Source organism: Diceros bicornis, chromosome 28 (assembly GCF_020826845.1).
Source record: "Diceros bicornis minor isolate mBicDic1 chromosome 28, mDicBic1.mat.cur, whole genome shotgun sequence".
In the NCBI taxonomy this organism is placed as follows: Eukaryota; Metazoa; Chordata; class Mammalia; order Perissodactyla; family Rhinocerotidae; genus Diceros; species Diceros bicornis.
This window is the reverse complement of record NC_080767.1, coordinates 9,160,121-9,304,299: the sequence shown is the minus strand read 5'-3', so window position 1 is coordinate 9,304,299 and position 144,179 is coordinate 9,160,121. Positions and strand designations below refer to the sequence as shown.

Genomic DNA, 144,179 nt, shown 5'->3' with positions numbered 1-144,179 from the left:
TACATAGACACGTGTGGGCCTTTTCTAATACATGGCTGTCTCCTCTGTTTTGTCAGACTTACCTTCTGTCTCTGTCCCTGCCCTCAACAAGAACATGTAAATGAGCGGACTTTTCCCTAAACATGGCTCTCACGCAGCCTTGTGTTCGGGCCCAGCTTTGGCATCTTCATCTGCCTGGCCTCAGCCTCTGCCTCCACCTCGCCCCTGCATCTGCCCTGGCATCTCCCTCGGCCCTGCCATTTCACAAATGGGCTTCCCCTTGAACACAGTCTACTGTTTTCTCTATTTTTAAAGACTTGTATCCCGTCCGTCTTGGAAGAGAAAGCCTGTGGAGCTCCAGGAAACACAGACTGGAGGCACAAAGCTTGGCTCTGAGAGACGAAGTGGCTACCCAGAGAGGCCCCATTGTGAGTTCTTCGTGGTAACAACAGAAGGGGGAGCCCTTGCACTTTGAACCTGAGAAAGCTGTCCTGGCCCCTCTTTGCCCTCACCACAGAAACCTCCCTAAACAGACCAAGAAAGCACATCTCGTTTAAATAGAGGAAATAAAAAAAGAACTTCTGGAGACTTCTGCTTCTAGCCAAGATGGAGGAACAGGGACTGAATGACCCTCCTGCCCGAAACACCAAAAAAAAAAAGAAAGAAAGAAGAAAAAGAAACAAAGAAACAGAAAATACATAAAACAGTGGTTTTCAAGACACTGGCAGTCACACAGCAGAGGACAACCTGCTTGAGAGACCAGAAGCAAATGAGGTGAGCCCTGTGGCTGCCCCAGCTCACTGCTCCCAAGAATTCCCAGGTGTGTCACATGAGGGGAACGGAGGCAGAACCTGGCAGACTCCCTGAGCTGAGGAGAGGAGCTGAGAGTCCAGAGGAACCAAAGCAGCCAGAGTTCATATTACAGAGCACCAGAGAGGAGAGCTCTGGACAGAGAGAGGACCACGGAATCTGCAGAGGACCCTCCATGCATCCATCAACAACACATCCTCAGGTGGAGAAAAGAACCACCTGAAAGGATTAGAGGGAACAGGGCTTAGTGCTCACACAGGGCTGGGACCAGCACCCACAGCCACCCGTCAGACTGGAAAAACTCCTAATTCACAGGGCATGGAGTCAAGCACGCAGGAAGGTCTTGCCTCAGTAGTGAGGAATAACTAGCCCTAAATTGCACTGCTCTCAACCTGCCTAGCAAATCATAAAAGTGAGATCTGAAGGAATCACACTATTTCCAAGTACTTAACTGCGTCCCAGAACAAAACTCAATATTTATGATACAAAACATCCAACACCAATAAGGTAAAATTCACGTCTGATATCCAATCAAACTTAGCAGACATGCAAAAAATCAGGAAAACGTGACCCATAATGAGGCCAAGCATTCAAAACCAACACAGAACTAACACAGATGTTAGAATCAGCAGAGAAGGACCTTAAACAGTTATCATAACTGTACTCACAATGTTCAAACAATTAAGTAGACATAGAGAATACATAAAAGACCCAAATCGGACTTCTAGAGAAGAAAACTACAATGTCTGAGATGAAAAATACACTGGTTGGATTAATGCGAGATTAGACAGTGCAGAAAAAAAGATTAGTGAACTTGAAGGCATAGCAATAGAATCTCTGCAAAATTAAACACACAAATAAAAAATAACTTATGAAAATAAGAAGGGAGCCCACGCCATGGCCTGGTGGTTAAGTTCAGCATACTCTGCTTCAGCAGCCCAGGTTTGGTTCCTGGGCGTGGACCTACACCACTCATCAGCCATACCGTGGTGACGTCCCACATAAAATAGAGGAAGATTGGCACAGATGTTAGCTCAGGGACGATCTTCCTCAGCAAAAAAAATAATAAAAAATAAAAAGAGCATCCATGAACTGTGGGACAACTTCAAGTGGAGACGCACCAGCTTCCCTTGAGCATTCAGTCTTCCACCCTCCCCCTTCAGACCCACAAAGCCTGGATGATTACAACTAAGGGCTCTTTGTCCTTCCAGGGGTGCTCATACTTAAAGGGCTTGTAGCATATGTGTGTGTTTTACATTTTTAAAAATATTTTATTTAAGTGAAATATACCTATAGGTAAGTACGCACATCATGACTATACAGCTCACTTATTTTCAAAAGTATTTACAAAAATTTTTTATTTTAGAGTAATGTGAGATCTGCAGAAAAGTTGCAGAGTTAGTACAGAGGTTTCTTGTGTACTCTTCACCCAGTCTCCCTTCATGTTAACATCTTGTGTAACTGCAGCACATTTGTCAAAATTAACCTTGGTATGTTACTATTAACAAAACTACCAACTTTATTCATATTTTACCAGTTTTTTCTATTAATGTCCTTATTCTGTTCCAGGATCTTATGCAGGATACCACATTGGATCTAGTCCTTAAAGGCTTAAAGTTGAAAACCTGAACCAAGGAGTTGCCTTATGGGGAGTCAGCGATCAGGAGAGATCAATTGCTGTCCTGTGGTGCCACCACCCACTACCCACAGTCTGTACTCACCAGGACAGACACAGACTAGAGCTCTCTGTTGGAAACCCCCTAGAGTACATTACCAGAGGAGCATGTGCTCACTGGAAAAAAAAACTAGACATCTGAAAAGTAAGACTAACAAAAAAAAATACAACAACAAAAACCGTAAGCTGAACACTATATACCGTATGAAGCAGAAGAACAGATCAAGAATTTAAAATAAATATAACAAATATTTGCCTTATCGGACATGGACAACAAATTATTTTTAAAAACCAAGTGGAAATATTCACATTAGATCAGATAAATGGTAGGACAAATTCAGCTGAAAAATATATTAGTGAACTGAAAGATCAGGTTGAGGAATTCTCCCAGATGGCAGCAGGAAAATTTAAAAAAAGAAAAAATAAAATCTAAGAAATAGAGAGATTAGAAGTAGAAGTTCCAACATCCAAATACTAGGAGTTCTAACAAGAGGGGGTAAAACAGAAATAGAAAGGAGAAAATACTTGAACAAATAAATGGACATTAATTTTCTAGAATTAGAGAAAGATGAAAGATCTCCCATTGAAAGTAGACAGAGAATAAAACCCACACCTAGATATATTACAGCGATATTTTTTTAATTGTCCCAAAGACAAAGGTAAAATTCTAGAAGACTTCAGAGAGTAGAGAACACCCACCCAGAGAAAGAGTAGACCACCCACAAAGATTGATACTAGTCTTCTCAAAAGAAGTGTTGGAGACGAAGAGACAAAAGAGTAATCTTTTAAAATAATCGAAAGAAAATAATTGGGAAGTTAGAATTTTATATCCAGAAATTGGCACTAAAATATGAGGGATAATAAAAATATTCTCAAGTGTACAAGGTATCGAAAGAGTTACCACGCAAAGACACATTGAAAATAATTTTGGAGAAAGTACTCAAACCCTAAGAGGGATAAATTCAGGAAGGTAACAAAAAAAATCTAGAGTGATTGAAAAAAAGAAAATAGAAAGTATTTTCACATAATGATGGTGTAAGGATAGAGGATAGAGGATAGAGAGTGAAGGACATGAAAGGACAGAGTACTTACATTTTTAGGAGAAAGATAAATACTGATAAGTTTAATACATTAATAGGAGAAAATAAAAACATTAGTCCTAAGTTTAAAGCAATTATCAGATGTACAAAATTAGAGTATAACTTTTAAACTAGCAGATGAAAATTCAATATATCCAATGGAAATCAAGAATAAAGGAAAAAAAGAAGGTACATAAATGGAAAATAGGAAATAAGATGGCCAACCAAGTCCAAATATTAAGTATAAATGGGCTAAATGCTCCAATTAGAAGACAGAAATTGTCAGATTGGGCTTTTTAAAAAAGGTCCAACAATATGTTATCTACAAGAGAAAATTTAAACAGTAAGATTAAAAAGTTGAAAATAAAACCCTCTACACTAATAAATTTGTAAACCTATATGAAATTGATAAATTTTAAAATATATAAAATGACAATATTGATACAAAAAGAAATAGAGAACTTACAGAGACCAAAGAGTATTACAGAAATGGATATGGTAGCCAAAGACTTCCTCCCTACCCTTCTCCCAAATAAACCAGGCTTGTTGTATATTTAGTATCTTATTTGTCTATTGTCTGAGTCTCCACCCTTGAATATCAGCTTCATGAAGGCATGGACTTGTTTGTTCACTGTTATCTCCCCAGTGCCTAGAACAGTGTTGAGAATGTAGACACTTAATAAACGTTCATTGATGGAAGGATGGATGGAGTGAGTTGAAAACTTGACTCAAACTCCTCATCTACACTAAGCGTAGAAAAGAGCTGAGATTGAAGGAGATAGGTAATAGGTGGTGGGGATTGATTAGAGGGACACAGTAGACTGGTATCTGATTCACACCTAGGAAATCTAAAGAGTAAATAACTGGTCAACTACTGGTTCTGATGGGAGAGCAAAGGAAAGGATTCTGAAAGGTCGGTATTAACCCACACTCCCAGTTTGTTGGGGGAAGGATATGAGATTGTTTATCTGAGAACAGACATGAACCATGCATGACATAGGAGTCTACATAGGCTTATTATATCATGTCCAAGAGGGTCACCTAGAGGTGTGAAAGGACCTCAGGAAAAAAAGAAAGAAAAAATCTTTAAATACCTTTGGATATCTAGGGGCTGAAGAAGGGGTTAATGTAACCAGTTGGAAGACAGAGACTTGCCTATTTCAAAAGAAAAACAAATGAAAAATTCTCAGCCATTTGGAGGTCTTAAAGAACCACAAGTGTGCCGAGAGACAGAGTCAACACATCTACCAAATGCAGACACAAACACTAGATTGCCACAGCACTACCAGTCAAATAAAATCTTTCCTGCTCCCATTACCTCTTCCTTCCTACATAAATATCAACACTAGAGGATTCAGAAACTGAAGTAAGCAAGACAGAGAAGGAGTAAATAAGCCAGGAAGGAAAAGAGAGACAGATCTATCACTTGCCCTCCCCAACTGCAGATTTCCAGTCTGTTGGAGGGAAAGAAGTTTTAACTTTAAATCAGGATTGAAGTTCTGAGCACTGTGTAGGGTAGGATATTGGAACTATTAAACAGAGTGTTTCAGATGTTGTATCACTTACAGTCACCAGAAATCTGCTTATATTACCCAGGGGTGATCAGGACAATGGTGGGGCCTGTTTAATTTTCATCCAAAGACAAAAGATGAACTACCCCCATAGAGTGGATTGAAAAGGACAATGGAAGACAAATAAAGTCTTTCTGATTATACCTTTTGAGTCTTGCCTGCTCAACGTAAGTTACATATAGTCTACTGTATTGGTTAGGATAGTCTAGGTTATGCTGGTAGAACAAAAAACTGCAAAATCTCTGCAGCTTCCAATAACAAAGACATCTTTCTCACTCACATTACAAGTCCATCAAAGATCAGCTGCAAATTTATCTTCACTCAAACCTAAGCTAATGAAACAGCCTGTATCTGGAACGTTGTCAGTCTTATGGAAGAGAGAAAGAGAAAGATTATGGCAAATCACACGCCTGCTCTTACAGATTCTGCCTGGAGGTGACATATGTCACTTTCAGTAATTAGCTAAAGCAAGTCACATGGCCAACCCTAAAGTCAGTGGTGTGGGGAAGTATAACCTTCCCCCAGAGAGGGGCAGCTAATATTTGGGAACAATAATAATCCAGCTTAGTAATTGACAAACTTTTTCTATAAAGGGTCAGATAATTAACTATTTTAAGCTTTGCAGACCATACAGTCTCTGTCACAAGCACTCGACTTTACTTTTGTAGCAGGAAAGCAGCCATAGACATGTAAATAAATGTACATGGCTCTGTTTCAATAAAACTTTATTTACAAAACTAGGCAGTGGTTGCACTTGTCTCACAGGCCATAGTTTGTCTACCCCCAGTATAAACCACCACATTTGCCGTTATTAACTTGAGAAAAATGTAATTAGTTTTATGACAAATAAGAACTTGAATTAATAGTTCTTAAATTTTCTCACAAGGAAATTATGGGTTCCAGATGGTTTTCCAGGTGGATTCTCTAAACTTTCATAGAACAGATAATTCCAACTATATATAAATTCTTCCAGACAGTAAATAAAGATGAAACGCCTCAACTTATTTTATGAAGCTAATATAGTCTAGATAATAAAACCGGGCACGGATATTATGAGGGAAAGATGTACAGGCTCCCCCCACCTCAAACATGTACACAAGTACAAGAATTTTGAAAATACATACATAGACAGATAGCAGACAGACAGCTACATAGCAAACTTAACTGAGCAATGTATAAAAAGAAATACATCATGACCAAACAGAGGATGGTCCTCTATCTTATCTTTTCCTGAAAAAAATAGAATTCTTTAGCATTAGGAAATCTATTGATGTAATTAACTAAATTGGGAAATTAAAGGGAGAAAATTACCTAATCATATCAATAGATGCAGAAAAAGAAACTTAATGAAGTCAGTCATGAATGGGTATTGGGAAAAACAACTTTTGGCAAACTAGTAGTAGGAGGTGAGTTCCCTTACCTGATAGAAAGGTAACTAGCAAAAGCCCACCATGAGCATCACACCTAAAAATGCAAACCACATAATCTCTTTTAAACCAGAAAAAGAACAAGCAAATAATCCCCACTTGAACTCCTATTCAACATTATACTAAAAATAGAAATAAGAGGTGTAGGGAAAGAAAATAAGAAACAAAACTGTCAAAATCCAAGTGATTTTATTATCTTCAAAGAAAATCCAAGAGAATGTACAAAGCATTAGAAGTAACAAGAGTAATACCACATCATTGTAGAAATGTCACACAATAAAACACTAGCAGATAAAATGAATGAATGAAATCTACATTATTAATATGGATAAATCTCATTGTTGAGTGGAAAACAAAAGCAAATTGGAAAAGGATACAAGCTGGATGGTACTGCTTATGAAGTGTTTTAAATACACAAGACAATACTGTGTATTGATGTTTACTCATATAAAAGCAAAGTAATATCGAAGACTGAAAAGTTGCTTACTAACTCAAGACTTACCCTGGAGAGAGAGAGAGAGGACTGGGAGGGCAATTGGGTTTCACCTTCAGCCGTAGTTTTACTTTCTTTCCAAAAGGATCTAAGGCAAAGGTTACCATTTCTTCCATCTAGTGCTGGGGACATTTGTGTTTATGACATTACTCTCTGCAATTTTCTGAAAGCTTGAAATCTTTCCTAATTAAAATCATTTTTAATAGAAAAGAAAAGGAGCCACGATCAAAACTCTCCTATCTTTAAGTAGCTTCTGGTGCACCTCTAAGAGCAGGGAGGCATAAGGAGGTAAGGACACCAGCCACCCAGGACAGAGGCTCATCTTTCATCATCTGGGAATTAGGAGTGACACAGTCCTCTGTACCCTGAATTCTTGAGGTCACCATGGCTTCCAGCGCTGCTGCCCCACTCAGACTACCCTGCTCTGTGGGTTCCTTGGGAAGACAGGCATCCGATGGGCAAGGGTCACTGTTAGAAACTGCGGCGGTCCACTCCATACTGCTCTCCTCTTACCCCACCCCACAAATTTAGTCTCCCATGTCGCATCTAGCGTCATCTGAAGCTCATTTTGAAATTCTCTTCCATGAAACTGATGTCATAAGAAGCTTGAGATGAACAGATTTGTGTATTCTTGGGATGAATTCCAAGCAGATGCCATCATGGGGACAATTGTCCTCTTAATCCCTTCACTTGAAGGCCAAGAAGAGTCATAACCTTTGAGGAAAATCATGTTCTCTGGCTCCTACAATGCCTCAAGATTTCAACTTTAACACTGGATGGTATCCCTCAATTCTCAAAATGTGGTGAGTTTAAGGCTGGGGCAGTGAAAATACAAGATGAGCATGGAACACCTTTTTGTACCAAAAGTAAGGATATGCTCAAAGAATTATGGGAGCATGCCAAAACGACACAGGAGCCAGAATGAAGGGGTTCCCACTGACCGAATCTAATATAGTCTGACCATCAAAACCCATGGAATAAAATAAGAATCCATGAGACAACAGTGATATAAAATAATAAACAAATATACAAATAAATGGAGGAGAGAGGAAAGTTCTTCTTTGTAGTAGAATGACAACTACTAAATGTACAAAGAATGTAAAAACAAATTCCATGAGTTTGGAATATGAAGGAAAAAGAAAGCCTTGAAAGCACAGAAGACAAAGAAAGAGTGGGACCCAGTGTGCACGCTGACTGAAAAACAAAATGCACCCCTGCTCTCAGAAGATAGTACTTCCCCTACTCTGCCTATCTTCCCACCTCCTGAAAAGGCCATTTTCTTATTGACTGCTCTGTGTCATCATGCTGTTTTCACTTGCTCCCACCTACCCAATAACGAGCACCACTGCACCCCAATTTAAACAAAAAATTGATGGATGAACCTCCGCTTTGGGGAGAGAAGGCAACACGGAATTGTGGGATTCATATTTACCTAGACTGAGAAATGGAAACTGGCTTTGTGACTTTCTTGCTATGTGACCTTGAAAATCTCACATTCTTTATGCTCTATCTCATGTGTACAATAGGGATTAAAATTATTCCTCTACTGGGCTGGCCCTGTGGCCTAGTGGTTAAGTTCAGCATGTTCCATTTCAGCTGCCCAGGTTTGCGGGCCTAGATCCCGGGAACGGAACTACACCACTGGTTGGCAGCCATGCCGTGGCAGTGACCCACATACAAAATAGAGGAAGATTGGCACAGATGTTAGCTCAGGGCAAATTTTCCTCAGCAAAAAAAAAAAAAGAATTATTCTTCTACTTCACTGGGTGGTGATTAGGATCTAATTATTCAGCACGTGAGAATGTGCTTGTAAACCACCCCCCAGCAGACACTGGCCGTATCACAGAATTAACGAGCTTCTTAAAAAAGGGCGGGGGGGGGAGGTGACGTGGTCCATCTGCTCCAGACAGGCCAAGGTCAGAATCATTATTTTTTTAAACTTGAATAATTCACTGAACCCTTAAAAAAAAGAGTCTCAGACTGCAAGCATTGACTCCAATGACTCTTAATATAATATTTCTTATACATGAAGAAACATGAAACTAGGTTTCGATTTCTTATGCTTCCTGTATGATTTACAGAGAGAGCCGCTTTTGCAGAGGATGTGAACGAGAGCTTTAGGAGCCGTGCGCCAGCGAGTTCCGCACTGAAGGCTGAGGAGGAGAGGGGAAGCGGAAGAGCAGCCTTTTGAAAGACATTGTCTAACCTCGACCTCCTTTTCCTTTTTCCCCCCGAGAATATAACCAGCTGTGTTAAGATCAACACGACTGTTACGGACTGAACTGTGTCTTCCCAAAATTCATATGCTGACGTCCTAACCCCCAGGACCTCAGAACGTGACTGCATTTGAAAATGGGGCCTTTAAAGAGGTGATTAAGGTAAAGCGTGGTCACCAGGGTGGTCCCTAATCCAGCCCGACTGGGGTATTTATAAGAAGAGATTAGGACACAAAGAAGCACAGAGGGAAGACAGTGAGATGACAGAGGGACAACCGCATGAGGACACGGAGAGAAGGGCCCTCTGCAAGCCAAGGAGAGAGGCCTCAGAAGAAACCAACCTGCCGACACCTTGATCTCCAGCCTCCAGAACTTCGAGAAAGTACATTTCTGTGGTTTAAGCCATCCAGTCTGTGGTTCTTTGTTATTAGGCGGAGCTAACTAATACAATGACATAGACGTCACGATTTTTTTTAAAAAGCTACTTTGTGCTTGCTTCTTCAAAAAGAATACTACGTCAGAGCAGAAGATGTTGCAGTAAATATTTATGATTTGCATATGTGAATATTTATGGAGTTGACTTCCTGTGGACACAGGGTGGGGTCCGGGGACTGGCCGCAGGGGTGGAGCATGTTTTGCTTGTTTCTATCCTGTGACGACTGTCTGATGGCTACGAGGCTTGAGTGCCAACCAAAGGCCAAACTGTACTGATCACATTTAAAAGGCTTTTCTCCAGCGTGGCCGTGCGGTATATTCACACAACGGAATACTCTACAGCTATCAAGATGAGCAAACCATATCCACACGGCACAGCACGGCTAATCTCACAAACATGATGGTAAAAATGCAGGTCCCAGAAAAAGATGTACAGTATGAGTTCCTTCATATAAAATTCTCCAACAGGTGACTCAACTCTACCATCCTGGGACGGATATATAGGTCATAAAACCAAAAAGAAAAGCAAGAAAGTGACTCTCCCAGAAGTGAGGACACAGTTACAAGCAGGATTGGGAAGTGAGGGGGCGTTGTCAGAGAGGGGACAAAGGAGGTTACTGGGTGTTTGCAGGGCTCCGTTTCTTGACCTGGTGCTGGTGACACAGGGGCTTCCTTTATCATTATTCATGAAAATCTACACATTTTTTTGAACTTGTCTTTGTGTGTAAATCACATTACTAAAAAAAAGAAAAAAATGGGAGGAAAGCTGAAGCAAATACGACTCAATATTAGCTGCTCTCAATCCTGGCCGGTCTACATTTTATCATTAAGTACACTTCTCTGTAATTTGGGGGTTTTTTTAGTTACGCTGAGTGAAAGAAGCCAGGCACAAAGGAGTACATACGTTACACATGGAATTTTGCGTTCCATTTGTATAAAATTCAAGAAAATGCACACTAATCCCGAGTGGCAGAAAGCAGATCGGGGCTCCTTGGTGGGGAGGGGACAGGGAGGAGCAGGAGGGAGGCAGCACGGGGTAACGGACGTGTTCATCGTGTTGGCTGTAGCGATGACTTCCCGAGCGTATACTTATGTCATAATGTATCACGTTATACTCTTTACATATGCACAGTTTATTGTAAGTCAATTATACATCAAAAAACCTTCCTTGTGCTTTTCATAAAGTCTTCAGTATACACGCATTGCTTTGAACGAGGGAGGCGTGTTTCAATAGTCAGAGGAACCTGAGTAGAGAGCTGTGATGCCGTCTCCCAGAGCTGCGTGTGTCTCTGCGTCAGTCACGGGGTTCAGGTGGGTCGAGATATTTCTGTTCTGCCTTTGAGGTGGAAAGGGCCTCCCCTCTTCTCTCTTCCCTCTGTCCTCTCTCCACTCATCCTTCTCCCCTCTTCTCTCTGTCTCTCTGGTCCCCTTCCCCCTCCTCTCTCTCTTCTCTTTGGCTCCCACTGTCAACGTCTCTCAGAAAACTCTTTCCTTCAACTGAGCAGGCAGCTTTAGGAGACATGACAACACTCATAATGATGACAAACGATCATTGCTGTCACTGAACAGCATTTTGTAGTTTACAACATGCTTTCTCATATCTGTCTTTTGATTCTCACAACAATCCTTGGGTGCAGCAGTAGGAAAATAAAAGGCAACTGTAACTGTTTCTGCCTTCTAAGGAGGGTGGTAAATTTCCCATCAGGGGAAAATAAATCTCTAGGCTGCCCTGGCCACTCGCAGAGACTTAGTAAAGACAGCAGATGAAAGGTTCAGCCCTTTCTTTTACTTCCACTCCCGCCCATCAGCAGTGTGACAGCTTCTTAGATTGAATAGAATAATCAGTCATTGGCTATGCAAAGACAGGTCAGACCTGATTTGGAGGTTGTGGCAGACACTGCTGGTTGCCTACACAAAATTCATTCTTCTCTTCTTACTTATACACAGTCCTGATTTTGTTGGAGGTGGCAATGTGCCCAGCTGAACAATTAGATTTCCCAGCCTCCCTTCCAGATAAGAGTGGCCATGTGACTAACTTCTGGCCAATGGAATGAAGGAATAAACTGTAGTATAGGACTTCTGGAAATGCTCCCTGAAAAGGGGACTGACTCCGTTGGCAGACCCCTTGTTGGCCTTCCCTCTTCCTCTGCCTGAAATATAGATGCAATGACTGGTGCTGCAGCAGCCATTTTGCAATCCTGAGGTGATCTTGATGGAAGATAGTAGGCTTGTGCTAAGGATAGCAAAACAGAAAGACAAGAGGAGGTCAGGATATTGATGAGATTATAGCACTACCATACCAGCCTTGGAATGCCGACCTCCAGACTTCTTTTACATGGGGAAAAATTTAACCCTATTTAAGGTATTGTTTTATAGATCTCTGTTGCAGCAAAACATAGATCCTAAATGATACAGAATTAATGAGCTAAGGTATTCTGTGTTTTGAAGAGAAAGACAGAATTTCTGAGATGAATCCTGCAGAAGGGTGCTGTAAAAAAAGAGGGAAACAAGCAATACGGTGATGGAAACCTGTTTCCTGAAGTCTTCTATACAGTCTGCTACACATATGTAGATGCCTCAAGTGCACATGAGGGGAATCAAGGAAAGGGAGTTGTGGTTCCTCATCTTTGTGGTGTGAGGCAGGGACAGCACGTGTGAGAGAGCAAAACTGATCAGTCCACCAAGTTAATCCAAAATAAACAGAATCTCAGAGCTAGAGGACGAGGAAACAATAACATGTCCCTTTGATGCCAGAGAAGCTCATCTCACTACTCGTGCAGGGAGTTGTGAACCAATGCCACTTGCATCCATAAGATAGATATACTGCGGGTAGCCTGAGGGTTACAGGAGGAAGTAACCCCACTTTACAACCAAGGAAACTGAGGGCCAGGGAGGTGGAGTGACAGCTGCTTGAAAGCCAGCTGTTCCAATTCAAGGTTTGTCTGTCTCCTATTATAGCAGAGCTACCCTGGGATGCAGGGAGAGCGGCGAGGGAGACAAGAGAATGGTCGCCTAAGCAACCAGGTGGGCCGTGTGAATCCTAGTGGCCAGTGAGGACAAGCGCTACGGCAGACTCCCTTATCATAAACGTGTTGTGTGTCCATGTTGCCTCCCATGGCGGGTGTTTACAAAAGCCAGGTACATAGAGGCATATTAAGGGATTCTCATTATGGTAGAAAGGGCACCACCTTCGAATTTTTCAATCTAGGCTTGAATCCCAGCCGTGCACTTATCCAGGCATGATCTTGTGCAAACCCTTTAACCTCTCTGGGTCTCAATTTTTTCATCTGTAAAAGGAGGGATTGGCCAGATTAAGTTCTAAGGCCCAATCTTGCTCTAAACTCCTAGGAGCCTACATATCATTAAAGTAAGATTAAATCTATTAAGTGCTATATGAGAACAAATTGTTTTATATAAATATATGCTACATAACAATGGGAATCCACTATTTTGAAAATCACAATTCTTAAGAGAACAGTATGGACTGACAATTAGATGGTCTGTGAATGTACAGCTGCTTATTCCTAAATCATTCCCTTGCTGTCTTCATACCTATGACAGCACAATTCTAGCTCCTCACATCTACATACACAGGTACATTTACATTACAAAATCTGCTTTAAACTGTGAAAATCATTTCCTTTAAATAAAACTTAAATAGATACAGCGGGGATTTAAAATACATTCTGGTACTGTCCCAATAGCACAAGAATGTGTGACATGAAGCTGGTAACATCAGCAGGGTCGTGGGAGGATTACATTAGACAAATTGGGTAGTTTATTGAACACCCCAGGGCCTTCTCATCATAAATGCAGGCAAGCAGCCCCGGAGTCAGGGGATGGAGCCCCTCGGGAGCTCTAAGCACTTTATTCCAGCATTTAATGGGCATGAATAGCCAGGGATGGACGGCATTGTTTATGAGTCCTCGTGAACCCGGGAAAAAGGTGATTTCAAAGGTGCCTTTGGGATCCTTGAGGCCGTATCTATAAAACGTGCCTGGATTCGCTGGGCTCTTCCTCATTCTCAGGACATTGTCTTCAGCTGGACTAGACTCCAGGAACTGGGTAAAGGGAGAGTCTAGAGTCTAGAACCCTCACCTGTATGTAACCTGTGAGTACGTCATTGAGTTATTTGCTGAATTATCCTCCAAACGACCATTTGCTCCTGTTCTCTGGCAGCCTACATTACTGTGGTTGAATAGGGAAAGGCTTCCTGTTCCTGCAACGGGAAAGCAGTTTAAATACATCAGACCTGTAAATAGAGCTCCTACTTGACATCTACAGAGGGGCCCAAAGAAGGCCAGGATTCCCCGAGAGCAGTGAGCTCCCATCACAGGAGGTATCCAAGCAGGGCCAGAGAGCGGAGAGGATTTCATATGCAAATTGGAGGATGCGGGTAGGGTGACCTAACGGTCTTCAACTTTCTTTTCAGCCCTAAAAGTTGAGGATTCTATGACATATAGGACCAAATGCTACTCAGTGTGAATAACACTACTTGTTATCTAAGGCTTATTAGGTGCCAGGCATTGTGCTGACTACTTCACTCCAATCCTTTCATTTAACTCTGACATAAAATAAAAGTCAGCCTACACCCCTTTTACCTGGTACTATATCCGAACATCTGCAGACGAGGGAACGGAGGCTCAGGGCGGCTGAGCAACGAGATCACAGGGCTCCTAAGTGCCAGGCTGGGCCCCTGACCCGAGCCTGTGCTTCCCACCTCTCAAGGGAGCTTCTCCCACAGAGGGGAAGGGGGTGCAGCAACGGGATCCTACAGGAAGCTGGCCGGAGCCCCACCTGCAACTGTCCCTCCTCCTCTGGCGACCATTTTTCAAGGTTTGTATGCAAAGATAGCAGATTCAGGGGTGACGGAGCTGGGGAAAGGAGAGAGTTTGGGGTGGGCGAGTCTCTTAAAGGTCAAAGGGCTGCTGTACTGAGAAGGTGAGAAAGAGGGTGGGAAGGTAGAACACTGAAGCTTTGGTTTCCTTGGAGGGGCATTCCAGGGAAGGGAAATTCTAGCCGAGAGTGTTTCTGTTCCTTTGAGCCAGAGCCTTAGTTCCTCTGACAGACCTTAGCCAGGCAGGATGCTGAGGCCAGAGCCAGCCGCTGTTCCCCCTCCTCACCGTCCCAAACCCCTCCTACAGCGAGCTGTCATCTCTAAGCCTGGGCTGCTGCCCCGGAGCCCCCCGACCTGTCCACGGCCTGAGCCCTCCTGAGGAGCCGGGGTGCTCTGGCTACTCTCAGATCGTGAGATCAGAGTCAGTAGAAGGTGGAAGACAAATTTAAGAGCCTTGGCTTGCTCTCTCTCTCAGAAGGCAGCCCCCAGCAGTGTCTGTTCTCAGAGAGGCCCTGGGAAGAAGGATGGTCCCTTTCCTTTCTCCCAGAGATAATTGAAGAGAAGTAAGCAGGTACCTGTGTTTGAAGGCAAAATGACGACAATTAATCTTTAAGCACAGGGCCTCGCCGTTAAATTCTTTGGAGAAACAACTTTAGGAGTTTAACAACAATCAAGGGAATAAAATTGAATTAAGAGAAATAGTAATTAAATCAGGAAAGAAGTTTTTGCAAAGGGGATGGTAAAGGAAATTAAAACCAGTAATGCTGAAAAATGTGGTGGGCAGAGCTGGGGGATGAGACGAAAGGGCAGACAGAGCAAAGCAGGCGAGGTGCTGGCACCAAGGAAAGGAATTTGGAAGTTGTTCTCCTTGAGACACCAGGAGTCTGGCTCTTCCAATTTGGGTCTAAATATGCCCAACTCCTAACACAGACAAGCTCTGCGTTAGGAAAATAGAAGCATCCAGTCCAATAAAGTATAAAAAATGTAGACATGAAGTAGGTGACCAACTGTCCCAGTCTGCCCAGAAACATCCTGGTTTTAGTCCTCAAAGTGCCACGTCCCCAGAAACCCCTTAGTCAGGGCAAACTCGGACTGCTGGTCACTGTAACACGGAGGCAGAGAGCCCTGATCCCAGCTCTGCCATGCAGTCAGTGGCTCCGTGACTTTGGGAGAGTCGCTCCACCTCTGTGGGCCTCAGTTTTCTCCCCTGCAAAATGAGTTGTCACGGGTACCTCACAAGATTACAGAAGTTGCTATATGTCAAAACGTCTAGAACAGATTGAACAAAGTAAAAGCTTGATAAATGGGAGTTAAACTGAAGAATATTGAGAAATAAAACAGATAAAATATTAGCAAACACAATCATCAAGCACGTTTCTCTCTCTAGCAGTGAAGAGTGCCATCGAGTGTGCAATGCTTTTGCCCAGGAAGCCCCTTAGAGACTCAGGGCCCAAGGACTCTATGGGTGGTGATTGCATAGGCATCTTCTTTTTCTTTTTTTTTTTTTTTTTTTTGGTGAGGAGATCAGCTCTGAGCTAACATCTGCCAATCCTCCTCTTTTTTTGCTGAGGAAGACTGGCCCTGGGCTAACATCCATACTCATCTTCCTCCACTTTATATGGGACGCCACCACAGCATGGCTTGCCAAGCAGTGCATCGGTGCACACCCAGGATCCGAACCGGCGAACCCCGGGCCGCCGCAGCAGAGCGCGCACACTTAACCGCTTGCGCCACCGGGCCGGCCCCTGCATAGGCATCTTCTGCTTGGCAACTACCCAAATTCCAGACTCGCAGAAGGCAAGCTGGTGCGGATGAATCACACGGTCAGCCAGCCTTATCCGTCAGGGAACAGTTGAAATGCCAAGTCCCCAGACCACCAGCCAAGGGCCAACCTGGCAAACAGACCTTTCTAAGAATAGCAGTGTCCGGCCTGCTAAGTTAACTGTTTTTGTCACAATGACCAAGTGGAGCTCGTTCTTGGAACGTAAGGATAATAGAAATTAGTGAAAACCTGAATCTGGACCCCCAGGCTGCTGGGTAGCCCACCAAATCCCAGCTGGCTGTGCCAGGCCTTCACTGGTCCAAGCTTTACCAGTGGGGGTATGAATGCCCTCCACTCTGCTGAATGAGCTCTGGTCACTACCAAACTCCCTGCCAAGAATTTACCACCAACCAAGTCTTCTTGGTTTCTTGAGTCAGAACATGGGGGTTTTCTCAGTTCACCACGAGACGAACAAGTCTCCAGACAAAACAATCTAAGTAGAAATGAGGCCCCCTCTTGTGCGAAATAGGCCAGTTTTTTATTTACGATGGGGGATATCCACTTCTAGTGACCCAAATGCTTGTGTTTCAGATTTGGGGAACCACTTTTCTCAAGATTAAGATACCAGAGCAATGAATCAGAGCTTGCTGATTTCTTGCTCCCCAAGGGGAAGTGTTAGAAAAACAAAAGTCATTCAGGCTAGTAATGGGGAAGAGTTTCTGGAGTTTAGAGGTTCCATAGCTGCTGCAGATGTGCAAGAACTAGGAAGACAGGAAGGGGGATTTTTAGAAGCATTGCTGAGAGTTAGGGATTGGCCTCTCCTTTAATGTATTTATGCATTAGTTTACTAGGGCTGCCATAACCAAGTACCACAAATGGGGTGGCTTCAACAACAGAAATGTATTGTCTCACAATTCTGGAGGCTAGAAGTCGAGGTGCTGGCAGGTTTGGTTCCTTCTGAAAGCTGCGAAGGAAAGATCTGTTCCAGGCCTCTCTCCTTGGCTTGTAGATGGATGTTTTCAAGTCCACATGGCGCTCTCCCTGTATGGCTGTCTATGTCCAGATCTCCCTTTCTTATAAGGACACAAGTCATATCGCATTAGGGACCATGCTAACGTCCTCAATCTAACTTGATTACCTCTGTAAAGACCCTGTCTCCAAAAAGGGCACGTTCTGAGGTTCTAGGGATTAGAACTTCAAGATATGAATTTGAGGGGACACAATTCAACCCATGAAAACTTGGAAAAATATAAGTGAAAATCAGAACTACTTTTTAATAACTTTTCTTGGAGGATTGTGTTTCTTTGCACACTTTATTTGTACACACACTAGCCCAGGAATATCTGAGTTGTATAGAATAGAAGAGAGTAACAGGAGCACAGAAGGGGAGGGGGTCCGGGAGGAAGAGGAGCAAGAAGGAAAGGAGATGAGAAGGAGGGGGAAGAGGAAGGAGGAAAAGAAACAGCAGTGAGCTAGGTCCGAGCACTCAGCCTGCACCAGGTTCAGAGATTGGTGATAATGACAACTCACCACTCGCCTAAGTGTGCTTTACTTTCAGTTTACTACTAAACCTACCAACGAGCAGTGCAAAGGATGCACACAGCATTAACACAAATGTTTCATAGCTCTCTGGTGCCCTCCCTGTGTGGCACAGAGGCCTGGAGGGTTCAGCAGCTCTCCTGCTGTGAGGCATCTGCTGGGGGGGGGCGGGGGGGGGTACACAGAGCCATGGCTCTCTGCCTTTTATACCATCAGAATGGGGGGGCGGGGATCCACACCGGTATCTAACTGCCCACCCAGGAAGGAAATCCTTGCCCAGCACGATCATTACATACTTGCACCTTTCATTTCTTACTGCCTCCTGGAGCTGACGGAAGGTTTCAGTGCAGTAAGCTACTACAAAAGGAAGTCTGGCAAGAGTGAGTTTTCTTCGTCCAGACAGCACGTCCTCTGTACGAGGAGGCACTGCTCTGAGTCAGAGTGCGAGAACTGAAGGGAGAATCAGGGCTCCGCAGCTAGCTGACCTTGCGTACCGCCAGGATACAAATACACACAATGCAAAACCACAGAAGGCGGGGGGAATTTCCCCGGACACAGTGCAGACTGCGCAACAATTAGCATCAGGGGTAAAGCTTTAAAGAAGAGCAAGGGGGACAGAAGTCACACCCCTGTACAGGTGACAGGCCTGGAGTAAACTACAAGCCCTGGAGTAAACTACAAGCCCAGCGCCCCTGGCTCCACACTGTGACTCCTGCTTTAGAGCCAGGACTCCCGGTCTGGTGCCGCCAAATCTGCTAGGGAGCAGAAGCAGATTCCCTCTAGGCGATTCTGGTGCATGCTGAAGTCAGAGAACCACTGATTTAAATTCTACAACCCAAACCAATTTAGATAGACAGAAAAACGAGCTTCTGTTTTCTTACCAGCAACCATATCCTTGAGTAGAACAGGTGAGACCACAGGGACGTGCAACTCCAGGATATATTGTCTACACCGCCTAGGACAGAGTCAATGGGAAGAAAGACAAGTGTGTTTGCAGGACCAGTTTAACTCTTTGATGTGTAATTCAAGTTCTTTCTCTCATGTCTCCATTTCTTTCTGAGGCACAAACTTCGAGACCTTTCTCCAAAATGGCGTGATCTAGACTACGTATGACTACACCTTTGATTCCTATTTAGTTAATGTTTGATTTTATTATAACGTCTTTAGCATGGGGAAGAGACCTAGTTGCCAGAGCAACCAGGAACAGTATTTAAACAGTTTAGCCTTGACCTTAACCCTACTGGGTCAGTTCACTGTGTTCTTGGCTCACCTAACATTTGTGGTCACAAGAATGCCCAACAGTGCCGCTCTGCCGGCTGCTTCTCCCTACTCTGCCCCTCCACGCAGTCTCATGAACCTGCTGGCTTTCTCCTAGATTTACTAACATGATGCACTTTATTTTTCCTAGCTAACCTTGCAGCCTTTACTCCTCCCCCTTTGATAAACACCGCCCACTAATCGAAGCCCACCCCCCGGTTTATCTAGTTCCAGAGCCTGGCCTCTAGAGAGAGGTCGGCTGGCTTATGCAGAGGCTTAAAACAGGGCGCACGGCACAGTTCCGGGAAGGAGCCCCAGCAGGGAAGCAGGAACCTTCATTCCGGCCTCTGCTCCGCTACAGCCTTGCTGCACGATCTTGGGCAAGCCCCTTCTCTCTGAGCCCCAGTCCTCTGTGGTACAATGGGGAGGACGCAGTGAACTCTCAGCCCTTCCAGCTAGGGATCCCAGGGCTCCCTAGTTTTCCTCCGTCGGAGAAGTGACCACACAGTGTGGATTTCCTGGAGGCAGTGCCAGTTTTGCAATCCCTGGCACCACTGCCCACACACCATGAGCATAGTAGTTCTTAAACTGTCGTCCCAACTACTGATTTCACCAATAGCTGAGGGGACCTTGAGAAGGCTCCCTGTCCGGTTTCTCCGTAATCACATAGCTATTTAGAACTTGTAGCCCCAGATGAGACTGGGATCCTAGCATCCAAATGCGCAGCCCTGTCAAGCTATGAGAGACCTCACCAGGTCATTTCTAAAACCCCAATAGAAGGGCATGGCACACAGTGATCAGGAAATGTTTGTTGAATGAATAAACACTATGCTTTCTCTATAAACACAAGAGTTCCAGAGAATGAACAAAGTTCAGGACTGAAACGGAGAAACCAATCCTGCAGAACTGAAAACCTCAAACTAAATCTACGTAATGCCTGAAGTACACCCAATAACAGCGTGGCAGTTTCTGGGAATCCTGTTATTTTTTAAAGCTCTACTGTTGTGACACTCTTCCCCCGCCCTCACTGGAATAGTTGATAATCTCATCTATGTGACTGTGGTGGGTGAGTCAGAGATCTGGAGTTAAATCCCAACTCTTCCACATAACAAGCCGAGTGGCTTAAGCTTCGGTTTCCTCTTATGTGAAATGAGGCAAACAGTAAATTCCTCATTAGAGTGTTAATAAGAAACCTACATCCAGAGCCGGCCCGTGGCTTAGCGGTTAGGTGTGCGCGCTCCGCTGCTGGCGGCCCGGGTTCAGATCCCGGGCGCGCACCGAAGCACCGCTTCTCCAGCCATGCTGAGGCCGCATCCCACATACAGCAACTAGAAGGATGTGCAACTGTGACATACACCTATCTACTGGGGCTTTGCGGGGAAAAAAGGAGGAGGATTGGCAATAGATGTTAGCTCAGAGCCAGTCTTCCTCAGCAAAAATAGGAGGATTAGCATGGATGTTAGCTCAGGGCTGATCTTCCTCACACACACACAAAAAAAAGAAACCTACATCTTAAATTATTGAGAATAAGCACTTATTAACTGTTAGCTAATTAACAAAGCATTCATGGATCTTTCTTCTCATTTAATTCTATTTGGTGGGAATTATATCCACAGTCATTTACACATAAGAAAAACGAGACCAACAGAAAGGAAATGAGTCACCCATGATCATACAACTAGCAAATTGCAGGGCCAGCAGGTGAACCCAGCTCAGAAACACTTCCAAGCCTGGAAGGTGGGTAGCGAGCGCAGTAAGTTTGGAAATCCTAGTCGTGCACCCAAAGACTCAAACTTGGTGCTGGCCTGAACCTTCCCCTGCAGCATTGGAGGGGAGGGGAGATGCAGCCCCAGAGCTCCCCGAGGGGCAGCTTTGAGGGAATCAGGAGGATGGCACCATGCATGTAGCAACTCCACATACTGTATTTTCTGTTGAATGAAGCCAGCCTTGTAGACATTTTCAGCCATTTTAACTTGATGCCAATATTTGCATGATTTCAGAATGTCTCCTTCAATTCTCCCTATGAGGACATTAGCAGCTGGAAAAAAACTGGAGTCTAGACTAGGACAGGTGTGAAAACAGAAGCTACGGTATGTTTGACCTCTCCCAGGAACGGCTCTCTCCTCATTTACTTCTCTACTGGACATGTTCAGGACACTGCTTGGGCCCAGAAATCCCAGTCTTTCCATCCCACTAGTCACAGGGACTCTTGGGACCTTTCCCTAACACGGTTTTTCTCCAATGACTTAAAAGGCTCAGCCCAAATTGTGATTATAACGTAATTCACTTCACCAGTTTAACCACTTAGAGCTTCTGCTCAGCACGTGCTGGCTTGTGTCCACTCAGACGTGGCTAGAATTATAGCCCATTGTCAAGGGAGCTTGAGGATTCCTTGGGCTAAGGTGGCCATGACTCAGATAAAGGTCTAGTTTGTTAGGCTTTCGGAATTACTAGAAATGGCTCACGGTCCCCTAAGGCTCAGGAACCAAAGTGTGGGAATCCCTATTTAAAAGGAACACAAAACATGGCATATACAGTCAATAGAATATTATTCAGCCTTAAAAAGGAAGGAAATTCTGACATATGCCATAACATGGATAAATCTTGAGGACATTATGCTAAGTGGAATAAGTCAGGCACAAAAAGGAGAAAATACTGTACAATTCCACTCATATGAGGGACTTAGTCAAATTCATGGAAAGAGAAAGTAGAAGGGCGGTTGCCAGGGCTTGAGGGGAGTGGAGGAAGGGAGTTATTGTTTAGTGGGTTTAGAGTTTTAGTTTTGCAAGATCAAAGAGTTCTGGAGGGGCCGGCCCAGTGGCACAAGCAGTTGAGTGTGCGTGCTCCACTGCAGCGGCCCGGGGTTCGCTGGGCACACACGGATGCACTGCTTGGCAGGCCATGCTGTGGCGGCATCCCATATAAAGTGGAGGAAGATGGGCATGGATGTTAGCCCAGGGCCAGTCTTCCTCAGCAAAAAGAAAAAAGAGGATTGGCAGATGTTAGCACAGGGCTGATCTCCTCACAAAAAAAAAAAAAAAAAGAGTTCTGGAGATGGATAGTGGTGACAGTTGCAAAAAAATATGAAAGTACTTCATACCACTGACCTGCACATTTAAAAATGGTTAAGATGGTACATTTTATGTTATGTGTATTTCATAACTTTTAAAAATTGGAAAAAAAAAAAGAGAGAAAGGAACAGCTTGAACACTAACATTCTCAGCTATGGTATTAGCATTGTATCATCACAGCCAAAAGTAGCTACATAATAGATGTTGTACATCTTTATGCACAACCTCCAATTTTCCTTCTGCTGAATGAAGCATCTCCTTGCTCTGCCACTGAAAACCAGCATTTTCTTATAAATCTCTAGCTCAAAAACTTGAGTGATTTTCAGCTATCAGTCCACTAGAGACCACTGCTAGGCAGAAGGGACTAACAGGCAGCTCTGTGCAGTGGAGAGAATGTACCCTCACAACCAAATAGCACCCCCAAGTGGCTTCAGCATCTCCCCCAGAGAAAACGAGACTCTGGACAAAGGAGCAGATTTAGCTGTTACTGGGACCATCAACCTGAATATCAGAAAAAAAAATGCCATTATAGATACTATCATCTTTAATTTCTTCCAAATGAAATGGAGACTTTTCCCCCTGAATTTCAATTGAAGATAACCTATTTCATGCAATAAGCAATTCCCAGGATCCAAGGGAATCAGTTTTTCATCATGTTTCCCCAATAATCTGGCATTCGTTAGGATTTAAATGAGCACAGTCACCCATATACTGCCCCAGGAGGTCTTTTTTTAAAGATAACATACTTTCATCATTTAAATTGGGTACTTTGGACCTAAAATTACCTTACAGCCAGGATTTAAGAAAAACATTTGTGAAACTGCTTAACTGTTCTAGGAATTTTTTCTTTAAATAGGCTTACTTTATGAGAAAGATATTTTTTAAGTTATCTGTCTTTTAACTAAGACACCTCTTTGTCATTTCGTGACTCTGCTGGACTCACGTGGGTCCCGTGCTCTTTAGAAATTCTGGCTCAGGGTCTTCGACCCCTGGAGTGTGTGCCTTTGAGCTATTCTTGTTATCTCCCAGGGTCTACCTAGGAAGGTAGACCCAGAAAGGCAGCATAAGCTAAGGGAAACGTCAAAAATTTTTATTTTTGGTTGGAATTATATCAACTCAGTTTAGAAATGCTGGTATCTCACTCTGATTAGAAAGGTCTTTAATTTTCAAAATGAAAACAAAATTTTAGTTGATAAATCCAATTTATCAAATGAATTCTTTCAAAAAAGGTTTAGCAACAAGTGATAAACAGATGGAAACTCCTGGTCTACACTCACATAATTAAGAACAGGGAGAGAAAAGAGACAAAAATATTATCTATGGTTTTAGAGACAAAGAACAGGATGAGCAAACATTTCATCCAAGATTTCTGGTTTATGATTTCTATGACTACTCCCCTGGGTACCAGATGCCTCTGAACACAGATCTGCCTGATGGAGTCATAGGCACACTCCTTAAAAACCGCAGAACACCCTACACGATAATCACCAGGAGTGAAATACCTAGAAGAAAACAAGCCAAGACCAATTACAGTATCTTGGATTTGAATGTCTTACATGGTCACGTGAGGAACTGGCGATCCAACAAAGAAAACAATCTCCACAAGACATGTTTTCTACATATTTACTTGAAAACCTAAAGGCAGACAGACTAAGGTAAGGGCCCTAGCAGTCAGGCATCAGCAATTAGCCTTGGTATAAATGAATTAAAAAGTTTATATAGCCACAGAAAAAAATTGATTCCTTACAATCAATTCTTGTTAAGTTCCCTGTAAAACAGCAAGCTTACAGAAAATTTCTTTCTTATGAACAGAAAATCACTATGCTTTTGGTCCAAGATATGTTGGGTTTTTTTCCTTCTTCTTCAGATGACAGACAGATGGATGTAGCTGAATCTATGAACGAGTGTACTTGCCCCAAATGTGCAACATAAATACAGAAGCGATGAACAGAAGACTCATAACCAATACTGGAACAGGGCCACTGCAAAGAAGAAGAGAAGGGATGCTTACTTTTAGTAACAATACAGCATTATATCTGTAATACCAAAGATTGCCTAGGAGGAAAAGGGGGGGCACCTAAGATTCATCCAAGAATATCCTTTACATCATTTAAAATATTCCCAAATTATTATTGTATTTTGAGGGTGTGGTGATAGCACTGTGGTTATTTAGAAAGGAGGAATCCTTGTCTTTTAGTACAACATACTAATGTATAAATAAAATGATCTGATGTCTTGGAGACACAAGTCTCTCTAATTTCACATATTTGATATTTTCCATAATAAAAAGTAGTAAGAAAAATTTCCCAAATTCTTTAAGTGCAAATGATCCAATTACCAAACTATTAATTAAGATCTATTTAAAGATAATCTTCATTGTCTAACCACAATATACAAGTCATACAAAGATGAATGTCACATTATAAGCTACAGTGTTTTCAAATATATGATCCCATTTGATCAACAAACTCATGACACAGGTGAAACAAACATTAACCTCATTTTATAAATAAGGAGAACTGAGGCTCGGGGAGATTAACTATTACTTGCCTAAGAACACATAGCCAGAATGGAAAAGAGACATTTGAACTCAGGTTTTCTGATTCCACACATAGTGCTTATTGTACTGCTTTAAGGTTCCCGTCTTTAAGGAGCAAACATTTTAGGCAACATGTGCTAAGTCTGATTTATGAGTTTATTATAGGAAGGAAATAGATTTTACTCATCAGTGCTTCCCTAAAGCAAATGTTTTTGAAGTTGGGAATTAGTATATGGACTTTTTAAAGGGAGAACTTGATTTTACACAACCTGTGAATGTCGACTTGAGTGAAACGTTACGGGCCAGCCTTTTTGATTCTCCTTGCCAACACCAGTTTTGGAGAATTCAAGATGTCTCACTTCACCTCCCAGATACAAATGGGGAGGGGACAATGGAAAAGACCCCAGAAAGCTTTATAATCATCAAGGCCGTGGAGTAACCCTGTGGAGCAGCAGGATAACAGAGTCCACTGGTGGACAATAAACAACACACAACGTACATGCCACGCTATTTTGTTCTTCCAAAATGTGTACATTTATAGGAGTCGGCAATTTAAAAGGACACGGGAAGAGATCTTCACCATGTTGCACTTGATCATACGCCCCGACTTAAAGCAACGTTACAGTAACATCAGCCACAGAGCACAGAGCTGGGACAGCTGCTCTCAGAGTCAAAGTGCTGCAGAGTCTGGAAACCACCTCTGTCACTTATTAGCTGTGACTGCAGCCCCGTGACTTACCTGCTCCAAGCCTCAGCTTCCTCATCTGTAAAGTGGGAATAACCACAGTACCTCTCCCATAGGGTTGCTGAGGTATTAAATAGATTAATACACACACAACGCAGGCTTATAGTAGGCTTTCGGGAAATGCTATTATTATCAACCTGAAAAAAAAATTCTAAACTCCTAGGAAGAGCCAACAACAAGCTCTAAGATGCTGCCTGACTGCTCCAGGCTGTGGCTGTGTGGATAAGAATTCCCCACTGTGTCCCTTCACCAAACCTCTCTCTCTGGTGTGATGAGACTGTGGTTCAGGACGCTTCAAGGAACAGCTTCTATCGATTTCTGGGAGGACTCACGCACTAGCAGCCAGCAAGCCCGGCTGCACAACAGCAGAAAGCCCAGGGCAAACCCAAGTCAGACGCGCCCACAGGAGAACAGAGTTTACCACCTTCTTGAGAAGGGTTTAGAACTGTCCCCTGGACACCCTGAAGAGCAAGGGGCTTCAAACTTGCTCTCTGAGATAATCAAAAAAACTACCTCTAGCAAAAACCAAAAGGCTGTCAGAAGCTGCCAACTCACACATCCCCAACCCCAAGAATTACTTCCTAAATACATTCTCACCTTACAAGTTTTCAACTTAACAGAAAAAAAGGAAATCAATCAATAAATAAAACCATGTCTCAAGAATTCTAGGGAAGTCTTCATAAACTAAATTTGCAATCCAAGTTGCTGGTCAAGGTAATTAAACTAATCCAAATAAGTCTGATCTTGTCTCTTTTCTACCAGACAGGCAGTATGGAAAGAGCACGGAATTTAACAGTCAGAACATCTGGTTTCAGCTCTCACTGTTTGTCTTTGACTCGTAACTCTGCCTCTCTGAACCTGAGCTTCTGAACCTGTGGTGCCATGCAAATGAGAGCTGCTGTCATCATGCTAACTCTTCAGCCACTGCGTTTAGTCAGGAAACAGTTCTAAGCAGTGGTGTCCTGGAGCCTATGTGATCAGAAACCTGTGGGATTAGGTCTGCCACACAGTAACGGAAACCACAGAAAATGAAATGAGCAAGCCATGGGGACAGAGGCCCCCTGGATGCCCATTTCCCATCACCTCATGAGCCCTCCCAGGCCTGAGACTTGGAAAGTGATACACCCACTCTCCGGGGTGTACTCACCACTCACCAAAGGCAAGGAGGCCAAAGAACTTTTGGTAACACAGCTGAATGGAGAAACTTCCATTAGGCTGTAACAATATCAGCTTACGTCTCCAGGAGAGCTTTGAAAAATCACCCAATTCCTATTCAAGTGGCTTCTCCTATTTCTCAGTGTGGGACGGGAACACCAAATCAAGAGCAATTTCACCTGACTGAGCAGTTTTCCCTCCAGTTCTCTCTGTCCCCATCATTTATTTTGACATAGCTACATGACGCTCTTCCCTTGCCTTCACTCAATCCATGAAGAGATGTCATTCCAGGCCCTAAACTAATTAGTTGATATATGGGCAAACCAAACCCAGCCCGCCTGGCACAAATGAAGCTCTAGTGTATCGTAAATCTCATCAAAGCAAGCAGCGCTGGTGGCAGAGCGAGTGCTGCCAGACGGCTCTGGGATACGAGACAGAAACACAAGGTCTGCTCCCAACACTTACACTTTGAGCCCAGGTGAATCTTCCGTGTAGAATCGCCACATCCCCCCAGTGCCTGCTGAGGTCGTGCGGCCTGCACTCCTTGTTCCACAGCTGGCATTTTTCCTGCAACAGGAAAATGTTATAAACAGCCTTTTCTTGGAAACCCTTATAACAGCATTATAACATGCTACCATTACATTGCTAAAGAACTGACAAAAAGAAAAATCTTTTTCTTTGTTAGTATCCCCCCTCCAAATTCTTGCTTTTCCTCCACTGATCATGATAACTAACCACCATGAACTGAGTACCTGCCATATGCTAATGCATTCAATAACCCTGAAAAGTGGTTACCACCTCCATTTTATAAATAAGGAAAATGAGGCTCAGAAAAGGTGAAGTGCCTGAGACCAGATAGCCAGCAGGGGCCGAGCTGGGATGTGGACCCAGTTCTGACACCAGAGTCCATCCACTTGCCCACACATACGGGCACCTCATTTGGACAGTGCATTTCAGTTTCTCTTCACACATATTTTTGTGAAGTCAAGTAATAAACCCCTGCTTAAAAATGCCCTGAATATATAATCTCTTATAAGATGACAACCTTAAAATATGTCTTAAAATTACTGTATCTGCTATAAAAGAGACAAAACACATTAAGCTTTACTTGTATACAGGTCCCAAAACAGAGTATACATTTTATAAAAAATTATTTTGTAATCTCTTTTCACTATTTTGATATACTGATCACATACCTGACAGAGAGGTAGGATGTGAAAAAGTACAAGGGGATCAAGGCTTGTGTGATGCAGGCAGCCCTGGCATGCAGAAGTAGCCAAAGAACACTTACGCCATTGAGCAGGAACAGGCCCAGGGAATCCTGTCCCTCCTCTCTGGGAGAATCCCTCAGTCACTGGGAACCCTACCCAGCAACTATCCTCCCACGCAGCACTACTCCACTCCCAGCCCCACCCCAGTGCTAGAGTGGCACAACACGAGAGTAAGAAGTAAGTGGTGAGAGAAGTCATAAGGAATCTTCTTTAGCCCATTTATCACCAACTCAGGAATGCTAGGTGAGAGGAAAGGTAGAAGAGAGAAGGAAAGCCCTGAGCCATCACTGCCCCTCACCATTAACCAGATCCCAGTATACCCTCCCTTAAAATCCCACTCCAAATCTGTGGGCTGCTGATTCTGGATTTTTTAAAAGAGAAGGACATATAGGAAGAAACCAGAAGTGAAAACCCTATCACCATCATCTCTTCTCACTGCCCTTCCAACTCTGGACCTAATTCTCCCCTCACCCTGCCATGGCCTTTATCCCACACTCCGAAGGCAAGAAGCACTGGCCCAGAGCTCAGGGAGCTTGCTCTGCCGCGTGCAGTGGAGGGGTGGAGTCCTGGTTCCGTTCTGGTCCCAGCAAAGACAGCTGTGTTCAGGCTAGAACTCTGCCAGCAATCTGTGTCAAACAACAATTTGGGTCTACTGTATTGCAAAGATTCTATTTCAAACATGTTAATTATGGGCTACGTGGTGGCCTGGGAACTCATAACTCCATTTGTATGACTGTTTCTATAGGAAAACTGATTGTAAACAGCAAACATACTTGTACAGGGATTTAGAGAGTAATTCATACACTTAGAAGAACTTTCACACACAGAGATACACATCATTTTATCTGTGGGACAGGTACGTGAAATCTTCCTCCTTGTTCATAAAAAGGAACTTGAGCTAGACAGTAAGCCCAGTGTAGACACAGTAAGTCACTGCTGAGCCAGGACTAGGACCCACGCACTTTCCACTATTTCCACAACCCCTCTACTCCAGTTCCTGTCTTCAAAGTCTCCTGAAATTACAGGTGCTGTGAAGAGATCAGTCGGGCCTCTTTTAAGATTTCTTACAGCTGCTGGCATATGAGACACAGAAGAGGATTTGAAAATCAGCGCCCCTAGAAATATCAAAAGGTACTCAAAATACCTCCCATTCCTCCACTGGGAAGTAGGTAGAGGTTAACAGAGCCCAATTTAATTTCTTAAATTTCTATTTGGGGTCCATTTTACTCTTTTTTCTGGCCACTGTGTAACTGCCCCCCTCTTCCTATACCTTAACACGACAGTTTTCATAACTGACCTTTCTCGTACTTTGCTCTAACACGACGGCCTTCTGGCTACTCCCTGAAGAAGCCATTCCCACCTTAGAGTCTTTACACATGACCATTCCTTTTGTCCAGTAAGTCTGTGCCTCCCCAGACCACTGCATGATTTGCTCCCTTGCTTCTTTCAGGTCTCTACTCATGTCACCTACTCTGAACACCCCATCCCTACCACTCTCCGTCCCCCACCCAGCTTTATTTTTCTTCACAGCCCTTACTGAATGCATTGAAATTACATTATTTATTTATCTGCCTCGCTTACAGTCTCCCACACTGGAATATAAGGTTCATGAGGTCCTGCCTATCTTGTTCACAGAGATACCCTCAGAGCTGGAATGGTGTCTGGCATGTTCCCTCAATAACTATTTGATGATTATCTTAATATCCCTGGCTATTCCACCGTCTTATCCTGTTTGAACACTGTGTAACGCTTCACAGCTTTACAGTTTACAAGGCATTATTGCTCCCTTTCATCCTCATAGCAATTCCGTTTTATACTTATCAAGCAGAGCAAGGACTTCAACCCCAGCCTGAGGGTAAATCCCATACCATTTCTTCTCCAAGGTACTAACTCTATTAAGCATGGAGAGAGAATGCAAATCTACAAACTACATAATCCAAAGCATTATCTTCAACTTCTTAGACGCTTAGCTTCAACTTTTTCATACAGACTTACAAAGCAGGGATATATTCTTAGACAGACAATACCTATTACATTACACTCATGAAGAGTGCCAAAATTCTAGAAGGGAACACTCAATACATACAACCATGATCTGTCTAGTGACACTAGCCCCAGCCACAGTGGATCCTAAAAGATGACATCAACACCCACAACTTGAAAAGATGCATCTGTCCTCAAATGTTTAAGTTTCTCCATTTCACTTATTTTTTATTTATTAAGTTATTCATTATCATAGTTACATTTGATAAGTATATGACTTCTCTTTTTTTTCTTTAAAAGTTCTCAGATGGCCAAGCTTCCCTACCACAGTATTACCAATTCTCATCAACCAGACCCACTCCCACAGGAACTGTACATATTTTCCACTCCAGCACAAAGAATCTCTGCAATTCAGGGTGGGAATGAGACAGCACTCCAAGCACATGGAACCTAAACCACAGCTTGACACACTGTCCAGCTGGTCCATTCCAGCCTCGCCTTGAACATCTCGGTCACGGGGAACTCACAATCGTTCAGGATAATCTTACCATTTCTGACAGTTCTATTAGAATTTCTTTAAGCTGAAATCAGTCTCATGTAAGTTCAAATCATCAGTTTTAGATCTGCCTATTCTAGCCAACAATAAAAGTCTCATCTCTCTTCACATCATTAAAGATAGTTTTCAGGTTTCCCCCTTCAAGGCTTTTTCCTCTCTAGATAAAACCCCACTAGTTCCTTCAAAAACACCACGACAACAATGTTGCTTGATTCCTTGATTTATTCATCATTTACGTGTTAGGCCTTACAGTAGGATAAAGATGACTTGAGCAGTTTCTGTCCAAGTCTAATGAAGGAGATAAATATGGAAACATAAATGCTATTACAACATTATGAACAAAATGCTTTAGGAACAAAAGGGAAGACTAGTAGCTACTGCTGCTTTCAGAGTCAGGGACCGCCTCAAGAGAAAATAACCACTGAGCTTAATCTGGAGAATAAATAGAAATGGGGGAGGCTGTCTAGTGAGTTCAGAAAACAGAAATAGTTCACTGTTGCTGGATCACAGCACAGATGCAGTTAGGCTGAAAAGACCACCAAGTGCTCTGGTATTCCTTTTTTTTTTTTCTTTTTTTTTTGTGAGGCGATCAGCCCTGAGCTAACATCCGCCAATCCTCCTCTTTTTTTGCTGAGGAAGACGGCCCTGGGCTAACATCTGTGCCTATCTTCCTCCACTTTATATGGGACGCCGCCACAGCATGGTACTTACCAAGCAGTGCGTCGGTGCGCGCCCGGGATCCGAACCAGCGAACCCCGGGCCGCCAAAGCAGAGCGCGCGCACTTAACCGCTTGCGCCACCGGGCCGGCCTCCCTTTTTTGTTTTTTTTAAAGTTCAACAACCGCAAACTAACAGAGAAACCAAGCAGAAGTGTGACAGAATCAGAGCCGAGGATGGACTGGAGTGCAAATGACCTGAAGAGCAGAAAAGTTAGTAGAAAATGCAAAAGTGTAGATGCGAGAAGTTGAGGGCTAAAGTGAGGCAGAAGAAATGGAAAAGGAAAGAACTGATGAGAAGGTTTTCATGTGTAATTTAAAGTCTGGCAAATGACTGGAGATAGAGCATAAGAAAAATCCAAGATGATATTGAAGTTCTGGCTTTGGGTGAACAAGTTTATAGCAGCGCCATATGGAAGTAAACAGATATAACTGGAGGCGGGGAGGGAGCTGGGGTGGAAGGAGAGACTAAGTTTTGTGCCGGACAAGCCATGTTAAATTGGAGTGTGTATGGGACCTCCAGATAGAAATACAAGTGCAGAGTTCAGGTCCAGAAACATCAGTTTAATGACAGTTTTCTCAAAACTGTCTCTGAACCTACTCCACTTTAACTTTCCTTTTTAAAGAGTGGTGCCCAGAACTGAGCAAAACCAAAAAAATGTTGCCTCTCCCTTGAAACACAAAAGACCAAAAACTCTTTAACTCTCCCTCCGGCCGCGTCACCTGCGGCTCATCTTGCCTTTGTGAACCCCATAGCCCGAGGGCTCCTTCTCAGGACCAGCGAATTCTTAGGCCCCACCTCTCCGAGCCCACAACCGAGGAGTTCGAAAGGATCCTTACCTCTGCCGGACCGTGGAGCCCGCCGCCCGGGCGGCCACTGCTTTACTGGGAGAGCGGCCAGAGGATCCCACGTTAGTCCCACTGGGGGTCGGACCAGGCTGCAGAGGGAGACAGAGGGGTGAGCGCCGCCGGCCGGCCCCAGACCCCAGGCCCTGATGGCCGAGACCGCACCTGCACGGGAGGCTGGGGAAAGCGAGGGAGCCACGGAAGGAGGGCACGCCGTCTGGCGGAGTCAGGGCGGCTGGGAGAGGCGGGGACCAAGGAGGGAAGGCTGGGGCCGCCTTACCATGCTGGAGACAGGACAGTGGCAAGGACCTGAAACTGACGGCAGGAAGCGAGGACCCCTCCACCGACCGGCGGCTGGAGAGACGGGCTCAGGCCCCGCCCCCAGGCCTGCTGGCAGGGTCCTCGCTGACTCCAGGGACGCCTGGGTTGTCCCACTATATGCCTGTAGAAATTTTGTTACAGGCGACTTGGTCAGCGGCTGTGTGGGAAGCACAGACCTTCTGTCTCCTTCCTTTGGATCACAGCGTTCTCCCTAGAGTCCAGTCCCTACCAAAGGGAGACTATAACCATGGTCAGACGAGACATTTTCTCCGGCAATTACTAGGCGCCCACAGATTTGCGCTGATGTGGCCTAACAGACGCACGCGTAGCGGGGCGTGGTCGGCCCCCGCGGCCGCCCGCGGAGAGCCGGGGGAAAGAGCATGCGCAGAAGCCCCTGAGGGTGCGGGGCGCCGGTGCGGCTTCCGGGGCTATGGCGGAGAAGCAGGGCCAAGACGAGGACCCGGGTCCCAACCCGTCGGTGCTGTTCCTGCACCCGGACTTGGGCGTAGGCGGCGCCGAGCGGCTGGTGCTGGACGCGGCGCTGGCGCTGCAGGCGCGCGGATGCAGCGTGAAGATCTGGACGGCGCACTACGACCCGGGCCACTGCTTCGCCGAGAGCCGCGAGCTGCCGGTGCGCTGCGCCGGGGACTGGCTGCCGCGCAGCCTGGGCTGGGGCGGCCGCGGCGCCGCCGTGTGCGCCTACCTGCGCATGATCTTCCTGGCGCTCTACGTGCTGTTCCTCGCCGACGTGGAGTTCGACGTGGTCGTGTGCGACCAGGTGAGGCGGCCCCGAGTGCGGCCACGCCCGGCCCCTGCCGCGCCTCCTTTTCTCGCAATGGAGGGTGCACTGCATGACCTCGGATGACCTCTCCCGGTCTGCGATTCGGAGGCATCGGAGCTGATATGGAGAGATCAGAGCTGGGAGTGGGACTATGGTTCTCCAGCTTTAGTGCGGACACATTCAAGTTGCGGATTACTCGGCCCCACCTTCGGGAGTTTTCATCCTGGAGCCCTGAGGTGGGGCCCCGAAATCTGCATTTTCCCCGGATCATCGGGTGATTCTGAAACAGATGGGCCTTTGGGCTCGCTCTGAGAAACACAAGAGTTAGAAGTCAGCGTTCGGTCGCCTTTTATTTCCGAGTGACTTGTATGTCTTCTCTCTTTGCATTATTTCTGTTGACGCTCCTTCCAGGCCACTGCATCCCACTGTCTGTAGCCTTTGCTGCCAGGCCACCCTGCTCGGCAGTGTCATATATTAAAAACACCAAGCTAAACATATCATGTCCCTATTAAAACTGTAATATGGCTCCCCATTATTCTTTGAAGAAAAGTCCAAGTTTTTTAGCTTGGTAAATAATGTCCATCTGATCAAGGCTTTAGCTGTTCTAGACTCTTCTTACATCTTTTTTTCCCCCAATTTATTTTAAAAAGTAATGTTTTCTCAAGACTAAAACATCAAATAGTATAAAAGAATGTAATGTGAAAGTCCGGTCCCACTGCCACTCCCTAAAGAGAGCCCCTCTTAACGGTTTCTCCTGTAGCCTTCCAGAAATTGTGGCGACCCCAGCATATGAGTCTCTGTTCATACATATATCTTCTTACTTGAACTAATTAGGATTATATGACACACCTACTATTGGACAATTTGCTTTTTTTCCACCAAAAATTCCCATTTGGGACATCTTTATATATCAGTGTTAGACATTCTCTTCATAGTAGTGCTGGAAATTCCGCTTTTGCTTGAATGTACCATAATTTATAGGTTCTTCTGTTAAAGGTCACTAACATTGTGACCAGTTTTTTGTAAATAGATCAGTGTTGTAATGAACATCCTTGTACCTTTTTTTTTTTGTACTTCTGCAAGCATGTCCTTTGAGTAAATTCCTAGAAATAAAATTGGTAGGTCAAAGAGTTCATTTTAAATATCAATAGCTGTTGCCAAATTTGCCTTCCAAAGAGGTTGTGTCACTTTACTCTCCCACAGTGTCTGATAGAGCATGTTCATGCTACACATCCTGTGCACGTTGGATGTTATCAACCATTTTAATCTTTGCCAAACTGATAGGTGGAAATGACATCATGTTTGTATTTGTGTTTCTTTGGTTATCATTCCTTAGTTGCTTTTGATCATCCTTGCTTGTGTGAAAGCTATTTCTGGGGCCGGCCCGGTGGCGCAAGCGGTTAAGTGCGCGCGCTCCGCTGTGGCGGCCCGCGGTTCGCTGGTTCGGATCCCGGGCGCGCACCGACGCACTGCTTGGCAAGCCATGCTGTGGCGGCGTCCCATATAAAGTGGAGGAAGATGGGCACAGATGGTAGCCCACGGCCGTCTTCCTCAGCAAAAAAAGAGGAGGATTGGCGGATGTTAGCACAGGGCTGATCTCCTCACAAAAAAAAAAAAAAGAGAAAGCTATTTCTTTTTAAGAAATATGGACATTTACCAAACATCCTGTATGTGTAACTGATCAATAGGCATGAGGTAGCTGAGACTGTAGTGGATAGAGAAAAACTGACTTGGAAGTATGAGACCTGGGTTCAAGTTCCATATTTGCTACTTTCTAACTAAGTGGCTTTGGATAAATCCCTCAATATCCCTAAAGCTCACCTTCTTCGGGTGTTAAGTGAGCTGGAGATTAAGTGACTTGGAAAGAACACAACAGGAAAGTGTCTAGTAACGCCAGCATATAGTTCATGCTCAGTAATGATAATGGTTAACATTTATTGAGTACATACCATGTGCTAAATTCTTAAGCATTTTACATATACCAGTGCATTTAATAATCACAAGAATCATATGGGTTTTTTTGTAGTGGTATTTGCCACCATGTTACAGAAGAGGAAACTGAGGCCCAGAGAGAGGTAGATTACCTGATCATGTGCCACAGCTAGCTAGTCGACCTAGCCTATACTCTAAACTACTATAGTTCATTCATTCAGTTCCTCAGGAGAAGAAAGATCCTAGAGCTGCTCTGTCCAGTGTGGGAGCCACTAGCTACGTGTGGCTATTGTGCACTTGAAATGTGGCTAGTCTGAGATGTGCTGTAAGTGTAAAATACACACCTGATTTTAAAGACTTAATATGGGAAAAAGGAATGTAAAGTATCTCTAACTTTTTTAGTGTTGATTACATTTTGATATAATATTTTAGGTAAAATATATTAAAATTAACGCTAATGCGATTACTAGATTTTTATTTCCATTGGACAGTGCTATTCTGGAGGAAACCACTGGATTTGCAGCTTTAAATGTTTAGCACACATGGAGAAAACGTCTACCAGCCTTCTATACACCAGGCATTGTACTGGGTGAGAGTGTGGCGGACAGAGAGCAGAATCAGACACTGCCCGTGAGGAGCCCACTGACTCACAGGCAGGGTGGGTGTCTGTGATTTGACTTGGTTGAAGTGTAGTTGACGAGTCACTTTATCTGCTGTTGATGTTTGCTTTGGCCAGGTGTCTGCCTGTATCCCAGTGTTCAAACTGGCCAGACGGCGCAAGAAGATCCTCTTCTACTGTCACTTCCCGGATCTGCTTCTCACCAGGAGAGATTCTTTTCTTAAACGCCTGTACAGGGCCCCGATTGACTGGGTAGAGGAATACACCACGGGCATGGCAGACTGCATCGTGGTCAATAGCCAATTCACAGCTGCTGTTTTCAAGGAGACGTTCAAGTCCCTGTCTCACATAAACCCCGATGTCCTCTACCCATCTCTGAATGTCACCAGCTTTGACTCAGCTGTTCCTGAAAAGCTTGATGACCTAGTCCCTGAGGGAAAACAATTCCTGTTTCTCTCCATCAACAGATACGAAAGGAAGAAGAATCTGACTCTGGCCCTGGAAGCCCTGGTACAGCTGCGTGGAAGATTGACATCCCAAGCTTGGGACAAGGTTCATCTGATCATGGCAGGCGGTTATGACGAGAGAGTCCTGGAGAACGTGGAACACTATCAGGAATTGAAGAAAGTGGTCCAGCTGTCTGACCTTGGCCAGTCCGTGACCTTCTTGCGGTCTTGCTCAGACAAACGGAAAATCTCCCTGCTCCGAGGCTGCACGTGTGTGCTCTACACACCGAGCAACGAGCACTTTGGCCTCGTCCCTTTGGAGGCCATGTACATGCAGTGCCCGGTCATCGCTGTTAATTCAGGCGGGCCCTTGGAGTCTGTCATCCACGGCGTCACAGGGTTTCTGTGTGAGCCAGACCCAGTGCACTTCTCAGAAGCAATGGAAAAGTTCATCCATGAACCTTCCTTGAAAGCCACCATGGGACTGGCTGGAAGAGCCAGAGTGAAGGAAAAATTTTCCCCTGAGGCGTTTACAGAACAGCTCTACCAATATGTCACCAAACTGCTGGTATAATCAGATTTTTTTTTAAGGCCTTTGTGCTACATTCATTAATATTTTTGTGGATTGTAGACCGAGTTTTGAAACCAAAAAAAAAACCTAGAATCTAGTGCAGAAGAGATTTAAAAGAAAAATACACTTGAATCTTGAACCTGAGCCACCTTCCTATAACCACACTCCCTGTCTACTTTTTCAGAAAAATAGTGTCTTTTGTGCTGTAATAATTCTGAGTCTTACCAGTGTTGATTAAAATATAAATATGGTACAATTCCACATTCATCAGAATAATTATATTTTCTCTAGATTATTGTTGCTCTGCCTATACCTTTTGAGTGATAGCGTGCCTTAATTGTTTTAATAATTTAAGTGTGTCATCAGCAAGGTTGATTATTTGGCTTCACAATGAGTACAGGGTCCCTGCAGTTCCCAGAATCAATCCACCTGCGTGTTCACTGTCCTCTGTTAGGAGATTTTTGTTAGTTGTAACTTTGTCTGAATCCATAGCAAGAATGATCTGTATGTTTTTACAAACATGATTTATTGTGTTTTTGCACACTGAGACACAACAATAAAAGATGTTTATCATAGGAAGAGACAAAATTTTAGATTTTGGCCTCCATGACCTATTTTGGTATTGTTAGGAACGTACACAGCCAAACCTGAAGTCAGAAACTAGAATAAACTGAATTTTGAAATGTAGCGGGAGTATTGTCGCGCATGTGGTGTGCATCATTTAGGGTTTGTTTTTTAATGTCATCTGTGTCATCAGCTCCGTTAATTTTGTGTTGTATTGAGTAAGCTCCTGCAGGGTGTAAGACACACATGCTCGGTATCCTTCAAGGCCTGCCTCAGTGCCCCTGCTGGGAAGCGTTCCTTGACCCTCCACCCACCTCCCAAACCGGAAGGGACCCTCCCCTGTCACATACTCCAGCCCTTTCCTGGCACTGGCCAGTCTTAGGTTCTTTATTTACTGTTGGTCTAAGTACAAATAAACATAAAGCACTTTTCAACATACCTTTAAAGCTAAATTCATCTTTTAAAAATAGCAAAGATCACTAGCCAAAGACTCCACGTTAATCAGCTCTAAGAGCACAGACCAGAGAGTCTAACAGCCTGTGTGACCTTGGGCAGATTACTTCATCTCTGCTTCAGATTCCTCATCTGTGAAGTGGGATAACTGTCCCACTCTGCTTTCCTCATAGGGTGGTTATGATGGATGACCCTCATATATGTAAACAGTACTTGCCACGTAGTATGGGCTATATAAATGCAGCTATTTAGCAATTTGGGGATATTGAAAATTACTGTAGAAGTTCTGCGTGGGTCCATACTGCAGTACGATATTGTTCTTTTGGGGTTCTTTAAAGGATGAAATTTCAGGTTGTAATTTATCACGTTAGTCTGTATCACAGGAGTGCTTTAATGAAATGAAAATACCAAAAAGGAGTTCATTAAAATGAGATTGTCAAATATATTGAGTCTTTTTATGGAATGAAAAGTTGAGTTGAGTTCTCTCTTCTTTGGCATTGTGAAAGCTTACCATCTAGTAAAGTAGGTCATCCCCGTTAGTGGCTTGGTGCATGTGTTTCTCAGGGAACTGCAGCGTTTCCAGAAAGGCCTGGTGGCGCTGACCACTGGGTTTAGGACAAACAGACTCAGTCATGCTCTGATCCATGATTGGTGCTTACCGTTTCCAAGCACAAAAGCTTCTGCCCATTTGACTATTTTTATGCAGATCCTTCCAAAATGGACTACATGGGTTCACGGGCCTTAAGTTTAACTTCCCTTCATTGTCTTAAGCCCCAGCAGGGGACATTAAGACCACAAACCTGGGAGGGATGCAGAGCCCTGCCTGCCATGAGCTTCTAGCCTCTGATGCATTAACTCTTGGCTCCAGGACCTAGAATGGAGCTTTATGCATAGGAGGTGTTCGCAGCTTCCAAAACTAAGCTGAAGTTAGGGAAAATAGAAGCATGGAACACCAAAGTGAATTGTCCAAGGCCTTATCAATAGTAATGCTTCTGGCACTTACTGTGTGCCCGCATGATACGAGGTGCATAGTAGACAACTCATTGCATGAGGTGTAGGTATTCTCTCCTCTGTAGATGAGTGTGGTTAAGCGACTTGCCTATGTCACACAGCCTGGAGAGATGGGCAGACTCAAGGCTCTCTGGTTCCCAAGTCCGGCCACTCTACCGCTCTTCAGTCTGCCTCCGCCCTAACCAGGCTCCTTGTGTGGCATTTCTTCAGTGAAACCCTCTGCACCTGCGGTTGCACCTGCTCAGGGCCTCAGGTTTAGGAAGGCTTTGCAATCTTGTGAGGTGGGTGTATTATCCCCCATTTTATACATAAAGAAAGAAGCTCAGAGAGATGAAAGACTTTCCCAAGGGCACACAGTTGAAAAGTGACTGACCAGGATTCAACCCCAGGTTACCTGATCCATCCAGGTCTCTGCACAGACCAGAATTTCTCAGCCTGTGCCCTCTGATGACCCTCGATATCGCCCGTCCTTCAATACTTTATGAAATTCAAAATAAGTACAGCATTCTGAGTCATATCAGAGCTAGGGGACAGGATGCTCTTCTATCTTCAAATCAGTCCTCTGCCCCTAAAGGAGCTGCTGATATCCCACACCCACCCCATTGCTCTATCCCTACCCCGTGAGAATCACCGCGCTGAGCCCGTGCTGACTGCCCTCCCTGTGGTAGACGGTGGGTCACTCAGAGTCCTAGTGGAGTTATCAGGGTCGTTTACCTGCACAAAGCAGAAATTCAAGCTAGTTTAACTTAAAAGGTTTTAAGAATTGGTTGTTTGAAAGAACCAAGCTAGAAAAGACAGTCACGGCCCACCAGCGACGGGTGAACTGGAGACGAAAGCTCCTCATGCAGTCTCCCTCAAGAAGGTCGCTGTTTTCCTGTGTCTGCTGGCTCACCTCTGCACGTGGGTGCAACCCCTGACCCTTCATACCTTCCATCGATGCAGATGGAATTCTGTTAGGTGCAATTCTACACGCACACACACACAACACGAGATGGGCATGGGGGTAGTGAGGGGGGAGTCATGTTGTACATAGAAAAGAGATCCACCCACTCAGCTAAGGGGGAGTGCTATTGCCATTCATCCTGTTTGAAAATGACCCAATGACTAGACTATGGAACCCCTATCGGGACAGCCTTTAGAGTTTGCGAAGCTCTATCCAGGTTTTCTCATTTGCTCTTCACAGCATCGTTCCAGGTAATGATTGTAGCCATGTTTACAGTGGGAAAGCTGAGGGTTACAGCCAGGAAACCCTGGAGCTGTAATTCAAACCCAGGTCTGTCCGACTCCAGGTCAACAGTTCTTTCAGTTGTACTGCAGATGGCTCTTCAGTAAATGCCTCACCACCTTCTAACCTGCCCAATAGGCCAGTTCCACTTCCACTATCTTGTTCTGCCTCGTCTCCTTCCATAAAGAAAATAAGGCATCTGACCACTTCACTGCCCTGCTTTCTGCTCATGCCCCATCTCTGTTCACGACAGTCAGCCCTTCTCTGTCGCCTCTGCCAGTATTACTAACGTCCTGTGACCTCCTTTCTCTGCATTTCCAACTCCCAGAATCAAATCCACTGAGAGCTGACTAGGACCCCAGAGGGGGTCCTATTTTGCTCTTACACAGATGGGAAAACTGGGGCCCAAAAATAGAAAGGGACCTGCCTGAGGTCACACAGAGGGAGAGTTGCAGCCTGCCTCTAACTTCTTTCTGGACCCCCTCACACCACCTCCACTTGTATCAAAAACTCCTTATCTCCTGCCACTGCCTTTGAACTCCTTACTCCATTCCTAACCTCAGCTCCCTGCAGCTCTGTCCCCAACAGCCTGTGAGGTTGCCACCATCCAGACACCAGTGTCCTCATGCCTGCTGGCTGAGGGGTGTGGAGGTTTCCCAATGACAGCAATCCCAACCTGTCCTCTTGATTAAACAGCAACCCTTGGGAGGGACTTTACCATGCTGACTCCTGAGCCCAGGGGCTGCTGGAGCCAGTGCTCTGTTCTTGTCAAGAGGACTGGGGGTTGCGTGGGGCTCGCAGTAAGGGTGAACTGGCCTTGTGACCCAGAATTATGCCCACGAACAAATGCTGAAATATCTTGTAGGAAACACTATCACTAGGCCAGCCACTGACGTCATCTGAGACAAATATAGTCTAGAAAAGTCTCTCGAGGTTGTGTGTATGTGCGTGTGTCTGTGTGTGTTGGGATTTTGTAAGGGGCACAGGTGTAGCACAGGTGTGTTTTACCTTTGTAACCTGCCACTCACCCAAGACGTTGACAGGCAGAATTAGAACAGATGGCTAAGATGATGAAGTCAGACTGGACTTTGTTTTTCTGTGTTCCTTAACCTAGAATTCCAGGGTTCCACAGCTATTGAGCAGGTGTCCTGATGATGATAATCCTAAAGTCTACATTTTCTTTTCTGTAAAATGGGTGTAATCAGATCTAAGTAATTCACCCCACAGGGTGGTTGTGAAGAACGGACAAATAAAAGAGTGAGTGAGAGAGACTGAATTGGTATATGAATGAGTGAGATGAAGGACGTGAAGCTGATTTGTCAACTGTAGAGTGTCATGAACTTGTTAGGGATGAAGGCCATCTTTCACAGGTCTGCATGAATTGCCCCAGTCTGCTGCCACCCCAGTAAGAGGAGCATTGGAAGTCAGCCTACGCCAGGGAAAGTCGTGGGGAAATGGATAGATGGTTTCAACAACCCCTGCAAAGAGTATTTCCCTCTCAGTTTGTGGAATGCTCAACTCAATATCAAGAGGTTTCCCAACAGTCAAGACAGCGTGGTACTGAAGTAAGGACAGACAAATAAATCAATCCAACAGAAGAGAGTTCTAAAATAGGTCTGCACACATGCAGTCAATTGATTTTTGCCAAAGGTGCCAAGGTAATTCAGTAGGGAAAAGATCGTCTTCTCAAGAAATGGTGCTGAAAATTGGATATCTGTATGGAAAAAAAGTGAACCTCAACCTCTACCTCACACCATATACAAAAATGAACTTGAAGTTGATCATGGGCCTAAACATAGAAGCTAGGCTGCAGAAATTAGAGAGGAAACAGAGGAAAAGCTCCACAACCATGGGGGAGGCAAAGATCTCTCAGACAGGACGCAAAAAGCACAAAGCATGAAGGGAAAAAATTGATAAGCTGAATTTCATCAAAATTAGAAACTGTTCTTCAGAGGACATTGACTTAAAAAATATTTAAAAATGAGCCACACACTGGGAGAAAATATTCCTAATTAATATATCTGATAAAGACCTGCATCCAGGGTATATGAAGAAGACTTACAACTCAGTAGCAAGAGGACAAAAAAACCACATTTTTTAAATAGGCAAAAGATCTGAATGGCCACTTCACAGAAGATATACGAATGGCCAGTAAGCACATGATAAGATGCTCAACATCATTGGTCATCAAGGAAATGCAAACTAAAACCACAGTGAACATAGGCATGCAGATATCTTTCCAAATTAGTGTTTTCTTGTTACACCTGAAATGTATATAATGTTATAAACAAATACCACCTCAATTAAAAAAAAAAAACAATGAGATACGAGTACAGATCGATAAAATTAAAGACTCACAGTATAAATGTTGGTGAGAATGTGGGGCACCTGGAGTTCTCACGCCTTGCTGCCGGGAACGTAAAATGGTACATACTCTTTGGAAAACAGTTTGACAGTTTTTTATAAAGTTAAACATGACACCTACCGTATGACTCAGCAATTCCACTTCTAGGTATTTTGCTTAGAATAAGTGAAAACATATATCTAAACAAAGACTTACTCAAATATTCAGAGCAGTTTTATTCATTAATAGTCAAAAACTGAAAACAATCCAAGTGTCCATCAGCAGGTGAATGGATAAACAAGTTCTGGTACGTTCCTGCAATTGAGCACTTCTCAGTGATAAGAAGGAATGAACTCCTGATAAGCACAAGGACATGGATGAATCTCAAAAACAAGTGAAAGGAGTCAGGCACGAAAGAGTTCGTACTGCATGATTCCATGGATATGAAACTTCACAGAGAAGAAGAAACAAAGCTAATCTGTCGTGACGGAAAGCAGCTCGCTGTGTGCCTGAGGCCCAGGGTGTGAGAGAGACTGACAAGGAAAGGGCAAAAAGGAACTTTCTAGGATGATGGAAATGTCCTATATCTTCATTATGGTCATAAGGGTGTGTAAATTTGTCAGAACTAATGAAATAGATGCTTAAAATCAGTGCTTGTTATTATTTGTAAATTACACCTCATAAAGTTGTTTTTTTTAAAAAAAGCACATGTGATATAGTCCCATTTTTATAGGAAAGAAAAGATTTTCTAAATGAATAAATGTGAGGGTATATATGTATATGTAATTATAAAAGTTTCTAATAGAATATACCCCAAGGTGGTGACATTGGTTGTCCCCAGGGGGGTGTGATTATCAGTATGCATTAAATTTTTCTTTTGTTTGCTTATATTTTCTGATATTCCATAAACTGATTTTTTCATTAAAAAAAGAAATTTGAACATAAAGTATAAAATAATCCTATTGGTCATTTATGTTTTCACAACATATTTTTAAACACTTGTGTTTCCAACTATTGCCCTATTTGGGATGTATAGTTTGTTCTAATTAATCCCTTATTATTGTATATTATGATTTCTCCAACTTTTTGCTACTACAAGCAGCCTAGAGGAAAAATAATTGACTTTAAATTCTAAAAGCAAATATTTAAAATTTTGAAAAAGCAAATTTAAAAAGCAAAAACAGAAAAAATCAGAAAAAGGTAGACATATGAAAAGGTTGCAAAACTGCCTAGCAGTACACCAAAAAAATAGCAATTAAAAAAAAAATCTCTGATGATGTTTATTTTCAGACCAAATCACCATGTTGACCAGCTTGCTTTCAGCCAAATTGTATGCTCCCTTTGCATTGTGGAGCCTGCAAACCTAAGACTTCAGTTCCATAGAGTGATACAGTATCATATGTCTGGACATATGTACTACTATTGAAAAATTTTAACAAGGCGATTGTATTAGTCAAGACTCTTTTGGTTGCAAGTGACAGAAACCCAACTCTAGCTTAGCCAGAAAAGGGACATTTTTAGGAAGCTACAGGGATAGATCATTTGAGGAAAAGTCACACAACTGAACCAGGGGAAATGCAGGGATGTCGCTAGGCTTGAGGTTCAAATGGAACCAGGAATCCAAATGCCATCAGAATACTATTTTTATAGAAGACTTCACTGTCTTTCATTATAGATGAGTTTCTTCCTCAGGGCAGGAAAAATATGACCGCCAATGCAGCTGAGAACCTCCGTCTTGCTGTTGGCATCACCAAAGAGGAACCAGCCCTCTCTTCCAGAGTTTGAAAAGACGTCAGTGAAGGACCATGATGGACCTTTCTTGGTTCAGGTGACTTCCCTTAAGTTAATGAAGCAAGTCAGCTGGGCAGGTGCTGTGGTTTGCCAGCCTCAGGTCGGCTCCAATCAGCTGTGGCTGGGATCCAGGCTCACACAGCAGCAGGACTCAGAGAGCTGGGAGAAAGGAGCCCAGGGTGCGCAGAGGACGGAGGAGGAAGCAGTTCCCAGAAGAAGGTGAGTTGGGAAGATAAAGTAGGTGTCCTTTCTAGTATTAAAAAATGGAGATGCCTTAAAAACTTACCCCCAAGGGGCCCCAGCAGGCAAGGGCCTTTCCACACAGCTTTTTGCCCACTGTTTCCACTTCCACAGTAAATATTGCTAATGTCTGTTTACCACCTACCTTGTGCGAGGAACTAGGGATAAAGAAATGAAGTTATTAACAGTTTAATACTCTTTGACTTGTATGATTCTGCATTGCTTGATATTAGTATTCCCAGACATGACTTTCTTTTTGTTCAGATTTGAATAATCATATTTTAATTTTGAATATTTCTCTCTCTCTCTTTTTTTTTTTTTTGGTTTATCTAATAACCAGAGAAGCCTTGGATTTGGGGGGTTTTTCCCCTCATCTGAGCATGTTGGCCTTTACTGCTTTATTAGACTGTAATAAAGTCTTTACTAAAGACTACAGGGGTTGCTCTCATTACCCCTTTATATATACAGATATATACCCTCTCTACCTTCCTTTTTTTCTTAAAAAAGTCACTTGCTTTCCCGTTCCCTTTCTTCCATCCTTTGATCTGCATTGATGTAAGTCATTATCCCATTATTTCAATATAAATAATTCCTTTCAGATATTTTAATCTTTCGCTATCAGTTTTAACAAGATATTTGCCACAATTATTCAGACTTGTTTCAATACAGTCGACTGGGCTCACTGCTTCCTGCAAGTTCTTGTCTGCTAGTCTCCAGCTCCTGCTTCAGAGTCGTTGTTCCCTTCACATGGAACACACTTTGGAGTAACATTTTTTCAAAGAGAATACATGCATTTGCATCATTAATTCCCATTGCCTTCACATATAAGTAGCTTGATTGTATATAAAATTCTTGAATCACACGTCTTTCTTTCAAAGCTTTGCAGATGTTGTTATCATCTTCTAGGGCGGCTTTTCCTATAGTATGTTCTGGGGAAGAGAAGCTGTAAAAGATGCTTCATGAGAAACGCTTCCACGGTTGTATAAATACGGGAGATGCTCCACACAACTGGAAATGTACCAGGCAAAGTAGCACCGTAAAGGCCATGAGACCTCCTGAGGAAGGGAAGAGGTTTATTTCCAGTGTATCCAAGCAATTGGACCACGGCGATACTGAGAGAAAGCAAATGACCAATAGTACGTTAATGCTGGTGGAGTACTTAGTGTTCTGAAACTTATTCGATGTATATTAACTCATTGGATCCTCACAGCAGCTCCATACGGTTGATAGAATTTTTCAACCCATTTTAACAGATGAGAAAACTGAAGCACAAAGAGCTTAAGAAAATACACTAGAAAATGGCGAATTCAAACCCAAGTAGTCAGCTCCCCATTACTCACAGCCTTAGGAGTTGGCAGGTAAGGGCTCAAGAAAGGCAACTTCTATACCTGTCTCAAGTCTGAAAAAGATAACCAAACATCTCATTGCACCAGAAAGAAAAGGGAACTTTCTACCCAAAAGTCTTTGTAACAGAATTTGTCACTAAATTACGGCAAAGGCACTTTGGGGCATAATCTGATTATGGTCGGCAGAGTGCTCAAACTCCACTGTTGGCCAACGTCCAGGACCCATCACTGAATGCTCATCACCTCATCAATTCAGCCTCCTCGACTGACGGGCAAAACAACATCCAAATATTCATTGCACATCTGTGCCGGGCAGATTATACATTAGCAATTCAAATCCGGCCGGTGTGCCGGCCGTTCCTGCAAATGTGTCTGTTTGGGTGAGATGCCTTGTTGTCTGGGATGGATAATAAGGCAACTGGGTCTAATCTTGAAGAACAATCAACCCATCTTGCGAAGGTGACTGGCTGTGTGTGTTCTTGCCCTGGCAGCGTTGGAACAATGGCCCCATAATGCACTCGACTCAGCTGGCAATGAAGTCCCATCCTGATTAGTAGCCGTGGCTGGTGTCAATCACCACAGAATGCACCATTGTCCTCTGGTCCCCAACACAGTTTATTTACAGGAAAACAAAGGCTTTGGGGGGCTATGGCTGCTTCCCAGAGATTGCAAAATAGATTGAGCTGTCAAGCACACAAAGTAGATGAAGATTAATGAGTTGTGCCGACAATAAATATGAAGAGATGACCATGAATATGCTAATGGGCATTATCCATATACACCGTAATTGCTACCAAAATTAAAAGGTGGCATGAAGAAGAAGGGTCACGAGGTGACAGGGAGATAATCTTGGATGCTTCAGACGCTCACCCCAGATAAGACCCTCTACAGGTTTCCTTTCCCCGATTAAACCATCCCAAAGCATCATTGTTCACAAGCTGTCTGAATAGGTTCCTTTTAAACAGGAATGTAGGGGTGGGCTGAGGGGGGAAGCTGGAAAAGTTACTTTAGGGAAAGGTGTAATTAGAATAAGAAAGGTGCTTATCAAAGGCAAGAAGTGATCAGCTGTCAGGCTCCCACCTCATCCCCAGAGAGAGAACTGATGAGGATGTCACTTCAAACTTCAGACTCCCCACCCCAGCGCCACAGGGATTATTATAACTACAAGAATGTTATTTAGATCACCTTTTGGGGAGGACTGGGTGATTTTTCAAAGCATTCCAATATTTTGATGATTTTTAAAAAATAAACATAATAGAGAAATTTGAAGAACATAATGTTTAAAGGTGAATGAAATTTTGTTTCTGTGAGTGATTTGATTCTGGAAAACCTATATCCTATAGATCTGCGACGTGACTGATTCCCACCCAGCCTTGCAGTCAGTCTTCACAGCCTTGCATGTGGTGGGATGGTATTCTCTGACCCTGTTCACCCCCTTTCTTCCTTTCCATCCTAGTGTCTGTGGATGGCAGTGAGTTAGCACAATAACATACTGAAGTAATGCTATGAGAGGCCGTGAACATTAGAAAAAGAAAGGTTTCTTGTTTCATAGTTTCTCTCCTCTGGAAGACCTGGGACCCTGGACCTCATCCCCCAGAGGTCTGTGGAACATCACCCCCTGATTGTAAGAACTCACTTTGCTCCTTCGGGATGGAGACCAAACATGTATTCCTTGGCCTACACCAGGTGAAGGGGAGCGGGATGAAACCAGGGTTTCAGGAGGAGGGCAGAAAGGTAGAACAGAGAAAGAGAGGTCAGGAGAAAGAAGGGGTCCAGAGCCTGCCTGAGGCTGACTCTATATGGACTGAAATCTGCCTAACGAGGAAAAGGAACTTTGCACAAATGTATGAAACAACCTCACTGAAAGGGGTGAAATAGAAAGTGCTGCCTTAAGGAACTTTGGAAATTAGTGTGTCCGGAAACTAAAGGAAATGGAGAGCACATAGCACTGTACTCTAGTTGACAACGCTGTTTCTCATGGAGGTGAGGATTAATGATTCTAAAACCACTACACATGTACACCGGAGCTGAGCAATCAACTACACGCATGGCAGATGGTGGGAGTCAGGATTCTCGTCCTCGGAGTGGGAGCTTACAGGTAAGCGAGGAGAGAGGCTGGAATGATCACTGTGGCAATGGACTGGAGTTGGAGACATCGCCAGGAATTCGTGTTTAACTTACTATAGATACAGATGGTTACACATAGAAATATTTAGAGATATGTGTATATACACAATTAGTGTACACACATATATTTCCTTCCCTTCTCAGCTGAGAGGGCCTAGAAAATGACACTCCAATAGCAACAATACCTCAGTAGCAACAAGCACACATAGTACCCAAATCTTGGTTTCTAATACCATTCTCCAGTAAAAGGAACCAGGACGCCTTAGAGAAATGGCTGGTCCTAGGATAGCACAGGCAATACACAAGATGAGCCTAGCGCATCTTGTAATGCCAGAAAGTAAGAAAATGCAAAAAAAAAATTTTTTTTTAAACCCACATGGATGGGTGGGTATGTCAATGGGACACAGAAGCTCAAAATATAAACTAAATATCCATGAGTCCATACTGATGTAAATACAGGATTGAATAAATAAATAAATGGGGAAGAATGGAATAGACAGAGTGCCCATGCAGAAGAGTTCCAAATAATTTATGTAGATACCCCACCCTCAGGGAGGTGCAGCGAAACCTCCTACTTGTTAATTTTTAAGCTTCGCATGGTTACTTCCTTCCAAAGAGAACAGTATGGAAAGGGGGAGAAAGAGAAACTTGACAGTAGAGAAATCTGACAAACACGACCTCAGCCAGTGATCGAGGTCAACACCAACAGTGAGGAGTTATCTTGACAGGATGCACCCTTGATATGATGTGATGAGAAGGACACACTTCCTCTGTGGTCTTCCTCCCCAAAACCCATAACCCGAGCCTAATTGTGAGAAAAAATATATTAGACAAATCCCAATAGAAAGACATTCTACACAACACCTGAGCAGTACTCCTCACAACCGATCACCAAAAACAGGGAAAGTCTGAGAAACTGTCACAGCCAAGAGGAGCCTAAGGAGACATGATGACTAAATGTAACATATCGTGGATGGGATCCTGGAACAGAAAAGGACATTGGGAGAAATGGGTAAAAACTAAGGAAATCTGAATAATGTTTGGACTTTAGTTAATAATAATGTATCAATAATGGCTTATTAAGTGTGAAAACTCAGATTTTGAGTTTCTGCTCTGCCACTTGCTAGGTGGTGACATTGGGCAAGGTGCATTTCTAAGCCTTAGCTGTTCACGCTCCTCTTCATTTGCTCTCACACACCAGCTCTGTGGAGCAGTTACCACTCTGTACTGAAATCATCTATTGATGTGTTCGTGAGCCCACTGGGCTGTGTCCTCCTCATTCATCTCCAGACCCCTGGTGTTGAGCCCAGGGTTGGCACACAGTAAGCACTCCGAGATGTTTGGGTAGATGTATACATGAGGACGGTGCAGAGCCATGAGCCTTATCAAGTGCCCTCAGTCAATGAGAATTGCTTATTGAAACACTTTTGTGAACTTAAAGTCAAAGAGATATGGAGTCTGATCCTTCTCAGCCACTTATTAGCCGTGTGACCCTTGGGCAAGTACTAACTATGCTGAGTCTCAGTTTTTCTCTTGTAAGAGTGGGACCAATAATGAGGCAGATACTGTGAAACGGCCGCCCAATGGACATTCCCAACGTCCTTCTCTCTTCTCATCACTGCAGAGGCTAAAAAACTAAATACTCAGTTTCCCAGCCTGCCTTGCAGTAGTAGTGGCCATGTAACTGGTTTTAGGTCAGTGAGTTCAGAGGAGTAAGTCTGCAGGTGGGAAAGATCCTTTCCCTAAAGATAAGCACAAGAAAAGAAAGACTCTCACAACCATGGCCTCTGTCTGCTTCTTGCCTTTGAACATAGATGGTGGACCCAATAGCCATCCTACAATCATGAAAGAATAAGCCCAAGGAAGGATAGCAGAGCAGGAGGCTGGAGTCCTTGACGCCACCACTGGACAGGTAACTAAGAACAGCAACATCCTCCTACAGACATCCTGTTAAGGAAAGGATAAATGTCCTCATGGTTCACATTACTATTGGTTGATTTTCTTGTTACATGCAGCCTAGGGCATCAATAACCAATAAACTTGCCTCTCAGGGTTGTTATGAGAACTAATTAGAATCATCCACATGCCCGGCACACGGTGAGCACTCAACAAATGGGAATTTACTGTTATGACTATGGACCATAGCCCCATCCCCAGGGAACTCAGTGTGGTCGAGAAGACAGATGGGAGGGGTGAGGAGGAAGGGGTGAGAGGGGCAAAGGGGATGCAGTGGGGAGGCGGACAAGGGCAGAACCGAGGAGGAATAACGGGGAGGAGAGGAGAAAGGGGAGGGGTTGGAGAGAGGAGAGAGGGAAGGAGGAAGAGGACAGGGAAGGGGGACCTAATAACTGAAGCAGAAACACAAAATAATCACGGTAACAGAAAGAACTTAAAGAGTCCAAAGTTGATTGAAAGGAAATGAAGAACAGTGCTATTTCCTGTGCACCTGGGCTTCTGGACTGGGACGCGTAGCCTCTATACTGCTCTGCTGAGTTTCCATGAACATTTAACAACATACTACATGGGAAAGGGCCCAGCGCATGGTAGACACTTAACAAATGTTTGCCGACTTGAATGGTATCAGTTTGAAATTGGCGACTGCAGAAGGGGCCAAAGAACCTATTGTATTGCAGCCCCTTTCATTCTCCCTAAGTGGATACTAGATGGCTCTAAGCTCCACCTGGGTGCAGTTGGAAAGAGAAGCCATAAAGGACCAGCTTTCCTTACAAGACACCGTATTTGTTGTCACTTGATAAGAAGGTGCCGGGCAAGCCCTGCGGAGCCTGGTGACTTTCCCTCCAACAGGACTCTGCGATGCAAGCAAATGCTATGGGGTGAACCGAAATGCCAGTGGCTACGCTGATCCAAGGCCGGGTTTACTCCAGGTGCTTAAATACAACAACAACAACAAAACCAGAGTAGATTAAAGCAAAACAGCTAAAAATTCCATTTTAGAGACATTTGAATATAGACTTAACATTAGATGATATTGTAGAATTTTTATTAATTTTCTTAGTAATAATAGTATATGGTGATATAGGAGTATGTTCTTATTTTTAGGAGATTTGTGCTGAAATTTATAGGGATGAAGAGTCATGACGTCTAGAAATTACTTTCAAATGGTTTTGCAAAAAAATTTAAAAAGAAATAGAAAGTGAGATGAAGCAAATATAGAAAATGTTCAAGTAGATAATAGCTTATTGAAATTGGTGACCTTGATTTATTCATTTTTGTGTTTCTCTTCATCCACTCACCACTTCTGGCCCAAATCCGTTCTGTAGTCTACCTGGCACATGGTGGACCCTCAATATGTTTGATCAATTAATATTAAAAATAAAATTCTTGGGGCCGGCCCAGTGTCATAGTGGTTAAGTTCGAGTGCTCCACTTCAGCGGCCTGGGGTTCGCAGGTTCAGATCCCGGGCGTGGACATATGCATCACTTATTAAGCCACGCTGTGGCGGTGTCCCATATAAAGTAGAGGAAGATGGGCACGGATGTTAGATCATGACCAATATTCCGCAGCAAAAAGAGGAGGATTAGTTGGGGCCGGCCCGGTGGTGCAAGCAGTTAAGTGCGCGAGCTCCGCTGCGGAGGCCCCAGGTTCGCCGGTGCGGATCCCGGGCGCACACCAATGCACCACTTGGCAAGCCATGCTGTGGCAGCATCCCATGTAAAGTAGAGGAAGATGGGCATGGATGTTAGCCCAGGGCCAGTCTCCCTCAGCAAAAAGAGGAGGATTGGCAGATGTTAGCTCAGGGCCGATCTTCCCCACAAAAAAAAAAGAGGAGGATTGGCAACAGATGTTAGCTCAGGGCTAATCTTCCTCACAAAAACAAGCAAATAAATAAATAAATAATTCTCTTTACCTGCTAACATTTGCATAAATAAGTAAAGACACAGTTTCAAGCCATTTGCAAAGAAATACCCACCACTAATTACTTTCTTAACTAAACATAATCTGCTTAAAATCACAATTTAACATTGATATTTTCCTCCCAGAGTCTAGTATCAAGCAAGAGTCGACTTGCCCTCTGTCCTAAGATGCTCCAGCCTGACTCTCCGTTCTCAGAAGACCTGGCTCCCCACACCCAACACACCTGTCCCCAGTGCTGGGTTCCTGCTGCCCCAACTCGGAGTCCCTTCCACCTCAAGACCTTGGGAGCAAACCATGTGGGCAAAAGCACTTTGATGGGAAAAGAACATAAATTGTACATTTTTTAAAACAACATAAGGGGCTGGCCCAGTGGCGTAGCAGTTAAGTGCATGCGCTCCACTGCTGGCAGCGTGGGTTCGGATCCCAGGCACGCACTGAGGCACTGCTTGTCAAGCCGTGCTGTGGCGGCGTCCCATATAAAGTGGAGGAAGATGGGCACAGATGGTAGCCCAGGGCCAGTCTTCCTCAGCAAAAAGAGGAGGATTGGCATCGGATGTTAGCTCAGGGCTGATCTTCCTCACAAATAAATAAATAAATAAATAAATAAAATAATAATAAAAAAATAAAACAATGTAAAAGAACTGGCAATGGAAAGCAGTTATTTGCAACCAGCTTGTAAAAATGAAAGTAAGGAAAACACTATCCAAGAAGGAATGAACTCTAGTGCATTGTTTAAGAATGAGCTAGACATTTTTAAAACTCTAAATATTTTCAGATTCTTTGTTTTCATTTATCTTTTATTGCTTTTTTCTTATTCCAAAGGAAATTTTGTCCATTATAGAAAAGTCAGAAAATGAGGCTAAGAAAAATAAAGTCATCCTAACTCTGAGATGATTGTCACGTTGCTGTAGGTCCTTTTGTATAATAACAACAATAATAAATAATAGATATTACCAGTTAACAACTGCTTGCTATGTACGAGGCACATTCTAGTGCTCACAACATGAATATGAGATTTACAGATGAAGAAATCGAGGCTCAGAGAGGATAAGTCACTTGCCCAGGGTCACACAGCTAGTAGGTGTAGCACTAGAGTCAGACGCCCGGATCTGTTTACCTCCCAAGCCCGAACCTGTAACCACCACTCTGTACTCTATCATTTTCTTTACAAAAACAAGATTCTTCTCACGGAAAATCAAAGAAGCACTGGAGAACATAAAAAACACATTGCCTCTTAAAGCCTCAGCTCTTCCATTCACATCCCACTGTTCTAAACAAGTCCAACACCAGTGAGGCAGGGAGAAAGATTCCATCCTTCTGTGTACTGCGAGGGCACAGGACAGAGGGAGAGAGCGATGTTCAGGGTTTACTAGAAAGTCGGAGGAGGGAGAAACCTCCTCCTTCCAGGAGCCTCTGAGAAGGCTTCAGAGATGAGATGACCTGCATGCTGTTTTTAAAAAACAGCACTTGTTCACCAAGCGACTCAAAGAGGAGGGACATTCTGGGCAGAAGTTGCAGGTTAAGGGACCGAGAAGTGGAGAGCACGTATCAAGTCACAAAAGCCTGGTGTGATGGGCAAGGAGCCTGCAGAGAGGCGCAGAGTCAAACCACAGAGGATTTGATAAGCCAGGCTAAGGATTCTGAGGGTGGGGCTTTGTTCTGGAAGCCATGGGGAGTCTATGATGAGTTTTCAACAGGGAAGAAGCCCGACAGTTTCACACAAGGCTAACACACAGGAGACAAACACAGGTCTTCCCACTCCCAGAGCAGCGTTCCTCCCGTGAGGACCCCACCCTAATTCCAGTCACGCAGGGCTCCAAATGCCAACGCGCCCTCCTCTGCCCCCTCACGCTGAGCATCACCACTAGTTCCGAACCTTAATGGTGAAAGAAGCGTGAGGGGCCCCTTTCGACGATCCTACAGAAAGGAACTGCTCTGTTTCACGTGACCTACTTACAGAACTTGGAGGGCTGAAGATCATCGATATAAATCCCTAGTTTCTATCGTATTTATTTTAGTTGGTGACTAGGAATGTTTGAACAGTATACAAATTTATGGTCAGAAAATATTAGCTCCTAAACACTGCAACCCCGCCCCCCACATCACCTCTTTAAATTCACAGTTTTCCCGTGCCATCATTTGCAATCAGAGTTTTCATCCTGGACAGATTTTTACAGGTCAGCCCTAGACCTGGGATTTATTTGTGCCCATAAACAAAACCCCCATATTAATTGCCAACTATTTCTGATTCTCAGTTAACGTTCTTAAACATCTTGTGTCCCAGGGGACTCTTTGCCCTGTCATATGAAGATGATATTTTAAGATATACATTCCCCTGAAGAAGCGAGTAGATCATAAAGCCTAATGTATTCCGTGGTTTGGAATGATAATTTTGCAAAGAGGTGAGGGAATATTTCACTGTGGATCGTTACAACATCCACGTAAATTGTTAATCTACTTCTTCCTACTTCCCTCTACATATTCACCCAGCTCCTATTTATGAGCGGCTCCTATGCTCCCAGTGTGGGCTATGGGCGGGGCATGTACTGGGGACAGGGGGCCACTGAGGACAAAGCCGTGGGCAGCCCCCGTGACTTAGGGTAGGAAGGCTGTGGATGGAGACGGAAGGGAAGAAGCTGTCAGAGGCAAAATGGTCAGCGGTGGGCAGGGTGCTGGAGACCCAGAGAGGGGAGAGCTTTGACAAGGAAGAGGGGGACGGCGGGTCCAGGGCTGACGCTGTAGGTGGCCACAAGGATGACCGCCCCCGGAGACCCTGCTGGGATGGGCGGAGGCATGCGCAAAGCCCAAAAGCAGAGAGGTTGATGAAGAGGGTAGGAAAAACAGGGATGCGGTGCAGGGAAGCTACCAGAATGGAAGAGGATTCAATTTAACCGGCGTTTTCTGAGTATCTCTGCCTTGGTCCTATGCTTCAGTTGTTCCCAATCTAGTCACAGAGCAGAGAGGTGCAAGGCAAAGTGTCTTTCAAGGAGGGCATAATAAGGAAAGACGGAGGCGAAGATGAAGGATTCTTGAGTTCTGCCCCTTGAGAGTAATCTCAGAAAGCTTACCAAAATGACGCAGTGGTATTGTGCTGCAGCCTTTGAAAACAGGGCTCAAATCCCAGCACCATCCCCCCCTAACCAGGTGACCTTGGGCCTGGGTCTCTTCTCAGTGCTTCAATTCGTCCATCTGCAAAATGTGGATGAGAATATTGACCCCCTCTTAAGATGGTCGTGAGGCTGGAATAGAATAGTAACATGCACAGCACTTAGCAGAGGGCCTGGCGCAGGCTGAAATCTCAGTAAATGGTAGGCTTTACTATTCTGCTAAGTGGTTATAGCTTAAGGACATTGATGCTGGGCTTTGTCCAAAGGATGAAAAGCCACTGATCTTCAGGCAAGAGAGTGGGGGGATCCAGTATTCATTTCAGAAAGTAGCCTGGAGGGGGAGTGCTGGTGTCACGGCGAGTGAGTGGGGAGGCGGAGTGTATCCTGATGGAAGCCTAGCGGCAAGGGAAGGCTTATTTGAAACTGGGAAGAACTGCACCTGCATGAAGCAAAGAGGAGGACGGCGGTAAGATGGAGATGGCGAGGGGGCGGTAACCGCAGTTCCAAGTGAGGGAAGAAGGAAGGGAGAGTGGGCAAGAGCTGCAAACACTGCAATTTCACAATTTCACTCTCACACTAAGTCACTGTTCTAAAGCTCTACATTTAACAGCGAAGAAAGCAGAGCAGAATATATGTGTGTGTGTGTGCATGTGCGCGTGTATATATACATATGTATATACAAAAAATACATATATATGTTTTTTTAAGAGAAGACAGAATATTCTGAATCCCTAACATTTCCTTGCATTAGCTCCATCACTGGAGCTGTAAATCTGAAATACAGTTTGGTTATTTCTTTGTGCATCCCTCCATCCACCCATCCACACTGTGTCCAGCAGCCCCTGACCATGGAAGGTACTCAACGAATACTTGTTGAGCAAATGAAGGAATGTGTGAATGCCAAAAAAGAGTTGAAGTTTGTGAAATTTAGCTTAAAACTCTTCATGGCAGTGTAATATTAAAGAACAATCTTGTTTTCATCGATTTCAATGGGTCATTCAGGGGATAATTTAGAAAACAAACGCCCACCACTTTCACTCCTGTTCAAATCAAATCTATAGTTCTTATGGGCAAGTCCCAGGCTCGAGGCACCTTACACATTACTAGAGGGGGTATATGTTCGTACAACTTCTGTAGACAATCAGATGATCTTTCAAAATGACAAAAGCACAGGCTCAGTAATTCCACCTTCAAGATTTTATCCTTTAGATAGGCTCACGCGTGTGTGAAATGACATCTTACAAAGATATTTACCAAGCGTTGTTAGTAATACTAAAAATAAGAAACAAAGTCTAATGATAGGGGACCAGTTAAATGCTAGTTTATCCACACAGTGGAATAAATTCAGCTACTTTTCAAAAGCAGCAGCAGCTGTGATATGCTGTTAGGAAAGGATCTCCAAGATGTGCCATTAAGTGAAAATAAAAGCATATAAGCATGAATATGTTTCTAAATTCTTAGACTATTTCTGTATAAATACACAAGAAACCAGTAAATGGTTGCCTCTGGATTGGAGACAGGAGTGGGGAAACAGACTGATTTCCCATATTCCCTTTTGTATGTATTTCATCTATTTTATTCTTCTTTTTTTTTTTTTTTTTTTTTGTGAGGAGATCAGCCCTGTGCTAATATCTGCCCATCCTCCTCTTTTTTTGCTGAGGAAGACTGGCCCTGGGCTAACATCCGTGCCCAACTTCCTCCACTTTATATGGGACGCCGCCACAGCATGGCTTGCCAAGCAGTGCGTTGGTGCGCGCCTGGGATCTGAACCGGCGAACCCCGGGCCGCTGCAGCGGAGCGTGCGCACTTAACTGCTTGCACCACCAGGCCGGCCTCTATTTCATCTATTTTAAAAACTAACAAAATTTCTTTCTCAAAGTCAAACAGTAGAAAAGAGCTTAAAATGACAAGTACAGTGTCTTCCCCATGACTCCCCATCCCAAACCCCACTCCCCAGTGGTAACCGCTTTTAATGATTTTGTTTCCTGTTTTCTGGAGTAACAAATAATATGTTAGTTTAGCTAATTCCTGGTTCAATGATTTTCTGTATTATCAATTGACTTTCTGTTCTAATCATTGAGGATCTAGCTTCTCTATAACCCCCAGCCACATCTCCCCTCCTTTAACATAGTTATAGCGTACGTTAGTCAGGGTACTGTAGGTCATGCTGCAGTAACAAACAACCCGCTGTCTCAGGGGCTTTTATCAAGAAAGGGGGATTTCTCATTCATGCAACGTGTCTATTGCAGGTCCATAGGGACAAGGAGAGGCAGAATCTGAATGCTGTAACCATTCGTAGACCAAGGGTGATGGAACAGCCATCATCTCACACAAACCAATCGCCCTCCAGAAGAAAGAGCCATCAGACCAGCAGTGAAATGCTCACCCCGGAAGTGATTCATTCACTTTGGCTCACAGCGCAACTGCCAGAACTAATCCCATGGCCCCATCCAACCACGGGGTCAGGAAGCGCCCAGAACAAGGGGGACGCGGAAATATCCTGGGGAGCAGCACAGACGATCAATGCAGTCGCCTTTGCAACTCGACATAAAGTGGGGAACCTCTATTCCACGTTGCAGTGACTTGAGACCCTATGTATTGACTCCTCGCTTTGTAAGACGAGATCGTTACTGATCTCTTCCTCTCCCTCTGCCTTTCCTCCTGCTCTGGCTCCTGATTTCTTTCACGATACTTTTCCACTTTTCCTGTTTTGTGTTTTTGGTCCAGTTTGCTAGCACTCCCATACTCTTCAGCGACATCAGTAAGTTTTACACTCTGGACTTCTAGGACCACACAAATATTACTTGCTGCAGAGACAAGCGGGGTGCGGGAACTGCATTTCCTTCTTTGTGTGTCTCATGTTACAACCTCTGGTGCCACTCGGGAATTTTCAGATGGTCTCCTTTCCTACACCCCATAAACTTGAGTTTGCTTTGTCTTTGCTGAAATTGAAACATCAACGGAAGCATTGGAAGATAGAACTGAGGAAACACGGGCCACACACAATATCAACGTTCCAGGAGCCACAGGAGCCCCAAAGGACCACGCGCCCACATGGAGCTGACACAGCCTCCGCCAGCTGGAGGTGGGACATCAGAGGCCAGACAAGGGGCAGCGACTGCAGCACCTTGAAGGTGGAGCCTCGCCTCCAGACCCCGGAGCCAGCCAGCATCAGGAAGGCAACAAGACTCCTGGTCCTCGCTGCCAGCCTGTGTTAGCCCATCGTCTAGATGGATTAAGTGATCTATCATTTTCCTGCTGACGCAGAGAGGGGAGAAGGGCCACATGTGCATTCATGGTAATGTTCTCCAACCACTACTCAGCTGGGACACTTTGGGGGCACTGTAGAGGGCAGGAACAGCCAAAGGGCAAAGGATTGTTTGCTTGTTTAATGGAATCAGTACCAGGAAATTTTAGCACCAATATGAACTCTGAGTGTATTTATTGGGATGGGGTGGGGAGGAGACAATGGTTAGACATCGTCCAGTCCACAGATGAGAGAATTAAGGCCCAAAGAAAGAGAGGAATGTCCCCAGGTTCCGTGTGCATCTGGGGCTACTCTCCCCCTTCCCCCTCCATATATCAGTGATCTTTCTCCCTTTGCCACCGCCTCCCACGTCAAAACAGCTCAGAAGACTGCAGGCTGGGAGATGCTGGAAAGGCAGAGCCCGTTGGGCTCAGAGAGATCCCGTCTCCTGCCCACTGTACAGACAGCAAGACACGCCTTAGGTCACACAGCGAGTCAGTGTGGAGAGGCCAGATGTCTCACCCTGTCACCTGCGGCCAACTCTCACCCAGCTGCCCCGCCTCCCTCTCGCCCTTGAGGTCTCAGATGGAGGGATGCTGCTGTGTGCCTCTGACCACAGAGCAGCCACCTTCCGGGACAAGAAGGCAGCTCCATCCGACGCATGCCATGGGCTCCTCAGTCTCCTCCTCCCTCTCCATCACCGGAAGGATGCTGGCATCAAACATCAGCAGGAGAAGCAGCTTTCATCTAAATCTCTTGTCTCCACACACCGTGTCCTTCAGAGCTGCTGCACTTCCTTCCTCTCACTTAAACCTCATGACCACTTGTGAGATAGGAGCGACCAGCAGTATTAACCCATTTCACAGATGAGGCCACTAAGCCTGAGGGGGTAAACACAGCCTCTGAGTGTCAGGGCTGGGGTCTGAACCCGGTTCTCTTGCCTTCCCAGATCAAGTGTCCTTGTACCTGAGGAGCCATTCTTAAACTAGACTGCTCCCTAAGATTGGAATATGCCACTTTAAAATCTTCGTGGTCTTTCCTTAACCAAGTCCTCTTCCACGACTTCCCGGATCTCCCAGGCGGATGCCCGGCGTCGCTGAGGAATATCCGACGTGTGGACCACCATCGCCCTCTGGTGGCCAGTGGACAAAGTGCTTTACAGTCGTGACGCGGAGAACAAAGACCCGCCAGTCTCCCAGCCTCCTCTCTCCGGCCGAGGGAGCAGTGGCGGCGCCGGTTTTGTATTCTGGGGGCCTTGGCCTTCGCTGCCGTGGCTCCACTGGCGAATGAGATGTGCATCAGCTCGGGAAAGAGCCGGTGAGCGCCTGGCTGGGGGGCTGGGGCCTGAGGTGGGAACTGAACTCTGGGGGCTGCTTTGGACGGCGTTTGTCTGCGAGCTGCTCCAGGGCTCACCGGGGCATCCCATGAGTGCTGGTCCCCTCAGAACCCGCCCAGCCCACCCCCAGCTTCACTGAAATCTGACTTCAAGGCCTAGCTCGCGCCCTCGCCTTTCTGAAGCCTTGCCTGTTCCCTCCTGACACCTCTGGTTCCGCCTCTGGCACGTGTCAAAATGAGCCGGCCAGGGGCTGACGTCTGCTCAACTTTACATTTCTGAAGGCAGGGGCTGGTGACGTCAGCTCCTGGAATAAGGCCAGGCCTGCCCCGAGCCAGGGAGCAAGCCAGTGTGTGAGTTTGTGGAATGAGAACATTTCAGCCCAGCCACCATCTCCCAGGCCCACACAGCCCAACAGGAGAATGAGGCTACTCTGGAGAAAGGGGGGGCTCTGTGGGTGTCATACCTGTCAGCGCTTTGCTCCAGGTTTGAGGATGAAGCCACAGAAAGAATGTCCTGGTAGAGTGGGGTGGACTGAGCATCCTACCTGCAATGCATATTTCTTCACCCACCGTGCAGCCTCCACTTCTCCAAAGGGTCCTCAGGGGAGGCACCCGTTCTGCGCATCTCCTCCTGGGCCAGCCCCCCTGGAGGAGCGGGTCAGCGGGACCTGGGGTTGGTCCTGGGGGAGTTGTCTAGGGCCTCTATCTTCTCATCTATACAATAGGAGCAAATAATACTGATTGACAGAGGTTTCCAACATTAAATGAGACAATTGATGGAAACCTGTTAGCACCGTGGTGGTCAGTCTTTCTACTAGTTTCTGGGCTCTGAGCCCTGGGTAGATTTTTCCCACCAAATCATTCATTTAGTTCCTGCTGCGACAACACGGAGAGTGGTCCAGAGTCTGGGCAACGGAGCCGGACTGCCTGAGCTTGAGTTCTTGCTCTGACGCTGCCAACTCTGCCCCTTGTGCAAGTTGTATAATGTCTCTGTGTCTCAGACGGTCCGTCCAGAAAAGGAAGACGATGGCAGCACTCACATCGTTGGAGGGTTGGGAGCATTGAATGTGTGAACACAGACCACAGTGGCGGGCACTTAGGAAATGCTCAGAAAAGTGAGCTCCTGGTGCATCATTGTGCAGAAGCTGCTTGTCATGAGGTTGGCTCAGCCTGGAATGGGGGAATGCAAAGGTGGAGCTGAGCCTTTTACATAAAAATTGGTCTTTCTCATGCACACCCTTGGTATAAGCTTCTTCGCCCTGTGGTCAACACAGCACTGGTGTGAGAGGAAAAATAGAGTATGCTTTAAAGACATTGGGTGTAGTAATGTTTATTCAGTTAATTAATTAATTAATAGGTTCTATTTCTTTTCTAAACAGATTTGCATGACATGCGTGGATTTGTAAATGAGGAAGCAGTAACCTACAACTGGAACGCTGGGTGTGATCTCCAGCCATGACTTGACTGCACCACGCAGAGGCTGGCGGCAGGTGTGGGAGCCATACATCTACTGGGAACCCTGAAGACCCTTGTGCCAAATGAGGGCCATTTAATATTTTCATTAATGACTTGAAGGATGGAATCAAGCCCCCACTAATCAGATCTCTGGGTGATACGAAGCTGGAAGGGATCTTGGCTACTTTGGAGGACAAGATTAAAATACGATCCAAGCTTGACGAATTGCAGAGGTGGGCCTAAATCAATAAAGAGAGCAGCAATAAAGATAAATGCCAGCTGCTCCAAACAGAGCCGAGAAAATTATCCAGGTACCGAATGGTGATGAGAGAAATGAGTTTTGAGGGGGCCGGGAGGAGCTACCCGGGTGTAAATTCATCAAGTCATAGTATTTGTAAAGTGGAGGCTCAGCTCTGTCACCTGGTGGATCTCAAACTTCAGTGGGTCTAAGAATTACCCAGAGAACTTGAAGAAATGCAGATTCCCAGGCCACGGGCCCGAGATTGTGATTCAGTTGGTCTGGAATGGCGCTAAGAAGATTCTGATGCAGGCAGTCCCTGGACAGTTCGTTGAGAAGGCTGGGGCCTAGTGGGTAAGGAGACAGGCTCTGACCGTACCACTGTTTCTCAAATGTTTACTATGGAACGCTCATCCGTGGGATGCTCTGCAAGAAGTGACTTCCACAGTCAAATAAACTCGAGAATGCTTCCTCTTAGAACGAAAAACAAAACAATCACAGGGCGAGGGAGCATATTAATGACCCCAGCATTTTCTGCAATGAAATAAACAGCCGAACTTGGTTTAATCCAGAGTTTCCCAAACGTTTTGACCACGGAGCCATTTCTTCCTGTAACATCCCGCAGCATCTTGTGGGCACACTTCAGAAGATGTGATTCCCATTCAAGCTCCTCCCCATCAAATTCTCCAGGATTTCTCAGTCCTTCCGCTGCCCCCTGTTGAAACTTATCCAGGGGGCTGGAACTTGGAATCATTTTAAATGCTGCTGTGTCTCGTCCACTTCCCTGGGTCTGAACTTTCTTCTGGCGTTTAAAGAGAGGTTGGAAGCAGATTAGCTAAAGCTTCGAGTCTTCGGCCTTCTCTTGCCTGGTAAAGGTGCACCATGTACCCCAGGTTGAGGAGGGGAGGGACAGCATTTTTCTTTCTTTGTTCATTGTCTTTCTTGAGCTTGTGTCAGAAACTGCTAGTTGCCTCCCATGGTCTATTCTCTCCTCTCCCTTAGTAACAGAATCCCCATATTGTTGAATATGGCCATGTGCCCTGCTACAAAACCACATTTCCCAGCCTTTTTTACAGGCAGCTGTGGTCAGATGTACACAGACGTCATTGGGGGCATTACCAGGGAATTACTTTAAGGAGGGCAGACACATTTGGAAGGCATCCTTTTTGCTCCTCTCCACTTCTTCCTCCTGCCTGGAACACAGATGTGGTAGGAGCGCTGGCAGCGTCTTGGGCTGTGAGGTGAACTTGTGGATGGAAGCCACTCACTAAGGATGGCAGAACAGAAAGATAGAAGGAGCCCAAAAGTTTGACAGCGTTGTGAAGAGCCAGAGCAACCCTGCACTGCCTAAGAGAAAAAAATGCACACCTATTTTAAGCCATTGTTTTTCAGGTCTCTGTTACCAGCAGTTAAATGCAATTTTGAACTTACACGGTACAGAACCAGCAAAACATTTTCGTCATTTTCCACAAATTTCAGCCACCCTGGGCTACCATCCTGACTGTGTCCCTGCATGTCCTTGCCGTATCTCATGCGTATTTGTGTGCGTGTGTGTGCGCGCGCATGTGTGCATGTGCATTCTCCTCCCATCTTTGGCACAAGGCATTTGCGCTGCGGGAGCCCAGCACAGTTTCCTGCGCAGCCATGCCTGTGTCTCTCTATTCTCCTTCATTGGAGTTAACTACAGAATGGAATTAAGTCAGAATGATATTTTTGAGAGCTTCATATCGCTCTAGAATGAACTTCCCTTCTGGAATCTCTGTCCTTAGAACTTCTTTTTCCCTTAAAGTTATGTAACCTACATTCTGGTCTGAAACCAGTGAGTGAGCCCTGACAAGTGGATTGAATATAAACTTCATCTCAAGAATTCCCTTTATATCACCGATGAGACTTGCTGAAATGAAAGAAAAATCACACAACTGCAAAGACAAACAAAAAATGAGCGTAATCAAGAGTCAGAAGGATACACGTGATTCACTCCAGTGACGGATCAGAGGGCAGAAGGGTCCCCGCTGCCCTGTCCTCACCGCCCCCAGCACCTCCAGCTCCAGGGCCCATTGGAGCTTCGGGTCTGGGATGCTCCGCTCCGTGAGAGGCCGCGCCTGGCCTGGAGCAGGCCCGCCTCGTGTCATCTAGGAGCCTGCCAAAGGAGAAGAGGGGTCCGCTGGAGTTCCCTTCTGCTTCTGGCCTTGTGGCCTCAAAAGCAACACAGAGGTCTTTGAACTTTTCCTCTCCTGTTCTTTGACTGGGAAGTCCATCTGCAAGGAGCTTTTTGCCTCGTTCAGACCTAGTGAGGCTGCTGCATTTTCTGAGAGCTTCAAATGGGAGACTCTCCTGGGAGAGGGAACTAGCGTCCACAGAATGCCTGTTCGCTGACCGGTGCATACTGATCACCATTCATCTTCAGTTCAGCCCTGATCTCCTCATCTTCTGATCCCCGAACCAGCCTCACACCTTTGCTGTCTGGCCTCCCTAGGTTCTCACGTTGTGACTCCATGTACGTAACACCAACCCGCACAAAGCATCTGTTTTCTCTCAATAATGCAGGTGGCGTGTATGCGCCTTACAACAGGCAGGAGCCAGGGGGCATGCATGCTACATCCCCAGTGCCTCCTGTCGATGGAAGGAATGAATGAACAAATGAATGGATGCTGAATAAATGCGGAACAAATTAAATATTATCAACATGTATAGACTGTGTTGCTCCCACAGGGAAGAAGTGTAAGGTGAAACTCACAAGGTTTCCCTCGAAGATGATTGGACTCTCACTCCCTGAAACTCAAAACAAAAACTACCCCATCCTTTCCTGAAGAGCTCCCAGGCGATATCCTTTCCTTGTAAATAAAACTGTTCCCCCTGAAAAGTTCGTGAAATAGAAGAGGTAGGTGTCTGTAAAATGTCAAGTCAGTTTTTCAATACATTCACTGGGTTGCCTACCGGATGCTCGGTGCTTCATCTTCGGCATCCTTTGGCCAAATAAACCAGTCAGTGCTCAATTCTCCAATTGACTAGATGGCTCAGGGAACAAACCCTCAAATCTGATTACAGGAAAATTCATTACTTTAAGTCCTCCCTCAGGGTTCAGAGCTCATAAAAGAAACCTCCAGAGGCCCCAGCTTAGGGGAAGAGAGGCCCCTGTGCTGCAAATCGACAGATTGGCAATAATTAAGCTGAACTAATTATGGTCAAGCCCCAAGTCAGTCTTCCCAGATCAAGGCTGCCTCCTGAGAAGCGAGTTTTCAGAGCAAGAACTTTTTACTCCAACACAAAAGGAACATTCAGCAGATTTTAATAAAAAAAGAAAATGACCCAAATAGGCTGCTCTCCCAGACAAGATGGAGCCAGGTGGAGGTTCACCGGCAGGGACACAGTTACAGCCCCAAGAGGGAGAATGTGCAAGGACGCTTTTCCCGGAACCTGCTTACGAGATTCTTAGGGATCTTAAAACAAATACCCATTTAAAATTTGAACAAAATGTAAAACAAATACTACCACAAATATCAACGCATGAAGACAAACAGTGAGCCAGGAAAGATATGCACATTTTATTTAATATATTGAAAGATGACATGAAAAAAATAAGGAAAAAAATGAATAGTCCAAAAGAAAATATGGTAAATTATAAGGAAAGATAGTTCACCACAGAAACAACAGCCAATCAACAGAATCAGCATGGTTTTTCAGATGTTCAACCTCACTCTAGTAATAAGAAAGAAAATCAACTGATGAAAGACCTTCCTGTGTTATGAGATTGGAAAAGTTTTTTTTTTAATATTAATGCATATTCGTAAGGGTGGTGAATTGGGCATTCTCATATACTGCTGGTGGAGTAAAGCGTGTAACTTTGGGAAGGCAATTTGGCAATAGATAACAAAAGTCTTAAAATATGCGTATCCTTTGACCTTTTGACATAAGAGCTTTCTCCTTAGGGCAGAGGTTCTCAAGCAGGGGCAATTTCCCCATCCAGGGGACATTTGGCAGTCTGGAGACACTGATTGTCAGGATGTTGAGGAAGCGGTGTGCTACTAGCATGTGGAGGGTAGAGGCCAGGTATGCTGCTAAACATCTTACAATGCACAGGACAGCCCCCAGAATAAGGACGATTGGTCCAAAACATCGATAGTGTCGCTGTTGGGAAACTCTGCCCTAGGGAAGAAACTCAGATAGTACACAGGGATGTATAGCCAAGGATATTCAATGCAGCAATTCTATAACAAGTTAAAAAATTATAAACAGAGCACATCAATAGAGGACTAGTTAAGTAAATTATACTCCATGCATACACTAGAATACCACGGAGCCGCTAAAAACAAAATAAATCTGTTTGTTGACGTGGAAATACATTCATTCTATAGTGCTCGGTGAGAATGTCCGGTTTCAGAATCATATGCCTAGTAGGAGAATATTTTAGTGTGCATATATGTGTAGGAAAAAGTCTCAACGCTTTTAACCACAGTATCCCATATTTGGTAGTGGTTTTCTCTAGGTGGAAACATGATAGGTGATTTGAATGGTTTATTTTAGCTTGTCAATGTTTTCTATTTTTCTTCCAATAGCATGGCTAATGGAGACCTCGTAATACAGTGTTTTAGACCAAGGGCTTCATAGTCAGACACAGAGAGTTCTGGCTGGGTCCTTTGCCAGCGATATGAGAGACAGAAAGATCGGGTACCAGTGAGCCTGCGTTCCCGTACGCCCATGAGCAGCCAGGGCTGCCCCCTTACACGGGTTTGCCCCAATCCCCATAAAGTCACCTCCTGGTGTGATGTCAATATTTCCCTTTTCTCTTCCTTGAAATCAGCCAGAAGCAACCATTGTTACTGAACCTGGAGACATTTAAAACTCCAGAACCAAAATTATTTTGGAAGGGCTGCCCAAAGCAGCGAGAATAAAGCAGGAGCCTGAACAAGGGAACCACGAGGGAGTGCCGAGGCTGCAGCCTTCCGGGAGAGCCAGCAAAGGTGATGCCGAAAATGAGGAACCCCCACCCCTGACCTGCAGAACTGGAGTCGCTTGTTGATAGCAGTGGAGAGTGGGGGCTGTCGGCTAGCATCAGGAAATTTTCTGGACGTGGTCTGGTTTCAGGAAGCAGGGCAGGTGGGGCTAAATGAGAGATCACCCAAACTAGCCCTGTTTGCAGGAAGCAGTCCTCCTCCAGCAGCCGAGGAGAAGAGTAAATTTGCGTGGCAAAAACAAACACCGTTCCCCCCAAAAACAAATAAATCCCAGCCTCTTATCTCCATTAGCTTGGGAACAATATAGGTTAATCCAACTCATGTACGATACTTTGTATCTTTTTTTTTTCCCCCAAAGCCCCAGTAGATAGTTGTATGTCATAGTTGCACAGCCTTCTAGTTGCTGTATGTGGGACACGGCCTCAGCATGGCCAGAGAAGCGGTGCGTCGGTGCGCGCCCTGGATCCGAACCCGGGCCGCCAGCAGCGGAGCGTGCGCACTTAACCGCTAAGCCACGGGGCCAGCCCTGTATCATTTTTTTTAAAATCATTGTGCTGGGGACACAGCGGTGGAGCCCTCAGACACTTCCTATCTTTGCAGAGCTCACAATGGGGGCGGCGGGGGGGTGGTGCTGAGCAGAGTAGTCAAATATTTCCACAAATTGCAAACGCAGTGTGGTGAGTAAGAGCCTGGGCTCTGGAGGTGGGTACACCCAGGACACAGCCCTGCTCCTCCAGAACCTCTGGGAGACTCTGCTCATCTGCCTAATGGGGACGGATAACAGCACCCGCCTCATAGGGGTGTTGTGGGTTTACCAAAGGTAGTGCACGGAAGTCCCTTAGCACCGCACCCAGCAAACAGTAGGCGCTCACCAGCTGTTTGCTATTGTTGTTATTAACACACCTGATAGCAGCAGCAGCAGTGAGAGTAGGATGAAGGGAAAACCAAAGTTGTAAGAACGTATAAGGGGGCGGAGTCGAGAGGTCTCGTTTAGATGGTGGGTCATGAAAGCTTCTCTGGGGAAGAGCTGAAGGAAACCATAAGAACCTAAATCTCCAGGAATTTACAAAAATCTAGGGGATGATTTGGATTCTGCCAGTGCGCAGCACGGGTGTTCTGGCTGGTCCTAGCGGGATCTCAGGGCCGGGACCGCTGCTGACATCAGAGCCCTTGATAAAGCAGAGCCCTCTGCCCCACCCCAGCTGCCTCTCCTGTCAGCAGGTGCGAGCAGCCTGGCAGGAGCTAATGAAATGTTTACTGAAAAGATTAGCTTGTCAGTGGAGCCTGGACAGATGGCTATTGATCCTCTGCTGTCTGTCATCCCTACCCTATCTGAGACCCCATGTGGGAGCAGGTTCTCTCTGACCCGGAACTCAAGGTGGGGGCTGTCCAGGGGCACACGGGAAAAGATGTTTGCAATGTGAGTGGGTCTCCTAGATCTGCAGTGTTGTCCGAGTGGTCTCTGAGTCCTTGGAAGTCACCACCTCTGCCCCCTTGGATCGTTCAGCTGTGGAATCACGGAAAGAGCATAGGAAATAGACTGGAGTTCAAATTCTGCCTTAGTTATTTTGTGACCTTGGACTCTGTGAGACTCGATTATTCTCGTCCATAAAATGGGGACAATAATACCTACCTCATGGAGGGTTTCCAGACTTAAATCAGGAAATTGACATCAAAGTTCTAAGAACCAACATTGTTGAAGCGATACTTGTTTGATTTTTAAAAATGAGAAAACTGAGACCAAGATAAGACCTCTTGTTAGGACAAGAGGTCATGAAGTTTTCCAGCATATAATGCCAGTTGGTGGTCTTGAGGAATCTGGCTAGTAGCGTGTTCTAAAGAGCGTGACCTTTGACACGTGGGCAATGCTGAGCCCTTGAAGGGTGTGACTTGATAAAATAAGGGTTTAGCAAGATGATTCTGGCTGGATGGAGGTAAGACTGGAATTTGCCACAACTCAAGTAACAGCAGTGGGAAGACAGAGGCTCCTTGAAGATTGAATGTATAGGGCTGGATGATGAATTGATCGATTGATTGGACATGAGAGATGGGAGAGGGAGACTCCCACATGCATGGTGACACTGTCAATGAGATAGGAAGCCCTGGGGGAGAAGCAGACAAGGGGAAGATAATGAGCTCATTTTGAACACAGAGTGAAATGCCTATAAGACTCCCTAGTGAGGTGACTTCCAGGGGGCTGGATATGAGCCTGATGCTCAGGAGTCAGACCTGGACTCAGTACTGAGATTCGGGAGTCACTGTCATCATCATCGTCATTATCATTATCATCGTCATCGTCATCATTATCATCGTCATCATTATCATCATCATCTAGTTGGCAGTGGAAGCCACAAGAGTGGATAAGTCTGCCAGGGAGAATGTGTGACAAGGAGAGAAGGGGCCTGAGGGGACAGGCAGAAAGAGATGCTTGTAAAAGGAAGAGTGGTTTCCTGGAAGCTCAGGGAGAGCAAGTTTCAAGAAGAAGGGAGGGAGTGGTCACTAGTAGAAAATTCTATGAAAAGGTCATATTAAAAAAACCCAAAAACCTAAAACATGTCTCCTGGATTTAGTAACAAGGAGGTTATATTGAACTTAGGAAAGACCGTTTCTGGCAGGCAATTGAGAGTGGGTGGAGGTGAGAATATGCAATGAGTGTAGATGGCAGTTTGGAGAAGCTTAGACACCAAAGGGGAGGAGAGAGGGAGGGCTGCAGCCAGGGGACACTGCAAGAGAGCGGGGCCATTTTAGGATGGGAGACCCTTGAGAGTATTTCAGTGTGTGGGAAGCATCCAGGAGGGAGTGAGACGGTCAAGACAGAGAGGAGAGAGAGAGGGGCAATTTCCGGGAGGAGACACAGACTCAGCCTGGTGGGGGACTCAGCACACCTCTACAGCTGAAGGGCAGCCCTGTAGAGGAGTAGGCTGAGCCCCAACAGGGAGGAAGGGAAGCTAAGCAGAACCCCCTCTTCCCCCCAGTGTTGTCTATTTTCTTGGGGAGGGAGGTGAGGTTGTCTGACAGCAATATGGAGGGATGAGTTAGGGGCTTATGGCAAGTCAGGAAGTTGTGAAACAGTCGCTGTGGGGAATGGAAGAGAGAGAACTGACCTGGGGCTCACAAAAGGACATGCTGGGATGGAGACCACAGATGTGTACAGGAAAAGAAGAGCTGGGTTTGAGTGATGCCAAGGACTCAAATGGGCAGGACCTGGGAACTGGTGGCAGGCAGGGGTGAGGGAGAAGTGTCTGCAAGGACCCTCAGATTGCCAGGCTGGGGGATTCATTGCCGTTCAACCCAACTGCACACCTGGGGAGGGACGCTGGGAGGAAGCCTTGAAGGGCGTTTCAGAACAGGCTGGCCTGGAGACCTGCTGCTGCTCTCCACTGGTGAGCTGGTGCCTCACCCCCAACCCCTCCTAGAAGCCTCTTGCTTTTCACCCTTCAGCGGCATGCAAGTTGACAAACCTAACTGTCTGCCATCTGGGGACCAGAGAGGACGCTGCGGCCTCAAATGCACATGGCAGAGTGGAGAAAGGACCAGGCCAGGGAGGAGCCAGCTGCAGTCTGACCCTGTGACAGTTCTCGTCCTTCTTCTCAGCCTCAGTTTCCCCATCCAGACAATAAGAAGATTGTTTCCAGGAATCTCTAAGGACCCCGGCCGCTGCAGACATTCTTCAAAGTGAAGTTTTACTTCTGAGTGTGTTTTTTATAAGCTGAGGTGCTGGCGAGGCGGTGGGTGCAGAGCGGGGATCAGAAACAGGAACAGCAGCTAACAGCAAATGTCTAAACAAGAGCTAAATGGGCCACGCTTCCTGTTAATTAATGGCTTCTTTTGAGGTTATTAAGTTAGACTGGGTAGGTGTGTGGCCTTTCTTTCTCCTGCCCTTCCAATTAACAGGCACTGTGCTTGGTAAATGTTAATTTAGAGTAATTGGGCATGCAGAAGGGGAAGTGCAGGCAGGGGAAACAATGCTCCTGCCACTGTAGGTTAATTGCTGGTAAGTGTTGTCCCTGCAGCCCTAGTCCCAGATGATTAATGGCCGTGGAGTCCAGGCTGAAGCCCCTAAGGGCTGGCAGAGGCTGCGGCAGGATTAACCCCTTGGTGACGGAGATGAAGGTAGAGAAAACTCCTAGTGGGTCTTCCTGCGTGTCTGAGCAAGCCTGGTGGTGTGCTCCTCACCTCTGAACCGGGCAGGTCAGGTCTGTTCCCACTGGTATGTCATGAGAGTCAGGTACCCAAGATCATGTTGGCAAAAACGCTTCATTCCGCTGACATAAAGAACAGCAAATTGGGTCGGTGAGTACCCTGAGTTATTATCATCTGGGGAAATCAAATTGATTTCAAAAAAACTCCAACACCCCTCACTAAATATCTGCTCTCTGTCAGTTGTGTTCAGCTGAGTCAGCCTGTGATGATCAGTCGGATGTGTCAACTTGGCTAAGCTACAGTCCCCAGTTATTCAGATGAATGCTAATCTAAGCATTGCTGTGAAGGTATTCTGTAGATGTGATTAAAGTCCATAATCAGTTGACTTTGAGTAAGGGAGATTATCCTAGGTGGGCCTGACTCAATCAGTTGAAAGGCTTTGAGAGCAGAGTCGAGGCTTACCTGAAGAAGGAATTCCTCCTGTGGACAGCAGCTTCAGCTCATGCCCCAGAGTCCCAGCCTGCCCTTCCTGATGGCCTGCCCTATGGATATCAGACTCACCTAGTCAGCCCCCGTAATTATGTAAGCCAATTCCTTGCAATAAATCCCTGCAGGTTCTGGTGGAACTCTGACTGATACACAACCTAAAAGCCACTTGGGGCTGGGGACAGTCCTCTGAACCACGCTCATCTCCCCTGACCACCTATCCCAGAAATGCCAATTGGGGCTGCTCATCTCCTGGCTGTCAGAGCCTTCCAGTAAGAAAGTTCCTACACCCACCTGGGGTCCTGGAGCCTCCCAAGCCCAGTTGTCCGTGTGGGTAAGGATTCTACTGTCACCAGGACAGTTTCTCCCCTGACACCTGCCTTTCAGAAAGGGGTAATAGATGGATAAATTTTTCCATTTTAAAAAATAAATTATTGTAGCAAGCATAGGATTATTGCTATAAATCCTTTATTGTGAAAAAGTAAATGTACACATATTTTTAATTTATTAATTTAAAAACCTCGAGGTGATAATGGCAAAGAATAAAAGCAGAACATTAGATAGCTTTTGTGTAAGAAAGGAGGGAGGAATAAGCGTATATGTTCATATTTACATAGAGAAACAGTGGAAGGATAAATAAACTAATCAACATGGTTATCAACGGGAGTGGTAGGATGGGGAGAATTGGACAAGGCTGAGAGTAAAACTCAGTGAAAGAAATTTTGATTTCTTTTTTTTTCATTTTTATTGAGATATGTGACAAATAATAACATTGTGTAAGTTTAAGGTATACAACAAGTTGATTTGATATATATTGCAAAATGATTACCACCATAGCATTAGCTAACACCTCCATCCAATTACCATTTCTTTTTTGTGGTGAGAACATTTAAGATCTACTCTCTTAGAAATTTTCAAATATATGATACAGTATTATTAGCTATAATCACCATGCTGTCCATTACATCCCCAGAACTTGTTAATCTTATAACAGGAAGCTTGTGCCCTTGGACCAACATCTCCCCATTTCCCCCACCCCCCAGCCCCTGGTAACCACCATTCAACTTTCTGTTTCTATGAGTTCTGCTTTTTAGATTGCACATATACATGATATACATATGAAAATACATATCATTCAGAATTTGTCTTTCTCTGTCTGACTTATTTCACTTAGCATAAGCCCTCAAGCTTTATCCAAGTTGTTGCAAAGGGCAGGATTTCCTTCTTTCTCTCATATTCCATTGTATACAAACATACCATACCTCCTTTTTCCGTGCATCCATCGACCGACACTCGAGTTGCTTCCATATCTTGGCTGTTATGAATAATGCTGCAATGAGCATGGGGGTGCAGACATCTTTTCGAGATCCTGTTTTCATTTCCTTTGGATATATACCCAGAAGTGGGATAGCTGGATCACATGGTAGTTCTATTTTTAATGTTTTGAGCAACCTCCGTACTGTTTTCCATAGTGGCTGTAATGTTTGTGAATTCTTTAAGTGTATTACCTATTCAAAAAATCAAATAAAAATTTAAAAAGGATATTAGTTCCACAAGAAGCTCCTAAGCACTCCTGTGATGGACTCTGGAAACAGAGAAATGAATCAGAAACAGCCTCCGTGTGTGTGGGTGTGTGGGTGTGCGCGCACGCGCGGGTATAAGAGAGAGAGACAGACAGACAGACACACACTGCCAGCTTGGAGACAGGGGCTACCTGGAGGGGAGGCTATGGGTTTTGAGCTGGCAGGACTCAGACAGGCAGAAAGAGTAAGGAAAATTGGAAGACACAGATTTGACCAGAGTGTGGTGGCCAAGGCTGCACAGGAAGCAGCACCCTATCGATCATCCTTCTGCTCTGAGACTGCTCCCATCCACCCGCCCACACACACACACACACACACACACACACACACACACAACCCTTTTCCCCTCCCCTCCCCTCCCCACCTACACGGCTTCACGGCCTCTCCTTCTTTTTTGAAAGGATAGAAAGTTCAGAGGAGATGCTGTCTAATCTCCAGTGTGTCCTCTCACAAGATCAGCTCAGGGCTTTGGAACCCAGCATGGGGATGTGGCAGTGGGGGAGGGGAAGATGGGTAGAGAGAAAAGAGACCATTCAAGGAGGGCTTCAGCAGTCAGCTTCACTCTGGAGTTGAGACCTCTACATTCGGGGCTTCCACAGTTAGCACAGGGCTGGGAAAACAGGTGGGCCCATTGGGCACCCACTCGGAGCACCAACTCCTGTCATGCAAAGACCCCAGCAAGATACAAGATGGGGAAAAAATGACTTTACTGGAACTCCTCACCAAGGACATTATTCTGTGTGGCTGTAACATTTCAATAAATCTCTTTTTTTTTATTGAGGTAAAATTGGTATATAATGTCATATAGGTTTCAGGTACACGACATCATAATTTGACATCTGTATACACTACAGAGTGATCCCCACCAAAAGTCGAGTTACCATCCATCACCACACAGTTGACCCCCTTCACCCATATCTCTTTTCTTAGGGGGAAGGAGTACTGAGTCCTCTGAGGGACATGCTTGAGTAAGAAACCACCTCAGAGTGGAGTGGGTGGAATTTTGGTCTCATTAGGGGGCAGTGTGCACGTCTGAGGCAGAGCTCAATATGCCAGCACAGAAGAGGAGGAGCTGAGCTGAGGGCTGTCATCAGCAATCCTCCTGCTCCAAACAGAGCTTGGCTTCTCCTTTAAAGAACAGCTATCTGGTACAGCATCATCTATGTAAAAATGAGGAAGGGGCTATATGCATGTATGTATGTATAGGCATGCATTTGTGCATGTATGTGTGTATGTTTATGCATGCATTCATGTGTGTGTGTATGCACGCCTTTATGCATGTATGTATGTATTTGTTCATCTATGCATGAAATATCCCTGCAAGGATCCAGCGATATGTTCCCGCTGGATGCCTCCAGGGAAGAGAACTGAGTGGCGCAGAGATTGTATCAGTTGGGCTGCTGTAAGAAGTGACCTCAAAATACAAGGCTTGAACAAGATAGCGTTTCATTCCTCTCTCACACACATACCAGGGCTAGTATAATGGTGATGAAGTGTCAGGGACCCAGGCTCCTTCTGTTTTGTCGCTTGGCCATCCCTACAGTGTTGCCCTCCTCTGCACAGACAAGGATGACTCCCCACTGCATCCACACCCAGCCAATAGGAAAGGGGAAATCAAGGAGCAGAAGGCCCAGCCTTGCTCTTTAGAGGAGCCAGCGGGATGTTGAGCATGCTGCTTCTGCTTCTGCTCACGTACCATTGGCTGGAACCCAGTCACTTGGCCACACCTAGGAAGTGTCCTCCTTACTGGATCAGTCATGAGCTCAGCTAAAATTTGGGGCTTTATTTCTAAAGGACGAATAATAAGAATAGATATAAGCGGGCAACTAGTAGACTTTACCTGGGACAGGATGAAAGGCATGTTTTCACTTTATATGTCTGTCTTATACCTTTTCAACCATATGAAATCAGAAAAAAATTTAAGTTTGAAAAATGTACTATATTGGAAGTCACAAACTGAGCACACACATCTACCTCTCCACTATGCCATGGACCCATCAGAATAAAATGGAAGGTATTTTTGAAAGAATTAAATCCTATCAGTGCTAGAAAACAAGAGAGGATGCCAGCGAATCAGAAAGTCTGAGTAAATATGGGAAGCTGGGAAGTGGATGGAGTCAGATTGACTGAGAAAGACCAAAGGTAACGCCCAGCCCCAACACCAGGAGCAAGAACGTCCCTTCTCAAGGTAGATCCAGAAAAACTCCAAACTCAGAGCCAAGACACGGAAAGCAAGAGTAGGCCACAGGCACTCACCCAAATAGCGGAGCAAAGCACTGCAGGCACAGTGGCTGGACCAGTTGGGCCCTCACCTCTCTTCCTCCCCTACTCCTCAACGTCCCCTCAACCCACAAGGAACAACTTGCCCCAGGACCCAAAAATTATTCTCCAAAATATGGGTGATCTGTCCAGGGAGGGCTCCTAACGTGGGTGTCAAAACTCAAGAGAGATGTAGAACAGAGCTTAAAATCACTGTAGACACCCCAACAGACACACATGGCGAGGGGAGGGTATGGCTCTGCCCGAGAGGAAACACAATAACGTGCTCCAGTCCATTATTTCAGCCTCTCCTCACAGTGGCAAGTGTGGCCCCCGGGCTGCAATCTGGAGGTAAGCCTGCTGACGACAGGGCCCAAGCACTCAGGGGAGCCTGTGGCCAGGCCACTCTCCAAGGGAAAGGCCTCGCGGGGAAACGGGCCTCACCAGCTCTCCGGGTGGTCAATCTAGTCTTTGTTTGTCAAAGCGGATGAACAGCCACGGGCCACCAAACGTTTGAGGAAGACCAATGGCATGCAAGAGCTAAACAAAGATGAATAAACAAAAGGAGCCTCCCGGAGAAAACAAGATGCAGTAGGGAGTACTAAAGAAGAAAACTCGAAGTATCTTGGGAGACATTTGAAAGCATGTTAAATCTCTAAATCAAGAGCTAGCTGCCATTGGAAGATAAACAAACACATGGGTAAGAACAGGTTGGTGGTTACCAGAGGGGAAGAGGGTTGGAGGGAGGGCAAAAGGGGTAAAGGGGCACATGTGTGTGGTGACCGATAAAAACTAGACTATTGGTGGGGCCAGCCTGGTGGCGTAGTGGTTAAGTTCACGCGCTCCGCTTCGGCAGCGCGGGGTTCGCATCCCAGGTGTGGACCTACACACCACTCGTCAAGCCATGCTATGGCGGTATCCCACACACAAAATAGAGGAAGATGGGCACAGATGTTAGCTCAGTGACAATCTTCCTCAGCAAAAAGAGGAAGTTTGGCAATGGATGTTAGCTCAGGGCCAATCTTCCTCACCAAAAAAACCCCAAAAAACAACACTAGACTATTGGTGGTGAATACAATGCAGTCTATACAGAAGCTGATATATAATAATGTACACCTGAAATTACCCAATGTTATAATACGATCTCAATAAGATAAATAAAAAATAAAAATAAATAAAAAAGTAAAAATGCTAGGGGCAAAAAAGAGCTAGCTACCATTAAAAAGGAGCCATCAGAGAATAAGAAATCACTTCTGGAAATTTAAAATGATTGTCAAAATTTAAAAATACAGCAAACAGAAGAAATAAGAGAATAGCCAAGACTAAAAATCAAACTGGTTATCAGAAGTCAGTGAAATCTCCTAGAATGTGGGAAAAACACAAAGTAGTGAAAAATGAAAGAAATGTCCAGAGACAGAGGAAAGATCCAGGAGCAGAACGTCAACATCCGTTCATTCAACAGGAGTTAGAGAAAGAAGAAACAAAAAAAAAAAAAAGAGGGGGAAAAATCAGAAACATAATAGAAAATTTTTCTGAGATGGGGCAAACACAAATCTTCAGACTGAAAGAGCCCACTAGGTACCAAGCAGGATAAATAAAAACAAGATCCATACCTAGACACCTGTAGAAATTTAGAACCCGAGGAACAATGACAAAGTCTTAAAAGCTTCCAGAAAGAAAAAAATAGGTCAGCTACAAAGGAATGAGAATCTGACTAACATCAGACTTCATATTAGAAATACTTGTAAACCATGCCTTTAAAATCCAGTGTAATATGAATTTGAGCTTAAATTATACTCCAGGCCAAACCAGCCATCAGTGGGCAGAAGATATTTTTAGCTATGCAGGGAAAGGTTATGACAGATGCGCTCAAATTTACAAATTACCCAAGGAGGTACTTGAGCAAAACAAAAGGAATGTAAGAATGAGAGTTCAAGAAACATGAGATTAAAAAACAGTGATAGCTGAGTCAAAGTGAGGAAAATAAAAATGAAATTAAAAGACAGCTTTGAACCTTGACAATTACGTGGGAGGCGTTACATTCACGGGATTTTCTTTCTTTCTCTATAGATCTGATCACATTGTGTTCTGCAGTGATTAATCTTTACATACCCGCAATACGGTAAACGCTATTCCTATTGAGTCTCAGTGTTCAGGAGTTCAAGGGTAGAAGACTTGACTGTAGTTCCGGAGCAGAATGTAAATGTTATAAACCGTGAAAGTGGGAAGAAGGAAAATGGTGTGTGTTGACACGGAGAACGCACACTACGTAAAGAAGCAAATGTAAGTTACAGAATAATATTCATATATATAATGTTATCTATGTATTTTATACGCATAGTAAAACATCTGGGAAGCTTTCATTCACTTTTACTTTCTACACTTCTGTATCTTTTGAATTTTTACAAGTATGTATAACATTTGTAATGAAAAAATTTTAAATAGAATATTAGGTTGAAGATTTACCTAATTATTAGCCTGCCTAGTAATTACAGTTTTTGGTGAGGCCCTGAATAAAAAAGACTGATTACACAAAAAGAACTACATTTTGTGGAACCCACAATCTAAAGCTAGACCAAGATCTCAGCTGTTCTAAATCTTATAAAAACAAAAAACGACCACAACAAAAAGCCATAGACCAAAAACCAATGAAAGATCAACACTGCCATCTATCGAGGACTTCTTGGAGAATAGGCTGAGTTGGGAAAGCTTTCTGTTTAGTTGTATAAATAACATTACCTTTTGAGACCTGCACAGACCTGAAATCTGGTTTATCTTCTCCCGGGAGCATGGATTACTAGCGATATAAGTAAGAAACCAGGACCATACAGAGAGGTGCTTGGGAAAGCCGGGGCAGCTGTTTGAGAGAGGGAGTGTGTCTGCCCTCCCAAAGAGCTGACCCAGAGGACACAGTCTCAAATTTCTGATGCGGCTGTACTGGGGCAAAGTCTTGGTGTGTGGGACCAATGAAGTGGAGTGATGGGGTACTAGAAAGACCTTTTAATAAGTATTACTTTCCAAAAATACTTATATTGTCCTGTGAAATAGCAAATGCACCCCTGGTCACCGAAAATGGGTAGAGAGAGAGCAGCGTAACCCTCTATCCTGGAAATTATAGAAAGAATGGCTGCATTTCTGGAGAAGTTAGACTACACGGCCTTGGCATGCGGGCATTCAACAAACACTGGGTGTTCACTATACATCAAGTGCTGGGCAAGTGCCCTTACACCCAGAGTCACAGGTCCACAGAGCAGCTCTGGGAGTGACTCAGACACAGCTATGGCACCAGAGTCCAAGAGGAATCAAACTACACCTGGTGAGCCAGCCTGCCAAACCCAACCTGTGTTTAGCAAGCACTGGATTTCCACATCACTCTTAGAAACACCAATGACACAGTTCTTAAAAACCCAGGCTCTGCAATCTAATGAACCAAACTCTTGTGCCTTTTTAAAGTAAAGGTTGAAAATATTAACATCCCAATAAGATCACAGCAGACTTCATCTACTTATTGGTTTAAAAGAGAAACATAAAGTAAAAACTATACTCGAATCACAAAATATTAGAGCTGGCAAGACTTCCAAAATCATCTGGTTCGCTAAACTCATAAACTGGGCTGAGTCTGGAATGCTGTAAACAAGAGTTCTGGTAGCTTTTTCTTTGGAAGGACAGTACAAGAAAAGAAATAAGAAGAGGTGAATAATATGTAAGGGTTTGTTATATAGTCAATGCTCAATAAATATTTATTGAGAATGTAAAAATAGTCTTTTGTGTGTGTGTGAGGAAGATCAGCCCTGTGCTAACATCTGCCAATCCTCCTCTTCTTTTCTTTTTTTTTTTTTCTGCTGAGGAAGACTGGCCCTGGGCTAACATCCGTGCCCATCTTCCTCCACTTTATATGGGACGCGGCCACAGCATGGCTTGCCAAGCGGTGCGTCGGTGCATGCCCGGGATCTGAACCCATGAACCCCAGGCCGCCGCAGCGGTGCGCGCACCTAACCGCTTGTGCCACTGGGCAGCACCTGTAAAAATAGTCTTTGACTTTAAATAATTTAAATCAAAAAGCTCCAAACTTCCATCTTACTAAAAGGTGCTGTGTTCTAAGGAAAGCTCATTGTTTTAAAAAAAAAACGACATCAAGTCTGAGAAAAATACAAACTAATAAAAGCACAGTGGAAGTAGTTGATGGAGTAAGTAAATGCAATAGCAAGAGGGAAGGTCGAGACTGGTGGGCCGGTGAGTAAAGATACAGAAACGTCCTCTCCAAGAAGATGAAGGGAAGCCGGGGCTGGAATGCCTTTATGGAAAGCTTGCAGGCCTCCATTTGGTGAAGAACTTTGCTTCTTTAAAGTAAATATCCAGCTCTATAGTTGCACTCTGTCAGATCAGTTCATATTCTTTGGATGACTTGAACTGTATGTTCATTCATTCAGCAAACTAAGAAGACTGATCTGAGTCAAACCCTAGGCTAGGCAAGACGTTCACAGAAATGAATGAGACATGGTCCTTGTTCTCGGGGTATCATATCTAGCTGCAGAGATAGGCCTCAGCACCATTCAAAGTCACAAACTTTATACAAGGGCTTAGAGGAAAGCACGGTTATGATATGACGTGGCTTCATGAACAGAGTGTGGTACAGACTCCCCCGAGAAACGGTCTTATACTTACGACAGGGTACCCCGGACACAACATAATCCCTGAGAATCCAAGGGTCTAGTGGAGTTAGCATCCAAGTGATCACAGGACCTATGTTGTTAGTTTTTATGTTAGGTGTTTGGAAAGCGAAAAGTGTGAAAACCATCTGCTTCCTTCAAGGTGAACAGGGAGAGAGTCCTAAAAACCCCTAAGGTGGTTCAAATGGGAATGAAGTGCAATTAGAGGTTGAGCAAGTGATTTGGAAATACTGCAGAGGATCAGTGATCTACCAACAGGCAGGACGAGTGAAGGCTGGAGGAAACGACGTTTGAGCTGGGACTTGGGGGAGATTCAAGGTAGCAAGGCAGAGGAAGGGAACAGTGCAGTTCCAGTAGAGCCTGAGCAAAGAGCCAAGAGGCAGGGTGTGTGGGGGAACATGAGGGTGACTCAATAGGATGCTGGGTGGGAAGAGTGGCAGAGTCACGGTTTTTTTCCTTCAACAGATTTATTGAGATATAATTTACACACTGTGTAATTCACCCACTGTATGTGTACAATTAATGATTTTTAGTAAATTTATAGAGTCGGGCCTCCATCTCCAAAATCCAGTTTTAGAACATTTTCATCATCCCCAAAAAGTTCTCTCACACCCGTTGGCAGCCTCTGCGTCATGCTTATTTCACTCAGCATGCTGTTCATCCGTGTTGCAACATGTACCAGTAGTTCATTCCTTTTTATTGCTGAATAGTAAACCATTGAATAAATATAACACTTTTAAAAAACTCAGTTCACCAGCTGGTGGACATTTTGATTGCTTCCATTTGGGGCTATGATGAACAATGCTGCTATGACCATTCACCTACAATTCTTTGTGTGGATGTTTTCATTTTTCTTGGATTAGGGTTGCCAGATTTACAGGATGCCCAGTTAAATTTGAATTTCAGATAAGCAATTTTTTAGTATGTCTCAAATATTGCATGAGACATTCTTAGACTGAAAAATTACTTGTTGTTTATATGAAATCCAAAGTTAACCAGGCATCTGTATTTTATCTGGCAACCCCACTGTGTGTAGATACCTAGAGATAGAATTGCTGGGTCACATCATAGGTTTATATTTAACTTTTTAAGAAACTGCTTATCTGTTTTCCAAAGGGACTGTACCATTTTACACTCCAGCAATGTATGAAGATTCTAGTTTTTTCTCATCTTCACCAACACTTGGTATTGTCTGTTTGGTTTTTTGTTATCATTATAGCCATTCTAGTGTGTGCAGAGTGGTTTCTCATTCTGGTTTTAATTTCATCAATAGTCTTTAAGAAATTGTGTTTATTAGCCATTCATATATCTTCTTGGGAAAATGTCTATCAAATCTTTTGGCCATTTTTTAATTGGATCATTTGTCTTCTTACTGAGCTATCAGAGTTCTTTATGTATTCTGAATACAAGTCCTTTAACAGATGTATGATTTGTAAATTCTTTTTCTCCATCTTTGGTTCATCTTTTCATTCTCCAAACAGTGATTTTTAAAGCCCCAAATATTTTAATTTCAATGAACTCCAATTTATCAATTTGTTTTTTTAATGAATTTTGCTTTGATGTCACGTTGAAGTCTTTGCCTAACCCAAGGTCACGAAGATTTTCTCCCATCTTCTAGAAGTTTGGCTTTCAATTTTACCTTTAGGTCTATAATGAGGCAAGGGTCTAAATAACTTTGTTTTTCCCTTCCTTCCTTTTTTAATATGGGTGTCCAATTGTCTCAGCACCATCTATTGAAGACTATTCTTTCTCCCATTGAGTTGTCTTGGCACATGTGTCAAAAATCAATTGGTCATATATGTAAGGGTTTATTTCTGAATTCTCAGTCCTGTTCTGTTGCTCTATAATGTCTATCCTTACGCCAATAAACACTGTCTTGATTATTGCAGCTTCACAGTAAGTTTTGAAATTGGGTAGGGCAATTCCTCCATTTTGTTCTTCTTTTTCAAAATTAATTCTGGCTATTTTAGATATTTTGCATTTAATCCATATAAGTTTTAGGATCAGTGTGTCAATTTCTAAATAAACAAAAAATCCTGCTGGAATATTGATAGGGATTGAGTTGAATCTATAGAACAATTTGGGGAGGATTGTTATTATAACAGTATTGAATCCTCTAACCCACAAACATGGAACGTTTCTCCATTCATTTAGATCTTTAATTTCTCAGCAACTTTTTAAATTTTCGGTGAAATAAATTTATTCTTGTATTCTTTTTGATGCTATTGTGAGTGGAATCTTTTAATTTGGAGGATTGTTCATTGCTAATATAGAAATTTTCAATTTTTTTGTATATTGATCTTGTAAACTACAATCTTGCTAGATTAGTTCTAGTAGCCTTTTCGGTGCATTGTTTAGGATCTTACAGGATCTTGTCATTTGTGAATAAAGATGGTTTTTACTTTTTTTTCCTATTTGAATGCCTTTAATATTGGGGGGGTGGGGAGGAGAGCAGGAGCTGGATAGAATCTCTACTACAATGTTGAATAGAAACGATGAAGAGTGGATATTCTTGACTTGTTCCTGATTTCAGGAGAAAAGCAAACTTCTGTCATTAAGTATGTTAGCTGTGGGTTTTCCATAGATTGAAAAATCCTTCGTTAGGTTGAGAAAGTTGCCTTCTATTCCTAGTTTGTTCTGTTTTGTTTTTGATGAGGAAGATGGGCCCTGAGCTAACATCTGCTGCCAATCCTTCTCTTTTTGCTGAGGAAGATTAACCCTGAGCTAACATCTGTTGCCAATCCTCCTCTTTTTCCTGAGGAAGATTGGCCCTGGGCTAACATCCGTGCCCATCTTCCTCTACTTTACATGTAGGATGCCTACCACAGCATGGCTTGATAAGCAGTGTGTAGGTCTGCACCCGGGATCCAAACCTGCGAACCCTGGGCCCCCAAAGCAGAGCGTGCGGACTTAACCACTACACCACCAGGCCAGCCCCTAGTTGTTGAGTTTTTATTATGAATAGGTATTGAATTCTGTCAAATGCTTTTCCTGTGTCTATTTAGTCGATCATGTGGGTTTTATCCTTTCTTTTATTAATAGGGTGTAAAACATTGATTTTTGGATGTCAAATCAAGCTTGCAGCCTTAGGATACATCCCATTTGGTCCTGGTATATAAGCCTTTGTATTTGTTGCTGGATTCAGTTTGCTAATATTGTGTTAAGGAATTCTGCATCTATCTTCATGGAATTTAAATGTTTTAAAATATAGGTATTTAAAACTATAAATTTTCCTCTCAGCACTGCTTTAGCTGCATAGCATAAATTTTGATACATTTTCATTTGGTTAAAATTATTTTCTACATTCTCTTGTGATTTCTTTCGTACATGGGTTATTTAGAAATGTGTTATTTAATTTCCAAATATTTGGGGATTTGCAAAGTTTCTTTCTGTTGGTGACTTCTAATTTAATTTCAACATGGTTGGAGAAGATACTCTTTCTGATTTCAATCCTTTTATATTTATTGAGACTTGTTTTATGGCACAGCATATGGTCTTTCCTGGAGAATGTTCCATGTGGACTTGAAAAGAATGTGTGTTCTGCTGTTGGTGAGTGGTGTTCTACAAATGTCAGGACAAGTTGGCTGACAGTGTTCTCTTCTATATATTTCTTGTCAAGTTGTTCTATCAATTATTGAGAGATACTGAAATCTCCAAATATTATTGTTGAATTGTCATTTCTCCTTCCAAATCTGTCACTTTTTTCTTCATGTGTTTTGGGGTTCTGTTGTTAGGCGCATATACGTTAATAATTGTTGTATCACCTTAATATATTGACCCTTCTATCATTTGAAATGTCCTCTATTTCTAGTAATACTTCTTGTCTCAAAGCCCACTTTGATACTAATACAGTCATTCCAGCTCTCTTACAGTTACTTTTGGCATGGTATATACTTTTCCACACTTTCAAACTATTGTGTCTTTGAATCTAAAGTGTGTCTCTTGTAGACACCATATAGTTGAGCTTTGTTTTTTCATCCATTCTGACAATTTCTTTTAAGTATTTAGTCCAATCACATTTAATGAAATTATTGGTATAGCTAGATTTATGGCTGCCATTTTGCTATTTGTTTTCCAAACATATCTTTCTGCTTCTCTTTCTGCATTCGTGTTAAATATTTTTTAGTGCACCATTTTAATTTCTGTTGATTTTTTAACTGTATTTTTTGAGTGTTTAGTGGTTACTCTAGGGAGTACAATAATACACATTTCAATTTATCACAATCTTCTTCAGATCAATACTGAAGTAATTCCAATAATTCCAATAAAATATAGGTTTGTTCCAATACAGTTCCATTTCCTAACCCCTCCTTTGTGCTATTACTGTAATATACATTGTATCTACATTATAAACCCAACAATACAGTGTTATTAGTATTGCTTTATATAATAAGATGCTATTTAAAGAAAATTATATTTATTATGGGAGGCAAATGTCTCCTTAAGATTCTCATCCTCTGGTTATTGAATCAAGGTACCCCTCTGAAAGAACTTTGCCAATGAAATTAAGAGTTACTAAATAGGGAGATTATCCTAGATTATCCAGATGGGCCCAATGTAATCACATGAGCCCTGCAAAGTGGAGGAGGAAAGCAGACGAGTCCACCAGGACCATGTGGCAGAAGAGCAGCAGAGACGTGGCGGATGGGGAGGTCAGAGGGACGAAGTGTGAGGACTCAAACTGTTGTTGCTGCCTTTGAAGATGAGGGCGGGGCCAACAGCCAAGGACTGTGAGTGGCTTCTAGAAGCTGAGAATGACCCCTGGCTAATGGGGACCTCAGTGCTACAACCACAGGGAACCAAATTCTGCCAACAACCTGAATGAGCTTGAAAATCAATTCATGCTGAGCCTCTAGAAAAGAATGCAGCCCAGCCAACACCTTGATTTTGACCTTCTCAAATGTGGAGCAGAGAACCAACTGAGCCACATTATATATACTTGGACTTCTGAACTACAGAAGTGGGAGATCCTAAGTGGGTATTGTTTTAAGCCAGTGTATTTGTAGTCATTTGTTATGGCAGCAATACATTCATACAGTCTTTTCTATTTACTCACATATAGATCATTTCCAGTACTCTTCATTTCATCCTATGGACTTGAGTTACCATCTGGTGTCATTTATTTTCATTCTGAAGGATTTCTTTTAGTATTTCTTGTAAGGCAGATCCACAGGCAACAAATTGTCTTAGTCTTTTTATCTTTTTATTTTGCCATCTTCTTTTATTTTTTGCCTTCATTTTGAAAGCTAGTTGCGTCCAAATCCTGTAATGCTCCCAACCAACAATCTCTGGAGCTTCCTGTAGGTACAGGAATAGCCCTTGAGCACCTAGTCTCTTTGCTGGTCTTGAATCAGAGATCCCAAGGAGACTGTTATCCCAAGCAGGCTTTAAGATTAGACATGAGAATATCAGACATTCTGGGGCGTACTGGGGAGAGCGGCAACTTACTCCAGAATTTGCAAGCCCTAAATCTGAGTTGCAACTCCAGGATGCCCAGCCTTTCTGAGCTGGCTACAGGAGCTCAGGGCAGCAGGAATCACCTTCCCTACACTTTTGTGAGACCATGAGTTAGAAAAGGAAGGACAGGTCTGAGCTTGCCATAGAAAAATCTGCTACAGCTGTATGCATGTGCGCTCCCTGTATCTCCCCTATTCAGGAACCAGAGAGAAGTGTGCCTGCAGGTCATCCATAGCGTATTCAACTTGTATTGTTTATAATGGCTCTAGCCTGTTTCACATCTACATAGGGCTGCTACACATTGAGAACAGTGAGAGTGTTCAGCTTCCTAAGCATTTTTTTTTGCTGGGAGGAGAAAGATACTTGAGGCTTCTTTATCCTTGAGACTGAATTGAACACTAAGGCTGGCCCTGGGACTTGGCTAGCTGCCACTGGCCTCCCAAGCTATACAGCCTTCCAAATTAGAGTTCCCAGGAGACATGCTGAGCTCCACCTTCCGCATGAAAGAAGCTCACAAGGCGGGCCAGTGAGGGAGAGGCTACTCCTGAGCCTCTCACACAATACCTGTCCTCTCCGGCCTCACCTGTCTATCAAATCCACACCCAGTTCACCATCAGCCACTCCCTAAAGCACAGGATTGCCAGGCTCCTCTCAGGGCTGTGCACCTCCTTCAGTTGGTCACCTTCAGTTGGTCACCATCCGTCCTAGTTGCAAAACTGAGGTGAGATCATGCAGATGAAAGCACTTGGAAAAGACTCAAATGCTAGGTATTGGCCAATCACCTCTCACAGCCAGAATTAAATCTCAAAAGTGCATTTCATCCATCACTCATTGAGCGCCCACATCTATTCTAGCCTGTGAATCCAATGACCACCTGATTCCTCTTGAGGGTATCAGAAGCGCCAAGCAGCAGTTCTAATTTTATTTCAGTGTTGATGTCCATAACCTTTCCCACATGGTTTTTCCTTTTAAAATCTCTAACATTCTGATGTAGCCTATCAATCCACACCTCCCTCTACACGTAGAACCAGACCTCCCTGCACACCATCTATTACAACATTCAGACCCTGAGTGTTTCAGTGCTGCCAACCACAGTACATGTGCATTTTATCACTGGGCCACACCAATTCTTCCTTCTATCTCCTATTCTTCTTAGTCTCCCTCAACTGCTTCTTTTCCCTTTCCCCTCTTTGAAACACTTAAGTTGCCAATGCCCCTTTTTATAATTTTATTGTTTCATAATAGAAAATAGTTATCTTAAGTTTTTTCCCTTTTCCATTTCTCTGTAACTCACACAAAGAATCCTTTATTTCCACAATGATTTAATATTATTCAACTGTATCTTTCCCACTTCTTAAAAATCATGCATGGCTGAACCATGCATGACCAAGCCCTAGCTTTTGTAACATCAAGTATTTCTACTCATTTTTCAGAAGAGCTCCACTGTTTTGTAAGTCCTCAATTATGAAACCAAAAAGTGCAGAGCTGCAAGATATGTCCATCAGGCTATATCTATAAAATCACTTTTTCAAAACAAGGAAACACCAAAGGCAGAAGAGACCTGTAGAAAGGAAGTTCTGCTGTTTCTCTGAATCTATAATGTTTTAAAAATAATTTTACTTTTTTCCACTTTCAACAAAAGCTCTATATGATGTGTCTTCTTTATTATGAAGGAAGAAAAAATTCCCTAAATCCAGTCTTTGAATTGAAGTGACTAGTCTTGACTGCAAGAGCAATCCAACCTGCACAACCTCTCCCAGGTCAGTCAAGGGTTAGGGGACCATATCTCCTCTCTCTACTCCTATTGCCTCAGTGCTCTTACCAGCCAAGTACTCACTCCCAGGATACTAACTGCTCAAATCTACTTTAAAAAAAACAAAAGCCTATTTCTACAAATTATGCCCATTCTCACAAATCCTTAAATTAGGAAAGAAGATGAAAATATTCTAAATTTCCTTTGAAAATCATTGAAAAGCTTTAAGTCAAAATAACAACACCACTTTAGCATAAACTTAGCAAATCTGCTGAGCCAGAGGCAAAGTAGTTCAGATGTAGCCGGTCCCATCCTGTCCTGACAGATCAACAACCCCCAGGCAAGTGGAAAGCAGCCGCCACGCGCAGACACACCATCGGGCAGGCAGGCACTTCTCACACAGGTTACAATACTGTAGCTTGTACTGGTAGCAATCCAAAGATTCTAGTCTCTGTCTACAGCAACTACCTTTCATAACAGCATGATTTACTCCAATACACACACTTTATTTTAAATTATGCCACTAGCACTTGGGAAAAAAGTCATTTATTTGCATTGCTTCCATTTTTCTACTGTAGTGTTAGGACTTGACATTAGCATCACTCTCCTACTTCCTATTTACAGTTCATTCGGAATTTACTACAAATACAATATACAACTTTAAAAGACTTATGGGGAACTGTAGTTTTTGTTTTTCTCTCCTCTTTAGAGGTTTCTCAAAATCATTCAACTTAAATGAAAATTTATATGGACATTTTCTGTACACATCTGAAAGGACAGAGATTACACTGATAAAGCCAAAAGAATTCTGCACAAATACAATACAGAAAACAGAAAGTACAGATGATGTTATCTGGGGTACAAATATAAACAATACAGTACCATTTGAGTAATTTAGCAACATAATACTCATACTTTATAGAAATAAAACTGCAAACCTGGAGAATGCTCTGACAAATACTAAACATTATATATACAATGAGGTAAATGTACCTTGGTCTCTTGAGAGGTAATTTAAGTTTAAAGCAATTGACATTTTGAAGCATCTCCTTGACATATAAAGAAATATCAAAAACCTCATTCCATTGGCACAACGTGAAAAAGGGTTATCAAAACACAGTTCATGATAATTCAATTCACAAATCTTGTTAAAAAATAAAAACAAATTCACTGAAGTTCTTTTTAAGCTTTAAGAAACAGGTTGAATGTTATTAACCACATTTTTAAAAGTTTACAATTACAAATAAGATTGCATAATGGGATTAAAAAGTTTAAATGACAATCCTCAGAATGTCCTAGAAGTCCAGCATTCCCAGAGAGAGGGCCCATGGATATTCCAGCATTCCAAAACAGACACAAGAAGCTGCAGTATATGTCCAGAGCTATTCTTTAGGATCTCAAAAATATCGGAATTGGCATTTTCCGCCAAGCTGTAACAGAACCATTATTTGGAATCTCCACCATTTGGAGCCAGAACACTGCCACGTCAAGAAACAAAAGAAACAGCTGACTTACAATCACTCTTTCAGTGCAAGGACAAAAATAAACTCTTGATATGACACGTCTAATGGGATACTGATTTTGTTGTGTATTTTAATTAGCACTTTGCCATCTGGTTTTAAAAAATATTCTATGTGATAGTTCTCAGATGTAGAGAAAACCAAAAGGTAACTCCTGCAAGAACTGCAAAATGGCCAAGTGACCCCTTCAATTTTGTAATACCAACTGAAATTTCGAATTCTTCATGGCCATGGCACTGTACATGACTCAAGGCACTTCTTGAGCACTATCATTACAGCAGAATTACAGGCTCAGCTCTTTGGGCCTTACTCTGTCCTGTGGAGGATACAACTGGCCACTGCTTCTGGCACAACTCCCACTGCCATAGGTGCCACCTTGCTGCCATCCCACTCCTTGGCCATGGCCCAAGTCAAAGCAGGGCAGCCAGCAGGGCCATCACCCACCCAATCTCCAAACTTGGAGACCCCTCCCAGCAACATCCAATGACTCAAGGAAACGGAAGTACGTCATAACTTCCATCAACCACTCACTCTAGATAAAAGCAGCTATTCAGTCAAAATGCTACTGGGGGGCGAGGGGGAGGGTGGTGGTAAGACAGTGGTCTCTGAGTTAGGGACCAGCAGGAAGGCAGGTTGGGAGAAACAGCTTAAGTTATCAAAGAAGGACAAGGATGTCTGCGCCCCACTGAGTCATACCTCCCCACCCCTATTCCTCAGGGATACTGACAAAACAGATGTGGACAGGTAATTTGCCTGAAGGTGTGTTTTAGCCAAGTTGAATTTTGGAAGGTGAGCATCTGAAGATAGGCAGTATAAACAAAGGCTTGTCTTTCTAAATGACAAAATTAATACTCTAGTCAAATTTATCTGCAGTTATGGCCATAGTAATTATGATCTATTTCATTCTTTAAGTTACTTTCACTTTCAATTTTAGACAACTGGGGTTTATGAAACCATCATTAGCCAAGAAAGGAATTAGCTGCAGTAATATGTAAATCCAATTTAGAACTAAATTCCAACTTTTAAAAAATTCCCTGACTCATCAAAAGTACATTTTATCCACTTACGCAAGAACAGTATAATTGTAACTCAATCTTTGATTTAATAAAGAATATCTTCAGCAAAAGTTTATTAACTCATATGAAAGTGAGAAATCATGTGCCACAACTTTAAACCAGACAAGAACTTTTGGTATGTTCTTAAAAATTATATAAAAATAGTTTTAGCGACAAAATGCATTGGTCCCCTGGATTTCATAAAGCAGATCTAGTAGGCTTAGAAATGGCCAAAAAAAAGAAGTACCTGATCATAGAGCTAGAGATTAAACAGGAAATATAACACAATTATAAAAACAAACCTCTCAAACTCATTCATTTGCTTTGATGAAATCACGGTAACTATAGAAAAAACTCAAATTTGGAGTCAAAATATGAACCTCTAAGCACATTTTCCCCATGATGTTTTTAAAACATGAAATTGACACTAAATTCCTATGTAATATGTCATTCATTCTAAAATTACTTTGGCTTTAAGACCAAATAGTCTTTTAATTTATTCTATGTAAAAGAGATAAGACATTATCAGAATGCAGCTCAGTCAGCATAAACGGCCACTATCTCTTACTGACCAAAATACTGTAAGGGTTATTCTGACCCTTTCATTGGGAAATCGATAGCACTAGAAAGTCAGTGTCTTGCTTCACAGCTATGACAATTTTCCTCCCTCACAATAAGATCACAGTGATAAAGAGAATTTTGAAAATTGTGAAAGCCCTGCAAAGACTTTCAGCACTGCAAGTAAAAACCAGTTATTATAAGCCAGTGTCAACAGACTGTGAGAAGACCATGACAAGTTTGCTTTAAACATCTAATTTGACTGAAAACATCTGTAAATGGAGAACCTATACCCAGAATATTTTTTAGCTACCACTCTCCCGAATATCAAGGGTGCGCTGAACTCACGACATAACCACGAAAATCCAGCAGCTGCAAGCCCTGCAGGAGGCCGAATGGAAAGCTGCCTCCTCAACGTGTAGTGAGACCTCAAAAGCACCTAGCTCCAACCTCAGCTACCGAGACAAAGCCCAGCGACCACCGACTCCTACGAGACAAACACGACTCTCGTGCACACCTGTTATCTACTCAAATTACTACTCCCTTCACCTCCCTAGACAAAGGCCTATTATTTAACATTAACCATATTCTAATTTTAAACGTAATTCATTTCTTAAAAAAATAACACTGTCTTTGATAAGATAAAGAACAAAATGGCTTACAGAACGCCACACAACTTTTCACAAGTAGCTAGACAAATTTTCCCTTTCAGAAAAATTAGTCCGTATGCTACGAATTTTAACTTATTTACGTACTATAAGCATCTAGAGTGCCACGTGATTTTTCGTAAGTATATTTAGACAACATGATTAAAATGCAAAAGCTGGGTGTGAGAATATTCAAACAGACCATGATAACAATTTACCAATTAATGACACATCATTTCTTTAGTGGTTTAAGCACATTTTGGTAGGAGAAAGGCATTTTCAAAATGGAATATCGAATGACATACCACAAATACTCTTCCAAAAAACAAAACAGAAAATGTCTGAATTACTTAGATAAATAAACTTTTTCAATTAAAACACTTCAGGTTTTAACATATACAGACTTCAAGCAATTCTACTCATTTCCATTAGAAAGACACAGAAGTGGCACTTACTGGTATAGTACAATCCCATTTTGAAGGCATGTAATGTTCCAAATATGTGAAAGAACAATAATAGTATACAAAATACAATTGCATAAATTATGTTCCTCACTACTATATGAGGTCATTTTTAGACTCAAGATAAGAGTTTTATAAGCGTTAGTTTTAAGATCCTGAAAATTATAGAACAGTACATTCAAAGTCTGAATCAAGGAAACTCTTTAGTGGTTCAGAATCCTCTGAGAATGTACTAGCCAGGAGAAAGAAATCACTTTCTTTAAAAATAAGAAATGTTTTTGTATAACTCAGCAATCTAGTTCCTTTACTCTTACAGGTGATCTTCAGCACAGCAGAGTTACCTAAAGTTAAGACCAGCAATCACCTTTTAAAAAAACAAGTTTTGTGTTAATAAAAAATAAAGGTAGACTGCACAACATTTTGTAACTGTCCTGGGAAAGAAGCGTTCATAGTGCACAGAAAGGACCCACATGGCTGTTTCCTGGGTCCAAAGAAATCCTGGGTAGTTTTTAATTGACCTTATTACACTGTTGCAAAAGGAAGCAATATCCTTCTGTTCCCTCTCAGTGAGGTAGAACAACTGACCTCCCAAATTAAAACCCAGGAGCAGCTCTGAAGAAAAATAGAGTCCAGGCAAAGCCGCAGAATTACATTTTGATGCCTTCCTGTTGACTGAGTTGTGACAATGTTTTCTTAATCCGTAAAGCTGTAAGCCTAGCTGCTCCATTGGCATACCAACATTCTCTCATGATTTTTGCCATTACTCTCAGGGCCTACAAGAAAAGACAAGAAAAATCATTAATGCATGCACCACTTTCCAGTGATCTGGATAAGAATCCTTACCTGTAAATTTTCTTTCTAAATGATGTATGTACAAGTTCTTTTGTTTCAGCATTATCTGTAAGAGTAAATGAATAGAAATGACCTAAATTCCCATCGATAGGGTACTGGTGCCAGCAGCTGGAAAGCAGATGGATGGGGTGACTGACTTAGCAGACCTGAGAAAGCTGAATCCTAAACCAGAGCCGTGCTAGGGAAAGAAGACTCTTGACTCACACTGAAACTCCGCTCAAACCCGAGGAATTCACTGCATCAAGTACCTCTGGGGTGAACTTCAAGCTAAAAGTAGGTGGAACCAAAAGAGCTGGAAGCCCAGATACCTACCCCTGCCAACCTCACACAGTAGGGTGACTGCCCCAACCCCACTCTAGCAGAAGAGGAGAGAGGTTTGTATCTGAAAGGGTGAAACGGAGATTTCTGACTTGGGGAACATGAGGGCAAAGTTCCATACTGACCACACACTAAATGCTAAGACCGTAAACTTTCTCCCCAAAACACGGGCAGCAACTTGTACATACTCCTCCAGGCAAGAGACCGGAAGAGTCTTCTCCGGGGAAAGTGAGCAGCCCAAGAGGAAAAGCCTGAGGACACTGAGGGCAGTCGTGGCCCAAGGAAGCAACCCAGTTAGATGGCCCTAAAGCTCACAGTCAACAAGCTCATTCACGTGCACAAAGCTTCCTCTCGGCTGTCAATGTCCCGTTTTTAAACATGAAGAGAGCATGAGTCTGCTCAGACATTTGTGGAAAGTCCTATGAAATGCAGAAGCTGACACAAACAGAAAAGAGCAACTTGGAGAAACAGAAGCTGCACAAAGAGAAGAAAATACCAACAGTCTATCATTAATATCCTCAGAAACCAAAGGAAATACTGATCCTGGATTTACCTCTGATACGTTTTCTGTTTCTTGCTTGAACTAGAAAATAAACCTGATGAAAAAAGATAAAAGCTGAAAACATCCCAGAAAGTGGAGAACAAAGACAAAGAAATGGATAATAGGAGGGAAAAGAGAAGAAAATCAGAGTCTTGTTCAAGAGGTCTAACATTCATAACTAGAACTGAAGAAAGAGAACAGAGGACAACGGAAGGGAACAAATCAAAGAAATACTTTAGGAACATTTCCTAAAAATGAACATTCATTTCCAGATAAAAAGGACCAAGTGCCCAGCACAAACATATATTCATTCAACAAACATTTATTGAGTGCCTACCACCTAGCATCCTAGGTGCTAGGGATACAGCAATGAACAAAGAGACAAACTCCCTGCCCTCACAAAGCTTACATTCTAGAGGGCAAAGTACATAACTAATAAATAAGTAAAATACATGAAGTGTCAGTGGTAAGTGCTAAGGAGAAACATCCTGTAGGGAAAGAGATAAAACATGCCAGGGAAGGAGGACCCTAAACAGGCATAGAGGTCACATCTCACTGACAACGTCACGTCTGAGCAGAGAACTGAAAGGGGAGAAATGAGCAAACCAAGAACCAGGAAGACATGGGGTCCAGGAAGGAAGCTTCACCACAGCAGAGGCACAGGGAGTCCCAGACGAAAGGTGAGGGACACCCCAAGATGCCTGCAGCCGGCCTAGAGAGCAACCAGTCCAGATGGGAAAAGGTCAGAAGGTTCTGGAAGACACTTCTTTAGGCACTCTATCAGTTTCATATTCTTGATGTGTTTTAACTATTGAGAGGAGATTTATAAAACCCCAGAAAAGTAGAAGACTGAATTAGTGAAAAGTACACAGAAAACTAAAGAAATGGAGACAAATGACAGAGATGGCACTAATTCAGGATGATGTGACAGTAACTGCAAATTGCATGTGTGCTCTTAATGTTAACTGCTAACTTTTCTTCATGCTTAAGAAGCCATCTGTTTAATAATAATCTGCTCTAATTAATGAATGAGTGCACGCATACTTCAAGTCTGCACTTCGCAGTATCGAGATCCAATATTTAAAAGACAAAATCTAGCCCAATTTCATTTGTTAAACATGCAAATTCTTTGAGCTCACTGAGATATATTTTATCTGGGCCTGGATACTTGATTTTGTTGAGGTAGCTAAGGAGCTCTCTTGATGTCAAAGGTTCTACTGAGTCCTACATTATTTTAAGAAGCCAAATCAACTAGTTAAGTGATCATCTTTTTATTCCTCTTAAGCTATAAAATTCTAATCTGGAAAGAAATGCTCTGCCTCACCAATATTATAATAGTAACAGCTAGCAATTAAGGATAGATTAAATAAAATTTGTCTTATGAATTCTTTAAATTTACAACTACAAAAACACTTCTAAAACTTTCTGTAAGAGTTAGGGTTGAGAAGCTCAGACACTGCTGGAAAGCAGTTTCCCCAAATTCCTCGTGAATGGTCATACGGGCAACCTGATGAATAAGATCTAAAATCATCTGCACCATCTTCGAAATCATCTTATCCAAGTTCTTCATTTTACAACAAGGCGTGTTAAGGTCCAGAGAACTGAAGTGATTTGCCCCAAGTAGATTGAAATGGTAGCCAAACCGGTCTAGAATACAGGTCTCCTAATTCTCATCCAACACTCCCCCTACTCTTGGGGCTGCCCTGATTGAAGGGAAGCATTCATTTAAATGCAGGCGCTTTGGTTCACTGGCACATCTAGACACTGTTCTGATACACTGATGCCACTACAAATGCTCCATGGCCCTTTCAATGAGCTTAAAATTGAACACGGAAACCAAATTATTCTTTTTACTCATTGGTTTAGTTGCCAGGAAGAGGAAAGAAAAGGGAATTCTTGTGTCTGTTTTCCTTAAAGAAAAATAGCAAATTTCCACTTACTAAGCAGAAGTTTAGAAAATTACATGGTATCCAAAAGAAATACTCACTTCACAGCTCTGCCATCTGTTTGGAATATTTGGCCTTAACTTCTGTTCACAAACAACTTTTCTCATTTCTTCAACTGATGGATCAGAAGGTACAAGATCATAATAAGGCAGCTGGTAATCTTCATGAATTCCTATATCAGCAAAAAAAAAAAAAAATCTATTTTAAAGAAAATTACTGAGATAATGCCAGACCACGCTTTGATCAGACAGAAGAGGAACACGCGAGTCCTATTACAGTGTCCCATCACTAAATTAGGCAAGTGGAACAGGGCTTCCAGCTTGCTCTATCTGCATCAACAACGTACCTCTCTAAGTCGGTACTGGGCCCACACCTTGAAACTAAATATCACCACGGGATCAGCAAAGGCTATTTTAATGATGATTAACTATGAGCTGTGACACCAGATTGACATTTTCCCCTAGAATCCTAATGTGCCAGAAATAAGTTTTTATCCTGTGAGGGCAAACAGCCTCTCATTTGGTACAGACAGGGATATATACACTCTATCAACGAGTTGTAAATCCTAAAAGGCAAGCCTGAGGTGCAAGGCCCTTCCTCTACTTGTATCTGTCAATTACCTGTCCTATTGGCTACAATGCAGAGACATACTCCGCACCTCACAGCCGCGCAAAAACCTGAGGCCCTAGGATCAGCCAAGCCTGGGACCCAGGAGAAGAGACTACACCTTGAGGAAACATCAAGAGTGCTCGACCTAAAACTAAACTTAAAAGTTAAAACAAACTTACTTTTATTTATTTATTTTTTTTAAACAGTTTTACTTATTTATTTATTTGTGAGGAAGATCAGCCCTGAGCTAACATCCATGCTAATCCTCTTCTTTTTGCTGAGGAAGACTGGCTCTGAGCTAAGATCTATTGCCAATCCTCCTCCTTCCCCGCCCCCCACCAAAGCCCCAGTAGATAGCTGTATGTCATAGTTGCACATCCTTCTAGTTGCTGTATGTGGGACGCGGCCTCAGTATGGCCAGAGAAGCGGTGTGTCGGTGCGCACCCCCGGATCTGAACCCGGGCCACCGGTAACGGAGAGCACGCACTTAACCGCTAAGCCATGGGGCCAGCCCCCAAACTTACTTTTAAAAGTAATGTAATGGCAGTGTAATTGTATTCTGTATATCTAATTTCTAGCTATCAAGTTGGAGAAAATAACCACAATCTCAGGGGGGAAAAAAATCAGTCTGACCCAAGTACATGCTAGAAACAGCTTCCTGGATGGCCTCTCAAGCAGTCATCCATTCTAAATAACTATATTCCAAGAAAAAAGGGGTGGGTTTCTGATGCTTCCCAAGATTCAAGTGGAAACAGGAAAAGAATACACCAGGATAAAGCTGTACACTAGGACAAAGCATGTCCCCTCACTACAAGTTTTATCTCCTTTATTTTCTCTGGCTCTCTCAGTGATCACCTGGAGAACACAATTTCAGATTGTTGATGAGTATAAAAAAGAAGGCAATTCTTGAACAACTTCTGTTCATGACAAACTGTTGGGGGAAGGGGGAGCAATTTACCACCAATGGAACATCGTCGAGCTATTTCCCAGAATACTAAGCCCATTGCATAGATGTCGGCACGCTTGAAGGATTCAAAGTGCTTCATATTTATGGAATCATCTAGAACTTCAGGGGCCATGTACCTAAAAAAGAAGTCAGCATTTTATTTTATGGAATGGTGGCTATATTACTTGTGAACTGTTTCATAAGTTTTCTTTTACTCCTGATAATTAAAAAGAAAAACATTAAGACTTTTCTTCCCTTTCAGCATGGTTCTGCTGTTCTTTAAAATGACTTATACTTCTTATAGAAATTTTCCCAAAGGACATAATGTACAAAGTGAAACATCATTCCATTACTACCACACAATGTGAACAGTTTGATAAACATCCTTTCAGACATCTCTCTATACGTAGATAGACATATACATACAATATTACTTAACTGAGATCATATTAGACTCAACAAAAATACTATATATCCACACTGGTTTACAAATTAATGATGTCAACTAAATCCCATGAAAAGCTGAAACAGCAATGTCATGCTATCTGCCTTCTCTTAGTTTCAACGACAGACACACGTGTAACAACTGTGTGACTGTGACAAATGTCCTAATGTACACCAACTACTTTGTCATGTACTTTGCAAGGATCATATATTTTAATCTAGAAGTCTTCTCACTAAAACAGGATGAAAGGAAGGGCAGGGAAACTCCAGGGAAGAAAATAATAGATTAAAGTCAATGCCAGTCCTCCTATTGATGCCACATTGCAGGGTTCTGAAGTTTTAAAAACCCTACTAAGGTTACAGATGGGAATCCACGAAGACCTGCAGCAACCACTGTCCCGGAATCCTGAGTCGAGAGTTCTGCGAGTCCCTGTTAAGTCCAGAAATCCTAAACACAACTTAGACAGAATAACACTTGGTTCTCTTCAAGGCCAAGGCAGTAGTTTGAAGATATGTTGTGGCAACATGCTGTGATACACAGAGCAAGCCCTTTTGGGTCAGAAAGGCCCAGGTTCCAATCTCTGCTCTTCGGCTTACCATCCCCACGAGGCTGGCCACATCACTTAACCTCCATGAGGTGGTATCCACATCTGTGAATTGAGGGTAATGACACCTACCTAGTTAGATTCTCTTGAGGACTCATGGATTCAACAAACATTTACTGAGGACCTACTGTAGGCACTGTGACGAATGCTGGGAATACAAGGTTGCTCTCGAGCAGCCTGCAATCCCATGGAATATACAGACAAATAAATGGACAGCTACAACATAATGTGGTAAATGCCTCAGTGGTTCAGCATGCTATGTGAGTTCTTGGCAAGAACACCTAACAGTCCAGAAAAGGCTTCCAAAGAGAAAGGAAGGCTGAGTACAAGTTAGGGAAACAGTAGGGGGAAGTATGCTCTAGGATACAGCACATGAAAAAGTTCTAAGGAAGAGAAAAAGGCATATTCTTAGGAACAGAAAATATGAAAATAGTTGGGCTAGCTACAGCACATTTGAGGAGAGCATTAAATGAGTAACATATATAAAGATTCATTAAAATGATTGGCACATAGTAGGTACCCTATAAACATTAGCTACTATGGCTATTATAATTAACATAACTAATGATAATATTTTGTGGAAGGGCCACCTTTCATCAGCAGGCATCTTTTTTTTTTTTTTTTAAAGATTTTATTTATTATTTTTTCCCCCCAAAGCCCCAGTAGATAGTTGTATGTCATAGCTGCACACCCTTCTAGTTGCTGTATGTGGGACTCGGCCTCAGGACGGATGGAGAAGTGGTGCCTCAATGCACACCCGGGATCCGAACCCGGGCCGCCAGCATCGCAGCGCGCGCACTTAACCACCAAGCCACAGAGCCGGCCCAGCAGGCATCTTTTTAAGTCAGGTAACCTTGGCTTCAGAGCGGGCAAGACCATGCCATCTTCTACCTGTGGACAATCTAATAAAGTACAAGTTTGAGTTTCAGAAAAGATAAGTATATACAAATGAGAAGAAGAAGGAAAAGAAACTGATTTCAGAATATGTTAAATACTATTCATTCACAAGTGTACCTTTTTGTTCCCACTCTGTGGTTTGGAGCAATATCAATAGTATCTGTAGCCGAGTCATGTCTTACTGCCAGTCCCAAGTCTGCAATACAGCAAGTTCCATTCTTCTTTACCAAGATATTCTTTGATTTCAAATCTCTATGAGCAATGGCTGGTTTTCCTAAAGATAAAAAACAAAACATGATTACTTAAAAGCTAATACCAATCACAATTCTCACCTTTAGGTTCAAAAGCCTAATCTCTTCCCATCCCAGTATCAAAGCATTTCAGCCCACATCACCCGCAATACCTGGGCCATTACTTAACAACCTCAAGTGAATCATTATACCAAAAGTTGCTGAAATTACGTTTCTTCAAAGAAAATTAGATGCTCCCAACAATGATGTCCAAAATATGTTGAGTCTAACAACTCAAAGACTGGGGGGTTAAAGATATTAGTTTGTTGACAACCTGTGAATTATTTATAGGAACTCTAGACACGGACTGATAATCTAGTCCAAGAACCAAGAATCTAGATCACCTCCTTTGCCTGTAAACTGGAATGTATTCAGTATTAAATGTACAACCTTGAATACTGACGACTAGAAAAAGTGCTATTAAAAATAATTGTAACATGGGGCCAGCCCAGTGGCGCAGCGGTTAAGTGCGCGCACTCCACTTCAGCGGCCCGGGGTTCACAGGTTCGGATCCTGTGCGCAAACCGACACACCGCTTGTCAAGCCATGCTGTGGCAGCGTCCCATATAAAGTAGAGGAAGATGGGCATGGATGTTAGCCCAGGGCCAATCTTCCTCAGAAAAAAAAGAGGAGGATTGGTATAGGATGTTAGCTCAGGGCTAGTCTTCCTCACACACACACAAAAAAAAAAACACCGTAACAATAATCACAATGTGGAATACTTGGAACCTTCGTACACTGCTGGTGGGAGTGTAAAATGGTACAGGCACTTTGGAAAAAATAGTCTGGCAGTTCCTCAAACTACCAGAGCTACTATATGATCCAGTAATTCCACTGCCAGGTATATATCCAAGAGAACTGAAAACACAGATCCACAAAAAATCTTTACACCAACGTTCATAGCAACATTATTCATAATAGCCCAAATATCCATCAAGATGAATGGATACACAAAATGTGGTAAATCCATACAATGGGATATTTCCCAGCCATAAAAAGGACTGAAGTACTGATACATTCTACAACACAGATGAACCTTGAAAATATGCTAAGAGAAAGAAGCCAGTCACAAAAGATCACATATGATTCCATTTGTATGAAATGTCCAGAATAAGCAAATCTTAGAGATGGAAAGTAGACTGGTGGTTGCCTAGGGCTAAGGATTTTGAGGGGAAAGGGGGAGGCACTGCTACTGGGTACAAGGTTTCTTTTTGGGGTGATGAAAATGTTCTAAAATTGACTGTCATAATAGTTGCACAATTCTGTGAATATACGAAAAACCACTGAATTGTATACTTTAAATGGGTGTATTGTATGATATGTGAATTATAACTCAATAAAGCAGTTATAGTCAACAATAATAATAATTACAAAGATGGGGCTGGCTAAGACGTGAAATAGCATGTGTGCAGTAAAGTGGGGAGTGGGGGAGCCATCAGGTAGCAAGTGGTTAATCCCTAGAGCAGAGAGATATACTGGCATCTGCTATCCCACACAGCACAGAAATCACAGCGTAAAAATTTCATAACTAAAACTTAGTATTTAATTTTTCAACTGTAAAAGTATCTCATGCAGTCTCCTTATCTTAGGGTCAAATATAATTGTTAGATGGCCAGATAACATTTATATAGTATGTTGATATTTACAAAGCATTTTCACATTTCATTTGATACTATACATAAAAATACATTCTCTTAAACTTCAATTTTAAAATCAAGATCCTCAAAAATCACAAGTAAGACTGAATGCTACTTTTAAGAACTCACAAAAATATCAGTGTTGTTACAATGACTAAAGAATCTCTAAACAAATTCCCAGGTTCCCAGCTCCATCTGAAATTTTCAACAGAAAAAATAAAATATTCTCATCTAAAAATTCATTTTAAAACATCTCCAATTAGGCTGACTTCTTACAAAAATTTTCTGAACAGATATTACATTAATGGGAATTTCAAGCTTAAATAACAGGATTGCTTCAAGTTACCTTGGGTACCAACAATCTCCATGTGAAGATGGGCAAGTCCACTTGCCGTGGACAGAGCAAGTTTTATCATCCCTTCCACAGTAACTGTGTATCTGTTCAAATAATCAAAAAGGGATCCATGCTCATGATAATCTGACACCAACCAGAGCTGAGTCCATGTACCGTTGTCTACAAAGTAGAATAACAATGTTTCACATGGGTTATAGGACAGTTATAATTTATTTATCCAAAAGTTATTCACTTTTTACTCTCAATCTTGAATCCCACAACTGCAATATGATAGTACTTTAAGTTCGTATATATTTTATTGTATTTTCAATTTGTCTTATGCTTTTACATACATATCCTTTAGATCCTCAGAGTAAGCCCCTTATTCTTGAGATAAGGCAAAGATAACTAACCCCATCTAAGAGACAAGGAATCATAGTTAAACAATGGTGATCTTGAGTCTACATAGACAGTAGCAGAGCCAGGACCCTTTAGTGCCTAGAAAAAAGCCTGGTTCAGGTTAGGTGCTGAATGGTTGTTTCTGGAAGGAGGGAGGGAAACAAGGAGAAAGGGAGGAAGGTGAGAAGTATCTGGTGCCCAGTGTCACCACAGTGGGAAGGGAACAGTATGGGACAAAAGTGAAAGGAAACTGAAATGAAGAAATGCAAGTTTTAATGACAAACTCTGTATGTAGTTCACAAAGAAGCCAGACGAGATGATGATTATGATTCCAAGGTTTCCAGCTTAGAAAAACATAAAAGTAGTGGTATCGCTGACACACAGAGAAGCCAAGAGAGGAACTGAAGCGTCAGGAGGAGAAAAAGCTGGGAATGACCTAGTTTACACAAGGTGATTTTGAACCTCAGCAACTAGGAATGCACGTTCCAAAAGTTCGTTTGTAAGTGGATACGTGAACGGGGTATCCTGGAGTCATTCTGACCTGGTTGGAATCCAGCGCCTGGCTGTTACTGACTGCGTGAGCTCAGACAAGTTTCTTAACCAATGAGCCTCAGTTTCTTCTCTTCCACAAGAATACCTTACTTTACAAGACCATTAAGAAGACTTAAAAAACAGGATAATAGGTGTTTTACGCGTTTAATGCTTGGCACATAAGAACTTTGTGCTGTTTCCTTCTTTATTAGTTGTAAAAAACAAAAACCCCAAATTGACATAAAACTTCTGTGTTTTGAAGGTTGAGAAAGCAACTCTGATTAGAAGAGATTAAGGAAGGAGATGTTTCCAGAAGACGGATTTCTGGGTACTTTCAAAAGGATTTAGAGATTCACAATACTAGTTCTTTATAAACTTGTTCTTCATAAACTTTATAAACTGGTTCTGTTCAAACTTGTACCTTTTGTTTTCCTTGACAGGTGCATCACTAGCTTTATCTGCATGCTTATTAATCATGACTGAATTCTGAAAGGCTCACAACTGCAAGAAATAAATAGGAACACAGGAAGATGGAAGAAAGGAAGATTTTCTGAGGTAACTGACGAGAGGCAGAAGGAAAAAGGATATGTAGGAGGCTGTGCACATATAAAGGGTTGTCTGAGGTGGAATTAACTAAATCAGGAGGATAAGGATAACGGAAAAGGGAATGGGGTAGAGGGGCTAGGTTCTGGGCAAAGTCCATTAACCCCTGACAAAGAAAAGAGGAGAGGTAGGGAGGAGCCAGCAGGGTCAGCTAGTTCCCATGGTGACCACCAGATGACAGCACCAGCTTGGCCGCTGCTTGAAGCAAAGGGGAAGAGAAAGCTCAGGGCACGGCAGCAGCAGCGTTTTGTGCCAGTGTGTCTGCAAGTGGAACACGCCTAAGACGTGGTGGGCCTGGGTGAGGTTTGAGCCTCAAAATGCAGATATGAAAGTCACCACCACGGCAGAGTCTGAAGCCACAAATGTGGGTAAGTTTTTTAAGGGAGCAATTACTATTTGCAGAATTAGACCCTTCACATGAATCAGTAAGAAGAGTTTCAGAAAATGAAGATGACTATTAAGAAACAAGAAATAAAGAAAATCTAGTCACAGAATATAATAAAGGTTGTTTTGAGAGTTGGGGGAGAAGCTAAATGGTGTCAAAGGCTGAAGAAAATGAAAACTAAGGACTTAGACTACGATCGCTGTTTTGTTTATTTGCTTTGTTTTTAAATTAAGTAATGTTGAATTGGTAGTAACCATTGATAATCACTGCCTATATCCATCACATCCATCACTGCCCCCAAGTCACAGAAAAGAGATAATCAAACATTACATGCCTCCTGATGTGATACAGAGAAAGTACACAACACAGGAAGTATATAACATTTTCAGGAAACCAGTAAAACTTAATCAGATTCAGTCTCTAATTCTAACTACCAGTTTTCAAATAATACAAAGAGTAAGATCAGAGATACTATGGGAACTCAATTAGTAAAATCCAGAATGTGATAAGTCCTACAAGACAAACAATCGAGTTTCTTCAACAAATAAACTGCAAGAAGAAAAACAGATGGAGGTGGAACCTAGAGATTTTAAGGGACTTAAGATAAATATCAACCAGATGCAATGTGTGGAATTTGGATCCTAAAGTGAATAACCAGTTGTTTAAAAAAAAAAAAAACAAACAGGAGACAACTGCAAAAATTTGAAACTGACCAGATATTTGATGTCATTTTAAAAACTGACAATGGTTGGTGTGGTTATGTTTCATAAAAAGATTCCTCATAATCTAAAGATACAAACCGAAAATGTTTAAGCATGAAAAGATATGTTATCTGGGATTGGCTTCAAATAATTTAGTTAGGGGCAGTGTAGGTGGAATCAGAGATCAAATACGACTGGCAGTGAGTTTAGTTGTTGAAGGTGGGCGACGGGGGTTCGTTATACTATTCTCTACTTTTCTATATATTGGACATTTTCTACAAATAAACCTTTAAAAAATAAACAAATAAAAATGCTTGTTGTAAATAAATTTAAAAATACAGAGAAGCAAAAAGGAAAATCATAAAATCACCCAGAATCGCCAACTGAGATTAAACACTGTTAATATTTTGAAGCAATAAACATTGTTGGAAAAAAACGGGAATGGAGAGAAGAAAAAACATGGCTACGGTTCTGGCCAACCTAAAAAAGATAGAAACAGCATTTTTTTTTTAAATAGGAAAGCTGGGAAATACATTTGACTCAGGCTGGGGATGAGGAGAGCTGTAACACAACCTCTGACAGAAGCTATAACCCCAGGAATTGTGGGCACAAGGGCAGTAACTGAAGCCAAGAAAGTAGCTGAAGTAGAGTCTGAAATCACTGCTCAGGGACCACTTGGACTCTCACTCGAAGCCTCCTTGCTTCCTCAGCCTCTGATCAGACCCTGGGCCTCAAGCATCTGCACCAGAGGCAAGAAAGTGTCCACGTGGTCACCCACGGCAAGGCGGTTTTGGAGAAACTATTTCTCAATTTAACCGAGTTTACTTAATAGATTAATCTATTAAGCCCCAGGCAACTTAAAACGCAGAACACATTGAGAAGTTCTTTTTACTCTCCCTGTAAATAATGTCATTAGTACATATTAGAACACCCTAACGGTCAGGAAGAGATTAAAAGGAAACAGGTATCCGGGCCCTATCCTACCTCAAAATTTTGAGCACCCAGAGTTTATAAATTTTTTCTATGTTATGTCTATACTCAATAACTAACTGCCAAGAATAACAAAAGCACATGGCTTCTTTATGGCTCTTTACATTTTATAAAACAATTAGAGATTGAGTAACACGTTGTCACGAGTCAAGAAAATCTAAAAAGTTCCTGTTTCAAAAGGCTACTAACATATTCCAATTGACTAATGGGTCTAATCTATACGACACATCTATTTCTCATCACACTTGACAATGTTCAGCAGCCATATCTATAGAAAGACTTAACTAGATTTTGTTATACCCAAAGGAGCAGCAAATGTTACTGACCTTTATTGTCTGCTGCTATAAATCCCAAGATGTTTTCATGACGTAACATTACAGTTTGATAAATCTCTGCCTCACGGAACCATGAACGTTCTTCTCGAGAGGAGAATATTTTAACAGCAACTTCTTCTCCTCTCCACTTCCCTCGCCAAACTTCTCCAAATCGACCTTTGCCAATACTTTCTTGTAACACAATAGTTCTTGCGATTGTTCTCTGAACAAGCAATGGTAAACCTAAAGGTAAAAATAAATAGTAGTCAATATAAACAATCACTATAGTATTTCTAACACCACGACAGGCATAAAAGAGTGACCTAGAAAGGTATAACTCCTTAAGCTCTACCTGTAAGGAATTTAGTCTCACTGAGGAGCTAAAGACTACATTCGCAAAAAGAGTAATTCATGATAAAAGGAAAATAATAAATACAATAAAAGAACCCAGAAATTCCTGCCCAGAGGGTCAAGGTAGGCTTTGTAAAGTAAGTTGAATTTAGACTGTTGTTTACGGAAGGGATAGGACCAAAGGAGAAAAGAAGGCGGTAAGGTGTTTAGGTAGGAGGAATGCAGGCAAAGGCAGGAGGAGGAAATGAATGAGACACGTTTAGGGAACCAGTGTAGATCAACAGAACGGGGATGTATGTGGTAAAACAGTGGAACAGAAGGTAGGTACGCTATCACCAGAATACGAAGAGCACTGAAAGCCAGGCTCAAGACGACCAATGAGAGCTGTGGACAAAAGAGGGATTTCTGAAACAGGGCCATGAATGGGGAAAAATAATTTAAAAGTCTTATTTTAGAAAGATGAATCTGGTAATGGTTTTACTGATGGGAAGAGAAAAGTATGTGAACACTAGAAACACGGAAGTAAATTCTGGCCTAACTTCTAATAAATCAGTAAAAATTATCACAGAAACCATTTCAAGACAAGTGATTTACTTGCTGGGAACTAGCTGCCTAGGCAACACTAGTATCTCCAAGAATGATACCAACTAACTTACCTTGGTAAGGGGACATCAGCATTTTTTCACCAACTGAACTTGCCTTACCTCTTAAATACATATTTTTAAATAGTGCCACACTTATTTCATTTACAGAAAAGAATTTACTAACTACATAAAACAATGAAGTAACACTATATTTGGGCCTATTCCAATTCACTTAATATCACATCCTCATGGAGTAAGGAACTGTCTTCTTAAATTATACTGATGCTGACAACTAAAATACCAGTGTACATCATGTTCTACACTAGTATTTTACTTATATAATCTATTACACATAATTTGTATCATTTACAATCTATATTCAGAGTTGCCTGCTGGATCAAATTAACCCAATGATAGTAAATGAAATTATCTGCTCTCTTTGGTTCCCTGATGTGAAATGCTTATAAATCTAAATGTTAAGTCTTTAAAGTGATCAGAAGTTTTTCTCTTTTCATCTTTAAGTTTCTCAAACGGGTCCTTCCCTCCTCTTGCTCTCTATCCTCCCCACCTCCTACAAAGTAGTTAGCAGTCTAATCATAAACAATTGTTTTTATGTTTATAAGGAGACTGCTAGTTAAAAATAGATTTGTGAAAAATCCTTACTTAAATCAAGGAGCTCTTTTGTATTATGAATAATCAATTCCTAATTATGCTGTTTAGTGTAGATACTAATTTACGAAATTTTCTTAAAGCCTCTGAACAGGGCCACAACATGTACTTCAGATTTAAAGTACATTTAAGAGTTAATTTCAGGAGGCCAATCTGAAAGTTAGAAAGGCAAAGAATAAAGAAGAAACAGGAATCACAAACGGGAAGTATGAAAATACCTGACACATTCAGGACTCCTGAAAATGGTATGGTCAAGAAAGGCTAATGGGACAAGGAAAATTTTTAGCTTCCCCATCACCACTGGATTCTAGATGCAGAACTAGAATTAAAAGCCAAATCTAGATTCATCATATTATCTATAATTGGTTAATATAACCCATATGAATACCTGAGCATTTTTAAAAAGTAATAATTCTCTCAAACAGGCCGAATTTGGATCTCTATATTCTCTGCTTTACTTTTCTGTACCTTTAGAACTGCTCGAGAGAAAACTCCAACAGGGAAACAGGGTCCAAGCAGCTTCACATGCAGTGAACAACAGAAATAAGATCTGAACAACATGCATACATTATAAGAGATCGTAAGCATGAACAAGACATAACGAACACTGGCCTAACAGACTCACTCTCTTTCAAAAACTGGCACACATGTGCATGCTCACACACACTTTATAGTCTAATGACAGCTTAAGTAAGGGCACATGCACAACCTGTGATTCAAATTAATGCAACAGGGATTAGGTTACCTTCAAGGTTAGAGCTGCCAGAACCCAGCTCTCCACTGTCTTACCTGTAGTTCCCAAGCTATAAAGCACAGTCTTTGAGAGAGAGCGAGCGAGATAGGGCTTTTCCTCACTTATGTTCATGGTACTGAGTAATAAACATGTGAATTCATAACACGAAAAGTTTCATTTTACTTTTTCCTCAATGACTGAAAGAACTAAAAGGGCTATTATGTATAGACATTTTACTTACTCACAGGCATGAGTCCCACGCATGACGTGGCATTAGGCTTTATAGAAGGGAAAGAGATGGCATTTTTTGCTATCATTCAACAAAAGACAGCTTCTGTCTGGATAAATCTGGAGGCCATTCAGCACACAATGAACTATGACAGGGAAAGGAGGCCTTAAACTAAGCTTTTTTGTACCATGCAGTAAATTGATACTGTATGTCAGATTTTTCTTCCAAATATCTTTTCAGTAAGGGTAACACCTGTCATTTGGACATAACTTCACAATTCACCAAATGCTTTCACACAAACATCTTATCTCATTTGAACCTCACAACAATCCGATGACAAGCACAGGGCAGGGTTCATTACTTTCATTCTAAAGATGAAATAACCCAGGCAAGAGACATCAGCTAACTGCCCAAAGCCATAGAGCTAGCAAACAACATCGACAAGTTTTTGCAGGGTAAGGCATAAAAGGAGGGAGAGAAGCTTTCAGACAATAGAGCTGTGGTCTCTGATGGATCTAGAAATACAGATAAAATGGAAAAAGAATAATTCCATTCTTTACTTCATGTCTGTATCTTAAAAGGCAAATAAATGTATCCTTATTCAGAAATCAACTGACATCCAGATAGCAATTTCTTTTAATTCTTTAGGTAGGCTTGTTCCCCTTGAGGCTTCATACACACCACTGTGCCAAGTGGCCAGAGCTGCTCTGACTTCCCTGGACGTAAGTCTGGTAACAAGAGATCAGGTCCAAGGGATTAATTCCAAATGATCTGTAGCCACCCTGCTTTTCTGTGACTTTGGTCCTTGCTTGTCATAGTTTTTGGGTCCAGGATGACTTCTAGAATGAGCCAGATCTTCTTTGGGAGCCCTTTGGACTAACTCAGAATCAATGGGGAACCCCAGGAAGCCCTAAACAATCTCTCTCCACTCCTCCACCACTCCTGCCCAAAGACTGTCACATCTTCAGTACTAAGGCTAAATCTCAATCCAACCTCTCCTTGCCTCCCTCCTCACAACTGTCTCAGGGGTTCCTAAAGGCTGCCTTAAGAGACCTAAGCTCCAGTGCAAGCCTATATGTGTCCTAGTAGTCATAACAGAACTCCCTTATTGATTATATATGGCCAAATTCTACAGAAGACTTCAGGTCATGAAATTGGTTTCTCCATACTTAAATGAATGAACAGATATGGATATACATCAATATATATTCATTTCCTTAAAATAAATAGACATTTGTCATTATGTGAATTTTCTGTATTATCAGATGTGATTTTGTGCTTCAGAGTCATATTCTTCCCCTAGTCACAATTTCTGCTTTAATGTTCCTTTAGTCACTTGATTATAAAATTAGTGAAATTTTCATTATATCTATTTTCAAATCTTCATTTTATCCATGAATCTAGCCCTTATTTGAAGTTGATTTATACTTTTCAAAGGATAGCATATCCATTGAAAAGTCCTAACAAACCACCTTAAGTATTATTACCAACAGTATCTGTTCCATATTTCTGATGAGGAAACAGAAGCCCAGAGAGGAAGCATGGTTTAACCAAGGTCAGACAGCCAATCAATGACAAAGCTTGCACTGGAATCTAGATCACTTGTTTCCTGTCCAACTGTCAAATTATAGTAGTGTAGAGGATAGGGGTCTTCCTCTCTTAGTATCCTTCCAAAGCACAAGCAAGAAAAAGTAAAAAATCCCCTTCGGTTTAAACATGAAGCACTGCTATGCCAAAATCCACTTCAGGAGATGATTCTGGCCATTAGCCAGTCTATGTCTGATCCCACAAAAATCCACAAACAACTGAGGAAAGCAAACATCAGATGGGCCGTGGATCCATACAGTTATATTAAATAATAAGGCAGTTAGACTTTTTTCTTAAGTGAGAAAAATAACTAAAAACTCATTATTTCAATAAAAAACTAGGCCTGAGCAAAAGACAGGAATTTCATGTTAAAAAAGCAAATAACCTTCACAATTCCAAACACATTTTCTGTCGTGCCTGCTTTCAAACACAAAAATAAAGCAGCTAAACAATTCTGAATAGAATGAATAGTTGCAGATCATTTGAACTTCAGCCTCACCTATATGAGAATAACTGTCCCTATTCTTTCTATCTCAGAGTCATGAGAAGGTGAGAATGCTTTGACATTCATACAAACATGAAGCTGACTTGCTGACTTATTTCAACAGCACAAGTACATTCTAATCTGTCTATACTAAACTAGCCACAGTCAGATATAGATCAAGCTTAAAGACCTGTATTAGGCTCAAAGATGGAATAGTATTCACACTATCCCAAGTTTTAATGAACTAAACCAACTGGCTTAGCCAACTAATAAAATAAATGATATAGTTAATTTTAAGAAGACTTCTTAGGAACAAGAAAAAACAATTACATTACCTGATCCAGAACCTGATGTTGTCATATCATAAATTAAGTCTTTTAACGTAGTACCCTCTGAAATAAAAGGGCGATCTAATGAAGGATCCTCTTCATTCGGCACTCGATGGTGAATGACGGTGCGGTTATGGCAGATATAGACCATCAACATGAGTGAGATGCAGACAAAGCAGACTGGTCCAGCAATGACAGCTGCCAGTTCAACGGGACCAAGGCCAGACGATGGCTTTCCTGAAAAAGGGCCTCAAGTGAAATAAACATCAACGACAATAAAAACACTGTAGGTAGCATCCACCATTTCCTAATCCTCCACAATTCCTGCAGTTGGCCACTACCACCATTAGTCACAGAGCCCCATTACAGGAGCTCAAAGGCCTCTAACCCAGAACAAGTGAACCATTCAGTCTTCTACCATTCGCCCTCTTTTTATGATCACCAGCTCCGTCAACATCTACTTACTCTTCCTATATTCTTCAGCCATCATCTAAAGAACAAGGCCAGCTACCTCCAACATTCTAGGACCTCCTCATTTATCACTCTCAGGTCACTAATGAAAGAACCAATAATCTGGAACAACTCCCATTAACGTCTTCTTAAATCTTCTTTTTTTAAGTAGTTTTGGCTTGTCTTCTTATTCCAAGGCCAGTATATGCTCATAGCAGGAAAAAAAAAATGTATAAATACAAATGAGCAAAAGTAAAAAAAAAAAAAAAAAAAAAAAAAAATCTACAGCCTCACCACCCCAAAACAACTCGCATTTTAGTGTGTGTATACATATATCTCCATCAATTTTGTTCATGAAAAATATATCCTTTGTCTTTTTTTAAATAGAGTTTGCATGTGTATAACTTTCTAGTCTATTTTAACTATTTGGACTTTTAATTCAAGATCATTTATTTTCTCATTATCTCTTTTAATTTTTTCATCGTTTCAGAAACACATTAATTACAATTATTTTGGCATTCATCTTGAGCCTTGATGGTTCACTGTTCACCATCATTTCTTTCATATCACATCTTTCCCATTCTTGAGATCTTTATCTGGATTGATTTCTTATGATATAGAATCCTAAAATTCTAGTAATTTCTTTCAGGAAGAGTATATGGGTCCTTATACACTGAATAATTACCTAAAAATGGTTGGCCATTGCCTTTATATATGAAAAATCTTGGCTCTTCTAAAGAATTTGGGGGTAACAATATATGATGTTCCATTGCCTTCTGTTATTTAAAAAAAACAGAAAATCTGAACTTTTTTTTCCTTTTATAGGTAACCAGTGTTCACTTGTGCTGAATACGTACATAAATATTTTTCTTTATTCTTGAAATTGATATGTTTTTTCATTATATGTATTACGGTTAAGTATTTTTTCATTAATTTTGCATAGTATTCTCTCTTCTGTCTACTTTTATGTTTTTTTCTGGAATTTTTAAACTAAGCATATTGGATCACCTCTATCTGCCCTCTATATCTCTTAATTTGCTCACCAACTGTCTTTTTCTCTGAATTGTAACACAATTTCTCAAGCTTGTCTTGCCTTAAGCTTGTCTCACACTTGACTATAAAAGTACTGTATCCAGTCTGCTGTTCACTTTCAATATTGCATTTTAAAAAATAATTCATCAATTGAGCTTTTCATCTGAAAGCGATCTTGAACAACTGTGAAATGTTCTCATTTCATTTCACAGTGAGTAACTGAAAACAGACAGACCTTGGGCTGCCTGAGAGTTCTTACCCATCATATGGTAAATCTATCTCACGGGATGACATCTACTATGATTTATCCAGTTCAGTTCACTTCTTTTGAACCACTGAATCTTTTCAGTTGGTAATTTTTTTGCTGTTTGCTTATTAGGGACCTGGGAATGAAGAATTTATGTATGTTTAGCATTAGAAATGAAGTGAGTTCTTTACAAGCTTTGTGAGTCTCCATTCAGATATTTCAAGGCCAAACAATGGAAATGGGAAATTCTGGAATTACCATTTTCTCTGTCTTATGAGAATTGCCCATGCCTATATAAAAGTCATAAAAATTACAGTGTGACAGAGCCTTGCCACGGGAGCTTCCCTATCAGGCTGAAGATCTGGCTTTCCTTTGCTGTTGTCACCTGCACTAGGTGGAGGACTGCCTCCCCTCTGTAACTGGCAGAATGGGCCTTTTCCCCTGAACTACAGCAGTGCTTCTTACTTTTATTAGCATGACACCTGGACAAACTGAGGGGAAAGTGAGCACTGTGGTCTGCCTCTCTGAGCAATGAAACCAGGTGCTTCCGAAAGGAGAACTGAGAGTTTGCCCCTGTAACCCAACCACCCCAACCCTCTCTGCGTAAGGTACTGGTGGGATTTTGTAAGAGGTCCTTTCACTTACTTCTTTTTGTAGTAAAATTTTTCTTAAAATACTTAAATACTTAAAATACTTCTTTTCAATTCTTCACTAGTCTGATGTCATCTGCACTATAAATTGCAAAAGTTCCTCCCAAGTGTAGGCGTGTGGGTGGTATTCTTCCATTAATTCTGCTAGCATTAATATGTTTCCCCCATTTTTATATTCCTTTGATTATTACAGTAGGAATTTGGGATTTGAGGAAAGTGATAGAAGAGTTAAATACATATGCTCAGACTAACATCTTAAACCAGAATCTTATCCTAAGAGTTTATGAAGCCTTCAAATTCCTGGCTCTGCCAGGACATTTTAAAATGTAAACTATGGTGAAGGACCAAAAACCTAGAAATCATATACAATTTATACATAAAGGTCATAAGGCAAGATGAAATTACAAAAGGGCATTTGGACTGTTGAGTGCTGCTCTCATTATTGATTGCTTTAAAAGACTGGAGCATTATACAAGGAAGAAGAAATTCACTCTGAGGACAATGTAGGGACACTCTGAGGACACACTGCCGTAGTGGGCTTTGTCAGAACTCCCTTTTAAGAGGCTACCCTTTTAGACATAACAGACCTCAGAGAAAGTCTACTATAGGAACCACCATTTCAACACACACCCAGGAGTGAGGATCTTGGCTACTCTTATAACTCTGCAACTATGGACAAGTTACTTCTTGCCTCTAAACTGAACAAGCTGGAGTAGGCGATTCCTAAGATCCCTTCCAGTTCTAAAATCATAGTCAGAGTCTAAGAGGTTTTCTTATAGTATCAAGAAAAAATATCTTACACAACAACTTACCAACAGTTGGGAGTTTTATTTTATTGCAATGGTCCTGATTGCAGCAAAACGTTGTAGTAGGAGACCCAGTTTTTGAGGACGGTGCACACACAAATGGCCTGTCTCGAGGAATTAGGTCGATTTCAGCTATACACATACTATTGTGTATAACTTTGTCTGTGGTCTCTGTGACAGAGACAAAGCAGAGCCCATCTGTGACACAAGTAAAATTGTCTTTTGTACAAAGGTGGCAGAAACACTGTAATGCTAGAAAAAGAGAACAAGATTCTATTAGAAAAAATTCTCAAGGTTAATAATTTGAAATTATCCCATATTCACTATAATAATACATTCCTAATCCTATTATAATCATACAATTTCTTTGCACTATTCAAAAAAAAAAGCTCTGTTACTCTTAGAAATTCCAAATTCTGTTAAGAGCACACACATGTAGGAGCCTAGTGTGATGAAATTTGGACCCAGGTTTTTTTCTAAAACATTTTTGCTTCCAAGTATAGAAAAATTGTTACATGCAATGTCATCAACCTAAGGCAAGCATTTGCCCTCCCATTTGAAAAAAGTACATTTAAATTTTTAATGATTACACTTATTTCTACCAGCCCTAAACTGTGCATTTACATACTCCCCCACTGGGGAGCAATGCGTGAAAATACTACTACCTACTCACTGTAGGTTGGAAACGTCATTTAGGTGGGTTTATGGTAACGGAGTAATGGAAATAGATTTGTATTGAGCTAGACACTCGTTTCTTTTGTGCAAACCCTGAGAAAGACATGTATCTTGTAGCTGCGGGTACTTCTCAGTAAGCCAAGAAGACTGCACCAGTAACAGTACATACATGCTCCAACCACACAGGCAACCCGGCTACAGAAACGACTGGAGAGACACTAGCTCCAGCCCACTTGTATCTACTTGATCTTCACGGCTCAACTCGAGGAGTGACTCCTTTAGGGAAGTCTCCCTCTAATTATCACCAACACCTTCCCATATACACAGATACACACACCCTCCACCATGCTCTCCAACGAGGTTAAGTGCTCCCCAAAACACACACTGCTTACCAGAATTGCTATTTTTGTTTTTTTCTCCACCATGAAACTCTAAGCTCCTCGAGGGTTGAGACCCATATTAATCATTTCTATAAATCCACAACTAGCTCTCAGCCTAGTACATAGCAGCATTCAAAAAATACTTGTTAGATGAATGATAGAATGGGCACTTATATTTCACTATGATCTCACGAAACTGCAAAGCACAGATACGTCCTTAAGTCCAATCAAACTTTCCAACCACTTGTAGGCAAGAAAAAAGGAAGAGTCCCAGTATGTGGAATGGCCATGTACGATGAGACTAAGGAGGTCTACTGCATCTAGAAAAAGAGTGGCTAGGCAGACAGGCAGGCCAGAAGAAAGCTAAATCTCTGAAGAGCTAACTTGTGTGCAGGAACAGGTTAACTCAGCAGGCCTGAGTTGCTTAAACCCTGCACCTTCCCAAGAAAGGCCTGTCTTCAGGACTGGCCCTTGGCCAATTCCCAGGAGATGATCTCTGATCCCTTGAAATATTCTCCCTGATAAGAAAGCTGCAAGCCTGTGACTGAGCCCCACTAAAAACCCTGGACTTGAAAGCTCCGCTGGGCTTCCCTGGTTGGCAACACTTCACACATGCTGTCACACTGTTGCTGAGCTACGGAGTGCACCTGTACTGCTGCACTGGGAGAAGACACCTGGAAGCTTGCATCTGGTTTCTCCTAGACTTTGTCCCATGTGCCTTTTCCTTTTGATGATTTTAATATGTATCTTTCCACTGTAATAAACCATAATCATGAGTATAACAGCTTTTCTGAGTCCTGAGTCCTTCTAGCAAATCATTGAGCCTGAGGGTGATCTTGCGGACGCCCACCTCACTTGCTAAACCCAACTCAGGAATGTCAGGATCTCCTCAAGCAGCTGCTTCCTGGTTGCTGGCTTAATCAGCACACTTGTCTATTATCTTTACAGACCAGCAAAGTTTTACCTTAATCATTATAAAAAATTTGTTCTTTCTTCATAGTAGTTCAGCTATTTGACTTAACTCCTCTCCAGCATGACAAGAACTCAAGAAAAGTATAAGAAAGAGACACAATCATAATCCAACATTTAAAGACTGTTAAAGGAGACAGCAGTTACTCATGCTGAGGTCTGGGTAGTGATTATAGGTTCCCGGGGTATAATTTCCTAAGGGGGGATTCTGAATCAGAAATCCATGAACTGGTTTCAGGGGTAGATGAATCCCATGAAAGTGTAGGCCAAATATTGTATGTATTTGGATTTTCAAGGAGAAGGTTTATAGCTTTCAACAGAATCACAAAGGGGTCTGTCACCCACAAAAGATTAAAACCACCACCACAGGAGACTGTCGTCATTCTCTCCTGAATCTTCTTTACTCATGATTAGTCATTCAACCAATGTTTTCTAAACATTAGCTTTATCAGTTACTCTACCAAAGCTTAGTATACAAAGATTAATAACTCACAGTCACAGCTCTTGAAGAGCTCCACTGACTAGTGAAGGAGAACATTACAATATGATATGCTAACTGCTATATATAAAAAATACTGCCGTGGGGGCCTGCCCAGTGGCACAAGTGGTTAAGTGCGTGCGCTCCGCCGCGGAGGCCCAGGGTTCGCAGGTTCGGATCCCACGCGCGCACTGACACACCACTTGTCAAGCCATGCTGTGGCGGCGTCCCACATAAAGTGGAGGAAGACGAGTATAGATGTCAGCCCAGGGCCAGTCTTCCTCAGCAAAAAGAGGAGGATTGGCAGATGTTAGCTCAGGGCTGATCTTCCTCACAAAAAAAAAAAAAAAAAATACTGCCGTGAATATACTCCCAGTTCTAAGATCTCCATGGCTCCCTTGGAGTATATGAAATAAGAGCTAAACACCTGGTCTAACAATTAAGACTTTTACTTTTGAATTTCAACTTACTGCTCATATTACAAACGCTATCCAGGGCCACATACTTCTCACCATTATGATAATCATGTCTTTCATGACCTTGGTCTTCACACATACAATCTCTCTGCCTAGTTTAAACCCACTCTCTCATCCTTTAAGACCCTATTCAAACAAGCTCTTTCCATGATGTACTCTAAACCTCTCCCCTACGTTTAAGATAACTGGGCAGCTCCGTCCAATGTTCCCAAAGCCCTCTTTGCATACCTTTAGGATAGCACAAATCAATTTATTTATAGTTTGCAATTAAACTCTCTCCTTATATTAAGAAGGGCCAAGTTTCCTTTAATTTGGTTTGTTGTCTCATCTTTGAACCCTGGACTCCTAGACAGTGATAAGAAAAACATTTGCTAAAGCAGTGTTTCCCAAACAGGAGGTCACAAATATGAGGGAGAAGAGGAGCCTAAGAATTGTGTACAAAATTTTTAAAAATATTTTCATTTAAAAGATAATATGAAATGAATGATAAACTCTGGATCATGAGTAACCACCATCTAAACAAGTACTGTCAGGAGGCTTTCACCGCTGCTTTTCAGTTGTGCTAAGATCTCCTTCAGGCCAAATGTCCTCATGGCATACTGCATGAGCAAAGGTTTCATGGTAATTGTAAGTGAAAGAGTGAAAATACAGGGAACTTGAATCATCAGAGCATATGGTGATATAGGCATTGTACATTCACCGTATATTCAAAAGCCAACAGTATAAAGAGCGTCTGCATGGCAAAAAAAAAAAAATTTGCAAATCATATATCCGACAAGGGGTTAATCTCCAAAATATGTAAATAATTCATACAACTCAACAACAAAAAAACAACTCGATCAAAAAATGGGCAGAGGATACGAACAGACATTTTTCCAAAGAAGATATACAGATGGCAAACAGGCACGTGAAAAGATGTTCAACATCACTAATCATTAGGGAAATACAAATCAAAACTACAATGAGATATCACCTTACACCTGTTAGAATGGCTATAATTACCAAGACAAAAAATAACAAATGTAGGAGAGGATGTGGAGAAAAGGGAACCCTCATACACTGCCAGTGGAAATGCAAACTGGTTCAGCCACTATGGAAAACAGTATGGAGATTGCTCAAAAAATTAAAAATAGAAATACCATACGACCCAGCTATCCCACTACTGGGTATTTATCCAAAGAACTTGAAATCAACAATTCAAAGTGACTTAACGCACGCCTATGTTCATTGCAGAATTATTCGCAATAGCCAAGACATGGAAGCAACCTAAGAACCCATCAACTGATGAAGGGATAAAGAAGATGTGGTATATATACACAATGGAATACTACTCAATCATAAAAAAAAGACAAAATTGTCCCATTTGCAATAACATGGATGGACCTTGAGGGTGTGATGTTTAAGTGAAATAAGCCAAACAAAGACAAAGACTGCATGATTTCACTCATGTGTGGAAGATACATAGACACATGGACAAAGAGAACAGATTAGAGGTCACCAGAGGGGAAGAGGGTTGGGGGTGGGCATAAGGGGTAAAGGGGCACATATATATGGTGACTGACAAATAATAACGTACAACTGAAATTTCACAATGTTATAAACTATTATGACCTCAATAAAATAATTTTTTTAAAAAAGCCAATAGTCTAACAGCCAATACCATATAGGACACAAGCATTACATAGGTCCCATCCTTATGGTAAAATTTGAAAAAGTTCATTAGCAGTAAATGTGGTTGTAAGTATGCAATGACATTTTTCCATTCTCACTTCCAACATTAACTGGTTTAGAAAAACATTTAATAAAGCTTTCAGTTATGTCATAATGTTAACATCATCTTCAAGTGAACACAACAGCTGACATCGCATTAAAATTGGTCTTTGAGGAATGCTTGCTGGCAAGTGTTTTGGTTAGGTATGAGGTCTGATTATCCTGAACTTACAAAGCCTTGAAGTCATGAATACCACCTTGCATAACACCACTTAGGGGAATCAGCACTTGCAGCTTTTAGTATGGCTGAAGTTAAAATACAGAAACAGATTTAAAATGGAATCAGACCTAAGGCTATTTTTTTTCTACTGTGAAACCTAAACATCATCTGTCACACTGAATAATTATATTAATTTGAATTTTGCTAGTTTTGTAGTTGTCTTTGTATTTAATTTGCAGACTTGATTTACAGTTGTAAATGAGCCAAAAACATAACAGTTTTATATCTAGTTTCATGTCTATACAATGTAAATAACACTATGAAAAATACATTTTGTACGTTTCCTTTCAAAGAGGTCATTACATTATGGCAAGATTACATTATGGCAAGTTTGAGAACGTCAGTGCTAAAGGGCTTCTCCTAACAAGAGTCTTTCAATAAGAACAGGTCACTAGACAAATACAAACATCATATAACACAACACTTAACCAAATAAGGGTTTATCTCGAGGGAATTTCAAAATTGTATTTCACGATTCTAAATCAGAGTTTTTACTGAATATAGGATTGCTGTTAAATGTATATGATATAGTAACATAGTTTAAGGTAAAATAAAATAAGAATTAAAAAATTTCCATGAATTCGTAAGCTTTAATTCCCATTTTTTAAAAATTCAAATTTATTTTATTAACATATAGATCTGACCCCTCCCTACCTCCCTTTTATTAACTAGGGTTTTTTTGTTTTGTTTTGTTTTTTTAATTTTTAAATGCATGCACAGGGCAACATTTCTAAAAAAGCTATATACATTGATGTCTTCTTCCCACCCCAGAGCCCGAGTTTCATGTCCCACTCTGCAGCATCTTTTAACACCAGCCCATCTACTCGACTCTTTCACTTAATTCTGCACTTTCTCATTGAGCATTTCTACATGCCAGGTACTATGCCGGCTACAGCGTGTAGGAACGAAGACGACAAGGTATCTGGACTGAAGGAGTTCACCAGGGTGGATGAGTAAGGCATTAAACAGATCACTAAAATTCAGAGTTCTGAGGAGACTAATCAAAGTGCTTCAACCCTGCTGAGGCAGAAGAGATATCAAGAAAAGCTTCATAGGACATTTAAGTCAGAACGCGGAGTCAGAACTTGGAGAAGATGTAAATTTGTAGATAGACGAAGGACAGAAAGCTATCCTGAAAGCTATTTCTCAGTGGCAGGATTTCATCCTTGGTGGCTAGCACCCCAAGTGTTAATGAGACCATTACGTTTAAATAACTATTCAAGATGCTAACCACAATGGTTCCATTTCATCAGCAAAATGAACATAATACCTTCCTGACTTATTTCATCATCTCATTGAGATCGTCAAATGAGATATTGTACATTAACACATTTTGAAATTCTGTGAGCATACAGAATTATCACATATAATAAATGGCATTGTTCCAAACATGGTTTTTATTTGTAGGCAACCAAGGAAAAACACCTCTTTCCAAAAGGAGTGCCTAAAATGCCACTGTAGAATCCTAGACTGATAGAACCACACAAAACCTTGAAGATCATCTAGTTATAAATCAGTTCTACCATTTTATTAATGAAGAAACCAAAATTTAAGAGTACCAAAATGATTTACAACAACATTCTACCCAGGTTACAGGTGGATATGAATTCCCGCTCTATTATCATCATAAACATTAATAAAATATATGTGGCTGTCTTCATTACTGGTACCATATATTAAGCAACTCGAACCTTTCAAGACTCCCTAGTGGTTCAACAGTACAGGTTCTTGTGTGGAGCCCTGGAGTGTGAATCACACTCCCTGTGTAGGACCTCTCTCCCACCATAGCCACCTTTTGCTTTCATGCTCCAATCTCGACCAGTAGCCACAGCTTCCTCAATTCTATGATGCACATTTTCCTCCACATTTTAACATTTCTGAAATCTGAATACCTTTCACAATCAAAGTCAAAACAAAACTCCAGCCAGACAGAAAGGTAAGACATGATGTAGTTGTTGCAACCTATGCATGTGCAAACTTGGCTATGCATGGAAGGTATAATTCATTTAATCATCAGCTTAATTATTTGCATTGGTAGCTCTCCTGCAACTAAAATTTAACTTAAGCTTGATCCCTATTAAAATGTCTTCACAAAGATTTCACTATGATTTAGCACTGCAATGAAAAGCTACTGTGTTCACAGAAAACTGTCAGTCCCATGCCAGGAAATACAACTACTAGCAGTAGAAATTTCCAAAGACTGTAGAATAAATCACAGAATTTTCAAAGTTTGAAGATGTTGGTGTGATGTGAAGGACTGTCAGAAACAAAACATCTAGCTGTCAAAGGAAGTGACAGCAGTAAAGAGAGACAGCAGGACCCTTGGGGTTATCATCTTCACTGTATTACAGTATCAGAGTGACAAATCCTAAATTGAGATTCCGGCCGTTGGTCCCAACAATAAAGGAAATTTCCATCATTGCCTCATTTCAGTGTATTTAGAGATCACACATCAAAACACTATTACCTCTACCTTATGCCAGGGCTACCAGGGGTTGATTCACAAACCCATATATCTGGCTAGAGAAATAGAAATGTAGATAGCCTGTGAATAGTATATGGAACAGACATTTCTATGAGCCTTGTTGATTAAATAAAAATTAGTACCAGAAACTTTGTATTCCAGGCCTAGAGTGACAGTGTCTATACAACTTATCCCTCTTTTTATGCATATACTTCAATACTCTTTCCTTTTTCAACTCTTGTTACTTGGTCTCTCTAACCTTCCATCACCTATCTTCTCCCCTTCAAGAACTCAACTGAAACACCGTGTTGAAATTCACTAGTAATGACCTTCTGGTAAAATCAATGTTCTTTCTAAATTTTTTTAGGATGTAAGACACTGTCACACCTTTCTTTATTAGTTTACATGACACTACACTTTCCTAACTCACTTCCACACTAAGCCCTCTGCTACCTCTCAGATCTACATCTCTAAACTTCCTGGCCTTGCACTTGTGCTCCAAATTCCTATTCTAAATGTCTTCCAGGAAACACTCTGCTTGACTTGCCTTTTACTGCAAAGTCAACATTTTCAAAACCAAATACAGCATTATTCCTCTAATAGTGGTATCTGTGATTAAAAAAAAAAAAGCCCCCTGGAATCCTGGAAGAACGCCTAGGTTCTTCTCGCTGAGACAGCTCAGCAGTTACAAAGGGAGAGGGGGTGAACACTCTCACCAGAGACTGAATTCCAATCTTTTCACCACTCCAACTTTGCTGGTGGTGACCCTTCTTTCCCTTACCCTATTATAGCACAACTATGCTTTACTACACAGAGTATTTCCAAATGTTATAAATATGCACCAAAGGCAGGTAAAGTGCCTAATGTGCACAATGCCCTTTTTTCAGTCTGCTTAGCTGCAGTTAAAAGCAGATCACATCACTGTTGGCAAAGGCGAGGCAAAAGTTAGAAGTTATAGCAAATCCTTTCAGGTACTAAGGTCACCCCCTGCTACCATCTAGTCCATTCCTCCACTCCAGTTCCTCTGAGTAATCTGACTTCCCTTCCTCTCTCCACTCCCAAAGCCATGCCACCTCTCAAGGAGGCCTGTCTTCTCTTCTCTTCTCCCTCTGGGGAAAGCATACCATATAGGTTCTCTTCTTTTTTTTTTTTCCCAAATATGCTGCATATCTCTGTAAACAAGGCTAAAACCCCAACCATCGACTCCCTCCAGCCTACTGCCCTGGGTTTTGTTCCTCAAAGGTCTCAGTGATTCTTCTTAACTCCACCCCCTTGGGGTTATACTGCAGCAGTAATGTCAAAGTGAGCTTATAAAAATACTGAGCCCCATACAAAGTGAAAGTTAATTCTCATCTAGTCTAGATACCATTTCACTCCCAAATTTAGGGCTTCAAAACAAAAATCTGATTTATCCAGACATTTCTCCTGATAAATTCCACTTACTTCCGCCACCTTTAAAACACTTAAAAAGCATCATTTATAATTCAACACACATCTCCATCTTGGAAGAAATGGGACCACTCCTAAATTCTCAACCACTTGTTTTTCCACAATACCTCCATTTCCTAGCCTCCTAAGCTCCATGAAATTAGCTGATATAATGTTAACTAATGTCAAAAAAAAAGCACTTTAATAGGCTGCCTAAATGGCAAGATGAGATTTAATAGGGGCAATTAATCCAAAGGCCTTCATTTAGGTTCAAAATAAAATAAACTGCACAAGGACAGGATAATTGCTTAGCAGATTTGGGGAATCTGTTTAACAACAGATTTAAAAAGAGTCAACAGCATTTACTGTTAACTGTAGCCATGGTGATCCGGGAGACAGAAGGAGAACTGGGCACAAATTCCCACAAATGTCCTGTATGTAATCAGTAAGTGTTACTGGAATATCAATCTGCCATGTAAATATCAATCTGCCATAAGTCAGAGATTCAAAGAATTAACTAAGTTTGAACTGAAAGGTCCCCTAGCCATGGAGACAACCACCTCATTTTATAGATGTAGCAACTGAATCAATTTACCTTATTCCAATACTAAATCAAATCACAAGGTCAGGATGCGGTACATTTTGTTTCACCAAAAATCATTTCTGGGGCCAAGCTGGTGGCGTAGCGGTTAAGTTCGCACACTCCGCTTATGTGGCACATGGTTTGCAGGTTCGGATCCCAGGCGCAGACCAACACCACTGCTTGTCAAACCACGCTGTGGCAGCGTCCCATACAAAGTAGAGGAAGATGGGCATGGATGTTAGCCCAGGGCTAATGTTCCTCAGCAAAAAAATCATTTCCTAACTACAGCTTCTCCCTACAATGGAACTGGCTGCCTCTTATCTGTCATTAGAGATATTTAAGCAGAGGCTTAATGACTAGTAGAGTTCATGAAGTAAGGATCTCCTGCATTAAATGAAAGGTTGGTCTAAAACTCTACAATCCTTTAAATAGCAAGATTCTATTATTTTACAAGTTACATCAAATTTTTTTGTGTGTGTGTGTGAGGAAGATCAGCCCTGAGCTAACATCCATGCTAATCCTCTTCTTTTTGCTGAGGAAGACCAGCTCTGAGCTAACATCTACTGCCAATCCTCCTCCTTTTTCCCCCAAAGCCCCAGTAGATAGTTGTATGTCATAGTTGCACATCCTTCTAGTTGCTGTATGTGGGACGCGGCCTCAGCATGGCCGGACAAGCAGTGCGTTGGTGCGCGCCCGGGATCCGAACCCGGGCCGCCAGTAGCGGAGCGCACGCACTTAACCGCTAAGCCACTGGGCTGGCCCCACAACAAATTTTAAACAACCACGTTTTCATTTTTTGACTAATTTAACTTAACATCTTCAAGGTATAACAATTACAGCAATGTACCTCATTGTATAATTGTTTATTTATCTATTTCCTCCATTAAACCGTGAACTTGTTCAGGTCAGGGACTGGTTTAGTGCTTTATGCATCTTGGCATCCCTAGACCCTGGCACACGGGAGAGATCCAGGATGTGTTTCTTGAATAAATATCCAAGGAATATCTCTTTAGCATGTGGGTGGTTGCTACCCCCAGGGTCCTCAATAAAATGGCCAAGCAAGCAGATTTTCTCTCTTACCCTTTACTATCTTCATTTTTGAAGTCCTTTTCCCATCTCTCAGTGCTCTCCTTTCAACTGTCCAAAATTCCCACTTAGGTACCTCCCTCACGCCCATCTGATATAAAATATCCCCTTGTCGGGGGCCGGCCCTGTGGCTTAGCAGTTAAGTGCGCGCGCTCCGCTGCTGGCAGCCTGGGTTCAGATCCCGGGCGCGCACCGACGCACCACTTCTCTGGCCATGCTGAGGTCCCGTCCCACATACAGCAACTAGAAGGATGTGCAGCTATGACATACAACTATCTACTGGGGCTTAGGGGGAAAATAAATAAAATTATTAAAAAAAAAAATCCCCTTGTCCACAATAACCTCTCTCCATATAAATGGAGGGGCAACCCAACACTGTCAAAATTACAAATGAACATACCCTCTGACCCAGAAGGAGTGTAGCCTATAGAAATACTTGTGTATGTGTAAAGTGCTTACATACATGGTTATTAATTTCCTAATAGTTTATACTAGATTGTTTCTAATCTTTCCTAAGCATCTACCAATAGAACTGGTAAAATAACACGATGGTACCCCTATAGAATGGAAGACCACAGAGCTACCAAAAAAACCACGATATTTTCTATGTACTAACGTAGACTGATCCCCTGAGATGTATTAAGTGAAAATCCGCACAGGAAGGGAGGGAGGGAGGGAGAAAAAGGCACACACATATTGGCTTGTACCTATCACAAAGTATCTCTCTGGAAGGATATAAAAGAAACAGGTAACACTGGCTTCCAAGGAAGAGCCCTGGGTACCCAGTGGAGAGGGGTGGCAGGAGACTTTTCACTATACACCCATTTGTACTTTCTGAATTTTGAAAAATGTGAGTGTGTTATATCTATTCAAAGTTATAGAAACTTTTAAAACGCCTCATGCTCCACCTCTTTTCCCTATACTCTCTTTAGTATAAACTCCAACGCAGGACATTTACCCTATGGAGTACAGCTACTTCACGCCAATTTCTGGAAAATAATTTGTCAAGAAATAGTAGGAGCCTTTAAAAAGTCTGTATCTTTTAATCCATTAATTCTACTTCTTAGAATTTTGTCTAAGGAAACAATAGGAGATGAGAGCAAAGTTACAAGCACACAGATGTTCATTACAGTATGTTATGGTTGAAAACAACCTATCTGAATGACAACAAGGCAATGACAGAATAAATTATGATACAATCACAAGTGGAATACTATTTAGGCATTAAAGCTGATATTTTAGAGGCATGTTTAAGGACAGGGAAATGGTCACACTATTAAAGCTGTACACAATGTAATTACAATTCTGTTCCCGTCAAGTGACTTTGTTTTTGTTCCAATTCAATGAGTTGAGGGGGTATGTTAATTACAGAGCAGATGTGTGCACTCTGATGTACCCCAGCCTCTGAAAAGAAATGGAGAAACTTTTGTTTTTGATGGTAAGTGCTAAAACATTAACTGAATTTCCTATTTTCCCCCAATCTAAACACACACTTACACAGTTTCTTATTAGATTTTATGTTGACTAATGGGTACTACAAGTGTATGGTAGTTCATCTCATGGAATTCAGAAACAAAAAGAATTAAGTTTAAATCCTATCTCTGCCAGTCAGCCTCTAAGTAATCCTGAGGCAGTTGCTTAACTTTTTTGAGCCCGTTTCCTAAATTTTTAACCACAGCAATCCCAGAAGGTTTGAGGGTTAAATGAAGTAATATATATAGAATACTTAGCATAGTGCCTGACACACAATAAAATGCTCAAAAATTCATTTATGCCTTCATTCAACAAGTATTTATTTAGCATCTACTAGGTGCCAGTCCCTGTTCTAGATGCTGGACAGAGAATCAGAGCAAACCTTTATACAGCTGTAGGAGGCAATGCTGACACAGAAAACAAAGTAAACGTGCATAAAGCAGTGCACATTCATGGTAGCTAGTTCTCTTTCTCCATTCACAGATACTCATCGAGTTTTTCAGCAACATGACTTAGCCCAAGAACTTCACTGTAGTAGCACAAGAGGTACCTACAGGAAAGTATATTTTCAGTTCCAACCCAAATTAACAAAGTGTTGGAACACATCCAGTGTGTAGATTTATATTTAATACCCCTACCTAATAAAGAATCATAACTCATTAATCACAAAATGTTCATGCTGGAAGGAACCTGATAATTACCTGATCCTAACCTCTTATTTTATAGATGAGGAAACAGAAGTGCCCTAAGAATTACATCAACATAATCTAGCTTTATTCTAAAAGCACAGAAAGAAAAAAAAAGGATTATTAGATAATCTTTGGAAATCTCCCCCAAGTAGAAGACACAGGACTCAACCCTTTCCCTCTGGAAAGCAAGTGTGGCTGTAGAAGACATTGTGATGCAGTTGCATAGATACTGAAGTACAGTAATGAACCCAAACGAAAGTGGCAGATCATTCTGGGCTAGAGGAATGAAGTATGAAACAGACTGTGGCAAGAGAAGGAAGTGGGAACCACCCACCAGCTGCCTCTGAATAAGGGCAGAGCAGAGTTACACCCGGGCCAACAAACAGCAAGACCTACTGCACCACAGCTGAAGAAGTGAGCTGACGGCACTGTGCAGTTAGTAATTTCAGAAGCAGAGAGTAAGGCCTGAACACCTTTCCCCAGAAAAGAACAGCGTATGTAACCCGTGTAGGAAGAAAGCATACTCCTTTAGGAGGACACAGACAACTAGGATGACATTCCTCCTCTCAAGGAGTCCACAATGTAACGTAGAGAACAAACACACCACTGATAAAGGGTAATGCAGACAAAGGGCAGAGAGCACATGACAGGGAGACTTCTCTCAGAGATGACGCCTAAACTGAGGCTTAAGGAAGGTGATTCCGGGGAGATGACAGACAAAGATATTGTACAGAGATTCAGGGCTAAGACAGTTAGGCAGTTAAATGTAAATAGATCAAATAATCATCTTGATGTAAACAAAAACCAAAAAATGGTAAAATTCAACATTTATTCATGATAAAAAAGTCACTATACAAAAAAAATCATCAGCTTTTCTTAAACCAGCAACAAACAGAAAAAAATTCAAAAATATATCATTTACAAAGGCACCAAAAAAATCAAATACCTAGGAATAAATCTAACAAAAGACAAGTAAGATCTCTACAGTGAAAGCTTCAAAGTATTACTTATTTGATGGAAATTATGAAGGATATAAAATAAAATTTATTTTTTTATAAATGGAGGAACATGCTAGCCTCCTCACTGGAAGATTCAAAACCGTAAAGACGTCAATATTCTGCAAAGTGATCTGTAGATTCAACAAAATCAAATCAAAACCCTACAGGTTTGGGGAAGGTGGGGATTGACAACCTGATTTAGAATTTTTATGGAAAAACGTCCCAAGAATAGCCAAAGCAATCTCAGAAAACAATGCTTTTGGAAGACCTACACTACTAGATATCAAGTCCTATCATAACATTATAATAATTAAGACAGTGTGGTTTTGGCACAAAGACAAATAGACCAACGGAACAGAATAGAGAATCCAGACCCTCACATCTACCACTACCTGATTTATGATAAAGGTGACACTGTAGTGCACTGGGAAAAGGAGGATATTACCAACAAGTAGTGCTGGATCAACTGGGCATATTTAAAAAAAAAAAAAAAAAAATCTCATACCATAATGCAAAAAAATCAACTCCAGATGGACTGACTGCACATCTCAATGTGAAAGATAAAACAAGAAGCCTTTTAGATGAAAAAATAGAAAACCATTTTCAAGACATTGGGTCCATAAAAATTAATCAAACAGGATTCAAAAAGCACTAACTTTAAAGAGAAAAAAACTGGGCTGGCCCTGTGGCTTAGTGGTTAGGTGCGCGTACTCCGCTACTGGCGGCCTGGGTTCGGGTCCCGGGCGCGCACCAACCCACTGCTTCTCTGGCCATGCTGAGGCTGCGTGCCACATACAGCAACTAGAAGGATGTGCAACTACGACATACAACTATCTGCTGGGGCTTTGGGGAAAAAAAGGAGGAGGATTGGCAATAGATGTTAGCTCAGAGCCAGTCTTCCTCAGCAAAAAGAGGAGGATTAGCATGGATGTTAGCTCAGGGCTGATCTTCCTCACAAAAAATAAATAAATAAATAAAATAAAGAGGAAAAAACTGAAGTTGGACTACATTAAAATACATTCAAGTTCATCAAAAAGACACCATTCTCCTTTGCCATTTTTCTATTCACGTCTTTTTCTCTCTTTTTTTTTTTTTGGATTTGCCAAATATTTGTCTCTTTTAACAATATGTTTACAAAGAACCAATTTGGGGTTTTATGGATCAAATCTATTTTTCTTAAATTTTTTCTAAATCCTCATTTTCTTTGTATTTACTTAGTTGTTCCTTCTCTAGCTTCATCTTCAATCTTCTTGCTTTCAAATTTTCCTTTGGGTACTGCTTTAGCAAACTCCCATTAGTTTTGATACGTAAGGCTCTTGTTGTTTACTTCTAATGGTTTGTAATTATGACCGTTAACAACTTCTTCTTTAACCTAGGGATCGTTCAGAAGATTATTTCCAAGTAGATATATCACTTTTGGCTTTTTTTTTGGTTGTTGTTAATATCTAATTTGGGTGTTCTTTGTAGACTTCCATATCAATTTCCTGGAAAACTCAAGAAGTATTGTAAAGAGTACTGTTCATGATTATAAAATTAGAATACATTAAATCTTTTTTATTATGTTATTCAAATATTGCTTTCTTAATCTACAGTGAATTTATCTATTTCTTCTTGTATTTTTAATAGTTCTGGCCTTATATATTTTGATGCTATTTTATGAGGTACATAAAGATTCATGACATGTCTTGAGAGATGGTACCTCAACGATATAAAATACACCTCTTTCCTCCCTTTAATGCTTCTGGAGCTTGAATTTTATTTCGTCAGGTATTAATCTTACCATATCCATCTTTTTGTTTTTGTCAGATTTGCCTTTTTCCATTACACTATTTTCAACCTTTTGATGTCATTTTAAGTCTCTCTTGAAAAAAACAGCTAGATTTGCAGGCCTCTGTGTATTAATCCAATCTAAGAATCTGTTTTTTCAACAGGGGAATTCAACCTTTCATATTTACTAAGCATTCATAGACTTTTAACTGCCATATATTTATCATTAATTTTTTTAACTTAGATTTTACTTTTATCCAAGTTATGCATGTGTAGAGTCTAAGGTGCCAAACAGTTCTACAGGACTGTTAGCCCCTCAACCAACAAGGAAGCGGCTTCCCAACATTCAACCTTCCTATTTCCTGTTCCACAGAAGCAATCACACTTTCCACACTTACTTGAGTCTCTTGGTATTTAGTTTTATGTCATTCCCACCCCTTTGCAGAATAAAGCAAAAATTACTGAATTTAGCCAAAAGAGATATGATAGATACTGTTAGAAATCTCAGAGATTCAGTGAACCACACATACAGTTACACAAGCCTTGATTTTCTTGCCTTCCCTAGTCTGAAATGTTCATCATCCTTGTCAAATAAAATGTCAAAGTAAGCAGTTCAATTCTGGTTGCAGTCTCCTAGAGGAACACAGCTGAATTAAACCAAGCAAGGACAGAAAAGCCCAGCCAAAATGGAGGGACTTTTATAATATTTTATAATATTTATATTTTTATAATATTTCTAACCATTGAATCCATGGCATCCTTTGGGGCATGAGGATGCAAGCATCCAGAGTTGTCTGAACTCCTTTCAGAGGAACCAACCTAATAAAGTTTTCAGACCCCAAAATCTAGATGTCCAGAGACTCAGCATTAGGAATATGGGTTTCAAGTCGCTGGTAGCATTGATACTATATGATGCTATAATTTATTTACTGAAGAAAGCTTCTAGCAGGAGGTTGGTTATTCAAAGGTAAGGGTCTGACAGGGCTTGATGTTATTTATCCTTCAGAGAATTGAAGATACAGCATAGAATTATGCAGCATATATATATGCAGCACAGAATTATGACATCTGTATACAAGTCAGTAATTAGTAGGCCCTAGCTATGGTTTAGAATGGTTCATAGGTAATTATACCCATTTGCTCCATGAGACTTTTTTCCCAGTTCCAGGATCTCTAAGCTAAAATAGATGCAAGCACCCAACTGCTTAGAGCAGCACTTTCCTTAGGGCGCACCATCTGTTTGCAATGCACAGCTAATTCTGAGTCTGGTGGTGCTTGAAGAGTATCCCCTAAGGTTTCTGCCTGACTCCCAAAACCCAATTCACTGCAACTCTTCACTCCTTCCCCTTCTCCCATGATAAGGCAAGGCAGGCTGGATCTGACAAAACTTAAATGACCGATAAGAAAGGATGGAAAGGCCCTAGCTAAAAGAATATTTGTGTGGCCTTGTTTTTTAAAAAAAGGATAACCTGGAAGAAACAACTGTGATCTTGGAGAGACAAACTACATGAGAGCAGAAAGACTCAAGCTTATAAATCCATGAAGAATAAGAAGGAAGAGAACAAAAGTAAAATTTACCAAGAGAAAGGAGAAAGCAAAACAAGGGAAAGAAAAAAACAAAAAGAGCATTTGTTCATAGGAAAGTGATCTGCAGTGCTGTGTTAATTGGCTTGTTTGTTGGTGGTTAGGGAATTTCAAATCTGCAATGCACAATTACCATTTGTAATTTCTTTTTTAAAAAAAGAAAGAAAAGGAAAAGAAAAAGTCGAGACCGACCCATGGTTCTCAATCCCTGAAGAATGTCAAGGAAAGGAGCTAGAATATGCACCCCAGTGCACCCCAGAGGGCTCTGGACCCCTGGTTGTTTTATTTCCTTTGGCTGTAGCAAGTACTGCTGGTTTTATCTATGTTTAGAGAGATCAGAAATAGAAACACATCTGGGGTGAGGAGATACAATAGGTATTTTTCAATCCCCCTCCCACCCAGCATTTTAATATTTTCAAACATTCAGAAAAATTGACAGAACTGGGAACACCTACATACGTACCACCTAAATTCTATAATTGTTACTATTTTGCTATATTGATTTTATCATTATTTATCCATCTCTGCACCTATGTGTTAGGGGCCTGATTTGGAAATAAAGAGATCTTCCATAAATTTAGGCGATTTTTAAAAAATCATTCTCCCTAATGGAGGCTTGGGTCAGAAAAAGGATGTTAAATGAAGTTTTAAGTGAGGAGGAAGCTGGATCCCTGTTCAGTCATTAGCTGAATTATGATCCTGAAATTATCCTGAAATATCACATAACTTCTGAGGCCCAGCTTCCTCACCCGAAAGATAAAGTTAGATAAAATGATAATCATGGTCCCCTTAGTTATGATCCTTTCTAGTCTAAAAATTCTATGATTCTACGAAAAACAATTTTCTTAATGATAACTATCATCTACTTCATGTTTTCTGTGTGTCAGGAAGTATGCTACAAGTTTTACGTACACAATCTCATTTAATTTTCACAGGTTCCTTAAAGTTTTGAGACACCACATTCACGACAACGATCAGCAGTTCTCAGCAGCCCGTGGCCACTCTGACCTCTCACCGACTGCGTGTCCCCTCTACACTTTCAGTACTGTCTACTAGCATCAATTTTACACTGCTTTGGTGGAAGGAGCAATCAGAAATTATCTTTCCTCATTGAGAAACATGAGCAAACTCTGGCCCCTGGTTTGTCATTTTTTTCCAAATGTGAAATGAGATAAAATAGCTAAAACTGCTTTGACTTGTTTATTTTGGTAAAATAATTACATATAATTATTGTTGAAGGAAATCTACAATACACAATCTTGGTGTTTTTATTTAAATCTGTCAGACATTGAATAACAAAATTAAAATGTCAGTTTTTCAATTGGAAAAAGTACTCAAATCAACAGCCATGTGCTAAACAAAGAGACTCAATTAGAGCACATTATGGTTTGATTTGGGAATGAATACATCAAGCAAAAAAAACCCAAAACCCCATACACATATTGTATGTGTGTTTGTATAAATAAAAAGCCACAGTTATTGCTTTTCTATCTCTATATTCCTCTTTAGGTTTAACTATCTCCTCCATGTTCAGTGCTCCCAAATATGTATATTATTCCTTGCTTCTAGTAGAAAAAGCCATTTGTTTTTGCTTTTTTCCTTGGGAGCTATTTGTATTTCGATGCATATTTAGAGATCTTATATTGTAGAAATGTAACAGGATGCCTGCACAAGGTGTCCTAGAACTATAAATATACACTACTTTGTGATCAGTGAGGCTCACACCTAGGCAATCTAGACGGAATGGCTTTCCTGAAGCAAGTGAACAAAAACAAGGAGGTTCAGCCCTGTTGGTCAGAACAAGGAAACCCCAGAATAGGCTGAAAGTAGCTCAGCAACTGCAGAATAAAGAAGGAAATGAATCCACTCAAGTCATGGAGAGTGATAAACCCAAACTCTTCACTTTATTACCCAAGACCCCTTATACAAAGACTTCTTTAGTAGATTCTGGTCGAGAGCAGGGAAGAACTTATTCTTCCCAATGAAATCAGCATGTCTGGCCAAAGAATGTCCTTCATGGTAATATACGAGTATCTTTTATATGCAACCCACATGCATCAGGTCACTCTCTCTGAGTAAGTGTGGTCTTTCCTAAAGGAAGTCATCATTCCCAATGTCCATTACCCAGAAGGAGGCAGTGCTTCAAACAGGAAAGCCAAGCAAAGACATTCTCTTGGACCTTGCTGTCTTGGGCCTGTTTGAAGAAAGGTAAATGTGTGGCTCTGATCACTTTTGGTGGCAATACTCAGATGATGTCTGCCAAATGGAAACAGGCCAAAAGACAAGGATATGAGGAAAACGTCTTTGTAAGCCAGGTTGAACAGTTTCATGTTGCTCTCTATCCTCTAGCTTTTAGCAAAGCTTGATTTAAATGTCTCAGCCTTACATCAGCTGCTCCATTGGCATTAGGGTAAGACTATTGTGTCTACACTTGAAGCAGAGCCTTAGAGTGAGGAGAAGAAAAACGGTAGCAGCAGTACTGAATGAACCCTCAATACATGTGAAGGAGGAAGCCTAGAACAAGAAGAAGGGCTGCCAGGTCCAGGAACCCCTCACCACTTGGAGAGTCTCCCTGCATTGCAATCTTCGTGTCTGGGGCTCCACAGTATTAAGGAAGCATTCTCCTCACGAATTCTCAATAATAGCCAGTGAGATCCACGCAAACTATCAGCTTCCCTTACTGCCTTCACTGCTAGAAAACTCAGAGCTAATTACTGTGCTCAACTACTAAAGCTTTCCTCAGCTAAAAGTTATGGGTAATTGTTCTCTTTCTTTCCCCCTTTTACTTATTGGTTCTTACCTTTCTGATTGTTAGTTCTGGTCTTACTGCATGTGTTTTTATTTCAAGCTTCCCAAATTCATTTCTGGAAAATGGCCATAGTCAAGCCAATCAATGAATAAATTTTTCCAGTACATTAATTACGAAAGTTACACAACAGTGCTCACCTCAAAGCCATGAATGCTAGGGACGTTGAAAGCCTGTAATGCTGGCTAAAAACAGCGAGCAAGGAAGCTTGGACTACACCTGAAAGTACAGAATTCTAGAGTAGAAACAGAGCTTGGGAATAAAGAATTCCAACCTCCCACCTAATGCAAGAAATCCCTTCTACAACTTCTCAGACAGAAGGTTATCCAGCCTATGCCTGAATATTTCCAGTGACAGGGAACGTTGTACCCTATAATGCTCCACTTTATATGACAGCTCCCATTGACAGAAGGTTCTTCCTTTTTTTTTTTTTTTAAAGGATAATTTTATTCTACTGGTTTTTTTCCCCCCAAAGCCCCAGTAGATAGCTGTACGTCACAGTTGCACATCCTTCTAGTCGCTGCACGTGGGACGCGGCCTCAGCATGGCCGGAGAAGCGGTGCGGTGCGTCGGTGTGCACCCAGGACCCGAACCAGGGCCACCAGCAGCAGAGGGTGCGCACCCAATCGCTAAGCCACGGGGCCGGCCCAGAAAGTTCTTCCTTAATTTGAGTGAACTCTCCCTCTCGGTCTACCAATTAATCGTAGTTCTTCATTACGTATTTTTCTCTTCCAAGAGACATTCCTACACTTACTTAAATATATAATAATTCTCATTTAGTGAATATCTACTGGTATCAGGCTATGTGCTAGGTACTTTATAAACACTACTATACACTATCTTCACAACCATCATTTACTTTAGGTGTTATCCTCCTTTGAAAAGTGAGTTCCAGAAAGATACACTGATTAGAATCTAATTCCAGACAAATATGTGGAACTTTTTATCTTTTATCTACTCTCATACATAAAGATTTTGTTAAATTTCAGGCAACTAAGTCACATGATTTGAATACTTTCAAAATCAGAAGGAAAACAAACAAGTTAGATCAATCCAAAGAGAAAAATAAAGATGGTCTAGAGATACAACTGCACCAGTATTTGGTTCATGGAAAAAAACAGCATGGAAAGTATTTAACAAGATAGCCATCAAGGAGCTCCAGGAGATAGTAAAGGTGACACACCTATAACATCACAATCAGGACCTGAAGCCAGTGGTGTAAATGCAGGCCCCAAACAGGAAACCTTCTCTCTTCTACCTCAGCCAGGAAGCAGAGCAGATTCTCAAGAGGTCAACCAAATTACTGCAGAGAAAGCAGCACAGCCTGAAGGCTGATTTCAGTACAAACAGAAGATCACAAATAATTGCGAATATATACTTCTTTGGTGTTGGAGGGGGCAGGAGGAACAAAGCATGGACCTGGAACCTGGGAGGGAAGAATATCACAGCGAACCCAGCAAGGCTCCAGATCTGGGCTAGAAGTTCAGGGTCAAAACAAACACTCCATTTAAGATGGCTTTTTGGGGCACTGGAATCCAAAAGAAAAAGAGAATGAGGTAGAAGGCAAATGCTGACAATCAGTTCTTTGTCTAAGGTTCTCTCCCATTTCCCACCATGATCCAGGCTTATATCTTTGCTGCCTAGTGAACAAGTCCACTACCTTCACCTCAATCAAACTCAACAGGCTCAAACCAGTATTCATTTCCCCTCCATCTTTCTCTCACCAAATTCCTTACTAGTTAAAGGCATTATCCAGGTGTAAACACCCTGGAGTCATTCTTTTCTAATTTCATGGAGTCCTTCTTAATTTTTGTACTCCATCTTTTTACAGCTAAGAGCTACTGACATTCAACAAATATTTACTCTGTGCCTAGGAGGCACCAGGCACTTTCTATGCACTTCAGAGACACTGGTGAACAAAACTAAGACATTCGTTTTCATGAAGCTTACATTCTAGTAGGAAGGAGACAATAAATGCAGTAAATAAGTAAATATGGTAAGTAAACACAGTATTTCAGAAGCTAGTAAGTGTTACAAAAAAGAAAAAGAGTAAGATAACAGCAGTTTTTAAAAGAGTGGTCAGGATAAGCCTAGTTGACAAAAAGGTGACATCTGAGCAAAGACGTGGAAGAGGTGAGGGAGGAGGCCATGCAGGTACGTGGGGGAAGATCATGTAGCCAAGGGTACAGCCATGCAAAGGCCCGACTACCAGCTCCTCCCATTTCTTTGTTTGAACTGTCACTGAGCCACCTTCCACTCCATCACACCAACTCCAAAATTTCCTAGGCAGCCGCCCTGCTCCACTTCCTTTATGGTGAAGTTAGACATTCTTTTTCCACCTTAAAACCACCCACCTGATTTTCAAGGCCCATAATTCTCTGAACCCACCCTTTGCATCAAGAACTTCCATTCCCCACCTTAAAATTCTAGAAACTTAGCATGCTCCTTCTCACACATCCTCCTCCCCTGCCTACAAGTGCTTTCCCTCCGCCCCTCATCCACTCTAAACCTTATCCATCCTGCAAGGCACAGAGATCAAGTCCTACCATTTCTATAAGTAGTCCCTGTGGTTGCTATTACGGAATCTGTATTCATCATATTTCCCCAGTATCATATTTCTTTCTTTTTTTTTCTTTGTGAGGAGATCAGCCCTGTGCTAACATCTGCCAACCCTCCTCTTTTTTTTTGCTGAGGAAGACTGGCCCTGGGCTAACATCCGTGCCCATCTTCCTCCACTTTATACAGGATGCCGTCACAGCATGGCTTGCCAAGCAGTGCATCGGTGCGCGCCCAGGATCCGAACCGGCGAACCCTGGGCCGCTGCAGCGGAGCGCGCGCACTCAACCACTTGCGCCGGCCCCCCCAGTATCATATTTCTTAAGAGCAAGTCTGCCTTTTTCTATATTTCCCATTGTGTTGATCATTACTAAATATTTGCCGACTAAGATTAAATGAGCTATTTCTCCTATAAGCTGAAGCCCTTTGCCAACTTAAAAACACTTTTATTAGCTTTGGTAAACTACTGGAAGAGACAGAAGGGTTTTATTAGACTAAAAAAAAATGTATGTGGGGTAGAATGAGCCAAAATGTTAATGATGGACAGTGATACCTTTTTTCTTTTCTCTAATTCAAATTTTTAGTTATTTTCAGGCCTGTGTTTATGCTACTTTGAGATGCAAGGAGTTTGCTATGAATATACATAAATTAATACAAATAGTGAATGATCAACTATAATTAGACTCATTGGAGACATTCAAATTACCTAAAAATATAAGGTCTTCTTTGACCGCTGCAAGCATGAGTAACTTGCAGTTGCAAAGAGGCAAACTGTAATTAAGACAAGCTAAAGCAAATTCTCATGGTTTAAAAAAAAAAAAGAAAACCTTCCTGATGAAGTGACCACAACAAGATATTTACTGTATATGAAAGCATCACAACATACAGGAAAGAGAGCACACTCTGGAATGCTCAAATGCAGGCTCCACCATTCGTTGACATCATGACCTCGGTTTCCTAGTCTGTAAAGTGGGAACAAGAAGCTCTTCTATTTACAAACTTTCATAGATACAGCTAAGTTCCAATCTGAGCAAAATCCTGTCAACTGTGCCTACCCAGACAGATGGAGTTAATGGTAATGCACGAGCATTTGAGTCTCAGTGGTTGGATTACCGCTAGTCTACAGATATCTGTTCCATCTGAAGCAGTGTCTTCCTTTTATAAATGTATTTATAATTAAAAAATGAAAGACAAAATATTAACATCTTTGGATAATGTTTAAAAGAGCTGAAAAGAATCCTGGGTTAGAACCTATGTCATCAAAATCTAGAGTTATCTCCTGAGAACTGGTCACCTAGACCTGGGAACAAATGGACTTAAAGAGTTTTTTGGAAATTCACTGGTACATAAGAAAGAAGCTTTTGTACTATTATACAACTACCATCCAGGGTTGGTTATGAGAATTAAATGAGACAAGGCAGGTAGAATCCCCAGTACATTCTTATAATGCGTTCCTTTCAGGCTGATAAAACGGTGTAAGGACCGCAGAACCTTCAAGAAATGTCAAAGCACCTATGTGTTTACCCTGCAAGTCATAATTTTTTCAAAAAAAAGTTAGAAATCATTCTTTATAATGTGTACTGCTCTCAGATCACCAAAATGATGGAGCAGCTTTACAAAAGGCCAGATCTGATCTATGAAATTGGACCCATAAAACCAATCAGACTTAACTCCACTAGTGTTTGAGCCAGTGTTTGTCTAAGGCAAAAAACCTATCAATCAACCAATCATAAGTTCATATCAAAAAAGGGTAACCATAAGAAACCTACCTGCATTATCCGGGCCAAAACTGTACAGTTAAAACTGGATCTAAGTCAGAGCAGCAGCAAATCTTAATGTTTATACAGAGTGCTTGGATTTGATATTGAGAAAATTCAGTTAAGAAAGGCACTAAATACTATCCGTAGCATTGGAGTTAGGGGAAGTCAAGACAGACCATAAATTTTGAGATTTCAAAAGTTTTCTAGAGCCAGTTCTATGGAATAAAGCATGAAAATCCCTGAGAAACCTGCCAGCATCTGTCCTCAACTGCAGAAGCAGGAAGAGAAGATGTGACCCAATCACATGATATCAAACCACAGCCATCTGTTCAGTGAACTAGCATTATGTAAGCCACAATCAAGAAAGAACAGCAAAAGGCACACCGTGGTCTGTCGATGTGCAGTGCACTCTGTGGTTTGAGGAGACATGTTCTCACATCAAAAGGGCCATCCATAGGATAACGGCATTTTCAAAACCCACTTCATTAGACTCGAACATATCTGATGCAACACAACGGTACTACAAGAATGGTGTTGAGTTCAGATAACCGTTTCAACCAGGCCTAGAAGAACCTTTCAAGAAAGGTCTTCTCCACTTGAGCGACCCTCCCCACAGGAACACGATTTATCTCCCTCTTGATTATTTTGATCATATCAGTTACCCATTTAATTTCAACAAAGTAGATCATCTAAAATTCTAAACCTACCGTGTACTGCAAGACCTCGCAATTACACCCCATTTTAATTAAACCCAAAACTGTTTCACCATCTTCCAAACTACTAGAAGCCTACTTTTCTCAATCAATAAGCACTAAACCTGGTCCAAGCACTAAACCGGGTCCATTTACCAGCAATATAAAAAAGATACAGACCTTCTCTTAAGAACTTAATAACCTATAATCATTCCCTCTCCCTCCCACCTTCAGAAGTCACTTTTCTTAAGTTCTGTGAAATTCAAGATGACTTCACTTAGGTAAGTCACTCCATTAACCCTGTTCCTCCCCCCTTTTAAAGTGCCATATAGGGCACAAGATTTGGAGTCAAAATCAAAGTTCCTGTCTTAGTTCTGCCTGACCCTGTGAAATTCACCTAACCTCTCTTGAGTCGTGTTTCCCATCTGTAAACTGAAGTGACTTACAACTTGCAGCATTAGAACGCCTAGCCCTGGTGGACATCCCATAATATTATTCTCCCTCACTCATCCCACTTAGATTACCTTTCTGTTTTGTTTCCAGTCACATATTATAGTTTTTAGAATTGAGAAAAAAAAATAATAGTGGTTAATACATCCAAACTCCACAGTATAGAATAAGGAGTAACTCGAAAGAGGAACTTGCCAGCCAGTCAATAAAAGCTTTGGTTCCTGCCCTGGAGTAGGCCCCAGAACAGTTAGGGGACACGGCTTACAAAGAGAGAACTTAACACTCATCAAATCCCCCTTTCTGCCCATCTGAATTCCAGCCACCCTTCAAAGTCAGTTTAAGTCCTAAAGTGTCCAGGAAGCCTCCCCCAACCATTTCAGCCTACATTAATCACTTCCCTCTTTGAATACTGAGGCCTCTCTGCAGGGGTGATATTAAAAATAGTTAACAACTGGCACCACAATGGTACCAACCAATCAGAAAGGATGTCTGGCCAATCAAAACACACGTGGCCCAGTGGAATTGCTGGGTGAACATCAGCCCCACCTATTATTACCCATACAAATAGCAACCTCAAACTCCAAGATGACTTTCTCATTTGATCTCCATGCTCTCATGAATTAGGAAACGCAGGTATCGTCCCCATTTTCTGCACAACTAGAGGTGAAGTTGGGACTCATAACCAAAGCTAATAACCAACTGCTTCTTTCACCACATCATACGACTTTTCCTGATTCTATACACAGAATTATCAATTAATATCACATGAACTGTACATATAACAGTATAAATACTAAAGGAATACTCAGTCAAATGCAATTCACTTAATGAACAAGCATTTAAGTGGAACAAAATATAAACCACAGTGCTAGGTTCTGAGAGCATAAAGGAAATAAAAGACATGACTCTTGCCCTCTCGGTACCTATCACATGTTCAAGAGTATAGTTAAGTAACAGTGCAAGACAGCAGAAATGGACAGCACAAACTGTAAGTGCTATACAGCTCAGGGAAATGGAAAGTTCAGGAACTAAACCAGTATAGGAAGTCAGGATCGAGTTCTCTCCTCATACTCCCAGAAGCGGCAAAATTAAGTATACAGTGAAAGCTGCCAAGTCAGGAGTCAGAGGGAAGACAGAAATTGCTGGAATTGAGGGCTTGCAGTAGTGAGAAGTGAGCTCTGGCTGGATACTCAGAGATGGCCCTAATCATAAGCTTCAAGCGCTGCTCTAACTGCTGAATACAAATGGGAAATCTTGTAAACCCTTTATGGGATGGCTGAGGAAGATTAGCAGTAGCCTATAGAAAAGCCTAGATGAGAGAAACACTGGAAGCAACTAGATTTGAGGGATAACAGGCAGCCTAAAGTGATGGCTGCGTACAAAGAGGAGACATTCAAGAGGCATTAATATAAAGAAGAGTTGAGTTTTAGGCAAGTGTTCAAAGAAAAAAGTTATGAAATGGCAGAAAGGAAGCAAACAACATTCTCACATGGGTTATATACATAGATGTAGTGGGACTAAACTGTGTACCAGGAACAGGGAACCCATGTTCCTAGAGAAATCTGTATGGGAGAGAGCAGAAGCTGGGCAGAGAAATAAAAAACTGATAACCCAGACAATAAGGAACAACTGCAAGCTCTTAAAACGAGGCCAGGCAGACCAGCTGAGGTAGTCCAGACAAAAGCAACAGCACCTGTATCAGCTTTGTGTTGCATGCATGCCAGTGCAGTGTGTAAGCTCCTCCAGGGTGCGGACTCAGCAATCTGTCCATCAACTAAGGGGAATACTGTTATTTGAATACCTGAACACTCTGTGTGCTAGGCTAGGTGGAAAAGAGTGAACTACACTATTTGAGTTAATGGTGTTGTGGAAATGTTATGTATGCTTGACTCATAACTATATTGATTCTCCCTGCTGTCCACATATTCATCTTGCCTGCCTCCTTAGGCCAATGTCCAAAATCCATTGTTTCCTCTAATGCAGGCCCAGTGTGAAGGGACTCCAAGAATGCAGTAGGAATCAGAAAGAAGCCAACCTGATTTTCAAATTGCAAGAGCAAAATCTAAATGTGAATAATAAAGATCAACTGCTCGTTACAGGACTGAAAAAGAAAAATGGGCTATGCAGGACGGTTAGGTGTATATACTAAGCTTGTACAGGTTTTGGAATACTGAACCCTGGGTGCAAACCCTAACTCCAGCTCTTAGTAATTGAATACTTAACTTCTCCCCTGCCTCAGTTTTCTCATCTATAAAATGGGGCAAATGCCACTAGCCCTGAGGGCTTAGTTGTGAGAATTAGATAATGTACTTCGGTGTACTTTATGCATCTACATCATAGTCAGCTCTTAACAGACAGTAGCTGTTAGTAATAATTGGCACCCTCAGTCTTGAGTTTTTTGTTTTTGCTTTTTAAAATATCTGGTATTCAATTTCAGAAACAGAAACGTATTTTCACTGTATTTTAGTTTCCAACGCTAAGGCTCTATTATTTTAGTTTCGACTATCTTAGTTTGGATGCGAACAAAGTTTTTAGTTCCTCCTTGCACGACGGTAGGTGATGACCACGTACCCCATCCTGATTTAATATTCCGGAAAACGGAGCAAACATTTTCCCTTGAAAACCAGCTACACAGACGACTGATTCAAACTACTGTCACTCAAGAAAGGGAACATCACTAGCGACGTTCCTTCGAGGAAATAAAAGCGTTTGATCAACTCACAGAGTCGTTCCCATTCAAATACTCCAAACGCCGCAGAGTGAGCAAACGTTCAAGTTTCTACTACGAAAACAATCTGCACCATTCTGATTCCCGGATCCACTTCAACCCCTCCAGACGCCCGAAAGGAGAGCCCCTCCGCACATCTTCGTGCCTCCTGCTCCTCCTCACACGAAGCTCCGCAGTTGCCCCCCCGGAGCCGCGCCCGGCCCGAGGGGCAGCCCCCTCGGCGGGGTCGGGCCGGCGCCGAAGGCCAGGGCGGCCCCGCTGACCCCGGGGCTCCACCACACGTCGCCCCCGCCCGCCGCGCGGGGAAGCCTGGAGGCTCCGACCCCGACCCCGCCCGGGCGCCTCGCACCCGCCGCTCGGGGTGGGGTACCCCGGGGGCGCGGGGAGCAGCCCCAGGCCCCGCCAGCCTCACACCCCCGGCCCTCGGCGCGCGCCCACCGCCCCTCAGAGGGCAGCCCCCGACTCGGACGGCCCCGCCCGACGCACCTCCCCGGGAGCGGGGGCGGCCGCGGCTGCCGGGCACGGCCACCCGCGCGGACACACGCCCCCGCCCCGCCCGGGACAGCCCAGCGCCGGCCCCGGCGCCGCCACCTGCGCCCCCGGCCCCGCGCCATGTTTGAGAAAGGGAAGGAGCGAGCCAGAGGCCCGGCCCGGCCCGCGCGCCCCGCCGCCCGCCGCGCCGCCGCTCACCCGCCGCCCGCGGGACCAGCGCCGCCGCCGCCGCCAGCACGAGGAGGAGCAGCCGGGGACGCGGAGCAGCGGCCGCCGCCTCCATGGTCCCCCCCGCCACCGCCTGTGGCCCGGCCCGGCCCGGCCGCCGCCTCGCCTCAGCAAGCCTCGCCTCGCCCCACCTCCCCCGCCGCCGCGGCGGCCTCGCTCCGGCCCTTTGTAACTGCTCCGGGGACGCGCGGCCATTGGCTGCCGGGCTCCCGCCGGCCACGCCCCCCGGCCGTCTGCGAGCGGCCGCGCGGGCCCCAGCCCGGAGCCCCGCCCGCGGGCCCGCCGGGCAGCCAATCCGGGGCCGCAGGCGCCCGGCCGCTGGCCACGCCCCCACGCTCCCGGGGCGCCGTGCCGCCAGACCCCGGTCCCGGCCGGAGCCGCTCGCCGCTGGGAGCAGGCTCGGTGGGGCCGGGGTCTAGGGAGCCCCTGCCCTGCGACCTTCCAGTCCCGGAGGAAGGTCGGGACGATGGGTGTGTCTGGGCGTGTGTGAGGCGCTTTCGGAAAAGGGCTGTGGCGGCTCGACGCTCTTTTCTTCTAGCCTCCTCTAGGCGCCTAAGATCTGGGACTGACCCAGCGCCGCCCCGGCCCCCATTCACAGCCCTGCACCACCCATCCCCATTCACCCAGACCCGCAGTACCGCCGGCAGGCTTCAACTTCCGCTCCCCAGATCCACGCCTTAACTTTCAACATCCCCCCCAAGATTCTTCGTCGTTGCCCTTCCTAGACGACTCAGTCTCCTGTTTCCTCCCACTGTCAGCGTCTAGCCCCAACCTAGGCTCCCCGCCCCCCAAATTCCAGGCCCAGAAAGTCCTCAAATCCTGGCCTCAGGTCCCAGCCTCAGACCTCACATCCTAAGCTCAGACATACCCCCGAATAGCCTCCCGCCTCCCTCCGGAACTCAGAGCAGACCCAGAACGGCGCTCCAAACCACACTCCTTCCCTCTTACCCCTCCCTGATCCAGGTGGGAAAGGGAAGGCCCCCCCCCCAAAGGAGGGGGATTCCCCTTCTTAGCACGCAGCACCCCCGGGGCGGAGAGGAGCAGTCATTACTTTGAGCTGCCTCTGACACGCCTGCACAATAATTCTGAGGTGTCGCTGGAAACCCAAATAACCTCGGCTACGTTTTCATTCTGAACTCCTACTTGACTGTGAGACGCTCCACCCACCTTCCCCCCGGGACGCCAAAATGAGCTCCAGATTTGTAATTCTTCCTGTCAGACTAGTCCTCTCTTCAGACGCAAACACAGCCAAGGAGGCTGCTACAGAGAACACAGAACATTTTTCCACAGAACCTTTTAAGGAGAAAATTTTATTTTCTGTGTGATTTGAACTTGGAATGAAATAAACCTTGGGAGCAGGGATCGGAACCAGCCCTTAGCATCGCTTTGTCAATTACTTTAGCGCGACCCCGTGAGCCTGTTACCTGCCTGTGAAGACCTCCCTTCTGAGCTGCAAAGCGACAGGATGCGGCGTGGAGCTGGGATCTGAGACCTGCCCTATTCCCCTCCGGGCTGGGACAGTTAAACAAGTCAGTTGGCCTTTCTGAGCCTCCATTCTTTCATCTATAAAATGGAAATAATATCTATCTCCCAAGGTAAGTGAGAGGATATGATGAGATTTGGGGGTTCCACATCCCGCTTTCAAGTTCCACTTCTAGGCCCTCCCTCCAGACCCCTCACCTGCCCCTCTGGAGAGGTGAGGGCCTGGTATACACTGAACCACCTCCCCAGGGATGCAGCTACTGCTAAAACCCAGGTCACGGCCTGCTCTCCAGGGCTGCTGGAGACAACAGCAGCAAGCTTTCCTCTCGCCCGCCGCAGAAGGCTGACCAAACCAGGAGAGACTGCTTCTGGCCGGCTCCAGTCCCAGTCTGCTCTCTCTGTTCCAGTTTCTTCAGTGGAGACTTGGTGGGTCATTCAGGGCCTTGTGACACCTGAGGTCGCAAGACTGCTTTTTTTGCTGCTCTATTCTCAGCGTCTTGCATAAGAGCTCAAGAGATATATATTGTATGAATGAATGAATGATTCATCTCGGACAAGTGACTGTTCTCTCATTACAAGGTTCTTCATCTCTAAAACAGAAATATAATGGTACCTACCCCATTTATAAATGAAAGGGGTTGAATCACACGTCTTAGGCCCCTTAAATGACGTAATGTGTCTGGAATATAGTAAATATTTAGTTAATGCCATTTCCTTTGCCCATCCCCTTCCAGCTCTGTATGATTCTAATCAGCATGCGTGTTCATGCTAATCCAAGCCTTTGCCGTGCAGAGCCTCAGTTAATCAGCGTTAGGATATCTTCTATGACACACTTCCAGTTCCTTAACATTTTCCATGCAATGGAGTGTTCCTTAGGACACTGAGGAACAGGAAGGAGAAAGAGGCTATTTTTAAATTTTATTTTCCTAATATTTGGAGGAAATTTCCATGAGCCACGGATCCATGAATAAACTACCTTAGAATGGAATAATAAATTATAAGTTTAAAATCATGGTTCTCAAACTTTAAAATGTCTCCAAATTACCTGGGGAGCTTTTAAAAATACAGATTCCGGGGTGTCAGCCCTAGAGAGGCTGCTTCCGTTCATCTGAAGGAGGTCCAGGAGTCTGCATTTGTAATACACACCCCGGGTGATTCTGTTGCACGTGTCACCAGGCCACACTTCGAAAGACAGTGCTTTAGAAAGTATGCCCTTAAAATTCAATAAATAAAAATGTACGCACTTATTTCACCTTTTGAGAAACTGTGGGTGATGGAAAGAAGCCTCTGGCTTTGGAAGCCTTCAGACCCTAGTTGGAATTCCAACTCTGCCATTTACGGGTTGTGGGATCTGTACACACTGCTTGATCTGTCTGAGGTTTCACATCTCCTGGTGTGAAATGGGATAATGACACTGACTCATGGATTTGTTGTAAGGTCTAAATGACCTATATAGCACATGAAGACTCTATCATAAATGTTAATTCCCTTCACGGTCTCTATGGGCTCTCAAAAAGAGTTACAGGTTTGTTATTCTAACATTTTGATTTAAAGGAGAAGAAACTGAGGATCAGTCCCCCAGCAAGTCAGCTGCAGAGCCAGGACTAGGAGACGAACTCCAGGACCTTGTCCCCTATGTGATGCTACCTCTCAATCTTTATACTGAGTACATTGTCTGCTTTTCCTTTTGGATTATTCCCTTAAGTAAGATGTTTTCTCCCAAACAGAGAGCAAAGACTGCTGGTTGCCTAATCTATACCCATTCCTACATTCACTTTATAACAGAATCCTCATTTCCTTTAGGAAAGCAGTTCACCTAGGTAAAAATCTCAATTTCCCAGGCTCCTGGCACCTAGATATGGCTATGTGACAGAGTTCTGGCCAGTGAAATATAAGCGGAAGTTTACCGGGTAG

General features: G+C 42.6%; 3 protein-coding genes and 1 long non-coding RNA gene across 10 annotated transcripts; 1 reads left to right on the top strand and 3 right to left on the bottom strand.

The window, feature by feature from the left end:
- Positions 1 to 10,448: 10,448 nt before the first annotated feature.
- LOC131393152 (uncharacterized) lies at positions 10,449 to 20,409 on the bottom strand. The gene is made up of 3 exons (XR_009215878.1): positions 18,705 to 20,409; positions 13,784 to 13,904; positions 10,449 to 11,918 (listed from the first exon to the last, which is right to left on the bottom strand). It is a non-coding gene; the product is annotated as an uncharacterized LOC131393152 (long non-coding RNA).
- A 2,811-nt stretch (positions 20,410 to 23,220) lies between these two features.
- Positions 23,221 to 32,722, bottom strand: SEC61B (SEC61 translocon subunit beta). Its single transcript, XM_058523640.1, has 4 exons — positions 32,243 to 32,722; positions 31,957 to 32,054; positions 27,056 to 27,157; positions 23,221 to 24,133 (listed from the first exon to the last, which is right to left on the bottom strand). Exons 1-4 carry the CDS (start codon positions 32,243 to 32,245, stop codon positions 24,046 to 24,048), a joined length of 291 nt encoding a protein of 96 aa, XP_058379623.1. The 5' UTR covers positions 32,246 to 32,722; the 3' UTR covers positions 23,221 to 24,045.
- Positions 32,668 to 37,319, top strand: ALG2 (ALG2 alpha-1,3/1,6-mannosyltransferase). Its single transcript, XM_058523639.1, has 2 exons — positions 32,668 to 33,061; positions 35,733 to 37,319. Exons 1-2 carry the CDS (start codon positions 32,714 to 32,716, stop codon positions 36,633 to 36,635), a joined length of 1,251 nt encoding a protein of 416 aa, XP_058379622.1. The 5' UTR covers positions 32,668 to 32,713; the 3' UTR covers positions 36,636 to 37,319.
- Positions 37,320 to 86,827: 49,508 nt separating this feature from the next.
- On the bottom strand, positions 86,828 to 140,854 carry TGFBR1 (transforming growth factor beta receptor 1). 7 transcript variants are annotated; one of them, XM_058523631.1, is made up of 9 exons: positions 140,754 to 140,853; positions 112,038 to 112,283; positions 108,853 to 109,095; positions 103,893 to 104,123; positions 99,970 to 100,137; positions 97,814 to 97,970; positions 95,763 to 95,887; positions 94,237 to 94,367; positions 86,828 to 91,311 (listed from the first exon to the last, which is right to left on the bottom strand). In XM_058523631.1, the coding sequence occupies exons 1-9, from the start codon at positions 140,836 to 140,838 to the stop codon at positions 91,186 to 91,188; spliced, it is 1,512 nt and encodes a 503-aa protein (XP_058379614.1). In that variant the 5' UTR covers positions 140,839 to 140,853; the 3' UTR covers positions 86,828 to 91,185. The 7 variants fall into 7 exon arrangements, with proteins under 7 accessions (XP_058379614.1, XP_058379615.1, XP_058379618.1 ...); XM_058523632.1 differs by having other exon boundaries at positions 108,853 to 109,083; positions 140,754 to 140,852; XM_058523635.1 differs by lacking the exon at positions 140,754 to 140,853 and adding an exon at positions 140,058 to 140,170.
- Between the last annotated feature and the right edge of the window lie 3,325 nt (positions 140,855 to 144,179).

Excerpts from the sequence above, each read along its gene's own strand:
- SEC61B (XM_058523640.1), bottom strand. Across the intron at positions 27,158-31,956 it reads GGCTCCACGGTCCGGCAGAG|GAAAAATGCCAGCTGTGGAA; the intron begins GTAAGGATCCTT and ends TTCCTGTTGCAG. Across the intron at positions 24,134-27,055 it reads GATTCACCTGGGCTCAAAGT|TGGCCCTGTTCCAGTATTGG; the intron begins GTAAGTGTTGGG and ends TCTTCTTTGCAG.
- ALG2 (XM_058523639.1), top strand. The coding sequence starts at position 32,714 with ATGGCGGAGAAGCAGGGCCAAGACGAGGACCCGGGTCCCAACCCGTCG. Across the intron at positions 33,062-35,732 it reads ACGTGGTCGTGTGCGACCAG|GTGTCTGCCTGTATCCCAGT; the intron begins GTGAGGCGGCCC and ends TGCTTTGGCCAG.
- TGFBR1 (XM_058523631.1), bottom strand. The coding sequence starts at position 140,838 with ATGGAGGCGGCGGCCGCTGCTCCGCGTCCCCGGCTGCTCCTCCTCGTG. Across the intron at positions 95,888-97,813 it reads CACAGAGTGGGAACAAAAAG|GTACATGGCCCCTGAAGTTC; the intron begins GTACACTTGTGA and ends CTTCTTTTTTAG. Across the intron at positions 94,368-95,762 it reads TCGACGATGTTCCATTGGTG|GAATTCATGAAGATTACCAG; the intron begins GTAAATTGCTCC and ends TTGCTGATATAG.